The sequence below is a fragment of the Dama dama genome, chromosome 3, assembly GCF_033118175.1.
Source record: "Dama dama isolate Ldn47 chromosome 3, ASM3311817v1, whole genome shotgun sequence".
In the NCBI taxonomy this organism is placed as follows: domain Eukaryota; kingdom Metazoa; phylum Chordata; class Mammalia; order Artiodactyla; family Cervidae; genus Dama; species Dama dama.
This window is the reverse complement of record NC_083683.1, coordinates 36,095,922-36,238,828: the sequence shown is the minus strand read 5'-3', so window position 1 is coordinate 36,238,828 and position 142,907 is coordinate 36,095,922. Positions and strand designations below refer to the sequence as shown.

Sequence of the window (142,907 nt, the reverse complement as noted above, 5' to 3'; positions counted from 1 at the left end):
CCCTAGATAAGTAGAAAAGGAAAACTGAGTAAAATGATGATTTTTCTGCCTGCTTTGTGCCTGTGCAGTCTTCTGGGTTTTCTCCAGTTTTATTTTTAAAAATTAACATACAGTAAAGTTGACTTTTTTGTATGTACTGTCTGTCCTGTAAGCTTTAACATATATATAAATTCGTGTAACCATCACCAAAATCAAGATTCAGAACAGTTCTCTCCTGCCCCAAACACCCTCCTTTTGCCCCTTTGCCAGCACACTCTCTCCCCAACTCTAATCTGTCTTTCATCACTATGGTTTTGTCCTTTAGAGACTTTCATATAAATGGAGTCATTGAATAGGTGACCTTTTCAGACTGGTTCCTTCTGCTCAGCTTAATGCCTTTGAGGTTTATCAAAGCTGTTGAATGATTCAAAGTTGGTTTCATTATATTGTAGGGTAGTATTCCAGATGTAGATGCACCATGCTTTGTTTATCTGTTCATTAATTGAAGGACATTTGGGTTGCTTTCAACTTTTGGTGATTATGACTAGAGCCACTACATAAACACTTAGGTACAAAGCTTGTTTGTTTTTGTAAATGTGTTTATTTCTCTATGGTAAATACTCAATAATAGGATTGCTGGATGTGGTGAGTGAGTGAAGTCAGTCAGACAGAAGAAAGACGAATATCATGATATCGCTTCCATGTGGTACAGATGAACTTATTTACAAAACAGAAATAGACTCACAGATGTACAGACAAACTTATGGTTTCGGGGCGGATAAGGGGGTGGGAACCTGGGATTGACAGATACACACCACTGTATATAAAATAGACAACTGATAAGGACCTACTTATAACACAGGGGCCTCTTCTCAGCACTTGATAATGATCTATATGGGAAAAGAGTCTAAAAAAGAATTTGCTGCTGTTTGTTGCTGTTTAGTTGCTAAGTTGTATCTGACTCTTTTGAGACCCCCACAAACTGCAGCCCACCAGGCTTCTCTTTCCATGGGATTTCCTAGGCAAGAATATTGGAGTGGATTTCTATTTCCTTCTCCAGGCAATCTTCCAGACCCAGGGATCGAACCCACATCTCCTGAATTGGCAGATGGGTTCTTTACGACTGAGCCACCTGAGAAGCCCCCCAAAAGAATAAATATATGTTTATTTTTACCTGATACACTTTTCTGTATAGCGTAAACCGATGTAACATTGTAAATCAACTATATGCTAATAAAAATTTTTTTCAAAATTTTTCCAGAGGGCATATACCATTTTCAGTTCAGTCAATATACCATTTTACATCTGCACTAACAAAGTACAAGAGTTACAGTTGCTCTGCATCCTTGCTACCACTTTGTATTTTGGTAATTTTTATTTTAGCCATTCTAATAGATGTGTTGTGGTTATAATTTGTATTTCCTTAATGGCTAATAACATTAACATCTTTTCATGGGCCTTATTGCCATCTTTACATTCTCCTTGGTATAGTATCTACTCAAGTCTTTTATCTGTTTTAATATTATATTATTTTATTTCTAATTTTTTATTGAAATATAATTGATTTACAACATTGTATTAGTTTCCAATGTATGGCAAAGTGATTCAGTTATACACATATAAACATACTGTTTTTCATATTCTTTTCTATTATGGTTTATTAGTTCCCTGTGCTATTAAATAGGATTTTGTTGTGTATCTATTTTATATACAGTATTAATAGCTTGTATTTGCTAATTGCAAACTTCTAATTTATTCCTCCTCTACCCTCTTTTCCCTTTGGTAGCAACCCGTTTGTTTTCTGTGAGTCTCCTTCTGTTTCATAAGTAAGATCATTTGTGTCATATTTTAGGTTCCACATAATGAAATCGTCTGGAGAAGCAAATGGCAACCCACTGCCTGGAGAATCCCATGGACCGAGGACCCTGGCAGGCTACATACAGTCCATGGGATCACAAACAGCTGGACACGGCTGAGCGACTAAGCACAAAGATACCATATGCTATCTGTCTTTCTCTGTCTGACTTAGTTCATTTACTACAATAATCTCTAGGTCCATTCATGTTGTAGCAAATGGTATTATGTCATTCATTTTATGGCTGAGTAGTATTCCATTGTACTTATGTACCACATCATCTTTATTCATTCGTCTGTCAATGGACATTTAAGTTGCTTCCGTGTCTTGGGTATTATAAATAGTGCTGTTATGCACATTGGGGTGCATGTATCTTTTTGAATTAGAGTTTTTATCTTTTCTGGTTACATGCCCAGAAGTGGGATTGCTGGATCATATGGCAACTCTATTTTTAGGTTTTTAAGATCCCTACACCAATTTATATTTACACCAACAGTATAGAAAAGTTCGTTTTCTCCACATTCTCCCCAGCATTTGTTATCTGTAGACTTTGTAATGATGGCCATTCTGACTGGTGTGAGGTGGTACCTTGTTGTAGTTTTGATTTGCTTTTTTTCTAATAATTAGTGATATTGAGCATCTTTGCATGTGCCTCTTAGAATATGTATGTTTTCTTTGGATAAATTATTATTATTCTATATAGTAGAAGACTATTTAGGTCTTCTGCCCATTTTTTGATTGAGTTATTTTTTTATTTTTTGTCATTGAGTTGTCTGAGCTCTTTGTATATTCTGGAAATTAAGCCCTTGTTGGCCACATTGTTTGCAAATATTTTTTCCTAATATGTAAGTTGTCTTTTCGTCTCATTTAGGAAATGAGGCTCTGATGTGTAAAAGCTGATAAGTTTAAGTACATCCCATTTATTTATTTTTGCCTTTCTTTCTATTGCCTTGGGAGACTGACCTAAGTAAACATTGATGTGATTTATGTCAGAGTTGGATTATTTTCTTTTTATTGATACTTGAGGGTTCTTTATGTATTCTGGTTAAATTCCTTTTTTAGAAATATGATTTGCAAGTATCTTCTCCCAGTTTGTAGCTTGTCTTTTCATGCTCTTACTGTCTTTTGCATATCAACAATTTTTAATTTTGATGAAGTCCAATTTATCAATTTCTTCTTTTATACTTCATACTTTTGGTATTTGTTTACTCTTCAGAATGTCAATATGATGAAATTGATTTGACTGATATTGAACACTGAACCAGTCTTGCATTCACAGCATAAATTTCACTTGGCATTGTATATTATTGTTTTTGTATATTATTGGGCAGACTTGAGTTCATTTCAAGTGATACTAGAGGGGGAAAAGTAATAAACTCACCTTTTTGGTCATCTTCTCCAATATGACTGCTACTATTTACCTTCAGAGCCCTCAGATGCTTCATTTATTGAATGCAGATTTCATAGCTACAGTCAGTGGGAGGAAGAGGGTGGAATGAGTCAATGTGATCACTCTATTGCACCTAGAATTCAACCTCTTCAATAGTTTTAAAAAACTCCTACAAGAGACAAGAGAATGGTGGATGAAATTTCTATTCTAAATTTCCTGCCTAACCAAATGTTTAGACCTATTAATGCTAGGAAGAGGAAAAATGTAAGTGTGGGCGGATGAGGTGGGACTATCATATAGTCATGTGAAATATTTGAAAGCCAAAAAAAGAAAAGAAAGTCTTTTAAGCTTCACTTTTACAGGCTTATATTTTACCCACCATCTGTGGGAAAGGAAATAAGAAATGAAACATAAGAATTAAAATAAGTTTTGGAATCAGCAAAGGACTAAAGAAAGTTTTACCGGGCAAGTTAGTATGGATTCAGGAAAGGAGGAAATACACTATACTTACTGAGGTTTTTTTGTACCATCTCCAAACCAGTACTTGCCAGGAATTTCCCTTTTTCCATTTACCCTGCTTATAAGCCCACCACAAAGAGCAAGGCTTGGGTTTGCCTAAGCCTACGCCTGAGACAGAAATAAAACCCTTTTCCCTCCAAACAGGGGACTGAGCTGTGAGACCTTGAAAGCTTTTCTTATTGCTTATCTTCTTTGTTATTCTTTTATAGCCTTGTGGGTCCATAATATCATTAACTTTCCCCCACACGATTGTCTAGTTTTGACTCTCATGTCTATGGAGTTCATGGAGTTAGGTCACAATAAAGGTCAACTTCTACACAATGTGCCACTGTGTTAGCTGGTTTCAGTCTGAATATATTAATTCTGGTGCGTGTGTGTGTGTGTGTGTGTGTGTGTGTATTTTGGGAAATTTTCAGTCAGAGCTTAGTCAAGGATAAAACAGCCTGCATTGGGAGACTCCTGACAAAAGAGATAAGGATTTTCTCCATACTCTTTTCTACAAGTGTCTCTGTACCGGACTTCCATCCAGTGACTGGTTTGGTCAGAAACACCATTTCCTCCACTCTTCAAGGGCCAAAGTTGAGAAAAGGATTGCTGGGTATGATTTATAAGATGAAAATACAGATTATTCATCCCAAATGAGACACTAAATTTACTCTGAAAACCTGCTCTGTTTGCCCGGAGATGACTCTCATGGAAAACAGCCTGGAGCCTCTGCTAAAACGAGGGTTGTTATTACCCAAAGCACTGTCCCTCCTCTCTGCAGCCTAGCAGGAAACGGAGTTTAGAGTTTGTGCTATCAGCCTCACAGAGTAACCTGACCCAGAGCCACCAGACTGCAGGCTTCTCGTGAGCCAGGGACCACGTGTTCTTTACTTTAGCTCTTGCTCAGCATGATCCTTCCACATGGGGGTCATCCACAAAACTATTTAATTAAGTGACGTCTCGACAAGATCTGAGAGTTGATTCATGTATCCACATTTAGTGAGTGGCCTGCTATGGGTGAGACCTTGTTCTAGTTCCATACACTGAAACAAGAAAAAGAAACCCCCCAAACCCTGCTTTAAAAAGACTCTTAGTGGGAGAGGCAGGAGGTAACCAATGGTCTCAATCAGCTTGGCCTGCCCTTACAAAATACTGTGGACTGGGTGGCTTTAAGCAACAGAAATTTATTTCTCATGGTTCCAGAAGCTAGAAGTCCAACATCAAAGTCTTGGCTAATTTGGTTTCTAGTGAGAGCTCTTCCTGGCTTGCGCATGGCCACCTTCTCTCTGGGTCCTCACACAAAGAGAGAGATGAATCTCTCGTGTCTCTTCTTATAAGGACACTAATTCTGTTGGATCAGGGATCCGCTCTTAAGACCTTATTTAACCTTAATTGGTTCTCAATTTACATATAATATGCTGAGAAGTAGGGCTTCAACATGCAAAGTTTAAGGGGATACATCTCAGTTCGTATCACCAACCGTCCAACAAATTAAGGTAGTACTGAGTGGTATAAAAAGAAAGTGGAAGAGACGAGGACAGCTTGAGATCAAATGATGCTAATAGGCTTCTCTGAGGAGATGACATTAGCAGAGGCTTCAGTGAAGAGAGGAAGCAAGCTGCTGAAAGGGGAGATGGCCCAGAGACTCTCCCCTCTCTGAGGAGACCAAGAAGAATGCTTGGTCACAGCAGGTAGATGTTTCAAAACCAAAAAGAATTGATCAGATAGAGCTGATTAGGGAGAATGAGCAGGTAGATGTTTCAAAACCAAAAAGCCTTTGATCAGATAGAGTTGATTAGGAAGAAAGAGCAAGTCTTCACTTGTTTGAGTGAAGTAGCCTTCAGCCTTTCAGCTCAGTCCCAAGGAGGAAGCACCTTGGCCCACCTGATCCCCACTGTGCCTGGAGGAAATGAAGGGGAGGAAGTCTAAATGTATTTAGAATATCAGATCTATCTAATAATAAGAGCTCAAACCTCAGGAGACTTTAGCCTGTCCCCAGAGCCCTGAAATAATTCATTCAACAATTTGCAATAATTCAGAAGCTCTTATTACTATGTGCCAGGTACTGTGCGATTATTCATGATCCTGGCTTGGCATAGAAATGAGTAAAATGCCCTTGGACTTCTTTTCCTGGAAGGTAGTTATTACAGTGGAAAGTCAACCAGTTCTGTCGCAGGCTTGGGATGCCCTAGGACAGAACTGGCTGTTCTTTCTCTATTGCTTGGTCCTTCTCTTTGGTTCTCTTCTCTATCTTGTGTTCTTTTCCTGGTTATCTCATCTAATCTTATATAACCTCTATGCCTATTAATCTGTAATTTATATTTGTATTCACACATTTATTTTGAACTCTAAACTCATAGACACTTAACGACCTACTTGACCTCTCTGTTAGGATGTCTGATAGATGTCCCAAACTTATTGTGCCCCAAACCAAATATGTCATGTTCCTCCCCAGTCCTGCCCTACCCCCAGTCTTCCTCATCTGAGTTGATGACACCTTAACCTTGCTCAGTCCTGAAACCTCAAAACCATGCTTGACTACTCAAATCTCATGCCCAATCTTTCAACAAATCCTGTCGGTTCAATCTTCAAAACATACACAAACTCTGACAACTATGTGCATGTCTGTTGCCACCAGCCTGGACCAGGCACCATCATCACCATCATTTTTCCCCTGTGTTATTGCAGTAGTTTCCTGACAGGTCTTCCTGCTACTACTCTTTTTCTGCTTGTCAATTAAAAAAAAAATTGAAGTATAGTTGGTTTACAGTGTTTCAAGTATACAGCAAAGTGATTTATAAACACACAGACACACATATGGGTCTTCAAGGTTGGCAGCAGTGGTGAAGAATCCACCTGCCAATGCAGGAGATGCAGGAGCCGCAGGTTTGATCCCTGGGTCGGAAAGATCCCCTGGAGGAGGAAAGGGCAACCCACTCCAGTATTCTTGCCTGGAAAATTCCATGGACAAAGGAGGCTGGCGGGGGTCGTCCATGGGGTCACAAAGAGTTGGCTATGAGTAAGCATGCATGGCACACATATATATATTAATACATATATACATGTATATTATTTTTCAGATTCTTTTCCATCAGATTATTACAAGATACTAAAATCCCTGTGCTATACAGTAGGTCCTCATTACTTATTTTAAAAACTCTTTATTGGAGTATAGTTGATGTAAAATGTTGTGTTAGTTTCTGCTGTAGAGCAATGTGAATCGAATTATACATGTATCTGCTCTTTTTTAGATTTTTTTCCCATATAGTCATTACAGAGTATTGAGAAGAGTTCCCTGTGCTATACAGTATAGTAGGTCCTTATTAGTTATCTATTTTACATGTAGTAGTGTATAGCTATTAATCTCCAGTCCCTAATTTTTCCCCCCTCCCAAGTTTTTCCCCTTTGGTAAGATGTTTTCTATGTCTTTGACACTATTCTGTTTTTTAAATAAGTTCATTTTAATCATTTTTTAAGATTCCACATATAGATGATATCATATGATACTTGTCTTTGTCTGATTTACTTCACTTAGTATGATCATCCCTTAGGTCCATTGATGTTGCTATAAATGGCATTATTTCCTTCTTTTTACAGCTAAATAGTATCCCATTGTGTGTGTGTGTATGTGTGTATATATATATATGTTATATATGTACATATATATGCATATATGTATATGTTATATATGTATATTTATATAAAGTATATAAAGCTAAGTAGTATCCCATTGTGTGTGTGTGTGTGTATATATATGTATGTTATGTGTGTACATATATATGCTACACATGTATAATATATGTATATATGTGTATATATGTTATATATGTATATACATATTATGCACACCTTCTGTATCTATTTATCTGTTAATGGACACTTAGGCTGCTTTCCTGTCTTAGCTATTGTAAACAGTGCTGCTATGAACATTAGGGTGCATCTTTTCAAGTTAGAGTTTTCAGGGTTTTTTTTAATATATATGCCAAGGAGTGAGACTGCTTGATTATATGGTAACTTGAGTTTTAGTTTTTCAAGGAAACTCCATACCATTCTCCATAGTGGCGGCACCAGTTTACATTCCCACCAACAGTGTAGGAGGCTTTCCTTTCCTACCACTCTTCCTCCCTTGGAGTCTATTCATGAAAAGCAACTAGATGCTTTCAAAATGTGTGTCAGCTCATGACAGTCCCTTACTCAGATTCTTGCCCCATTTCATTGGAAGTAAATACCAAAATCATAGAGCAGCTTACAGTTCTCTTTCCTTTCATTAATTCCCTGACCTCACCACTGCTCCTTTTCCCTTGACTCACCTTACCCTAATACACTGGTTTCCTTGGCTGGAACTCATCAGGTCCTTTCCTGGCTCATGTTTCCTCTGCCTGGATTCTCTTCCTTCATCTTTACACATAGATAGCATCTTCTTTTGGGCTTCCAAGGTGGCTCAGATGGTGAAAAGATCTGTGTGCAATGCAGATGGCACAGGTTCAGTCCCTGGGTTGGGAAGATCCCCTGGAGAAGGGAATGGTTACCCACTCCAGTATTCTTGCCTGGAGAATACCAAGGACAGAGGAGCCTGGTGGGCTACAGTCCATGGGCTCACAAAGAGTTGGACATTTTTACTTAAGTGTCACTTTCTTAGTAACACGTCCCTGAACGTCTTATTTAAAATTACAACTTCCTTCACAATACTCCCAATCCCTCTTACACTGCTCAACTTTCTTGAATATCCCATGTCACCATCTGACACATCATGCAATTTACTTATCTGTTGCTAACTGGCTGTATTCTCTCACTAGGCATCAGTTCCACAAGGACAAGAATTCTGCCTGTTTTGCTCACTTGTGTAAGCTCAGGAGTCTAGAATAGTGTCTGCTACTTAGTAGGTACTCAACAAATATTTGTCTTGTGAATTAATTGCTTTTAATGTAGATATGTTGCTCTCCCCACAAGGCTATGGACAATATTTAATGCAATGCTGTGCATCCTAGATCTTCAAATACATGATTTTGGTGGGTTGGTCAGTTGGAAAAAGGCACTAATTATGCAGCGTTTTGCAAAATTGTCTAATCTAATTTCTAGTTCATGAAAACTTTTGCAAGAATGTCATGATGATATAAAATGCATTTTATTTTTCCCTTCCTATTGAAGTGTAACAGACATGTACAAGAGTACATCTATCATAAGCACGTAGCTTCTTGCATTGTAATTTCACAAAATGAAGTTTCCTGTGTAATCAATGCCCAGAGGAAACACACATTATCAGTCGCTAGATGCCCCCTTGTGCTACCTTTCCTGACTTCTGACATCATAGGTTAGCTTAAGCACATTCATTTTAAAGACTCCATATTGTGGAGTTTAAGAATGCTTGTATAAAATTTATCTTACAGAACTGATGTGATTTTTTTCCCCCTCACTGACAAAGAAAACAGAAAAATGAAACTCTTTAAAAAGCGCAAGCATAAGGAATGTATCAGGAGCTCACATTTCAAAACAGACTTTCTGGCAAAAATCAATTAAGCTCAGATGTAAGAAGCATCTGGTACATTTACCTCTGGTACATTTTACCTCTGGTACATTTAAGATGGACTAAGAAATACATGACTGAGGGCAGGAGGAGAAGGGGACGACAGAGGATGAGATGGTTGGATGGCATCACCGACTCGATGATGGGTTTGGGTAGACTCCGGGAGTTGGTGAAGGACAGGGAGGCCTGGCGTGCTGCGGTTCACGGGGTCGCAAAGTGTCGGACACGACTGAGCGACTGAAATGAACTGAACTGAAGAAATACATTGTGTGTCGGATATATATGTCAAGTGCTAAGTTATTATTCCTTTATTGCCTTCTTGGCTTGAATATCGGCGCTGTTATGTCTGTGAGAATTTCTCACATAAAGTAAGAAGCAGCTTACTGAAGCTCCCTTTAAATCCCATGTAAATTTAAGGGTAAAGGACTTGCACGCATGTGGGTGAGCTGTTATCCCTTATCCCTTCGCATCCCCAGTGCTATTCTCAGCGCTTCTCTTCGCTGCAGAAGCAGATGACTCAGACTTCCTACTGTTTCCCACCTCTCCCTCCAACCCTACCTCTGGCCTCAGGGAATTCCCTCTGACCAAATAATCAGAAGACAGGGGGACTGTGGCCTGATTTAAGGATGTATCTGTCTAGGGTGGCTCTGCAATTCAGAGGGAAATCTCCCTCTGATAGAACTTCAGGCACTACATCTGGTTGGTCACTTGACATGAAAAAAAAGGTAACATGGGTTTTCCTGAAATATACTGTTTCATGGGCAATAGCTAACAGGTGGATGGACTAATCAGGGACTCAGTAGTTTCTAAACATCTCGGAAGACTGATGCCAAGATCATCTGCAGGGAAATGATGTCATGGACCCCTAAGAATGGCCATGGTGTTTGAAGAGACTTGAGTCTCATGTAAATGGCCCCCAGAGGACATTCATTGCATGGAAGGCTAAGTAAGGAGGTGGCCAAGATGGCCTACGCCTTGTTTGGCAGTGAGCCCCCTCCCCTGGCCATCTGGGCACTTGTATAAATGGCTCGAGTACTCTGTGGGAACAGAGAGAGAGGCAATACATGGGGACAAAAATGTGCATTTCCTCTCACCACAGTTGATCTAGCCCCTGCCGCTGCAGAGTATCCAACTTTCTAAACCAAATTCCAGCCCTGAGCCCCTGTTTGGCACTGTTTCCTAGGAGCATCAGCCACTCACGTCAATTATTTTGAACCACTCCACTTTGGAAGAAGCAGTGCTATAATGTCTTTATGGGAATAGTTGTGTATTCTGGAGAATGACCCCCCCTTTGCTGCTCGTGGGGCTTCTGCCAGCATTATCACAGGTGGTTGACAGACTGCCTTCTTCACCCCCATGGTATCAGGCACGTCACTGCCTTTGACTCCGGAACTCACTTACAATGAAATAACTATGGTGCTGAGAGCTGACATCACAAAATCCACTGTTTCCTACATCACCTCGAAGCACCTGGCTTGACGGAATGGTGGAATGTCATAAGGAAGTCTCAGTGTTTTTCATTTTAATTTGTGTTTTATATTTGAGTATAGTGGATTTACAGTGTTGTGTACAGCCAAGTCATTGTTATCCGTACCCACAGATCCGTTCTTTTTCAGAGTCTTTTCCCGCGTAGGTTATTTCAGGATGTTGAGTAGAGTTCCTCCCTGTCCTTTACAGTGAATAGTGAAAGTCACTCAGTCATGTCCAACTCTTTGTGACCCCATGGACTGTAGTCCATGGAATTCTCCAGGCCAGAATACTCAAATGGGTAGCCTTTCCCTTCTCCAGGGGATCTTCCCAACCCAGGGATCAAACCCAGGTTTCCTGCATTGCAGGCAGACTCTTTACCAGCTGAGCCACAAGGGAAGCCCTAGGTCCTTGTTGATTATCTATTTTATTTATAGTAGTGTGTGTATGTTAATCCCAAACTCCTGATTTATCCCTCCCCGCCCCCACCTTCCCCCTTTGGTGGATCAAGTTAGTTTTCTAAATCTGTGTCTGTTTTGTAAATAATTTCATTTGTTCATTTTTAAGATTCATTTGTGTCATTATTTTTAGATTCCAGGTATAAGGGATATCACATGGCACTTGTCTTTGTCTGACTTATTGAAGGTTTGCTTTATGGAATGTGGAGGCAAGGGAGACAGCCTCTTGTGAGGCTGGAGTATTGTTCATCAAGTGCTCAGATACGTGGTCAATACAAGGTGCTGAGTATGTCTGTAGGCACCCGGGATGGAGGTGGAAGTGGCTTCTCTGTTACCCTGAATAACCCTCTTCAAGGAGGTTATCTTCCTGTCCCTGAAACATTTTGTATCTAGTGAGCTTGCGGTCCTTGTGCCAAACAGGGAGGACTATTTCCACGGTGCAACACTGAAAATGCCCCATGGCCATCTCAGGCTGTGCCTGCCGTAATTAAGGGCAAAGCATTGGGTGTTTCTATGGGCCAGTGAGATTGATTCTGTTTAACAGGGAGAAACTGGATTGCTACCAAATGGGGACAGTGCTATGACCGGAGCCCAGGGGATTTATCATAGTCCCCGTGCAACTGACATGGTCAATGGGAGGCCAGAGTGACTCCATAATGACAGAGCGCTAAGTATGATACCTGGGTCCTGAGGAATGGAAGGGTTGGTGCACTCCTTCAGGGAAGAACTGCCTTCACTGCCAGGGTGCCAGCTGAGAGTCAGGGCATCATGAACAGAGGGGGCGGGAGAAGGCAGTCAGGATGGTCACATCAGGTCTGCTCAGGCCTGGGGCTGGAGCAGCCAGATTCTGCCGTCCCTGCTTTCTCATCTCCCTCTCCTGGTCACCTTGCGCCCCTCCGGGTTTAGCGTTTCCAGGAAGGAGCAGGAACCAACTCTGTCATCTGTCAGTGATGACACTTGGAGTGTTCTCGTGGTTGGGGACCTGAGCTGCTTTCCCCTGCGGAGGAAAGGACTGGAATGGAAGCTGAGTGGCAGCAGGCAGCCTGGCCTGGTTCTTCTGGGCTCTTTTCTCTGTCCTCTCTGGCCAGGCTCTGGGGCCTGGAGTCTGACCGCCCCTGCACCAGGCGCCTGGCATGCTCTCCCTGCCCTCTGACCCGAGGCAATGGCCGGAGGCCCCAGCTCCCTGCCGTGGGTCTCTCTGGGCAGCGCGGCTCTCTGCGGACTGGGAGCTGCACCCCTCTCTGGGGCTGAGGGCTAATCCCTGGGTGTCTCCCTAGATCTTGTGGGCCCCGTTAACCCTGCCCACGCCTCTGTTAATAATCCCTGTGCGCAATGCTTTTCAGTTAAACCCTTTTGAGGGTGCCATCTGTTTCCTGCTAAGACTTCAGTGGATAGAGCAGGGAAAAATAGCTGAGAAATTGAGACGCCATTGGCTGCTGTGAGGAGAAGGGAAATTTAGGGGATATACAGGCCAACACATTACAGCAGGCTAGAACTCATGCCTTTCCACAGACTGAAGGAAAAAAAAAGAAACCAGTCATCTCGATTGGTCTGAGTTCATAGATTTTTGTTGCTGTTTGTTTTGTTAAGGGTTGTCAGATAGAAAACAGCCTGTAACACGAATTGGGTTGTGCCTGAGATTGAGGGGATTCCTTCAATGCTGAACTGAGGACAGTCCTGGACAGATACGGGGATTACCTTCATCTCAGTCTTTAGTCAGGACCTCTGAGTCCTCCCCAGAGGACCCTGCTCAAGGAATATTCCAAGGCAAAGAACACACTTCTAGAATCACATGCTCTCTCCTCTCAATCCTGTATCAACAGCAGAAATCTTCTCTGGCTTGTGGCATTCTTTCCATTAATCCTACATATAGTCTGAGAAGCCCTCTGACTGTTGGTCTAGGCAGCCAGTATCAACTGCTCAGAGCTGGAATGCCAGACAAGAAAGGTCTGCCACCTTGGAACTTAGAGCTCTGACCCACAAACCAACAGCTGAACTGGGTCCCCTTAGAGCCTCCAGAAGACTTTTTTTTTTTTTTTGACCTTATAACCCTGGACCTTGCCAACGTGGCGGACAGAGTGGTCTTTTTGATTCCTTTGTATCCTCAGGCCAAAAACCTGACTTTGTCTTTCTCTCTCTCTCTCCATCTACCGTAGAAGCCCCAGAGGCTGACAGCATGTCGTAAAGACAGCAGCTCAATCCTTTGGGACATTAACAACACGCACGGTGCTGTTCTTTCTTTCATTTTGGCTGTGCTGGGTCTATGTTGCTGTTCAGATTTTTCTCTAGTTGCAGAGAGAGGGGCTACTCTCTAGTTGTGGTGTGTGGGCTTCTCATTGTGATAGCGTCTCTTGCTGCAGAGGGCTTCAGGGTACACGGGCTTCAGTAGCTGCGGCTCCCCAGGCTCTAGAGGACAGGCTCAATAGTTGTAGCTCACAGGTCTCGCTGCTCCACGGCACGTGGAATCTTCCCAGATCAGGGATCAAACTCACGTCTCCCACACTGACAGGTGGACTCTCTTCCTCTGAGCCATCAGGGAAGCTCCCATGGCCTCGCTCTTAGGTAGTATTTATCTACTATGCATCTTTGATGGATAAGGAAACAGAGTGTTGAGTGACATAGGGTCTGGCCCTGCTCAGACAAGTGGCATGTCGTGGACTCGGGATTCGCCTCTGCTCCGCACACTCGGAACTCTGAGGGCTGCACGGTCATGCCCTCATCTTGCTCACCTGGGTAACCTTGGCACGTGGTCCAGAGCCTGGCAGGTAGTCAGTGTCAGTCATTAAATATGTGCTTAAAATTGTTCAATGAAGATAAACCCTAACATAGAAAGCTTCTTCTACTTTCACACTCCTTTTCCCTGGACCCTGCCCTGGCTTTATTAGGCTACATGGCTTTATTAGGCTTCTAAGGAAGGGCAACCTTTAGTGGACTAAAGCAGCAACCTGGAAGAAAAAAGGAGCAGAGAGGCCCAACGCTATGTGGGTCCAAATCCAGGCTCTCCCAGTCCCCTAATCTGTAAAGCGGAATCTAAGTGGTGTGTACCTTGAGGAGTTGTACTAAACGCTGTACTGAAATTTGGCATCCAGTGAATAATGCTTAGTGGCAGTTTTGATTTCTTTAATTGGTATTATTACAAATCAATCCAAATGTAGCAAATCTAAGTGCAAAGGGAAATTTTCCATTTCTGGGAGCAGTTGCTGTCCACTTCCGAGTTCCATCTCCTAGCTGAGGGCTCTTTCCCTGGAATCTATATATTTCTTCTTTAAGCCTTTATCAATGTTTTGTCTCTGGAGCCAGTGAGTGCAAGGAGAGAAATCCTTGAGCTCCCTCTAGAGGCCAGTGGTGCTCCAACTCTGAAATTTTCAATGACGTCCTGGGACCCACAGGATGCTTTCTGAGAGTTTGTTCATTCCTCCAGGTGTTCACCCTCCTTCTGTGCCGGCTGTTTCCTGTTTGTCCCTTTAGGTCCCAACACTTTCCACTCTGCTCTGGGCCCCAGGATGCTAACTTGTAATAGACTGCCTTCATAATATCCCTCACCCACCAACTTCTAGTTTGTCGTAACCAATGGCAGTCACCAGCACTGAGGTCTAGGGTTTTCTTTCTCCAGGCTCCTCCCAGCCAGGTTGCTAAGAGCAGACAACAACACCCTTCTAGCAAAGCCCACAGCTCCTGTCAGCAGACTCTGAGATGTCTGGTCCTTTGGTGTTGGCTCCCCTGTTCCCCCTCAGACCTAGGGATGGCAATGACTTTGTGTCGTTATTACCTCATAATACAGCATGTCTCTTTAGGCCTTTATTAAGAGGGACAGGGAATCCTGGCATGCTGCAGTCCATGGGGTCGCAAAGAATCAGACACGGCTTGGCAACAGAACAATGGCAACACAGCGTATCTCTGTTATTTCCCTTAATCCTTCCCACAGCGTTGTAAATAGTCCCTTTACCAAGCTCTCAATTGCCCTGTTTGAGAGTGGCATCTGGCTCCTGACAGTTCTACTCATCCTGTGTCCAAATTCCTCGGGTCGACACTCCTCTCTCCCTCATCTCCCTGGTACCTGGTGCGCCAACAAATCAACTCCTTACAGTTTCCATAATATAATGCCCTGTGTAGCGCTCCGGGATTCTTCGATTAATTCACCGATCTGCAGAGCCCTTTCACACTCCGTGTCCAACCCTTTACAATCCACTCTCCTCCTGGCCTCCACCCAACCCCTTTTCCTCTTCAGAGGTCATGGCTCAACAGCCATGCCTTCTATTCAGTCCGTCCTCATCTCCCACGGTGTACATTTCCCCCCTCTCACACCCATACCATTTCCGTCCTACTTGGTAGCAGCCTTGCATTTTGGTTGTGTTTACTTTTTCACTAGTGTTTGTGGAGGATCCTGGCTAGTTTAATTATGTTCCATTGACTGGATTAATTTATACAAGCCTAATCCAGCCAGAACATGGCATTTCCCTAGCCACAGGGATTTCTTCGCAAGTGTTCCACTCAGCAGGGAACTGAGAATCTTTGATCCTCCCTTTCAGGAAGTAATGCTCTCCCCTTCAGAAGTGAAGGGGGAACATGTAGTTACATCTGCTGCCAGCTGCCATTTGGTAACCAAGCAGGATGCTGGGTCTGAGGAAGAAGCCAGGACAGAGAGAGGCAGAGCTGAGAGAAGCAGGGAAACAGATCTGTGGTCTTGCCCACACTGTGCCCACATCTGTTACTGAAGCCCGTTTGAGATGGGTTTTCAGTTATTCAAACTAAAAATACCTGCAACATTTATGTTAATAAAAGAGCGGGATTCATAAGGTGCAATTAGAAAACAATTTAATTCTTTTCTTCTTCTGCCCAAACTTACCCAAAGTGCTACTTCTTCCTCTCTGCGTGAAATCTCAGAGGCGGGGTGCAAGGGGGAGGGGGAAGCCCCATGCCTCATCTGTTCTTTCACTGATGATAAAATGCCTTCCAGGACACCTCTAATTCAAAACAGTTTTATTCCAGAAATTAAAGCATCCACCTCCTCTCCCCTTTGGCTTTCCTTGTCGCAGAGTTGCCCCGTAGAGTCGGGAAGAAGGGGCGGAGCACACCCAGCTCCGCCTCTCTCCAGGTCCTGCCTCTTATGTCTGCGAAGACGGAGTATTCCAGTTTGCTTTTTTCATTGAAGGGTAAACTTTGCTTTGCTGGAGTGAACGGCTGGATTGGGTGAGAGCGCGGTTAGTTCAGTTTAGAAGCCTGCTAGGAGTCTGTTTAGTTATAGCCTAATGCTTACACGCATGCTCACTTGCTCAGTCGTGTCCCACTCTTTGTGACCCCATGGACGGTAGCCCCCCAGGTTTCTCTGTCCATGAAATTCTCCAGGCAAGAATACTGGAGTGGGTTGCTATGCCCACTTCCAATCCAGGGATCCCAATCCCTGAGCTTCCCAATCCAGCGATCGAACCCAGCCCCGCACCCCACCCCCATCTCTTGTCTCCAGCATTGGCAGGCAGGCGCTTTACCACTAGCTTCTCTTGGGAAGCCCATATCCTTAAGGCAAATCCATTATTGTTATAGCACTGGTGATATAAATTTCGACCTCCATCTGTCTGAAACCTGTAGGGCTCAACTGCTTCCCCATTTGGGTGGGAAAGAGAAGTCTTATTTGGGGCTTCCCTGGTGGCTCAGAGGTTAAAGCATCTGCCTGCAATGTGGAAGACCTGGGTTCTTCCCTGGGTTGGGAAGATCCCCTGGAGAAGAAAATGGCAACCCTACTCCAGTATTCTTGCCTGGAAAATCCCATGGACAGAGGAGCCTGGTGGGCTACAGTCCGGGGGTAGGGTAGCAAAGAGTTGGACACAACTGAGCAACTTCATTTTCTTTAAACACCATCAGAATCTACAGATGCTTTTTTTTTAATCCCCCCAAGTAGTCTGTAAATTTTTCCAAATCAGTTGAGCACTTTTACAGTGTGGGAGAGTTTACTAAAAGCCTGGCTTCCCAGCTGATGTAGTTTAAATAATTTGGTGACCTCAGGGCTGTGTTTCCCGTGGCGACAACCTCTGAGACTGAGGCAGCTGCCCTCTGCTGGTGAGAGGGGCAGGCACTTTCCAGTTCTCTGCAAATTCCTGACATTCACATAAACAGTGATTTTATTTTACTGTTCTCAGTGTATGTCTTGTGTAACTGGTGCAATTCAGTTAGGACACTCTGTATTGTATCTGGTAACCCTACAGTCTAGCCTGTCTCACTCATTTTTGTTATCTGCTTGGGCCTAGAAGGTAAGTGAGTTTTCTACCTTTGTTCTCATTTTTACTTATATTTTTATTTAAAATATTGTGTGGTTCATAGTAGTGTGATTAATAATGTTTATATCATGGATATATCAGTATAGTCTGAGAACCATAAGTATATTCCATAGAGACTATAAGACTTCCACTAAGTCTGGATAAAAAGCTGGATAAAAAGTCATAACCTCTGGCTGAGGTCATCTTGAATATGGATGACACATTCGTATTCCAGGGCCAGCCCAGACCTGGAATTCTGGAGCATTGACCTGTAGGGTTGGCTCCATGATGGTCTAGCTGAACAGTGTTGGGACTTAGTGAGTCTTCAGGGATCTTTGGTTTCTCACCTGTAACAGAAAGAGACTGAAAGACTTTCCAAGACCCCTACCTAATGTTTTGCAGTTTTTTTGTTGTTCTGAGTAGTCATCAGAAAAAAGATGAGCATGTGCGTAATTTGACAGCAGAACTTGTCAGCAGCAGCAGGAGAAAAGTCAATTAGTGACTCTGTATCGGTGATAATAAATCAGCGCACATATGTATAGATTACTTTTTCATGTCTTCAGGCGCTATTTTGGGAACTCCTGATCCAACACAAGATGTAGATGCCTAGAAGAGGACATGGTAGACTACTTTTTTGGGAGTTTAAGATGCCATTAACTGATATAGTTTGGTAAGAGCTACTGAGGGAGAAAACACATAAATGATCACATATCATGCTAAGACATATTGGCTGGGCACATGATGATTATATGACTTTTGTCTATCATCCTTTTAATGTGATATATAATATTTATTGATTTGCATATGTTGAAACATGCTTGCAACCTAGGGTTCTTCATCTTTTTGACTACAGCCATCCTGGTGGCTGTGAAGTAGTATCTCATTGTAGTTTTGATTTATATTTCTCTAATGATTAGCATCACTACGAACAAAGCTAGTGGAGGTGATGGAATTTCCGTTGAGCTATTTCAAATCCTAAAAGATGATGTTGTGAAAGTGCTGCATTCAATATGCCAGCAAATTTGGAAAACTCAACAGTGGCCACAGGACCGGAAAAGTTCAGTTTTCATTCCAATCCCAAAGAAAGGCAATCCCAAAGAATGCTCAAACTACTGCACAGTTTCACTCATCTCACATGCTAGTAAAGTAATGCTCAAAATTCTCCAAGCCAGATTTCAGAAGTACATGAACCATGAACTTTCAGATGTTCAAGCTGGTTTTAGAAAAGGCAGAGGAACCAGACATCAAATTGCCAACATCCGTTGGAGTATCAAAAAAGCAATAGAGTTCCAGAAAAACATCTATTTCTGCTTTATTGACTATGCCAAAGCCTTTGACTCTGTGGATCACCACAAACTGTGGAAAATTCTGAAAGAGATGGGAATACCACACCACCTGACTTGCCTCTTGAGAAATCTGTATGCAGGTTAGGAAGCAACAGTTAGAACTGGACATGGAACAACAGACTGGTTCCAAAGAGGGAAAGGAGTACATCAAGGCTGTATATTGTCACCCTGCTTATTTAACTTATATGTAGAGTACATCATGAGAAAAATAGGCTGGATGAAGCACAAGCTGGAATCAAGATTGCCAGGAGAAATATCAATAACCTCAGATATGCAGATGACATCACCCTTATGGCAGAAAGTGAAGACGAACTAAAGAGCCTCTTGATGGAAGTGAAAGAGGAGAGTGAAAAAGTTGGCTTAAAGCTCAACATTCAGAAAACTAAGATCATGGCATCCAGTCCTTTCACCTCATGGCAAATAGATGGGGAAACAATGACAGACTTTATTTTGGGGGGTTCCAAAATCACTGCAGATGGTGATTGCAGCCATGAAATTAAAAGACGCTTACTCCTTGGAAGGAAAGTTATGACCAACCTAGACAGCATATTAAAAAGCAAAGACGTTATCTTGCCAACAAAGGTCCGTCTAGTCAAGGCTATGATTTTTCCAGTAGTCATGCATGGATGTGAGATTTGGACTATAAAGAAAGCTGAGCGCCAAAGAATTGATGCTTTTGAACTGTGGTGTTGGAGAAGACTTTTGAGAGTACCTTGGACAGCAAGGAGATCCAACCAGTCCATCCTAAAGGAGATCAGTCCTGAATCTTCATTGGAAGGACTGATGCTGAAGCTGAAGCTCCAATCCTTTGGCCACCTGATGGGAAGAGCTGACTCATTTGAAAAGACCCTGATGTTGGGAATGATTGAAAGTGGGAGGAGAAAGGGAGGACAGAGGATGAGATGGTTGGTTGGCATCACCGACTCAATGGACTTGAGTTTGAGTAAACTCTGGGGGTTGGTGATGGACAGGGAGGCCTGGTGTGCTACAGTCCATGGGGTTGCAAAGAGTCAGACTTGACTGAGTGACTAAACTGAACTGAATGATTAATGATGTCGGGAATCTCTTCATGCTTACCAACCATTTATATATCTTCTTTAGTGAAATGTCTTTTAAAATCATTTGTCTATTTTTAAGTTGTGAGGCATACATACTTGAAGAAAAATAAAAGTTTGATGTGGTATAGAATGAGATGAGGCATGAATTTTTAAAAAGCTTTTGAGATTTAAGTGAAGGAAAAGAAGGGGGTCAAGCAAAGATTTTATAGAAGTAAAGGCAGAGGGAATAGCTAAGACTACGAAGAAAATCAGAGATGGTAATTGGATAGAGAATGACTGGAAAGAGGAGCCACACTAAATAGGGTAGTCTCTGAAGGCTCTTTGAGAAGCGTCATTTAAGCAAAGACCTGTCAGCCATCTTCAGTTCCATCTTCCCCTTCATCCCTCTTACACACTTACTTGACAAGTCATAGCTATGATACTTTACTGCAAATGACCTTCTAATGCATAAGCTCATGATGGACATCATGATCTAATGCATAAGCTCATGATGGGAAAAAGGAGAAAATTCTTACAAGTGCAAACCTGATACAACTGTCAAAATACATGGAAGAAGCTAGGTAAATTGTGAATTATTATCATGATTTTATTTATTCTGAGACAGTAAAAGCTACATTCTTTCTTTAAAAAAATTAAATATTAAACCATGTCTTAAAAAAAAATTATCAGTGTCTGAAGGCAGGTCCGATAACCCTTTGCCAACAGATACTATTGGTTCAGGACCAAGGACAGCATTTCAGTTTTTCTGCCCCCTCCCTTCATTTTATTCATGTCACGTGCATGCGTACTAAGTTGCTTCAGTCGTGTCTGACTCTGTGTGACCCCATGGCCTGGGACCAGCGAGGTTCCTCTGTTCATGGGATCCAGGCAAGAATACTGGAGTGGATTGCCATGCCCTCCTCCAGGGCCTCTTCCCAACCCAAGGATCAAACCTGTGTCTCTTATGTCTCCTTCATTGGCAGATAGATTCTTATCACTAGTGCCACCTGGGAAGCTCTATTTCTGTCAACTCTCAATTTCTTTTCTACATCCCTACTGCCAGCACCCCAACAGTGCCAGAATGTTCCATTCCTACAGTACCCTCCATTCTACTGAAGTTCACCGCCCAAATAGGATGCCATTGCTGCTGCTGCTGCTAAGTTGCTTCAGCCATGTCTGACTCTGTGCGACCCCATAGACAGCAGCCCCCAAGGCTTCCCCATCCCTGGGATTCTCCAGGCAAGAACACTGGAGTGTGTTGCCATTTCCTTCTCCAATGCATGCAAGTGAACAGTGAAAGTGAAGTCGCTCAGTTGTGTCCTACTCTTAGTGACCCCGTGGACTGTAGCCCACCAGGCTCCTCCGTCCATGGGATTTTCCAGGTAAGAGTAGTGGAGTGGGGTGCCATTGCCTTCTCCAGGATGCCATTACTTATGTGCTTTCTTTCCCTTCAATACTTCTCTCTTACTTTTGTTTTCAATTTTGGTAAAGTACACCCAATATAAAACTTACTATTTAGCCATTTTTCAGCATATAACTCAGTGACACTAAGTACATCCACCTAGACATTCTTTATCTTCTCAAACTGAAACTCTACATCCATAAAATAGTAACTCCACAGCTCCTTCTCCCCCTCAGCTCCTGGCAAACACCAGATTCTACTTCCGGTCTCTTCCCCTAACCCTGCTACCACCACCACTTTTTATTTTCTCTTCTGCGGATTTCCACAGAATAGTTCATCGATAGCATAAGCATCAACCTTAGTAATTATAAATGCAAATTTTCAGACTCTTGATCTACTGAACCAGAAATTCTCAAGTGGACTCAGCTCTCTGCAGTTTAACAAGTCCTTCAGGTGATCCTAATGCTCATTTCCTGCAGGAATTTTCTGCAGGTATTTCTTGAGGTAGCAGGGTAAAAGTGAAAGTGAAAGTCACTCAGTCCTGTCTGACTCTTTGCAATCCCATGGAATATACAGTCCATAGAATTCTCCAGGCTGGAATACTACAGTGGATAGCCTTTCCCTTCTCCAGGGGATCTTCCCAACCCAGGGATCAATCCCAGGTCTCCCACATTGCAGGCAGGTTCTTTACCAGCTGAGCCAGAAGGGAAGCATAAGAAGACTGGAGTGGGGAGCCTATCCCTTCTCCAGCGGATCTTCTCAACCCGGGAATCAAATCGGGGTCTCCCGCATTGCAGTCAGATTCTTTACCAACTGAGCTATCAGGGAAGCCCTTGAAGTGATGGTTGAATATAAAATAAGACTTGGTTTGAGGCTCAGACCATGTAGCCACAAAATACATTTTAAAGAAGTCCTGTGGCATGATTTCCCCAGTGGCTCCCAAATATTGATGCACATTATAATCGCCTGGAAAGCTTGTTTGAGAACCTATAGACTTCTTGTATTCACATCAGACTTTCTAAATCAAAATCTCTGGGGTGGGAATTGGTACTTTGGCTGCCCTGATGATTCTTATCTATTTGTTAGCAGCATGAAGGATAGACAGACACAAGTAAGTCTGGAAATTGGAAAGTAAGTTGGGGTTACGGAAATACTCCAGGAGGCAGAGGCAGAGGGTCTATAGAGGGGCTGGAGCCAAAAGAACAGAAAGATGGGAAAATCAAGTTGTGAGAATGTAGTTGATAGGACTTGGTGACTTAATGTTAATTGATATATATCATTCACAGTCTTTAAAAGAAAAAGGGTTAATGCTTTAATGGTTCAGAAGGATCTGGTACTTTCCTTTCCATGCATTCTCCTCTACTATGAAGCAACTATATCCAGAAGAGAGTTACACTGCTGGGCAACAGGCTACAAGTTAGTTGTTCAGTCCATAAGTTGTGTCCAACTCTTTGCGACCCCATGGAGTGCAGCACGCCAGGCTTCCCTGTCCCTCACTGTCTCCTGGAGTTTGCTAAAACTCATGTCTATTGAGTTGGTGATGCTGGGTAACTATCTCATCCTCTAATGCCCGCTTCTCTTTTGCCCTCAATCTTTCCCAGCATCAGGGACCTTTGAACAATGCCGGGCAGTTGAAAATCCACGTATAACTTTTGACTCCTTGAAAACTTTTGCTGATAGCCTACTGTTGCTTGGAAGCCTTACTGATCACATACACAGTTAATTAACAACTATTTTGTATGTTATACTTGATATATTTGAATTCTTACAATAAACAGAGAAAATGTTATCAAGAAAATCATAAGGGAGAGAAAATACACTTACAGTACTGTATTTATCCATATCATAAGTTTATGTCCTCTGTTTACAAAATGAATCATCTGCCTCTATCTACATCAATATTGTCTTGTATAATGCAAAACACTGTAGATGATTATACCTATTACTAACACTAGACATCAAAAATGAAAAGGTAATGTGAAAAAGAAATCCATACTTGTTTATAGGTTTAACAGTTTCTGCATTGATAATGAAGTAGCAGCAATATGATTGCTTTATTGTAGCCTGGTATAATTAATACAAATGCTTCATGATAGCCTAGCCTATATACTCACGAATGATTAATATAAAATTTTTATAGCATACAGTGTAAGTCACTCAGTCGTGTCCGACTCTTTGTGACCCCATAGAATGTAGCCCACCAGGTTCCTCTGTCCATGGAATCTTCCAGGCAAGAACACTCGAGGGGTTGCCACTTCCTTCTCCAGGGCATCCTCCCAACCCCGGGGATTGAACCCAGGTCTTCCACACTGTGGGCAGACTCTACTGACTAAGCCACCAGGGAAATTATTATAGCATACAGTATTACAGTCTTATTCACAGTACAGTATTGGGAACACCGTTACATTAAAAAAAATTACCTGTGATGCTAGGCTGATATGCAGTTTCTCTGATTACAAGGGACAGGCATTCTGTGTGATGTAATTCTTTGAAGGAAAAATGATAAAACAAAAGAAGGCTAACACACTATTCATTTAATATGAAATATCACTCACCTTATGCCTATGTAAGGATAGACAGAACCTTACATATTTTTATGCATTCATGACATACCTAAATTTCTTAATTTTTTGATATTTCTAGGCTACATAGTTTGTCCAAAAGTTTTTTCAAATTGTTGCAAATTTACAAAAAAAAATTCCAATATATTTATTGAAAAAAAAAAATACCATTTGTAAGTGGACCTGTGCAGTTCAAACCCATCTTGTTCAAGGGTTAACTTAGATTAAGTTCAGTCCAAGTGCCATATAGGGAAATGAACAGCAGATGGCACCTCTGTGCTATGCCTGAATTATCAACCTTTGACGGGAACTGGCCTCAGAATGACTGGTGCTAAAATAACCCTTTGGAGTGTCAACGTGGATCAACTCAATTACTGATTTGAGGGGGATCTGGAAAAGGAAGGCCAAATAAAGAATCCACTTTGTCCTACCTTTGTAGGCTTCTAATGATACCTTGTAGACTTTTAAATATTTTAGCTCCCATTCAGATTAATAAATTTGCAATCCAAGTTCCCAAATGATCATGTAGAATTACATGAACTCAACCAGGCTTGAGTTTAGGGAAACAAAAATCCCCAACTTGGGCCACTTTTCCAGATGTCCTCCTTTGAGCTCCAAAATCACTGCAGATGGTGACTGCAGCCATGAAATTAAAAGACACTTGCTCCTTGGACCAACCTAGACAGCATATTAAAAAGCAGAGACATTATTTTGCCAACAAAGGACTGTCTAATCAAGACTATGGTTTTGCCAGTAGTCATGTATGGATGTGAGAGTTGGACAATAAAGAAAGCTGAGTGCCAAAGAATTAATGTTTTTGAACTGTGGTGTTGGAGAAGACTCTTGAGAGTTCCTTGGATGGCAAGGAGATCCAAGTTCCTTGGATCCAAAATGGATCCAAGATCCATCCTAAAGGAGATCAGTCCTGAATCTTCATTGAAAGGAATGATGCTGAAGCTGAAACTCCAATACTTTGGCCATCTGATGTGAAGAACTGACTCATTAGAAAAGACCCTGATGCTGGGAAAGATTGAAGGTGGGAGAAGGGGATGACAGAGGATAAGATGGTTGGATGGCATCACCAATTCAATGGACATGAGTTTGAGTAAACTTGGAGTTGGTGATGGACAGGGAGGCCTGGTGTGCTGCAGTCCATGGGGTCACAAAGAGTTGGACACGACTGAGCAACTGAACTGAACTGAACTGACCTTTGAACTTTTGCTATTTGCAAAGTTTAGGAATAGCAAAAAAGAAATAAAATCAAATATGGAAAATAATGGGCAGGGCAGCTTGGACTAGTAAATGAGGCCAGTGGACTGGAAATAAAGGCGGTGTTATATTTCTTGCTTTTTGTAAAACTTCCTGGGAAAACTGTTAAGTAGGATACAGAATTTTACATATTTTTAATGTGCTTGCAATCACAAAAAAAATGGCATTATGACTTAGTGATTAAGAGGTGGAGTCTGGAAGCACCCACTAAAGTCTAAAATTCTTCCACATCCTAGCTCTGTGCCTGTGACTAAACAACTTAATGTCTCTGCATGTCAATTTCCTCATCTGTACAAGGGAAATGGGAAAAATATTTCTCTATAATGTAAAACATGACTAGTATAATTGACACTGATGTATGTTATATATGAAAGTTAAGACAGTAAATCCTAAGAGTTCCCATCATAAGGAAAGTAAATTTTTTTAAATGTTGTTATCTATATGAGATGATGGATGTTCACTGAACTTACTGTGGTAATCATTTCATCATGGATGAAAGTCAACTCATTATGTTGTATGCCTTAATCTTATATAGTGCTGTGATTCAGTTATATCTCAAGAAAACTGGAAGAAAAAATTAATATTATGTAATCAGATTCTTACAAGATTTGTCAAAAATTTTAAGGTACTTAGAAGAGTACCTGGCATGTGGTAAGTCTATCATAGGTATTTGAAAAAAAATTTTTAAAGCAGCTTTTAAGTGATGGGACAATCTGTGATTTTTTTTCCTATTCAATTAAAAATATTTATTTTTTGATAATTGGAAAAAAGTTAAATTTTTTTTTAACCAAGTGTGCATGCTCAGTTGTGACTGACTCTTTGCCACCCTATGGACCACAGCCCACCAGGCTCCTCTGTCCATGGGATTTTCCAGGCAATAATCCTAGAGTGGGTTGCCTTTTTCTCCTCCAGTGGATATTCCTGATCCAGGGATTGAACATGCATCTCTTTGGTCTCCTGCATTGGCAGGTGGATTCTTTACCAACTGCACCAGCTGGGAAACTTTTTTTTTTTTAATTCTTATTTATTTTTGGCTGTGCTGGGTCTTCCTTGCTGCATAGGCTTTTCTATAGTTGCGACAAGTGGGGGCTACTCTCTAGTTGGGGTGGTGGTGCACGGAGCTTGTCATTGCGGTGGCTTCGCTTGTTTCGCAGCATGGGCTCCAGGGCGCACTTGAGTCCAGTAGGCGTGACTTCCGGGCTCTGGGACTTATGTGGGTTCAGTAGACGTGGCCCCCGGGCTCCAGGGCACAGGCTCAGTGGTTGTGCCCCATGGGCTTGGTTGCTTCTCAGCCTGTGGGATCTTCCTGGATCAGGGATCGAACCCATGTCTCTGGCATTTGCACATGGATTCTTTACCCCTAAGCCGCCAGGGATGCCTGTCACCTGGGAAACTCTTTTAACTAAGAGAATTAGAGGAAAATCCATACTTAAAAATTGTCTCTCTCTCTTTTATGAGCTAGTTTATACACCTCCAACTTTTTCTGTTAATCTGCCAAACCCAATATTAGATATATCTTGGCTGTGAGAAACTTTGAGGTCCTCAGAGTTTTCAGAATTATTATGTACTTTATTATTTATTTTTATTGTAGTCAGATATACATAAGTATTACCATTTTAACTATTTTAAGTGTACAGTTCAATGGCATTAAGTATATTCACAATGTTTTGTAACAATCACCACTATTTCCAGAACTTCATCATTTCAAACAGAAACTCCACATCTGTTAAACAATAACTTTCCATTCTTCCTTATCCCCAGCCCATTCTGTTAACCTCCATTCTACCGTCTGTCTCTATGAATCCACATATTTGAGGTACCTCAATAGGTGGAATCATAAAATACATGTTCTTCTGTGTTTGGTCTATTCACTTAACATAATGTTTTAAGGTTTACCCATGCTGCAGCAGGCTTCCCTGGTGGCTCAGATGGTAAAGAATCCGCCTGCAATGTGGGAGACCTGGGTTCGATCCCTGGGTAGGGAAGATCCCCTGGGGGGAGGGCATGGCAACCCACTCCAGTATTCTTGCTTGGAGAATCCCCATGGACAAAGAAGCCTGGTGGGTTACAGTCCATGGGGTTGAAAAGAGCTGGACACAATTGATAGACTAAGCACCACATGGTATGTTGCAGCATGTGTCAGAATTTCATTCCTTTTTATGACTAACAGTGCATTGTATGTATGTATCACACTTATTGATTTATCTGTTGCATACATGAATTGCCTCCACTTATTTGTTATTGTGAATAATGCTGCTATGAATATTGGTGTACAAGTATCTATTCCAGTCCCTGTTTTTAATACACTTGGGTATATACCTCAGGGTTAAATTTTTAGGAACTGTCAACTGTTTCCACAGGGCTATATCCTTTTACATTCCCACAAGCATCCAGCATTATTTTTTTAATATGTTGGTCTTTTTTTTTCTTTAAAGTCAAACCTGGACTGAGAGTAAGGAGCAAAGCTTAGAGTCCTGCCACAGTTTGCTGATACGTTGCTAGTAGCAACAATCTTGACACATCACCTCCTAGACTAGAGTGATGTTTCTCAATGTACACAGCTGAGACTCCCAACGCAATCACCTAAGAGACTTATTATTAATACATCTGCAGGGTCCTTGATTCCACTTCATATATGCTGAATCAGCATCTTAGGGACTGCGGTCCCCTAAAATCATTATTATGCATGCTAAAACGTGAAACTCAGAAACCTAGATTGTTGAGTTCCCAAAGGCGGGGAAAATATCTCAGTCACTTTTGTATCCCTCACTGCCAAATATCCTGAAGATATTCAACAAACATATACTTGAACTAATAATGCAGTCTAAATTTGCTTGATTGCTATGTACAGTATTCATTACAACTAAATTCTATCATTAAACAACTAGTTAGAAAATCTGTAATAGTGTAGTATGCCTTTCATTTGTATAGACCATGTATCTTACCAGCTGTGGTCTATTATGCCATCTTATGCTGCCAAGAATCTTTATTCTGTATGTAATTTTCAGCTGAGTCCTTCAAGCTTTGTAACAGGGTAAAAAAGGATATGGACTTGGAACTGGAAGAGCTGTCTTTGTGTAACCTTTGATAATTAAATCAAAATGTCTAAGAATCAAGTTTATAATTTCTAAAGGTCGGCAACATTTCCTAACTATCAACTTCACAGTGTTGCTGAAGCTCAAATGATACTCTATGTAGGAAAGTCTACTGCAGCAACGTCTATAGTTACTATGTGGCCGGGTAATTTAAACAGAACAAAAATATGTGTCTAAGTCTTCCTAAAGACCTCAAATATGCTACTGTATCAATTTGCAGCTCTAAAGCACAGGCAAACGAGATTGGAACAGAAACACAGCAGAAGAACCTTAAGTGGATGGAAAACATTCGTTCATTCATTCATCACGTTTACCCAGCATCTACATTTATAACACGCCGGGCGTGTGTGAAAAATAGTGATTAAATAAATTCAAGTCTGTCCTTCAGAGATTTAGTACTTTTGTGTATATTAATAAATAGAAAGCTGCCTCATTTCAGATCAAGCTCTCTTCCGCATAAAAAAATAAGGTGTCAGGGACCCGCTTCAAATTCGCGCGCGCTGTCTCTTTAACGCGTAATAGAATTCTGATTGCATCGATCACAGGTTCGTAACCCTCTCCCAACCATCGGTCTCCTACCTATCTCGGTTACTACCCTCCTTTTGGTATCAAGCCGGGGGAAGGTCAGGTGTTAGCAAACGTTGGCTTTGCTGTGTGGCTACACCTGATGCCGGGGCGTCCGGCTTGCCAGGTGGCGGAGGTCCGGCTTTCCGCGGCGCGGGCGCAGCCTCGGAGCTCGGCTGGCCACGCCTGGAGCGCGGGGTTGGACTGGGGCGCCGTTGTTGTAGTGACCGGGAGGCGCTGCCGCTCCGGGCGGACGGTTCCGGGCACCGCACGGTCCCCCTTCCTACCCCGCCCCCTCCCTCCCCCCGGTTCCCCCTGCGGGCAGGAGCCGGGAGCTGAGCGCTCCCCCATGGCCTCCTCCCCGGTAAGGACGGGCTGCGGTGCGCCTCCCCGGAGCCGGTCCCGCGGGTCGGGGAGCCAGGTCCGGGCTACACCCGCACCTGGCGGGACGTGGAGGCAGGAGTCCTCAGCCGAGTCCCGAGCCGCGAGCTCCGCGCCCCTCACCCCGGGGCGCCCGTGACTCATCCCTTGCCTCCGGGGCACCGGCAGCGCCGAGCCCTGGCGGAGCCCCGGGCGCTCCTCCCCGAGTCCCCGAGCTCCGACCGCCCCGGCGGCCCCATGGTCCCCCCAGAATTCTCTTAGGGTTTCCGTGGAGCGCCTGCGTCAGAATCACCTGGGAGGTTTTTGAAAAGTACCGAAGCCGGGGGGCCCCGCCTCGCACCTGCGACCGCGAGCCTGCGGGCGGGGCCCCGGAACGTGCATCTCAATCGCTCTGCCCAGGTGGTCTGCGGCGGGCGCCCGCTTCTGGGCAGCGCTTGGCGGACATTCCGCCGGCTCTGCGGGCGGAGGCTGGTGTTCGGCGTACACCCCAATATAGCTGCGGCCGCGCGTGCTCGCTCGGGGCGCTGCTGCTCCCCACAACCCCTCACCGATGTGGCGGTTCCCGGGCCGGCTCCCGCAGGCGGGGACCGCGCTCCCCTCCGACCCCCGCACATTCGAGGTCTGCACCTGCTTTCAAAACTTGACAACTTTCCTTCCCAGGAGGACCCGGTTCTGGAGCGTTACTTTAAGGGCCACAAAGCTGCGATCACCTCCGTGGACTTTAGCCCCAACGGCAAACAACTTGGTGAGTTTTCTTTTTTGTGTGTGTGATGAGACGCTCATTCGGTGGGAACCCTTGCCGCCCGTCCACGCTGGGTCCCCAGGAGAGCCACCTCTGAGGATCTGTATGGGTGGAGTCATGTTGAGAGCGGCCGAGATGCAGTCGGAGCCGGAGTGGACCCGAGCCCGGGGTCACCTTGGTGCTCCCGGCCCCACCAGGCCCCGCAGAGTCGCGCACAGGCCTGGGCCCGGGCCCGGGCCTGGCCGGCCACTGGCGCGAAGTCGCCGCCAGGGGGAGGAAGTGGGAAGGGGAGGGGTTTGCCCTCGGCCCGGGGAGGGTGGGGTGTTGCTGGCTGCAGAGTTTGTGAAAAGTTGTGAGGCGGGCGGGAGGAAGTGGGGAGAGAGGACTTGGGGCTGCACCGGAGGCCGTGCCCCGCGGAGGTCCCAGGTGACCCCCAGGAAGCCCCCGCGGCTGCCGAGGAGCCGAACGCCTTCATGAAAGGAGGGACCTGCTCGGAAGTTCGCTGCTACCTGAGCCCGGAGCTCAAGCGTCGGGTCCCGCAGCCTTTCCCCGGCGCGCGGTGACTCTGGTGGCCGCGTCCGCGCCCCAGCCATGAGGATCCGGATGGCCCTGAGGTGGACGTGGGCAGGCAAAAGCTGCCTGCTGCTGGCGCTTCTCACAGTGGCCTACCTCCTGATGGAACTCTCCGTCTCCACTTTCCATGTCTCCTTGCGAGTCGGCGGTGCCCGCGAGCCGGGGTCAAGACAGCTCTCCGAGCCAGGGAAGAAAGCAGTGGATTTGTCTCGGCCGCTATATGAGAAGCCCCCTGCAGATTCCCATGCCCTTGGGGAGTGGGGGAAAGCCAGCAAGCTCCAGCTCAGCGAGAGTGAGCTGAAGCAGCAAGAGGAACTCATTGAGAGATATGCCATTAACATTTACCTCAGTGACAGGATTTCCCTGCACCGCCACATAGAGGATAAGAGAATGTATGAGTGTAAGTCCAAGAAGTTTAACTACAGGAGACTTCCCACCACTTCCGTCATCATCGCTTTCTATAACGAAGCCTGGTCGACCTTACTTCGTACCATCCACAGTGTTTTGGAAACTTCTCCCGCAGTCCTTCTGAAGGAGATCATCTTAGTCGATGACTTGAGCGACAGAATATATTTGAAGACACAGCTGGAGACTTACGTCAGCAATCTGGATAGAGTCCGCCTGATTAGAACAAACAAGCGGGAAGGGCTGGTGAGGGCCCGTCTGATTGGGGCCACTTTTGCCACTGGCGACGTCCTCACTTTCCTGGATTGTCACTGTGAGTGTAATACTGGCTGGCTGGAGCCACTTTTGGAAAGGATTCATAAGGATGAAACAGTGATCATTTGTCCTGTTATAGACACCATCGACTGGAATACTTTTGAATTCTATATGCAGACTGGGGAGCCCATGATAGGTGGGTTCGACTGGCGTCTAACCTTCCAGTGGCATTCTGTCCCCAAACATGAGAGGGACAGGCGTAAGTCGAGAATTGAACCATTCAGATCGCCCACCATGGCTGGAGGACTGTTTGCAGTCAGCAAGAAGTATTTCCAGTACCTTGGAACTTATGACACTGGGATGGAAGTGTGGGGAGGTGAAAACCTGGAGCTGTCTTTCAGGGTGTGGCAGTGTGGAGGTAAACTGGAGATCCACCCATGTTCCCACGTGGGCCACGTATTCCCTAAGCGGGCCCCATATGCTCGGCCCAATTTCCTGCAGAATACTGCTCGAGCAGCGGAAGTCTGGATGGACGAGTACAAGGAGCATTTCTACAATCGAAACCCTCCAGCAAGGAAAGAAGCTTATGGCGATATTTCTGAAAGAAAATTACTACGGGAAAGGCTGAGGTGCAAGAGCTTTGATTGGTATTTGAAAAATGTGTTTTCGACTTTGCATGTTCCAGAGGATAGGCCAGGCTGGCATGGAGCTATTCGCAGTATTGGGATCTCTTCTGAATGTTTAGATTATAATGCTCCTGACAACAACCCCACAAGTGCTAACCTTTCCCTATTTGGATGCCACGGTCAAGGAGGCAATCAATTCTTTGAATATACCTCCAACAAAGAAATAAGGTTTAATTCGGTGACGGAGTTATGTGCAGAAGTTGCCGAGCTAAGAAAGCATGTGGGAATGCAGAATTGTCCCAAAGATGGGTTTCCTATCCCAGCAAACATTATTTGGCATTTTAAAGAAGATGGAACTGTTTTTCATCCCCACTCAGGACTGTGTCTCAGTGCTTACCGGACACCCGAGGGCCGGCCCGATGTTCAGATGAGAACTTGTGATGCTCTGGATAAAAATCAAATCTGGAAGTTTGAGAAATAGATGAGCATAACAGCACTTTGGTCCGGAACTGACAATAGCTTCAGGGGAGTCAGCCTGCAGAGAGGCTCAGTGAAGATTTATTTCATCAGCATTCACCCAGTGGTCATCTGCAAGAGCTCTGTAGAAGCGGTGGAGCATTTTGGTTAAAACAAAACACTGAACCTGGGTGCGCAGAGAGCTGTTGTTTAATATTTTAAAGTGCCTTACTTGGGGGTTGTTTTATTTAAGAGCTTTGTCAATATGTTCTCTTACTTCTTAAAGAAGTCGACTCGGCTGTGACTTGAGATACACAAAACATTTAAGTGCCAGACTTAATATTAAAGAATATAAAAGTCCAAGCAAAATGAGGGATGATTTATGTTGATGGGTAAGTCCACTGCACATCTCATTAAAAAGAAAAAACAAAAAAACTCAGAAATGTGCAGTTCAAGCTGTTGCTATTTTTGTTGTACATAGAATTTGAATTTCCTTTAGTCAGCATGTGAAATTTTAGGTTTTGTTTAGTTTTTTAATTCTAATTTTCTGTTACTCAGATAGAAATCAAGGAAAGTTACTCTTCAGGAGAAAGGCCTGGTTTAGTTATATTGTCACTGGATGTGAATTGGAATTGAGTTTAAAGGTCTTCCTAACACAGACATCTCAGAAAAATATACCCACATCTGAATGAAATGGAAACCATTTACATTCCACACTTTACCAGCTTGAGCTATTAGACTTAACTGCTCTATGTTGATACCTCAAATCGCTCTGATTTCGTAAGCTGTCCTCTCTGTGAACTTGTGTGTGTATATGGGGTATTTTCTGATTGCACTTCCTTCAACTTTGAATGTATCAGAGAGGGACTCATTCAGAATACTGTGCTTCTCTTTGTTAATGCTTAATCACTTAAAGTAAATGCTTAATAATCACTTAAAATAAACACAATAGAGGCCAACTGTGTTTACTGAAACGTGTGAAACTGAAAGTGGGCCCTGTTTGACAAAGTCAGTGCAACTCTCCTACAGAGTTCTTGCTGATGAGGACTTTTAAGGGTTGATCTTAAAGATTTTCCAAGGGGAAGGATAGCTCTCTGCAATGGTAGATGGGGCCTTCCAGCTTCTTTTCTGCACAGAGCCCCAGGCCTGGTGCTTAGATAGCTGTCAGTAATTGTGGGTGAATGAATGACTGGCTGAATGAATGGCTCAGCCAAACAATGTGACTTTGGTAAGTCCTGTGATTAAATGACTCCTTTTGGGCCTCAGTTTCCTCATCTGTAGAATGTGGGTGCTGGAGCAGGTCTTGAAGATTCCCTCCAGCTCTGGAATGTCATGCTTGTACATTCAGCGACCTTGCAATCTCTACAACACTTTTATCTCCTCCCTGCTAACGTAGATAATATTGTTGAGCAATGGTCATTCCAGGTATGAAGCTGGAAAAAAGAAATGATTTTTGAAAATTAAGTGAGCTGAGCTCAACTGAAGTGGTTTATTTTGGATTGAGTGGAAAGTTGTGGCCAGTGTTTGTATTCATTTTATTTTGAGAATTGCTGAACCAATTTTGTTTTTTACTCTTTAATCTTTCAAACTCTGAAAGGAATCTTTTGGGTTAAGAATATTAATATTTTCCAAACTAATTTATGTGAGAAGTAAACATACTTTTAAAAAGTTACTTTTACTGTTTTTATTCCCATGTTATATCCAGAAATCAATCACAGGCTGAATTCAGAATTAAATCTTAATTAGTTCATTTTGGTGTAGATTTGTGAAAAAGGCGTGCTCCGTAAAGGATCAGTCCACAGTACTCAGATGTTGTTTTTGGTGTCTACTTGATTACTTGGAGAGTAGGAACTTGGCAAAATCTAAATTTAAGAAAAGTTTTTAGAATAACCTTTTCAAACAGTAATATTGCTTTGTATATTTTGTTTCTCTTTTGTTTCTTAAAATAAAAATGTGTTAATAATTTTCATATGTTATGTAGCAAAGAATGGGTTAGATTCTATGTGCAATGTGCATGACCTTGGGTAATTTAGGAAGAATTAGTAATAGTGCTCTGAATTGGTTAATTGGCAGCAAATATTCTCCTAAACCCACCCTCCCCCCTTACTCAATCTGCCTTTTGGTTTTTAAAAATCACTTTTCTCTTTTTATTTATTTTTCTTGTTCTTCTTGCATGCTCAGTCGCTTAGTCATATCTGACTCTTTGTGACCCCATGGACTGTAGCCGTTCAGGCTCCTCTGCCCATGCGATTTCCCAGGCAAGAACACTGGAGTGGGTTGCCGTTTCCTTCTCCAGGGGATCTTCCCAACCCAGGGATTGAACCTGTGTCTCCTGTGTTGGCAGGTGGTTGTTCTTCTTAGCCCCCTATCAGATGGGAGCGCTAAGATTGATATATTCTAGATGTATTTATTGGAATTTTTTACCTTAGAATCTTTCTGCTCTCATCAAAAGCAAAAGGGAGCATTGAAAAGCAAAGCACTGAATTCTTTATTTACCTTTTGCCTAAATTGCAGGGTGTGACCCATTCATCTTTTTGGAAGAAATTTTAGGCTCGTGTTTTATTTATATCAGTAATTCAGAATAAGCGGGTGGTTCATTCTTCATAATAATGTAGGTAATAGAAGAATGAGACTTTCACATTTTCATATGTTGGCATTTCCAATTTAATTCCTAAAATACACTGTAAAACTACAAGGTATATTTTGATTTCTTACTTCTAATTTATTGGTACCAAAGCTCTTTTGCTGTATATAATTAACAGATCTTTTAAGTTAATTTACATGTTTAAAAAGTTTTATAAAAATTTGGTAGACAAGAATTTCAACTTTAAATGGTCACTATGTTATTTAGTATTCAATTCTGTGAATAGGTTGACTCTAAATAGTCATTTTTAGCAGCCGTTTAAAAACAATGATAATCTAGTCATCTACAGAGTCTGTATAACTCAAAATAACTTGTTTGTAAAAGAAAATTTGTCTGTGCACCCAGTAGTAGGCTCTTGAGTATTCATTATATGTCAGCAAAACAAATTTTTCTTGGTTGATGGAAGGTTATTTTTCAGTTGTGTAGTTGATTTAGGGTCTCAATTTTAGTTAATGAAATACTTAGTTTTGACTTGTTTGTCCTTTTGAATTGGTGTTTTAATAATGTTATGAAATGAGCACAAAGAATGTTGAAATTCAGATTAATTTCTTTTGAAGAATGAATTTTTTGGTATATGATGAGCGGTTTATATCCTTTTTCCTTTTGTTAATGATATTTGCAATATTGATTAAGACATGTAAAATAAAACATATGCCTAACTATTTTTGCAAATGGATTCTGATGGTTTTAGTCTCTGGGATCACTCTTTCTATGTACACATTTATGGATGGTAATAGGAGTAAGTTAAACTTGTTATCATTTTACTTATTTGACAAATGCAGACAGTAGAATATTAAAAAAGTTGAATTCCATGTATTATTTTGCAAAGTGTCATTAACCAGCAAGGATTCTGTAGTGGTTCTAACACCATTCGTGCATTAACTACTCATAAACAAACTGGAAATGATCAGAAATCTCTGGCACAAATTGGGAGCACTATAAAAGGAACCAAGTGGACACGTGGGCACATTAACACATCCGAAACCCTGGGCCGTAAAGAAACATGTCTGCCCTGTAAACTGCATAGCGTCACACCTCCCTCAACCTGTCTGTATTACCCTATCCCTAAGCACAATTCCTGTCCACCAGTAGTATCTTTCTTCCTCTTTCAGTAATCCTTGCCAAACACCCTCCACTCCTGCTAATCCCTGGCATGACACATTGCCTGAGCAGCACCAGTCTCAGGACTATTTCAGGTGTCTTGCAGCCTTATCTAAGGTATATGTAGTCAACTTGGCTTCCCAGGTGGCTCATGGTAAAGAATTCACTCTTCAGCGCAGGAGACGCGGTATACAAGGTTCGATCCCTGGGTCGGGAAGATCCCCTGGAGGAGGAAATGGCAACTTGCTCCAGTATTCTTGCCTGGAGAATCCCATGGACCAAGGAGCCTGGCGGACTACAGTCCATAGGGTCACAAAGAATCAGACACGACTGAGCATGCATGCATGTAGTCAAGCTAAATATATTTTCATTGATCTTTTGTTTTTTTCTTTTATGTACAGTTTAAAAACTTACCCTAAACATGTGTGTTGTGATCTTCCTAATAAGGAGTAATAATCTTGCTAGTAAGTTTCTAAGTGGCTGCAACCCGATGCAAATCATTTCATCTCTCTGTGTTTCAGTTTCATTAACATTAAAAAAAAAAAAAAGACTGGAAAATCTTTAGAGTCAGAATATTAGTGGTTGCCAGGGTCTGGAGGAGGCAGGAATAGAGACTGATTACTCATGAAGGTGGATTTTTTGGAGGGTGTGATGATGGTGGTGAGAATGTTCTGCGATTAGATGGTGACCGTGGTTGTACAACTTTGAACAAAACACTGCATTGTACACTTTAAAAGGATGAATTTGTGGTATGTGAATTGTATCTCAGTTAGGAAAAAACAAAACTTCAGGGGACAAAAAGTGGCTGGGGAATTTCACGTGTCTCAGAAAAGACTGCTCTTTTTCTCTGTTCTTCCGTGCATGGTGGTTTAGTTGCTAAATCGTGTCTGACTCTTGCAACCCCATGGACTGTAGCCTGCCAGGCTCCTCTGTCCATGGGATTCTCCAGGCAAGCATACTGGAGTGGGTTGCTATTTCCTTCTCCAGAGGATCTTCCTGACCCAGGAATCGAATCCGGGTCTCCTGCATTGCAGGCAGATTCTTTACCGACTGAGCTACGAGGGAAGCCCCTCCATGCATACTAGACTTTAAACCAGCCCAGCGGTATTTGTTGTTAATGCTTGAGTCATGCTGTAATTCAGCATAATTAAGGAAGTTAGATAAATCTGTGCACCTCCTAGCTTAGAATTAGGCTACAGGTAGAAATTAGTTTGTATTGGAGTTTTTCCCTAAACGTTCAGAAAAACCTCAATCAATCGTTTTGAACAGGAGGTAGAGATTATTATAAAAAGTGAAATGAGTTCCAGAGAGACTATATAGCTGTCTGTGGCAGAAGTGGAGACTAGAGAAGTCCTAACGCTATTAATCAGGTACTACTTTTCCTTTTGTTCCCAGCTTGAGCATTTCTAGGCTGGCTGGGCAAGGATGTCTCCTGCAGGCCAGCAGTGTCCTCCGCTGCCTGATCATCATTCTAACTCACTTATTTATACTTATCTGATCCTCTTTCAAAAAGGAATAGGAGGTATTCTACTTCCTTGTTTCTTTTTTCTTAATTTAGTTCTGCTGTTTGTCAGGTGCTCGCCTATGCTTGGGTGTACATACTGAAGTGTACAAAACAGATGTGTTTCTTAACAATGGTATGAAGAATTCATGGGCCAGTGATAGACACAGATATTAACAAGTAAGCACAAATCATGTGCAGATACAACTTGTGGTGAAGAAAAGGAACAGGGTTCTTTGAATGATGGTAACTGGGGCAATATACTTAAGTTTATGGGGGTCAAAGAACACTTCTCTGCGTGTTAGATTCAACTCAAGACCTGAAGGAGGAGCTAGCTAGGCAAAGACTAGAGGCAGAATTATTTGTTGTTGTTTAGTCAATAAGTTGTTTCCAACTCTTTTGCGACCCTGTGGACTGTAGCCTGCCCTCTACCCATAGGATTTCCTAGGCAAGAATACTGGAATGGGTTGCCATTTCCTTCTCCAGGGAATCTTCCCAACCCAGCTATCAAACCGGCATCTCCTGCATTGGCAGGCAGATTCTTCAACACTGAGCCACCAGCAAAGCCTGGAGAGAGATTAGCATAAGCAAAAATTCAAAGTAGGAAAGAGCTTGTCGATCAAGGAGATAAAAGGCTTTGGGAGGTGAAGAAAGCTTTGGGAGGTGTAGTTGTGGGTGAGGCAGAGGCAGCTCACTGAGTCTTTGGAGGCTGTAGCGGGTTAAATGGCAACCCTCCCAAAGATGTGTCCGAGTCTTAATGCCTGGAACCTGTAAGTGTGACTTCATTGGAAAGAAAAGGTCTTTGCAGGATTTGAACAGAGATCATCCTGAGCTATCTGGGTGGGCCCTGAGTGAGACATACAGAGAGATAAGAGGAGGTCACATGAAGCCAGAGGCAGAAATTGCAGTCATAGAGCCACCAGCCAAGGAGATCCTGAAGGCACCAGAGACTGGAAAATGAAATCTCTAGAGCCTTTAGAGGGAGTGTGGTCCTGCGAACACTTGGATTTTGGACTTCCAGCCTCCAGACCTGTGAGAGAATAAATTTCTGTTGTTTGAAGGCTCCAAAGTTATGGTACTTGGTTACAGCAGCCGCAGGAAGCTAAGACAGAAGCAATGTTTTAGGCTTTTGTTCCGAGAGTCATGGAACTCTGCTGAAGGATTTTAAGGGAGAGAATAACACGTTCACACCTCAAAACAATCACTCTGGTTTCTATGTGGATTGAACTACTGTGAGTAGGAAAAATCAGTTAGGAGCCATTATAGTAATATCAGCAGATGATGGTGCTTCAAACTAGGGTGGTGGTCTTCAGACTAGGGTTATAGCATATGAATGGTATTTTAAGTCATGGAATAGATGAAGTCACCTCGGAAAAACATAGAACAATGAGGGCAAATGGCCCGTTTCTAGGAGGCTCGGTGGTAAAGAATCTGCCTGCCACTGCAGGACTTGGTTAATTCCCTAGTCCAGGAAGATCCCCTGGAGAAGGAAATGGCAACCTACTCCAGTATTCTTGTCTGGACAGAGGAGCCTGGCAGGTTATAGTCCATGGAGTCGCAAAGAGTCAGACACGATTTAGCAACTCAGTATGCACACATGCAAAGATCTCCAGCCTTTGGGTCAGAAGGGGAAATAGCAAAAGAATCCAAGAAGGAATGGTTAGAAAAATAGGAGGGAATGCCACTATAGCAGGGTATTATGAAAGCCAAGGTGTAGATAGAGTAGGGTAAAAATGTTGGAAAGAGAGAATATGTTAGTCATTAGAGAGAGTGGGGGAGGGAATTATTGCAGAAGTGAGCACCACCGAGCAGTGTAGACAGGTCCCTATGAAATTAGCAGTCTTGAATTTATATTGTTCCTAGTCTTCCTTGGAGTGTGTCTAGCATTTCTGTCACAGATTCAGCCTCAGAAAAGGCAGAGTGACCGAGATTTTGCCAGAGGAATTTGAAGAGAGGAAGACAAGTCAAAGGACTGAATATATGTGCAAGAAAGGGTTTATAAACTGGGTAAGGAAAGAAACGAAGACTACAAATTGGATAGTGAAATGAAGACAGTGAAAGAGAGCCTCCGTGGAGAATGGAGGTCAGTGGATTGGCGTTCTGGATGAGATAGAAGCTGTGAGCAAGCCAGCTATAAGGAAAGCGTGTTGTTAAGGATAGTGGCTTTCAGTTAGTGATCAGAGAAGTGTTGGCGCTGCTTGTGATAACATCCAGGGCGTGATCACCGGAACAGGATGCTGAGGACACATGGAAGTAAAGGTCTTCAGAGAGGCCTGGGTGAGCCCTTGATCAGAAATGTTCTTCACTACCTCCCTCTGCTTGGCTGGTTCCTCTGTGTCCTTCATGCCTCCACTTAAAATGCCACTGATCACTTCACCTGAATTAAGGATTCTGTGCCCACGAGAAATTCTCATATGACACCCTGCTTTATCTTTCATGCCTCTTAGCACAATTTAAATTGATACGTTAGCCTGCTCCTTGACTTGTTGCTCTCTTCTCTGCTTAAACTAAAGCTCCCTGTTTAGAGATTTTTGCCTATTTTGTGACTCAGGACTCCCCCCGCCCCAGCCATCCTGCCCTTACATGTGGTAGGGCTGAGATATCTGTTGAGTGAACTTATAATACCAAGACTTGGAACAGAGAGAAAGACTGTGACCTCAGGTAGGTGAAGTGTGAAAATGCTTGCCGTTTGGGAGGGTTTCAGGGAGCTTGACGTCCCCAAGCAGAGTCAATGTGTAAGTAGGTAAGTAGGAGGAGGGACTTTCAGAGAGGAGGATGTGTGTACAAGAGAGATCCTGTAAATGGTGTTTCTGTGGCCAGGTGGCAGCTTTGGGGAGAGGACAGCAAGTGTGGGTACCAGGGTCAGCCCAGGGCCCATCCCGAGCATCACGGGAGTGAGAGTGAGGCATCACTGATGGCAGTGGGGCTGGAGGCATGACTGGAGAAACCACAGGAGGTGTGGTGGATTTGTGTATACTCAGAGGGTAGTGCGCTCATGGGTTTCACAGGATGGGAGGCAATCAGAGAGGAGAGGATGGGGGCAAACGATAGCTTGTGAATGTCATCCCTGTTCATGGAGGTGGAAACGGGAAGCTGAGTAAGTTAGCTGAGGCGGTGTAGCTGGTAAGCAGCAGAGCCTGGCTGAGCCCAATCTCTCGTCAGCTTCTGGAGCCACACTTTTCCCCCTCAGCTCAGTTTCCCAGAGGGCCGCACTCAAGTTTATACAAACATCAGAAGAGTTTCAGAGCATTTTCACATGACGTGCACAATCTAAGCTGCATGTTGAAGTTTCCATTTAAAATGATGTATTTCAGCATTGACATTATCAGCCTTTCCTCTTTTTGTGTTCAGGGTTGCTCTGTCATCGACTCATTCCCTGTTTAATCTGTGGGATGTTTGTAGAATAAATGAGGGTGTAGAACAATTTTATTTACCCCCTTTCTTACTGAATAGAGGAAGAATGAAATTGTGAATTTTTAAAGTTATTTTCCTGACCGTGAAACCATAATTGAAGTTTGCCAAAAATTCTTTTTCTCTTCTGGTTCTTAGTTGCTGAGTTGTGTCCGACTCTTTGGAGACCTCATGGGTTGTAGCCCACCAGGCTCCTCTGTCCATGGAATTCTCCAGGCAAGAATAGTGGAGCAGGTTGCCACTTCCTACTCCAGGGTATATTCCTGACCCAGGGATCAAACCTGTTTTTTCCTGCATTGGCAGGTGGCTTTTCTACCCCTGAGCCTCCAGGGAAGCCTGTTATTCTGGTTCCTGATGGCAACCTGTGTAGCAGCTTTTACTGAAGCTCCTTCTCCTGTCACTGTTTTTAAACACCGCTCCCCAGTGTTAACGTGACCTCAGGTGTGCACTGAGAGGCAGAAGCAGGGTGCGGTCTTTCTCGGATTTCCACGTCCGTCAGAATTAACTGAGGAGGTGGTCAAAAGTTCAGGTTCCTGGGTTTCACTCTAGAGAGTGTAACTTCCTAGAAATACACGTCTTTAACAAGGTCCCCAGGAACTCCCGTGGGGCCAGTCTGTAAACCCCCGGAGCCTGGGCTCTTGATGTGGAATGTGGCGTCTGATTGTTGTTGTTGTTGAGTCCCTAAGTTGTGTCCGACTCTTTTGAGACCCCAGTGGGTGGGCTGTAGAACACCAGGCTCCTCTGTCCATGGTGTCCTTTCCTTTTCCAGGAGGTCTTCCCGCCCCAGGGATCGAACCCACATCTCATGCATCGGCAGGCAGATTCTCTACCACCTCGCCACCAGGGAAGCCCTTGGAGTCTGGTAGATCTGGGTTAAACTCTGCTCCTTTCTATGTTTATGACCCTTGGCAAGTTACTTCACCTCACCAAGCCTCATTTCCTCATCCATACAAAAGGGATAATGATAGTCACCTGCCTCCTTGTGAGGATTAAGTAAAAGGATGTTTATCAAGTTCTTAAAAGGATTTGGCCCTTAGTGACAACTCCGGAAGGGTTTGTGTTGTTAAGCTCCTCAGCCCTTATAGAGAATTTGAATAAATTAAATTTCTCTACACTGTCATTACTAAAGATTATTTTTAAAGCAGCCACAGTTTCTTTGAGACTCTGTTTACACTACTAACAGGCTAATTACTTCATGTCAGCTAGCAGGAAAATTATTCCCTATTCATGGCAGAGGAATTTTGAGTTAGTGCCATCACTTAATTATATCAATACTATTACATAGTGCTTGGGTTGGACAAGCTGATTCTGAAAGAATTAGATATTAAAGTTTATCTAGTTATGATTAGAATATTGTCTTTTTATTATGCAACCCTCTCTCTTACTTCTGTCTTGGTTTGTGGTGTGTTTGCCTGGGGATTACATTTTATTTTTCTTGTCTTGAAAAAAATATTTACAGTGAATTCCTCCTCTTAGATTTCCTTAGAAAATTTTCTTGTTTATATCTCCCTGAAGAAGGTGATCCAGTGTTTTCTGTTGTAACCCAAAACCAAAATGAACCTAGAAATGCAGCAGAAAGTACAAATCGTGGTGCCTTCGTACCAGAGAGCTGAGTTTCATCCCGGTAGGGAGTTTTAAAGCAGACATGATGAAGCTAAGAAGTGTACTGAGGAACTTCTGAAATAATTGAAAAATTCGAGGATTTCTATATAGAGGTGGTTGAGTTTTTCAGACCCTCTTGACTATGGAATGAAAAGGCCTGAGAGGAATATAATCCAAATTTTTTAAGTTGTGGAAGATACTTGATGGTGAACATGGGCCTGCTAAAATATGTACTTTTTGACCCATCAATAATTATTCAGGGCATCTATCACAGTGATATTTTGTACATATCAGAAATGACACGTGTTCATTACAATGCTGTTTGTAAACAACCTAAATATGGTCACCTGGTTGAAAAAATTAAGATATAGGTACATCGTAGAATGGCTTCCCTGGTGGTTCAGTGGCAATGAATCTGTCTGCAATGCAGGAAATGTGGGTTCAGTCTCTGGGTTGGGAAGATCCCCTGGAGAAGGAAATGGCAGCCCATTCCAATATTCTTGCCTGGAGAATTCCATGGACATAGGAGCCTAGCGGGCTACAGTTCATGGGGTCGCAAAGAGTCAGACACGACTTAGCGACTAAACACCACCACCATAGAATACTATTCAGCTATGAAAAAGACTGGGGCTGACTTCTTTCTCCAGTCAGGGTAGTTAACTAGGAACCAAACGTGCCCTCCAGCTGAAAGCAACTGGAAAACGAGACAGAATATACAAGGCAACTGTTTTCAGATGTTGAGCGACAGGGAACATAAACCAGTGATCCTTGCAAGGGGGAGACACAAGGTGAGCCCCTCCCGTTCGCGCGTGGCCTTGGCTTTCTCTCGGGGGCACACTCCCCGCTGTCCACGAGAGGGAGAGCTGAGCAGAGAGGGCCTGGCTGAGCCGGGGCAGGAGAGGCCTTCACCCTGGCTGTGACAGGGCCAGGGTGCGTGTGGCCGGATTCCCGAGAAGCTGCTGCGGAGTGGGGTGGGCGGCCTCAGACTCCGTGCGGCCGCTGCAGTTTTGGCTGAGGTGCACTTGAGAGAGTGTGAGGTCTCGGGGAGATCCCTTCCTGCCAGGCAGGAGGCGGGGGAGGATGAGGAGGAGGCTGGTGATCTCCGGGATCATGCCGAGTAGAGCTCGACCAAGCTGTGGCTCAGGCGGAGGGGAGATCTTTCCCAGCACCTCAGGCGAGACACCAGGGAGGCCAGGCCATAGGCATCAGGCCACATCTGAACTAAAGGGTATGCCCCAACACTCAGTTCACAACTGAAGGAGCCTTACTCTAACACAGAATAAAACCAAATCTGACAAGATCAAAAGGAGTGAAACCGCACCCTGACTCTAGTTAGTAGGACTGCTTATGGCAGGGATGTGGGTTAGTGATTCTGAAACTGTTTGCATGCCCTAGACTTGAACAAAAATATATTGAGTGTAATGTGAGCCAGGTTTTTTTCTTTCTTTTTACTGTGGGATATAAATGTTAGAAGAGGAAGGGCTGAAATGTACTCTGTGCTGTTAGATTGAAATGGGAGTTACCAGTATATGAACACGTGGTTCTTAATACCTTTATCTTGATTTCTGCATATGGATAGATACCGCTTTCTATTTTTATCTTATTTCTTAGTTCTGACTTCTGAGATTTCTGTTTATATCTCATTTCTTAGTTCTGTCAGCTGTCACAGCAGTTTATGCATGCGTGCTAAGTCACTTCAGTCGTGTCCAACTCTTTCTGTACTTTGGACTGTAGCTCTCCAGGCTCCTGTGTCCATGGGATTCTCCAGGCACGAGTACTGGAGTGGGTTGGCATGCCCTCCTCCACGGGATCTTCCCGACCCAGGGATCAAACCCACATCTCTTGCATCTCCTGTGTTGGCAGGCGCGTTCTTTACCCCTAGCACCACCTGGTAAGCCCAGTAGCAATGAGCAAACATAGTTGCCATATCTTGGTTTCTAAGTTTGCCGTTCTCTATGAAAAGGAATCCGAACTTCTTGGGGGGAAAAAAAGACCTGCACCAGGACTGGAGCAGGGAAAATACATCTTGCAATACCTTGTAAATATGGAAGTAAGGAAGTATTCAAAGAATGATGGACACATATCAGAAGGACACAGAGGCGAGCTTTAAGGGGCTTTTCCTAGCCAAATCTGGAACAGTATGAGAATCAGAATAAATAATGATAAATCTGGATAATAGCCCATTGAGTAAAATAATCTGAGTCCATACTGATGTAAACGAGGTATTGAATAAGTAGATAGATGGAGAAAAAGAGAAGATTCATCCTTAAAATAGTAAATAGTTCATTAATTTAATTAATTAAACATTAATTAGTAAATTAAAGAATAATGGGTTCAAAAATTATTGAAGGATGCTAAAATTAGTGGGTGACATTTTATTGAGGAAGAGGATATTTACATAGTTTATCTCCCCCACAAAATACTTATTAATTACAAAGGGGAAAAAACACTAACTTTACAAGGCAAAAACTACCTACACCAAGTGATAAAAGTTAATCTCACCAATCCTGGGTCAAACAGATACCAAATGTACCCTAGTACAATGCACTGATGAGGGCACAGCATAACTTTTGTGGCATTCTTGTCAAAATATATGTATCCTAAATCTAATGACGAGGAAATATCAGCAAAAAACAAACTCAAAAAAAAAAAAAAAAAGACCAGATTGGTGATTACCAGAGGCAGTGGTAGGAGAAGGGGAATTGATGAAAGTGGTCAAACAGTACAAACCTCCGGTTGTAAGAGATATACTACTGGGATGTAGAAGTGTAATTAACACTGCTGTACGTTATATGTGGGCTTCCCAAGGGCGCAGTGGTAAAGAATCCACCTGCCGGTGTGGGAGAAGCAGGTTTGATCCCTGAATTGGGAAGATCCCCTGGAGGGGGAAATGGCAACCCACTCCAGTTTTCTTGCCGGGAAACCCCCATGGACAGAAGAGCCTGATGTCCCTAAGGACAGGGTCGCAAAGAGACGGACACGACTGAGCAGCTGATCAACAGATCAACCAACCGACAATATATATAAAAGTTAAGAGTAAATCCTAAGAGTTCTCATCATGGGGGAAATTATTTCCTTCCCTATTTCTTTGCTGTATGTTTATGAGATGATGGATGTTCACTAAACTTATCGTGGTAATCATTTGAGGTATGTAAGTCAAATCATTACTCTGTTCACCTTAAACTTATACAGTGTAGTATGTCAGTTATGTCTCAATAAAACTGGAGGAAAAAATTATAAATAATCTAGAGAGAAATGTAACTAGACACCCACATTTGTTTAAGCACAGAGGAGAGTATCTTCTCTCCTCTGTGCTTAAACAAATATGTTAAATATGCCTCCAGGAAGGGGAACCAGGTGGCCAAGGGCTGGAGGGAAATTCAGTAAATACTCCTGTAATATTGGAATTCTGTATCATACACACTTACACAACAGAATAGATAAGGGAATTTAGCAACAAATGGAGAAAACCGGAGGCAATACCATTCTTTCCAGAAAAGATATTCCTCACAAAGCAAGCCTCTAATTAACCGCAGTTGATTTTGGTTAAATCAGTGAGAGTGCTTGGGTTGATTAAAGAAAGTTACTGCTATTCAGCACAACAACTGATGCCCTTTTGGACGTTATGGAGAGCAAACCATTAGTCTGTTCTTTGTCATCAGCTCCAGGTGAGTGTGAAGGATTTCTTGAAACAATGGACTACTGTTATAGAATATAATTTAAAGATTTTTTTAATGGCTAGACTTATTAAACTTTTAGCTTCCTCCCTCTGATAGTTTATCTCAAACAGATGGCGATTAGGTGCAAGCTTTGACATTTTAAATGACGGGGTAATGTTTATAGAGGGTGTGGTTCACTGGAAATGTATGAACACAGATTCCAAGTTGACACTCTACAGCACAGATGCCAATAATCAGATACCTTTTATTATGATGGTATTAGGGTTTGGTGGGCCAGGGTTAAGGAACTAAGGAGAGAAATTCAGGGTCGGTTTTCATAGTTTCCAGGAAGAATGCATTCATGAGCATTTTGTAGATGGTTAGTCCTTTTTCTGTTTTCTTGAGATTTGGAAGACAATGTAGCATGTATATGCTGAGCCACACAGTTGTAAGTGGGACATCTCTGCTGCCAGTGTTTCATAGTTAATAGGGCTCGGAAAGCCACCTGGCTCTCAGGGTTAGCTGTCCACATCCTTTAAACTAAGCGTTCATCCAGCTTTCTGTCACTTCTCTTTAGCAGGCCTCAGGTATTGCTGTAATATGGGTAAGTAGCCATCAACTCTAAAGCTAACAATTTTTGAGCATCCACTCTGGTTAAGGTAAGGGTTTCCATGGTGGCTCAGACAGTAAAGAATCTCCCTGCAATGCAGGAGACCCAGGTTCAGTCCCTGGGTCAGGAAGATCCCCTGGAGAAGGGAATGGCTACCCACTCCAGTATTCTTGCTTGGAGATTCCCATGGACAGAGGAGCCTGGTGGGCTACCGTCGTGGGATCACAAAGAGCTGGACATGACTGAGCAACTAACACTAACTCTGTTAAGGTGCCCTTTTCCGTTTCTGAGGAAATATGTAAAAGCTCAATTCCTATGTCACCATCTCCGATGTGTCATATTCTTATACCTCTGGCTCTGTGTCTCTCCCACCCCCGCCACCAGCCCCAATTAATTGCCACTTCACATTGATCCTGTAATAACATTTTTTCCTGGTCCTTGTCATATTGAATTTTAGGGACCCTATAAACCTTCAATGAGTTTGTGGGTCAGTTGTGTATCTTAACTCTCTCTACTGCCTCCCTCCCATTTTCTCCTCAACCCACACCATTCCAGCTTTGATCCCACCACTCCACTGAAACAATTCTGCTGCCAAAGCAGCCTTTGATCCTCGGGCCTACATCTGGCTTCTTGGGCAATTGACCTGTATGGTCGCACAGGTCACACATTTAGTTTAAGGCCCTGCCATCCCGGTCTTGACATTTTCACTGATTTCCTACAAGAGACCCCACTTTTACATCTTATACGGGATCCCACAAATTATGTAGCTGGTCGTGTTCAGGCCTGATCTCACCAAGTCCCTTTGAAGCCTTTGACAACGACTCCGTCACCCTCTGTGAGTACACACTCTGTTCCTGGACACCGCAGTCTCCTGGCCCTTCCTGCTCCACCAATGGCTCCTTCCTTTCGCTTCCTTCTCTCCAGGTTAAGCACCTTCTTCCGATTCTGTATCTAGACTTACTGCTTGAGTGACCCCATCCGATTTCCAGTCTTTAATGTATTGTCTACACTGACGCTGCTGACAGTAGCAAAAACTAAAACTCCTGTAATAATAGCTACAGCTGAGTGTCTTCTGTGTGCCTGACTTGGCTTATGAGTCTTATTTCACTTAATACTTTAAATGCCTTAATCTCATTAACTATCTCTAGCATTCACCTGGGTGTCCAGGCCAGCAGCCAGGCACCTTTGTTTTCTTTTCTGTCTTTCCCCCTCACATCTAGTGCGTTTGCAAACCTTGGTGGACTCTGTCTTTACAATATACCTTGGTTTTGACTACTTCTCCCGCTTCCACAGTCTTCAGCCTGGTCCAGACCACCTCCTTCTGGCTGGACTATTGCAACAGCCTCCAGACTGACTTCCTTCTTCCTTCTGTATGCACTCCAGACAACAGCCAGACTGAGACTTTTTGTTTGTTTTGTCTAAACATTTTTTTGAAGTATAAGATATGTACCAACAGTGAACAGCTTGCTCAATCTCCACAATGTGACTTGCCTGTTTGGCCAGTACCCTTGATCTCCCTTCTAGCCACTGTCCTCCCTGCCTGCCACCCACGTAATCTCAGTGCTGACTTCTAACTCCATAGATCAGTTTTGCGTCTTCTTGAACTTTGTATATACATTTTAATTACACAGGTACACAGTATGTATATACCACAATTTGTGTATCCGTTTTACTTCAATGGGCAGTGGGGTTTCTAGTTTTGGTCCTCTTTGAGTAGTAGTTCCATAAACATTACTGTCTGTATCTTCTGCTGAACATGTGTAAGAATTTCTGTAGATATTTGACTACTAGAAGTCGAATTGCTGAGTCAGATGGTAAGTGTATATTCAGCCGCTTGTTGTTGTTTAGTCGCTAAGTCGTGTCCGACTTTCCTGCTACCTCATGGACTGTAGCCCGCCAGGCTCCTCTGTCCATGGGATTTCCCAGGCAAGAGGACTGGAGTGGGTTGCCATTTCCTTCTCCAGGGGATCTTCCCGACCCAGAGATCAAACCCACTTCTCCTACATTGGCGGGAGGATTCTTTACCATGGAAGCCCAAATACAGTCATCTTGTGTGCATGTGTGTGTGGTGTGTGTGTGCATGTGCACGTGTGGTGTGTGTGTGTGCGCGCGTGTGGTGTGTGTGCGTGCGTATGGTGTGTGTGTGCGTGTGTGTGTGTGGTGTGTGTGGTGTGTTTACATGTTAGTCGCTCAGTTGTGTCTGACTCTTTGAACCCTGTGGACTGTAGCCCTCTGGGTTTCTTTGTCCATGGAATTCTCCAGGCAGGAGTACTGGAGTGGGTTGCCATTTCTTTCTCCCGGGGATCTTCCTGACCCAAAGATCCAACCCAGGTCTTCTGCACTGCAGGCGGATTCTGTACCATCTGAGTCACCAGGGAAGTCTTTCAGCTTAACAGATTTCAAAACAATTTTCCAAGGGTGGTTATAACCACCAACATTATCTGAGAGTTCCTTTGTTCCACATACTCACCAAGATTTGGTGCTATTTATTTCTTCTATTGTGTTTTTCATTCTGTCTGCCCTCTTTTAGAGAAGGATGAGAGGCTTATGGAAGCTTCCTAATGGGAGAGACTGACTGAAGGGGAATCTGAGTCTTGTTCTGGTGGGCGGGGCAGTGCTCCATAAATCTTTAATCCAGTTTTCTGTGGATGGGCAGGGCTGTGTTCCCTCCCTGTTGTCTGACCTGAGGCCAAACTGTGGTGGAGGTAATGAAGATAACTCGCCCTCCTTCAAAAGGTCCTGTGCGCACACTGCCACACTCAGTGCCCTGGGCCCTGCAGCAGCCACCGCCAGCCCTTGCCTCCGCCAGAGAGTCCTGGACACGTATGGACAAGTCTGGATTGGTCTCTTGTGGGGTCATTGCTCCTTTCTCCTGGGTCCTGGTGGGCACAAGATTTTGTTTGTGCCCTCCAAGAGTCTGTTTACCCAGTCCTGTGTAACTTCTGGTGGCTCTATGGTGGGGTTAATGGTGACCTCCTTCAAGAGGGCTTATGCCATACCCAAGTCTGCTGCAGCCAGAGCCCCTGCCCCTGCAGTAGGCCACTGCTGACCCATACCACTGCAGGAGACACTGAAACACTCAAAGGCAGATCTGGCTCAGCCTCTGATCACATGGAGCACAGCCTGGTGTAACTCAATGAAACTATGAGCATGCCATGTAGAGCCACCCAAGAAGGACAGGTCATGGTGGAGAGTTCTGACAAAACATGATCCACTGGAGAAGGGAATGGCAAAGCACTTCAGTATTCTTGCCTTGAGAACCCCATGAACAGTATGAAAAGGCAAAAAGATAGGACACCGAAAGATGAACCCCCCTGGTCAGTAGGTGCCCAATATGCTACTGGAGATCAGTGGAGAAATAACTCCAGAAAGAATGAAAAGACAGAGCCAAAGCAAAAACAACACTCAGTTGTGGATGTGACTGGTACTGGAAGTAAAGTCTGATGCTGTAAAGAACAATACTGCATAGGAACCTGGAACGTTAGGTCCATGCATCAAGGTAAATTGGAAGTGGTCAAACAGGAGACAGTGAGTGAATATCGACAGGAATCAGTGAACTAAAATGGATTGGAATGGGTGAATTTAACTCAGATGACCATTATATCTACTACTGTGGGCAAGAATTCCTTAGAAGAAATGGAGTAGCCCTCGTAGGCAACAAAAGAGTCCGAAATGCAGTACTTGGATGCAATCTCAAAAACGACAAAATGATCTCTATTCATTTCCAAGGCAAACCATTCAATATCACGGTAATCCAAGTCTATGCCCCAACCAGTAATGCTGAAGACGCTGAAGTTGAATGGTTCTATGAAGATCTACAAGACCTTCTAGAACCAACACCCAAAAAAATGTCATTTTCGTGTTAGGGGACTGGAATGCAAAAGTAGGAAGTCAAGAGATACCTGGAGTAACAGGCAAATTTGGCCTTAGAGTACAGAATGAAGCAGGGCAAAGACTAACAGAGTTTTGCCAAGAGAACACACTGGTCATAGCAAACACCTTCTTCCAACAACACAAGAGAAGACTCTGCACATGGACATCACCAGATGGTTGGACATTACCAAAGTCAGATTGATATATTCTTTGCAGCTGAAGATGGAGAAGCTGTATATAGTCAGCAAAAACAACACCGGGAGCTGACTGTGGCTCAGATCATGAACTCCTTATTGTGAAATTCAGACTTAAATTGAAGAAAGTAGGGAAAACCACTAGACCATTCAGGTATGACCTAAATCAAATCCCTTACGATTATACAATGGAAATGACAAATAGATTGACTGGATTAGATCTGATAGAGTGCCTCAAGAACTATGGATGGAAGTTTGTGACATTGTACAGGAGACAGTGATGAAGAGCATCCCCAAGAAAAAGAAACACAAGAAGGCAAAATGGTTGTCTGAGGAGGCCTTACAAATAGCTGAGAAAAGGAGTGAAGCTAAAGGCAAAGGAGAAAAGGAAAGATATACCCATTTGAATGCAGAGTTCCTAAGAATATCAAGGAGAGATAAGAAAGCCTTCCTCAGTAATCAATGCAAAGAAGTAGAGGAAAACAATAAGATAGGAAAGACTAAAGATCTCTTCAAGAAAATTAGAGATACCAAGAAATATTTCATGCAAATATGGGCTCAATAAAGAACAGAAATGGTATGAACCTAACAGAAGCACAAGATATTAAGAAGAGGTGGCAACAATACACAGAAGAACTATAAAAAAAAAGATCTTCATGACCCAGATAACCACAATGGTGTGATCACTCAGCTAGAGCCAGACATCCTGGGATGCAAAGTCAATTGGGCCGTAGGAAGTATCACTATGAACAAAGCTAGTGGAGGTGATGAATTCCAGTTGAGCTAGTTCAAATCCTAAAAGATGATGCTGCGAAAGTGCTGCACTCAATATGCCAGCAAATTTGTAAAACTCAATGGTGGCCACAGGACTGGAGAAGGTCAGTTTTCATTCCAATCCCAAAAGAAAGCCAATGCCAAAGAATGTTCTAACTACTGCACAGTTGCACTTATCTCACACGTTAGCAAAGTAATGCTCAAAATTCTCCAAGTGAGACTTCAACAGTACCTGAACTTCCAGATGTTCAAGCTGGTTTTAGAAAAGGCAGAGGAACCAGAGATCAAATTGCCAACATCCATTGGATCATCGAAAAAACAAGAGAGTTCCAGAAAAATTTCTACTTCTGCTTTATTGCCTTTGACTGTGTGGATCACAACAAACTGTGGAAAATCCTTAAAGAGATGGGAATACCAGACCACCTTACCTGCCTCCTGAGAAATCTGTATACAGGTCAAGAAGCAACAGTTAGAACTGGACATGGAACAACAGACTGGTTCCAAATTGGGAAAGGAGTATGTCAAGGCTGTATATTGTCACCCTGCTTGTTTAACTTACAGGCAGAATACATCATGAGAAACACTAGACTGGATGAAGCACAAGCTGTAATTAAGATTGCTGGGAGAAATATCAATAACCTCAGATATGCAGATGACACCACCCTTATGGCAGAAAGTGAAAAACTAAAGAGCCTCTTGATGAAAGTGAAAGAGGAGAGTGAAAAAGTTAGCTTAAAGCTCAACATTCAGAAAACTAAGATCATGGCATCTGGTCCCATCACTTCATGGCAAATAAATGGGGAAACAATGGAAACAGTGAGAAACTTTAATTTCTTGGGCTCCAAAATCACTGCAGATGGTGTCTTAAGCCATGAAATTAAAAGAAGCTTACTCCTTGGAAGAAAAGTTATGACCAACCTAGGCAGCATATTAAAAAACAGAGACATTACTTTGCTGACAAAGGTCTGTCTAGTCAAAGCTATGGTTTTTCCCGGTAGTCACGTATGGATGTGAGAATTGGACTATAAAAAAAGCTGAACACCGAAGAATTGATGCTCTTGAACTGTGGTGTTGGAGAGGATTCTTGGGAGTCCCTTGGACTGCATGGAGATCCAACCAGTCAATCCTGGAGGAAATCAGTCCTGAATATTCATTGAAAGGACTGATGCTGAAGCTGAAGCTCCAATACTTTGGCCACCTGATGTGAAGAACTGACTCATTAGAAAAACCCTGATGAATGGGAGGGATTGGGGGCACGAGGAGAAGGGGGCAGCCTAGGATGAGATGGCTGGATGGCATCACCGACGCGATGGACATGAGTTTGAGTAAGCCCAGGGAGTTGGTGATGGACAGGGAGGCCTGACATGCTGCAGTCCATGGGGTCGCAAAAAGTCGGACATGACTGAGCGACTGAACTGAACAGATCTCTCCTATTGTAGCCATTCTAATGAGAGTGTAGTAATGTCTCGTTTTAATTTGCACTTTACTGGTGACTAATGGATTTGAGTACGTTTTTATACATTTATTAGCCATTTGTATATCTTCCCTTATGAAGTGCCTATTTAAGCCCTTTGCCTATTTGCCTACTGTGTTTTCTTGACTTTCCTTATTGATTTGTAGGGTTCTTTATATATTCTTTGTTATATGTTGGATAAATGTATTGTGAATATCTTTTTCCTCTCTGTGACTTGCCATTTTATTCTCTTAGTGGTATCGTTCAGTGAATAAAATTTCTTAATTTTAGTGTAGTACAAATTATCATTCTTTTAGTATTTTAGTAATTTTCATGTGTTGTTTAAACAATCATGCCTACCCCAGTGGCCGTGAATATATTCCCCTAAGTTCTCTTCTAAATGCTTATTGTTCTGTCTGTCGCATTTAGATCTGTAATCCATATGGAATTATTTTTGTGTATAGTATAAAATATAGGAGACATTGTTTTCCTCATTGTGAATACCCAGTTGATCCACCATTATTGTTGGCTAGCCCATCCTTTTCTCACTGTCAAAATGGCAGTTTTCTTAAATCAGATCACAAGATACGCCTGTTCAGAATCCTTCAGTGGCTTAGGACTAAGTACACACCTCTCACAGGGCTCCTTGCTGGCATCTGCTTCCTTCTGGGCTATTAGCCCCGGTTGTCTTTTTCTGCCTGTCCTGGTGGAGATGCTGGCCTTCTTGCTGTCCTCAGGCTGCCAAGCTCACTGCTGTCTCAGGCCCTTACAGGTGGTGTCCTTCTGCGTAAAGTGCTCTTTCTTCATGTCTTAGCCTGAATCACTCCTCATTTCACTCAAGTCTCTGCTCAAATGGGGATGTTCTTTCCTTAAACAGAACCACTCGCTACTCCGTATAACATTAAGAATGGGAAAAAAGGTATAAGCTTCCATTATAAGTACAAGAGATGTAATGTATAACATTAATTAACACTGCTGTATGCTATATATGAAAATTGCTGAGAGAGTAAGTCCTAAGAGTTCTTATCACATGGGAAAAGTTTTTTTTCTATTTCTTTAATAAGAATTATAAGATGATTGATGTTCACTAAATCTATGGCATAATACCTTAGAACTCGAGTCCTAAATGTAACATATATGATAATTCATGGTTTTCCCTGTTTTGTCACATTAGCCCCAAATAATTTGAACCTGATTTATTTAATAATTTGATGAATTGTGATGGAACATCAACTTTTGTACTTTAAGAAAAAAAGGGGGAGTAGTATGCAGCTTATAAACTCTTAGCCGTTTTACATGGAAACAGTGCATAGATCAAGTTCAAATGAATTTTATCTATGGCTAAAGGACTTAGAAGCTTTTCAGAGCTTCAGAGACTTTATTTTTCTCTTCTAACAGTAATACTGTGTTTCAAGGTATTTTTTCCTAAACATTCTATAATATAAGCTCAATGATTCTCACTGACCTGATTTCTCTCACTGGGGCTATTTTGGGGGTACAGGCATATATAATGGGCTTCCCTGGTGGCTCAGTTGGTAAAGAATCCGCCTGTAATGCAGGAGACGTGGGTTCAATCCCTGAGTTGGGAAAATTCCCCTGGAGAAGGGAATGGCTACCCACTCTAGTAGTCTGAACTGGAGAATTCCATGGATTGTATAGTCCATGGGGTCGCAAAGAGTCGGATATGACTGAGCAACTTTCACTTCACCTCATTTCAATATGTATATAACATTTGGTTTTGTGGCAAGAGTTAGATCTGTCTTTCATTTGTTTACTTCTTAATCAAGGGCATTTATTTCCACTATTGATTCCATTTGTTTTCCTTTTCTTAGAGCTTTAAGGTAATGTCTGAAACATATGATTCTTTTATTAATTGTAGGATGTCATAACAGAGCACAAAGTGGGTTTTAAGCTTACCTTATCTAGCTATAAAAGACATTACTGGTCAGTTAACAAAACTGGAAAACATTTGGTTGGTTAAAGTACTGTCACCGATAATTTTTGTGAAGTTGATTGCAGTGTTATTGGTATGTAGAAGAATAGCTTTATTCTTAGAAATATGCACTTAAGTATTTAGGAATACTTAGGTGCCATGGTGATGAATTTACTTATCCCAAAATGGCTTAAGAAAAAAATTGTGTGTGTGTGTGTGTGCATGCACATGCATGCTTGTGTACAGAAAAAGAGAGAGTGAGCACACAAGCAAATTATAAACCAAATGGGGCAAAATAGTAACAACAGGTGGATCTGGTAAAAAGTATATTAATGTTCGTTGTACTGTTAATATAACTGTTCTGCAACTGTGAAATTATCTCCACATGAACAGTTGAAAAATATCATCTTCTCCAGCCCTCTCGGGAGAAGCATGCAGTGCTTATGACACAGAGATTAAGTTACTTTCTCAGTCAGCCTGAGAGACACAGAACTGACCCCCAGGCCTGTGTCTGTTGTACTGAGCTGCCTTCTTTTAATAAATAGTCATTGAGTTCTCACCAAATACAGGGGCCACTGATCCTGCTGTGTGGCTACATAGGACACAGCCACGCCTGCCTATTAGTGACGTGGCTTTGGGTTTCTTTTTAAAATATTTTTGCCATTTCCTGGTCTGTCGTGCCACCTCCGGCCTCTCTGTTACCTGGATGTCTTGTTATTAGATACCCCGCCCATTGTAATGAGACATGCCTATGTTTGCATTTTCACACACAATGGTTTTGTTCTTCTGTTTCTTAATAGCTACCGGTTCTTGGGATACATTTCTCATGCTGTGGAGTTTCAGGCCACAAGCTAGAGCTTTCAGATACGTGGGTCACAAGGACGTTGTCACCAGCGTGCAGTTTTCTCCACTTGGAAACTTACTGGCATCAGCTTCACGAGACAGGACCATTAGACTCTGGATCCCTGATAAGTAAGAGAAGAACACCTTCTTTGCTGTGGGTTTAGAAATGTAAAGGATAACTGGGGCTGAGCTGTGTGCTGTGCCCCTTGGATTGCCTCACCCCCCAGTTACCTGTACATCTTTAGTCTAAGTCACAGATGAGGCGTACTGCTTGGTAAAATTATTTCATGCCATTTTTTCCTCATCTTGAATTCATAATTGTGTCTTCTACCTGAAAACTATTTCTAGCCACGGAAATATGCTTAATAATGTCTTAAGTGTTTTTGTGGGAGAGGCGGTTTGGGAGGGTGATGGTTATCAATCCCTTTATAAATCTCATGTAAGCTTTACATCATCTCTCCAGAGAGATACACATCGGACTGCCTAACCAAGATTTTACAGTTTATGGTGACTCAGATGATAAAGAATCTGCCTGCAATACAGGAGACCCGGGTTCAGTCCCTGGGTCGGGAAGATCCCCTGGAGAAGGGAATGGCTACCCACTCCAGTATTCTTGCCTGGAGAATCCCATGGACCGAGGAGCCTAGTGGGCTACAGTCCACAGGGTTGTAAAGAGTCTGACATGACAGAGCAATGAACACTTTCAGTTTCAACCTACTACCTTTTCAAACCCTAGCTGAAAGTCCATCTATTTTAAGCAGTTATTGAGCTTTGATTATTTTAAAAGTTTTTAAACTCTTAAATTATATAGATTTCAAAGATATATGAAAGTAGAGTAGATAGCATGACAGCTCCCCACCATAACCATCCACCACACTCAGTAATTCTTCAATGTTCTTATCAGTCTTGTTTCATCTGTCCACCCCCTTTTTTTCTGGAATATGTACATATCAGATCACTTCTCTTTAGGTAATAAGAAATGTTTTCCATCACTCTGTAGGGGCGGGATTTGATCTGTGGTTCGTGCCTGAATGGGCTCAGGCACTCCCAAATAAATGAAGGTTCCTGAAGCATTTCCCTGCCAGTGGGCACTTTTTTCCCTGCCACAGCCCAAAGGAAACTCCAAACTGAGAAATCTGAACATTGTTTCAAGGCAGCAAACGCTACTGAGGAGAAGGGACGTGTTGACATGTTCTGACACTACAGATAGCAGCCTAAGAGGGAACTGTAAGGAAGAGAGACTGGCTCAGGGTCTAAAAGGGAAAACATTTTTAAAAGCCTTGACTTTGACAATTTAGGACTAGTGGTTTGCTGTTTTTCAGCACAGCCTCCGCCTCCCATTGCTACTTTGGGGAAAGCCCAGTGAGTAAACCACTGGGTAGATGAGCTAAAAGCACATGGAATTATTAATTTTCACTGCCTGATCTAAGCACCACAATTAGGCTTGTGTAGATGTGTCTAGTTCCTCTTCCTAAATCATATCTCAGCAGGCCAGGGCAACAGTGGGTCATGGCGATGAGAAGGAAACTGATGAACCAGTTATCTGTTGCTGCATAACAGTCCCCAAACTTAGTAGCTTAAGACAGTCACCATCATCTCTCCCAGGTTGGGGGCGGTCTGGACGATTTTCCCATTGCCCCGTTAATGTGGGCCGTCACGCAGCTTCATTGCGCTGGCAGCTGGGCTGGCAGGCCCAGTGCCTCCGTCAGAGGCCGGTGGCCTCGGTGTTGGCCAGAGGCTGGGCTCCTGTGTCCTCCACACGCCCTTTCTGCAGCAGCATAAAAGGGCCTCCTTACAGCGTGGCAGCTGTAGGATCATCAGAGCCAAAGCTGCTAGGCTGCTTCGAGGCTGGGCCTGGAGCCTGCACGGTGTGCCTCCTGCCACGTCCTGTTGGTCACAGTCAGTCACAACAGTAGCCTGACTGAGACTCGAGATTTGAAGGAGGAGAAATTGGTGGATTCTGCCAAGGTGGGGAAGAGAGGTGTGTGTGCCCGGGGAAGAGAGGAACTGTGGGCCGCCAGGTGAGCAGACCGACCCTGAAGCTGGTGGTCAGAAGGCTGAGAAGGAATAGCAGGAGTGAGCTGGGAGGCGGGTCTGGCTGGCATTGGTCACGGTGGGCAGTCAAGAGAATTCAGGCAGAAAGGGCAGGTAACTGTGTGGGAGGTGGAAAGACTCTGTTAAGGCAGGTGAGGAGCTAGAAACCAGCTAAGCACTAGCACAACAAACACGAGGCACTCTTATCTCGGGTTCTCACAATACTTCCTGTTGGGACCAGATCTGGATCCATCAGTTGGGCCTGCCTATTGCCAAGAGGAGGATTTATTACAAAGAAGGCAGACAGGATAGACTTCCTGAAGTGTGGAGGGCCCAATAGAGATCAAGGCAGAGTCTGATGGTACTGACCTTCCTTGGCTTCCTGGTCACATTAGATGCCATCTCCACTTTGTTTACTCTGGCCTTATACTGAGGATCAGCCCATGCTGTCCTCCTGACTTCTGCTCAGAACATTCCCTTGAAACCTCACTGGACTAGTCCCCGAATGCTCCCTCCTATGTTATTTTAATTATTCGTGGTGAAATACCGCATATCAGGTGATGGAGATCTATGACAGAGTCGCCTCTGCCTGCTACAGACCACTGGAAGGGAAAGCGAGGATGGATCTAAGAACCATTTAAGTATCGACTCTTCCCAGCAGAATTCAGCAAAGCATACTGAGCTCTTTTTACATGCCTGACGTTGTGCTCGATGCTGGTCTTTTAGAGATAAGTAAGTCATGATTCCTGTCCTCAGAAAAATTATTGCCTAATAGGAGAGAAGCAGGTCTATTTTATAACAAACATTACTGTATAATATGATAAGCAAAATAGACATGGCAGATAGGGAACAAGTAAGCCTATCTGGGTTGGTGAAAGGGGGCTGGTTAAGAGGAAGCAGTCAGGCTAAGAAAGCAGCTAGTACAAAGCCAGAGGATTGTTTGAGGCAGTGTGGCTCTCTTAACTGTACAAAGGTCAATGCAGTTGCAGGAGGTCTTGCCAAAGAGCTTGGGCATTGTACTTTTTCTTGGAGAGCAGCCTATGACACATTTACACTGGGATTTATATGCCTAGAATCACACATTTAGCAAGTCTATAAACACAGTATGTAGGTGACTGGAGGGGGATAAAAGATTAGAGTGGGGAGACCAGTTAAGAGGCTTTTGCAGTAATCTAGGTGAAGGATACAGAGGGTGTGTATATCCACCTTAATACGAGCACAGCTGGGTTGCAAAGAAGAGAAGGGATTCAGAAGATTTTTAGGAGGTGATGGCGATCTCACTGTCACTAAATAGGTCTGCTGACCCCTCGGATACTGGGGAAGAGGAGGAGCTGGGTGTAACTTCTAGGCTTCTGCCAGTTCTGCTGCCTAATCTTCTTAACACAATTGTGGCAGTTTTTCCCATAAGGCATCACCTGTATAAATGTGACTTTCTGAATGGAAAAAATTGCTAAGTCTAAATGTGGTATAAAGTGAAAGTACCTTGGGAAAGTGGAAACGCTGACACAAAGTAGCATTTCTTGAATGTCACTGTTTATAACTCCAGTTCCATCTACTAGCCTGCCCCAAATCATTTCAATACTTTTACTGCTGCTGCTTCTTAAACGCCACACATTATTTTCACCATTTTTTTTTCTTCCCTATTTTCTTTTCTGCACCCTAGCCAAGAAAAAGAAAGAAGGTATCTGAAATTTCAAGGTGTTGAGAATCGAAGTTTGTTATTACCATTTGTCTTTTGTTTTGCTTGTGAATGTAAGATTGGGCTCAGAGGTGAGCAAGATCTTAGGTACACCCCAGAGGTCTCAGTTCCCATTGCTGGTGGGTCAAAACAGGAGAGTCAAATCACCCAGGGACATTCTTTGTCAAGGCATATGACATAGAGGACATTTCCTGCTTCCCAACCCAGATTGCCAGCCCACACAACTTCCATGTGAAAGTTTGAAAACACTGCCTTAGAGCTCTTTATTTAACGAATCTTAGCTTTGCTAGGTTGCAGTTTATTTAAATTGTATATTGCGGCCTCTAGAGGAACAACAGGAACTTAAAATACATGGTAGAGATTTGTTCAAAATATTATTTCCTAGCTTCCCGTTAAAACAAAATCAGCAAATGAATTTCCGGGTCATGACCACCAGGGTCTCTGTCTTGTTAAGTATCAGCTGTGACTTCAGTGAACAAAACCAGCTTAAACAGTTCTGATGCAGAGTGCAGTACAAAACAGCCTTTCCACACTTTTTGTCAGTTTTTATGAGTTAAACTATGGTATATGTTTCAAAGTCTGTATACTGATGAGATCTTGATTATAATTAAATCACATGTTATAAATATTAAACTATTTATTTCCAGGAGAGGGAAATCCTCTGAATTTAAAGCTCACACGGCTCCAGTTCGAAGCGTGGACTTTTCAGCCGATGGCCAGTTTCTTGCTACAGCTTCTGAAGACAAATCTATCAAAGTATGGAACATGTATCGCCAGCGCTTCTTGTATTCCTTGTACCGACACACACACTGGGTTCGCTGTGCCAAGTAAGTGCAGGGTTTCACCATAAGGTTTCCATGTTTTTTTTTCCTGCCATAGTCTGTATTTTACCCCCAAATCCCAGAAAAGGGGATTGAGGGCAAATTCACTCATTCATTTATTTATTTATTCATCAAATGTTTATTGTGTGCCAGAAATAATAATAAACAAAACGGTCAAAAACTCCCGCTCTCACGAAGCTTACATTCCAGGGAGGGGAGACAGAGAATAAGCAAATAGGAAGCTCGATATGGTGGGTCCGATGGTGATAAGTGCTGTGGAGAAAAACGGAGCTGCTGGTTTAAACGGGGTGTTCAGCGACTGCTCCCAGAGAGGGTGACCTTTGGGCAGAGAGCGAGGGGAGGGCAGGGAGTGAGGGTTGGAGATGTTTGGGAAAGGAATGTCCTGCATAGAAGAAATAAGAGTGAAAGCCCTCGGGCAGGAGCTGGATGGCCATGTGAGGAAGAGCAGGAAGGCAGGGGTGGTGGAGAGTGTGGGAGCGTGGAGGAATAGCCCTGATGGACAGGTGGAGTAGATGAGCCATTGGCGCCTGTTCATCTCTCTGACTTAGTTTAGTGGGATCTCCCTGACCACCATGTGGAGAGTAGACCATCGAAAGTCAGGACAGAGCTGGGAAGTATGGGCTGTTGCACTTGTCCTCATCTCGGTTTGGTTCACAGTAGTGGCTGTGGAGAGTTTGAGATGTGGTTGGATTTTAGATCATTTATTCAGTTGACCCTTGAATAACGTGGGTTTGAGCTTCAGGGGTGGTTGGTTAAATCCATAGATGCAGAACTGTGAATATGGAGGAACCTTGGATTCCTAGGGTAAACTAAATTCCACATGGATTTTTCACTGTGCAGAGGGTTGGTGCCCCTAACTACCATGTTGTTCAAGGGTCTACTGTAGTTAAGTTACAACCAAAAATACTTGCTGTCTTATTGGATGGGATGAGAGAAAGAGGAACCAAGAATGACTCCATAACCTTTGGCAACAGTCTATTGGGACAAGTGCTATCATAAGTGTTATTAGCATCTGCTAACAGCCAGGGAGCCCTCTATTTCTAAGACACACTGTTACAGTGCTTAAAATATGTGTCTCCTTTCCTTATCGAAATTGACCTGGGAGGGAAGCACTTTTGTTTTAAATTCCTTATTTAAAGTGTGATCCGAGTTCTTTTTTGTTATGGATCTGTTCTCCTGGCATGACTTTGCATTTAGAGGGCTGGCGTGAGACAGGCCAAGTCTTATTTGAGCTCGTACTGCTGGGGGACACCCTGTGCTCAAAACACTGATTTGAGAATGATGCTGATTCTTTAGAGGAGAGTGGAGCTGTGAGAGGAAGGCAAAAATTGCTGTCTAATTACATGGTGTGGTTTCGGGATAAAGCCATACCTGGAATTATTAGTAAGGGAAGGGGAGGAGAGGGGGAGGGAGACAGAGATACGAGCCTTAAAACATTTCCTTTCACTCTTTTTTTAAAAGGCACTTTCCATAGGAAGTGATTGTGAAGCAGAGTTTGGAAAAGCGGGAGTGGTCCTTGCATACCGTCATGTGCACTCATAATATCTGTTGTATCTCCAGCCCCAACACTGCCTTCATTTTCAGCATCATTATCCCTTATGGAGACTTTTGCAGTAAACCTCCCTCATTTATTGAGGCTTTGTTCATTTTCTCAAACTTATGTTCTCTTTGTGCTTCAATCTGCATTGTCTCCATTGGCCTGTTTTCAAGTTCAGTGGCACTTTTTCCTTGCCATGTCCGGTGTACTACAAGCTTATCCATTTTTCTGAGATTTTCCATTTGTGTGCTCAATATGCTCATCGTTTCCATTAAATTCTTGAACATATTTATAATAGTTCTAAAGTCCTTGTCTGTTAATTCCAATATTTATGTCATATCCGAGTCAAAATTTTTGCTTGTTTATATTTTTAAAATTTTTTGTTATATGCTCAAACATGGCTAAATGTTTGAGAGTATGAGTTACTCTATCATCTTCTAAAAAGTGTTGAGTTTTGTTTTGGTAAGCTGTTACATTTCTGTTGGCCTAGCTAGATTGTGTTGGATATAGACTTTTCAGGGTGGATCTAGAGTGGCTTTGCTCTTGTTTTTTTTTTCAATTCTTCTTGTCCTGAGCCTTATCAGGTTTGTATTTGATCAAAGACTCAAGACTTGGGTAGATTTGGAGGTATTGCTGCTCTTCACAGGTCCTTTTATCAATCCTGCCCTCAAGATTCCAGCCCTTCAGCAGTTCTGAATCTAATTGCTGTTTATCTGCCCAGTGAGACTGCAGCTGCTTCCATGGGCTCTGTGTCCTTAAGCCATGCCTGAGAAATGCTCCCAGGTAGAAATTTGGGACGCATCAGGTGCCTATCTCGTTTGTTTTCTAGCTCTCAAGTTTCACAACCCTGCCCTGCCTGTCATCCAGTGCCTGAAAACAATCACTTCGTGTATTTTGCTGAGTTGTATTATTTTTTATAGTAGGGGAGTAAGTCTGATAATCATTACTACCCTTATTCAGAATGGGAAGCTTTGCCAAAGGAATTTAGTGGAAACTTACAAGCTGATTTAAAAATTCATATGTATGTATGAAATGTCCAAGAATAACCAAGAAAAGAATGACCAGAAAAAATTGAAAGAAGCTTGTGTAACCGGCTCCTAGAACACAGTATAAACCTGTAGAAATTAAAATAAGACAGTCATGGTACCAGATTAGGAAAATGGATCATAGAAAGTTCAGGTGCAGATCCGCATATGTTTTCTGATAAAGATGGTAATTCTAATCAGTGGTGAAGTAGATGAATAGTTGTTAAAATATTAAGATGATATTAAGTAGTTATTTAATATATTAAAATGTATGTATGTAGTTCAGATAATTAGGTTTGGAAAAATTTAAAGTTAGATCTGTATTGCACACCACACATTTACAAAAATTACAGATGAATTAGCTTAACATTAGAAATAGTCTAAGTGATACTGCTTTTCCTTCCAATGCATTGACAATTTAAATGAATATAGAGGGTCAACAGAACAATTATTTCTCCGCTAACTATTTGAATTTTAAGTGTGCCGTGGACTTAAGTAATTAAAATTCAGTGTCTTGTTTCTGGGCCCAGTTCTGACTATGAGTTTGTCCCTGGAGCCCAGACTCACTCCATGTGGCATAGACGCAGTGCTCATTAGTGTAAGGACAGCTGCTGTGTTTTCTAGGCTAACTGTTGTTTCAATCATACATCTTGATTCACAGAAATTTTTTTTTTAAGATATATGTTATCTATTGGGAGATATATTCATGCTTTAAAAATAGAAATTAGTATAGTCTTTTTAGAAATCCATTTGAAAATATATCAGGAGTCCTTGTTACAGTGAGTTCACAACTGGAAATCTATCCTAAATAGATTTATTCAAATTTCTTATTCAAAGAAAAAATCTGTATTTAAAGATACTGTTTTCAGTATAATTTATAATGATGAGAACTTGGAAATAATCAAGTTCTCCAAGTAGAGAAAGCTGGTTAAATAAACTTAAATGATTATATAGCTATTGAAAGAAGATATATAAGTAGTGACTTGAAAATATGTTTGTGTTTGGGGTAGGAGGGGCAATATTCAGAACTCGTGATTATAATATAAAAGATCTATACATGAACAAAAGATAAAGTTCCTGCATAGACACAATATTATATGATTTTGTTTGAGTGATGGTGCTATGGGGCTGTTTCTATTTACTGTATTTCCCAGCTTTTTTAAACATGCAATTTGTCTTTAATGAGTAGTGAAGAAAACATGTATTGTTTGAAATATCTACATATGCAAGTGAGAAATACTTACTTTTAGTGGCAGAAGAATTTTTCTAAAAGTTCAATATTTAAAAATAATGTGTGCTGTGGGGTAACTTGTGTTTTTTTATGGTATCCTCAGTCAAGTAGAGGCCAACGAAACAACTTTTCCAACATTGTTTCTCTAGCATTAATTTTCATGGGGAAAAGCTGACCTTAATTTTCAGTTTTTGGTTGTGTTACAAGTGATCTTTGATCCTCTGAATTGCAAAGACTTTTCTGTATTTGGGTAAACTATATATAGTATAAAATTTACCACTTAACCAATTTTCAAGTGTATAGTTCAGAGGCATTAAGTACGTTCATGTTGTGCAAATAGTTACAAAAGTTTTACACATCAGCTTTCACTGACTGTGTGTATGCGTGCTCAGTTGCTTAGTCGTGTCATTGACCATAATATGAAGTTAGTCCCAATCCCATTGCAAAGTTTTTTAATGCTCTACCTATTTACTGAAAGGCATGCTCAGTACTAGGGGCTTCCCTTGTGGCTCAGCTTGTAAAGAATCCACCTGCAATGTGGGAGACCTGGGTTTGATCCCTGGGTTGGGAAGATCCCCTGCAGAAGGGAAAGGCTACCCACTCCAGTACTCTGACCTGGAGAATTCCATGGACTGTGTAGTCCATGGGGTTGCAAAGAGTTGGACATGACTGAGCAACTTTCACTTTCATACTCAGTACTGTGTACTGTGTCTGGGGATACAGCAGTGAATAGGACAAATGTAGTCTCTCTCCTCCCAAGGTTTACATTCTGTTGGGGAAGCAAATGGAATAACTGGCTGTGTGGGGAGCAAACCTACTGGGGGAGGATCCTGAGCAGAGACTTGAAGGATTTAAATTGATTTAAATCCTCTTAGGTATTTAAAGGGCTTCCTTGGTGGCTCAGATGATAAAGAATCTGCCTGCAATGTGGGAGACCTGGGTTCGATCCCTGGGTTGGGAGGATCCCCTGGAGAAGGGAACGGCTACCCACTTCACTGTTCTGGCCTGGAGAATCCCATGAACTGTATAGTCCATGGGGTCACAAAGGGTCAGTATTTGAAACAAGATAAAGAGGAGGGAGCAGTGTCTGAAGCAAAGCGAACGGCATATGAGGGACCACCTGGGGCAGGAACAGAGAGAAGAGGGGTGCAGTGCCAGGAGTGTAAGGTGATGATGAAGAGACAGGACGGCAGAGCCTCGAGGCAGTTTTTCCTGTGAAAAATGTGAAACCACCAAAGGGTTTTAATTAAAAAAAAAAAAAAAGATTTATAGATGGTTCTTGATTGTGGATAGTGGAATATCAGCAGGGCCTGTTAGGATCTGAAGAGGCAGGGTCTGGTGATGGACTGGAATGTGACGGTGAGTGGAGGACACAGGAATTGCGCTTGACTCCTAGGTTTCTGGCTCGAGAAATCATTTATTGAGAAAAAGAACACTGGAGTTTGGGGAGGAAGATGAGTTCAGACTGGGACAAGTACAGAGTCAGAGAGCCTGCAGGGTGTCCAAGAGGAAGCGCTTACTAGGCAGTTCTCCTTATGGGTGGGAATCCCAGGAGAGAAGTCCGGGCGTGCAGATGGTGAATGATCCAACAATAATTAGCACATTTCACAGTATACCTAAATCTTTCTACATCTCTTTCATCTGCTTTTTGTCTCTCAGCAGTTATAGGAATGAATTCTATCACTGCGACCAACAGATGGTTTCTCTTCTAATGCTGACCAACACTTAAAAAACATAAATGTTTTGCTTATTGCCTTGAACTCCACCTTCAGTATGTAAACCCCAAATCCCATCAAAGCAAACTTTGAGGCTGCCAATTTTTTTTTTTTTCAAATGAGCCTATGAAAGTTTTGCAGAGTCTGACCCGACTTAGCAAGTAAACCACCACATGAAAGTTTCAGGCTTGAATGCAGTTTAGACTCTCTCATCATCCAGGCAGAAAACAGTGGCTCGGGTGGTTAGGAGCTTCATGAGGTTACATAGCTGGGCAGCTGCAGAAATGGCCTAAAATTCAGGACTCTGTACTGACCGAGCAGTCTTCTTTTCACTGCTTTTTATTGCTTTCCCCTCCTATTGAGTAGCTGCTGGCTTCAAAGTACCACTTACTAATGATTTGTTTCTTAAGGGACATGGAACAATGCCTACTTTGGTCTCAGAACCCTGAGGGCCAGAAATGTAAGTTTGGTTTTTGAGAATATATTTCTTTCTATGTTTTCTTCATTCTCTCCTTCTCTTCCACTATTTCCTTTCTATCCTCCCTTATTTTAAATTCTTTTTTTTTTTTTAACCCCCCAGGCAGTTGGAGCCTTGGGTGTGGCTGATAACTAATTCCTAAATGTCGCTTATCTAACTTTCAAGTTAAACCATTTCCTTCTCCTGTGGAGGGCTGATAGTCACATTGAGTCACAAGCTCTCACCTCAGAAGGCTTAGCCCTTCCTCCGTGCAGCTAAGTGTCTGGCAGGGGTGGAGATGTGTGCCCTTGTGTTTTTTCCCCTCAGCTTTATGAAGATATAATGACATATAACCTTGTATAAGGGTAAGGTGTACAGTGTGGTGATTTGGTACATGTATGTCTATAGTGGTTTTTTATAGAATGTTTAGTCTAATGATAAGAATTATCCAAATGAGAATTTTGATTTCTTATTAATGCACTTTAAAACTTCTCAGGGTTTACGGATCTGTTTGAGTCACTAATGAAGAAATAACTCAATCACTGTGCTTATGGACTACAGTTTTACATATAGTTTTAGGAACCCCATAGAGTCAAAGTTAAAGAACTCCTATTATATAACTTGGGCTACTCTCAAGGACATATGAACCAGTTTTTCTAGAAAAAAGCTTGAGAATTTCCTCCTTTTCTCCAAAGTACATTTTAAGGGATTGAATAAGAAGTGGTTAACTTCTCAAATGCCTTACAGACAGTTCACATCTGCTGATCCATTAGTCACCATTGACTAATATCCATCTTGGTGACACGCTTGCTGGAAGTTTTATTTTTTTTCTTTTTTTTTCCCATTTACTTTTATTAGTTGGAGGCTAATTACTTTACAATATTGTAGTGGTTTTTGCCATACATTGATATGAATCAGCCATGGATTTACATGTGTTCCTCATCCCTATCCGCCGCCACACCCCCCCGCCCCGGAAGTTTTAAAAGGTGGTTGGGTGGTACTGAATTAGAGAGTTAGAAATTTGTTAATGTCTTGGTAGAAATTTTATATCCTCTTAATATTCTTAAAATTAATAACCCTGTTAGGTATTGTTTGAGCCCTCGAAAAAAAAAAAGGACTGTCATTTTGTGGTCAAAGTCAGGGCAAAGAGTAGCCTCTTTTATTGGTGCTAAACTATCTCTGATGTATCTAGTTAAAAATAAAAGGGAGGAGAAGGCCAAATTGCCATTGTCACTTTCAACCCTTCCAAAGACAAAAAAGCTTCCTAGGTGGCACTAGTGGTAAAGAATCCGCCTGCCAGTGCAGATGATGCAAGAGATGTGGGTTCGATCCTTAGGTTGGGAAGATGCCCTGGAGGAGGAAATGGCACCCCATCCCCCCATTCCAGTATTCTTGCCTGGAAAATGCCATGGGCAGAGGAGCCTGGTGGGCTGTAGTCCATGGGGCTGCAAAGAATTGGACATGGCTGAGGGACAGCATGCACACAAGAGACAAAAAGAACCTGCAGACAGTCCATGCGGGACTTGGAATACAGTGTCCAGAGCAGGCTCCTGAGCCCCGCCTCCCCGAGCTGGAGATAGAAACAGCCTCTCTGCACCGGCTCCTTTCATCCCAGCCAGCTCCTCCACTCCCCACTTATCTGAAGTTCACATTCTCTTCATTTCATTTCTCCATCTCTGGGGAAATTTCTCCCAGGCTATAATTCCAGCTGCTTGGGATGAATTTCTGGTTAGTCAAGGTAAAATTCTTTTCCTAATTCACAAGTTTCTTCTGGGGAGCTTCTAGTGACTAACGGGTACCTTTTTGTTAAAAACTTTTTTCTTACCGTTATCTAGAATTATATGATTTGTGTGCCTTCCCTCCCACCTAGAATGAGAGCCTGCTGAAAGCAGGGGTCTTATCGGTCTCACTCCCCGCGATATTCCTGTAATGCAGGTCAGTGCCCAATGCCTGCTTCCTGCAGGTGCTCAGTAGATATTTGAATGAATCAATGAATGAATATCTTTCCCACAAACTCCTCAAGGGCACTGATGGGGCATGGCGGCAGACACACACAGAATTTTATTAAAAGTGGTCAGCCTGTCAAGCAGAACCCAGGCACTTAGCCTCCTAAGAGCATGGCCTTGTGGTTTGCTTCCACTTTAGAACTTTCTGTGGTCACAGAGAAGCCACACAGAACTTCCTGTGCGCTCCTCTGGCCAGTAAGAGAAACGTTCCTTTCTGTCGGAGTCTTCAGCAGAGCGGCCGAGCGGTTTGGCCCTGGAGCCAGACTTCCTAGGTCACATCTTCCTGGCTGTGTGACCGGCAACTTCCTGTGCCTTTACACGCCCTGGTTGATTCATCTGTAAAGTGAGGCCAGCAGTAGCCCTTGTTCGGTAGGGTTATTTTGAGAATTAAATGAGTTGTCATAAGTAGTGTTAAGAACCATTCTAGCACATAGATGCTCAGTTAATGTTGGCAGGATAAATGAGGATGGGAGTAGTTGTGGCGGGGGCAGTGGTTGTATTTGGCCAATAATGTCATAGCGTGAGTTTGTACTTTGTACTCGGCTTTCACCTAATCCTTCTGTTTTATTACATTTTTCATCATTGCTTTCTTAAAATGTAAGAACTGAGTCATCTCTTAGAAATAAAATTTCAAATGTTCACATTAAGTAATTTTTTAAAAAGATACCATTTTAAGAAACACACTTTGATTTCTTGTATTAATTATTTATAATTTTATGCAAAGGTTATTGTCATGGGGATACTGAATAGGTTTTTCTGCTCCAGAATCTATACAAAATAAGTTTCATCTCTTTGGAGTGTTTCTATAATACTGTCATTCATATCTGAATCTTCCTCACATATTTTCTAAAGGAAAAGATTAATACGTTATTACAAAATCAAGCTGAACTGCCCAGTGTGGGAGATATTTCCTTTCAAGTTTATTTCTTTGAATTTTTAAAGACTATTTCACATAGAATTTAATTATGCATCTCTGTCCTTTTTAAAATATGGTGAATTCATAAACTCTAGATTGAAAGTTTCTGTTAGGAAGAATTATTTTTAGGCCAGCCTTAAGAATAGGAGTTGGGAGGAGGGGATGGTGAGAGAACAAAAAGAAAAGCTTTCAATTATAATCCACACCCTTACTTAGTTGAAGACTTTCATAGTAATCTGGGCCGAGAGGGAAACTACAAATAAAATTGAAACATAATTGGTCTGTGACCTAAATCTGTCTTTTTTGGGTTTTGTTATTGCTAAAGTATTAATGGCAGAATTAGTATTCATAGTTTCCTGATAGTTTTCACTTTCTTTTTGATCTTCTGCTCTTCTGTCTCCATTTTTAAAAGGCACTTAAGGCAGAAAAGCAACCTTGGAAAGGATCTTAAAGGGAGAGAGAGTATAAAAGCAGTAGACAAGATGTTTGAAAATTTTCTCGTTTTGTTTTTTAATGGGGTATGTGGATAGTAGGTGTGTCCATGAAGGAGCTTCAGTTTTGTATCAATGAGTTGTCCTATTTTCAGTTCATTGAAGCTCTCTGGCTTCCCCTCATCCAGGAAGTTACAGATTTGGGGAATCTGTTGTCCTGTTGATGATATAGTCACTCAGTCGTGTCCGACATTTTGTGACCCCATGGACACATTTTGTAGCCTACCAGGCTCCTCTATACATGGAATTCTCCAGGCAAGAATACTAGAGTTGGTTGTTATTTCCTTCTCCAGGGGGTCTTCCCAACCCGGGGATCAAACCCAGGTCTCTCACATTGCAGGCACATTCTTTACTGACTGAGCCACCAGTGAAGCCCCTATTGATGATAGCATTCAATTTTAATTCTTAAGATACCAGTCCTTTTCTTACAAAGAGCTTCACTGCAGGGTTGGTAAGATGAGTAACAGAGACTCTCTTGGGTCTATGGATGACACCGGAAAATGACAGAAATAGAGAACACTTAAAAAAAAAAAAAAAGGCATAAGATATTTGACTTGGAAGCAGTGCAGACCTAGAACAGGTACCATAAAAGAAAATCATTTAAATAAAAGAATAAAAGGTTGAAAAAAAAAAAAAAAGAATAAAAGGTTGAGAAACTTGGTTAGTCTATATAGCATATTGTGATCTTTTTTAATGGTTTATTAATGTCATTCATTGTGTTATTTTCAGTTGGAAAGATGTTGGTAGCAGAACGTGATTCTGCTGCATGCTGTGGTATCATTTAATACATGTAGCCTGACTTGTGTGTCATGGTAGAGTTGATTGTGATTCTCAGGAGCCTTCCACAAGAATGATCTTTCTTATGCTCTCCAGGTTTTCACCTGATGGCAGGCTAATTGTATCATGCAGTGAGGATAAAACTATTAAAATCTGGGATACCACAAATAAGCAGTGTGTCAACAACTTCTCAGATTTTGTAGGGTAAGTCCATTTCTCTTTTTGAATTTTTATGGGTTAGTATGCTAAGGAGACATTTAATTGTTTACAATTCAAATAAAGAAAGAGAAATTGAAATATTAGACCATCTTATTCCTCCCTCCCAGGTTTGCAAATTTTGTGGCTTTTAACCCTAATGGTACATGCATAGCTTCAGCAGGTTCTGACCATACTGTGAAAATCTGGGATATAAGAGTGAACAAGCTACTCCAGCATTATCAAGGTAAGGATTCCCATAACAGAATTGAATTGTACAGTGAGCTTCTCTTACACTGGCAGAGACTATTATCAGTGTGGCTTGGCCCTATTACTGAGTGTGATGCACTGACCAGAGAAAAGTTAGCCACCATCAGCAGCGTGGTCCAAGGAGCTGGGGTAGGTGCCAGCCTGCAGAGGGAGGTGGATGAACCTTATAAATGATGCCAGAGCTGTAAAAAAAAAAAAAAAAGGAAAAAGAAAAGAAAAAAAGTTACTAGAAGATTTTCAGACTTTGGTTATCTGCTTTGTATAAGAATCCAGGATTAAAATTGACTCAGAAGGAGATACCTGAGCACAAATAGGTGTTATAACTGGCAGAAAACAACATCCTACTGTGCCTGTCTATTGAAGTTAAAAGAGAAATGAATTGATTTCTTAATGTGTATTAGATTTATATTAAATCCAAATTTCTGTTCCTTAATAAACATAATGTAGCAGACACTGTGCTAAATTCTCACATCAGCCCTCAGAGGTATTACTGTTACCTCCACTTTAAAGACAAGGAAAGTGAGGCTGAAAGAGCCTATGTAACTTGCTAAAATATCGCTCGGACTGACATGGGTCTTTCTGTTTACAAAGTACGCTTCTACAAAGTACAGTGATTATCAAACTTTGGTCACTGTGTTATACTGCCTCCTGTTGGAAGGATGGTGTCCAGAAATGAATTCTCAAACTGGCACGGCTGCCCTTCTCCAAAGACATCCCCATACTCTTCGCCTTGTCCCAAGCAACCAACTGGTTATTAAATTTAGTTTGAGGCTAGGATGTATACATTACGTGAACTGGTGGTAGACAATGATTGTTTATATTGGCACTATATCCAAAGATTTTATAGTTAGGTAGTTAATAAGACCATCTTTCCTGGACAGATTCTCATTTTCTGTCTCATGAACTGGAAGCTTAAGCTGTTTGATGCCACACTACTTATTTGTCTTAGTGAGCTATGTAGAGTTTTGGTGCTATGGAGACATTACCTCTAATTGATTCTTGGTTTCAACCTCATATTGCTAGTAGAGTAAAGGGGCATCTTTAGAATTAAGAATTATTCTCTGAACTTTTTGCTTTTATTTTCCACAAATCAGTTCACAGCGGTGGAGTTAATTGTCTGTCGTTCCATCCTTCGGGTAACTATCTCATCACTGCTTCTTCAGATGGTACGCTGAAGATCCTGGACCTCTTAGAAGGAAGGCTTATATACACACTTCAAGGACATACGGTGTGAACCCTAAGATATTTGCTTTAGCTCTGATCCACCTTGTTATATGGCTGTATTACTTTCCCAAGTATACCACACATGGCTGCTATTACAATTTTATTTTTGGTTTTTTTGCTTGCAAGGATGTGTTTTCATCCTCTGGAAGCAGCTCTTCGAAATATTATTTATTGTAGTTCTTGTCAAAATCAATGTGTATCTTTCAATGGCCGGTAACGTAACCCTCCACAGCTGTCTTCCTCGGTATGTAGTATGGGTCTGACTGCTTAAATGGTGACAGATACGTGTTTTTCTGACTTCTGCTCTTTCCCCTCACGTGCCAGCTCTGACCCTCTCAGCCTCCCTACCCTTTCACTCTCGTCTTCCACTAAACTGATGGGTGAGTTTAGAAGGAGAAACTTGACAAGTCGAGCCTAATGCCCTCAGCTCTTAGGAGCCTGTGCTCATGGCTCTCCTCTGGCATTTCTTGTGGGGAGGCTAGCCCTTGTCCAGTCTTGCCTGTGACGGGGTACTCAAGTGTGACTCATTCTGGGTTTCAGGTCTAGAAAGCCTGTTTGCCCACAGATGAAGCCATGTTCTCTCTTTACAAGCCCTCATCAGTAAGAAAGATAGTATTTCTTTGTCTTATTTTTTAATTAGTTTAGGAATTCAGTGGGGAAATGGGGTGCTGTTTATGGAGCCTGTTCACTCAGACACACATGCACATACTGATATATAATATTCCAAAGGAAAACTTTTTTAAGTGTAAAAATTATTCTTCCTTTCTGGGTAAATGTTCAAACTTCTCTAAATTTTTTAGAATACATCCCCCCCTTCTTTTAAAAATAAGATGTACTAGGTACTTCCTTTTAAGCAAGCATAAGCGATTTATATCCAGAAATAGACTGGGCTTTGTGGCCTAGGGGAGAAGTTTTCTTTTTCTGTCTTCATGTATCCTGCTGGGCTTCCTGCTTGCTTTATCATTTGTTTCACAGCTGTGTTAGAGGGAAGCAGAAATAGACAGTTAACCAGCTCAGATATATGTGTACCCATGGATTTGGGCTGGATTAACAACCAATAAAAGTGGCCATGGATTAAAATATCCTTGGAAGAAGGACTGAGTACTGGGGAAAAAGGTAAATAAAATAATTTAGGAGAAAAGCACTATACGCGAAGATGGAAATTTTCACAGTCTGGACGTGAAGGTATTTATGAGGTGTTAACCTGAGACTGTGGGCTGGTCTACGTGAAAGATATAAGAGGCTCTTCCCCATAAATTTTCATGTATAGATTCTGTTCAGTTCAGTTGCTCAGTTGTGTTTGGCTCTTTGCAACCCCATGGACCGCAACACCCCAGGCTTCCTTGTCCATCACCAACTCCTGGAGCTTACTCAGACTCATCATGTCCATTGAGTCAGTGATGCCATCCAACCATCTCATCCTCTGTCATCCCCTTCTCCTCCTGCCCTCAATCTTTCCCAGCATCAGAATCTTTTCCAGTGAGTCACATCTTCGCATCAGGTGGCCAAAGTATTGGAGTTTCAGCTTGAACATCAGTCCTTCCAGTGAACACCCAGGACTGATCTCCTTTAGGATGGACTGGTTGGATCTCCTTGCAGTCCAAGGGACCCTCAAGGGTCTTCTCCAACACCACAGTTCAAAAGCATCAGTTGTTTGGTGCTCAGCTTTCTTTATAGTCCAACTCTCACATCCATACATGACTACTGGAAAAAGCCATAGCTTTGACTAGACGGACCTATGTTGGCAAAGTAATGTCTCTGCTTTTTAATAAACTGTCTAGGTTGGACATAGCTTTTCTTCCAAAGAGCAAGCATCTTTTAATTTCATGGCTGCAGTCAACATCTGCAGTGATTTTGGAGCCCCCCCAAAATAGTTTCTCACTGTTTCCATTGTATGGAATGGAACTTATTACTGACTTATTAAAAAAACAAACAGTATACAAGCATTTCTGAGATGAGAAATGAATCCTCTTGACTAGAAACTGACCCAGAGGTCATTCTGTGACTGTGCCAAGAGCCGTCCAGCGCCGCAGCCATTGCTTACCACGCTCGCTTTCCTGTTACCTCCCACCCTGATAACTGCAGTAACTTCCTAAGTGGCTTCCAGCTGTTCGTTCAAACTCCAGCTCATCATTCTCACAGTCGCGGTATCAGTTGTCATCAGTCACAGCTCTTCTCCTATCTGTGTCCTGCTCTCAGAACTTTAAGTGGCTCACTGTTGCCCACGTGAAGAACTCGGTGAAGCATGTTGGGGTTCAGGAAATGACTTCTCTTCATACAGCCTCGTTCCCATCACTTCCAGGGTTATCATTCAGCTTCTGCTAGTGATTTGTTGAATAAGATTCCAAAGCCAGAAAATTTTAACAGAAGAAATTCTTACTCACTGACCTATGCACAGACTTCTTTAAAGGGAAGAAAAGTGTATTTTCTCATTTTTATTAGTATCTCTTTTTCAGTTAGTATTGTTTATAGATGTCTTCAGATAACTGAGTTGATGCTTTGATTCTCTTTGCCTGCCTTGGTTGCTAGCAGCTGAATATGTCCTCAGACTTATTGCATAACTATTCTGCACAAATTAGGATGAAAAATTAATACTCACAGCCTTCTTGGCCACGGAAACACATTATCAAATGCTTTTTTCCCTTTTATCTCCCTTTATGTCTTAGGGGCCTGTCTTCACTGTTTCATTTTCAAAAGGTGGAGAGCTGTTTACATCAGGAGGTGCAGATGCACAGGTTTGTAAAGCTCTCTGCTCCCTCTTTGATTTGATTAGGGGAAATGGAATCTGAGACCTCAGCTGAGATTTTTACAACCAGCTAGTTTGTCTATTTCAGATGATTATGAATGAATTTATATTTTAGTTAGTGCCAGGGAATCTGCTCTCTCGTAGCTGAAATGGTACCAGTTCTGATCATTTTTGGAACTCAAATAGCAGTTATTTTCTTTTGCTCGTCTTTATACTTACTTATACATAAAACTAACACTGAGTGCCTAATATTGGTGTGGGCCTTTTCACTTGAATTGTTGCCTAATCTATTGTCTGTGTGTTTTATTTTTCAAATGTTGATTAAACTTCTTGAGTATGGTACATTTAAATTGTAACAAGTCTGTATTTATTTGAAATGACCAAAAGTCATTCAGAGCCACATTTATTGAATAAGGTGGACATAAAGAAAATTCAGAATATGAAATCTCTCCCTATTACCCTTTTAAAAAGTATTGAGATATAATGTTGTGGGAATATATATCTAGCCTTCCTATTTTGACAGCCTATTCTATATGTTCATTTTTTAAAAATTTCCTTCTACTACTTGTACTTGCAAATCAATAACTGCCAACTTGATTCATTTTTAATAGGTCTTATTATGGAGGACTAACTTTGATGAACTGAATTATAAAGATACTAGTAAAAGAAACCTCAAAAGACTGCACTTTGATTCACCGCCACATCTTCTCGATATCTACCCAAGGACACCACATCCGCATGAGGGAAGAATTGAAACTGTTGAAGTGAGTATTTAATGAGTATTTGCCCTGCCATTTGTAAGTGTTCACTTTGGGACTATTGGTGAACTATATGCTTGGAATTATACTTAATTATATAAAGCCTAGTCCTCCTTTAAAACAACAGCACTTTAAGAAATGATTATATTCACTAATAAAACTATAAATAGAGTAGTATGTAAAGTGCTAAAGCCTCATATTTGCAGCTTGAAGATTTAGAAATAAAACTTAAAAACTGTGATAATAATAATGGGAAATGAAGAATCAAATCTAAGGCCTCTGGCTGTAAAGTCTGAGCTAGTTCGTGTTCTAGATGTGTTTAGGAAAGTCGTGTGATAGCTGTCATGAGAACAGCTGAAAGGCAAGAATTTTTAGAGCAATTATTGAAATGGGTATCTTGAAGCAAGTCTTAGGAACAGTAAGAAGAGGTTGAAGCATTACATCTAGTAATTGAGACCATTTTACTGTTTGCCAACATATATTTTCAAGTATATAATTGTCTATTTAGCTGTAAATTTGTCTTTGCTGGATACTTAGCTGGTATTAGTCTATTTCTTTCCATCTTGCATGATTCTTCTTAAGTTCATTTTTCTCTCAGCAAGAGCTGAAATCAGGAATCACTATTGTCTGTTAATCTGAATTTTTCCCCCAATCATTGGCAGAATCTTTCTTTGTTTTTAGAGTAGATGTTTTGAATTTTTAAGATGTTATTCCTGAATGGCAGTTCCCAGCCACTTCGTGACTGTTGTTCATGCTGTGGTTCGACTCCCTTCCAAATGGTTCCTGGGTCCCTCACCCGCCGTCAGTCCTTTAATTTTGGTTTCGTCACTCTTGGTCTTTTGTCCTACCTTAGCTGTTTCTGTTAGTCTCAGGGTTTGTGTGTGCGTGTGTACACTCAGGAGTAAGTTTCCAGAAAAAATTGATATCTTTGGACAGTTTTCTAGATTTTGTTGAATTTGGCCACATCATTGGGATTTCTTTCCTTGTTTTTCCATGGTAGTGTTTATTTTCAGTTCTTTGCTATAATTTTTGTCCTTTTCAACTTGCCACCATTTTTCCAGACCTTCTAAATAAAGTATTTTACCATTGTGCTTTACTTAATCTTTGTGCCATTTATTGTATTATCATTTCCTCACTTTTCTTTCTTTTTTTTTTAATTATTTCAACATTTATTGTAAAATGTAATAATAGGATAATGTGTTGAAATAAGAACATTCAGTTCAGTTCAGTTGCTTAGTTGTGTCAGACTCCTTGCGACCTCATGGACTGCAGCACGCCAGGCCTCCCTGTCCATCACCAACTCCCAAAATTTACTCAAACTCATGTCCATTGAGTCAGTGTTGCCATCTAACTATCTCATCCTCTGTTGTCCCCTTCTCCTCCTACCTTCAATCTTTTCCAGCATCAGGGTCTTTACCAATGAGTAAGTACTTCACATCAGGTGGCCAAAGGATTGGAGTTTCAGCTTCAGTATCAGTCCTTCCAATGAATATTCAAGACTGATTTCCTTTAGGATGGACTGGTTGGATCTCCTTGCTGTCCAAGAGACTCTCAAGAGTCTTCTCCAACACCATAGTTCAAAAGCATCAATTATTCGGCACTCAGCTTTCTTTATAGTCCAACTCTTACATCCATACATGACTACTGGAAAAACCATAGCTTTGACTAGACGGACCTTTGTTGGCAAAGTAATGTCTCTTCTTTTTAATATGCTGTCTAGGTTGGTCGTAACTTTTCTTCCAAGAAGCAAGTGTCTTTTAATTTCATGGCTGCAGTCAACATCTGCAGTGATTTCGGAGCCCCCCAAAATAAAGTCTGTCACTGTTTCCATTGTTTTCCCATCTAATTTGCTATGAAGTGATGGGACCAGAAGCCATGATCTTAGTTTTCTGAATGTTGAGCTTTAAGCTAACTTTTTCACTCTCCTCTTTCACTTTCATCAAGAGGCTGTTTAGTTCTTCGCTTTCTGCCATAAGTGGTGTCATCTGCATATCTGAGGTTATTGATATTTCTCCCAGCAATCTTGATTCCAGCTTGTGCTTCATCCAGTCCAGCATTTCTCATGATGTACTCTTCTTATAAGTTAATCAAGCAGGGTGACAATATACAGCCTTGACATACTCCTTTCCCAGTTTGGAACCAGTCTGTTGTTCCATGTCCACTTCTAACTGTTGCTTCTTAACCTGCATACAGATTTCTCAGGAGGCAGCTCAGAACATTAAGTGAATATAATATCATTTGCTTTTTTTTTTTTTATTATATATTCCTAGACTCTACAAATATTTATCAAGTTCATACTATGTGTAAATACATGGTGGTATATGTTTTAGATCTTCAAAATGGATTGTAAGAAATTCCATTTTCACCAGTATGATTAAATGGATACCTCCCACTAAAAACAGCTATGAATGCTTGATAAACTGTAGTCATCTATGTATTTACATGAGGATGGCTCATGGAATTTTATTCTATGCAATAGATTGTATTGCATTGAAATCATCATTCATTTTTAAGATAAATTATATACATTTTTAACTGGAGGATGGTTGCTTTACAGTGTCGTGTTGGTTTCTGCGATACAGCAGTGTGACTCAGCCTCCCTCCTACTTCCCGCATCCCACCCCTCCAGGTTGTCACGGAGCACCAAGCTGAACTTCCCACTGGCTGTTTTGCACATGGTACTATGTATATGTCAATGCTGCTCTTATCTGTGCACCTCCTCTTCTCCTTCCCCACCTATATCCACCAGTCTGTTCTCTATGTCAGCATCTCTATTTTTTCCCTGAAAATAAGTTCATCAGTACCACTTTTCTAGATTCCGTTTATGTATGTTAACGTATGATATTTGTTTTTCTCTTGCTGAGTGACTTTACTCTGTACAACAGGCGCTAGGTTCATCCACCTCACTCAATTCATTCCTTTTATGGCTGAATAATATTCCATTGTGGATATGTACCACAGCTTCTTTGTTGATTCATCTGCTGATGGACATCTAGCTTGCTTCGGTGTCCCGGCTATTGTAAATAGTGCTGCCACGAACACTGGGGTACATGTGTCTTTTTGAAATATGGTTTTCTCAGCGTATATACCCAGCAGTAGAATTGCTGGGTCATATGGTAGTTTTATTCCTCGTTTTCTAAGGAATCTTCATACTGCTCTCCGTAGTGACTGTATCAATTTACATACCCATCAACAATGCAGGAGGGTTCCCTTTTCTCCACATCCTCTCTAGCATTTACTGTTTGTAGATTTTTTGATGATGGCCATTCTGACCATTATGAGGTGATACCTCATTGTAGTTTTGATTTGCATTTCTCTAATAATGGGCAATGTTGAACATCTTTTCATGTGTTTGTTGGCCATCTTTGGAGAAATGGCTTCTTTGGAGAAATGTCTGTTTAGGTGTTCCACCCGTTTTTTGACTGGGTTGTTTTTCTGATATTGAGCTGCTATAACTGTTATTTTGGAGATTAATCTTTTGTCGGTTGCTTTGTTTGCAATTATTTTCTCTTTTGAGGGTTGTCTTTTCAGGATTGTTTCCTTAATTTCTCTTTCTGACTTTTGGTTGTTAATATATAGGAATGCAAGGGATTTCTGTGTATTAATTTTGTATCCTGAGACTTTACTAAATTCATTGATTAGTTCTAGTAATTTTCTGGCATCTTTAGAGTGTTCTGTGTATTGTATCATGTCATTTGCAAACAGTGGGAGTTTTACTTCTTTACCAGTCTGGATTCCTTTTAATTTTTATTTTTTTTCTGTGATTGCCGTCGCTAGGACTTCCAAAACAATACTTAATAATAGTGGCAAGAGTGGGCATCCTTGTCTTGTTCTTGATCTTAGAAGAAATGCTTTCACTCTTTCACCGTTAAGAATGTTTGCTCTGGGTTTGTCATATATGGCCTTTATTATGTTGAGGTAGCTTCCTTCTATGCCTACTTTCTGAAGAGTTTTTATCATAAATGGGTATTGAATCTTGTTGAGAACTTTTCCTACATCTATTGAGAAGATCATATTGTTTTTATATTTCAGTTTTTTAATATGGTGTATCACATTGATTGATTTGTGTATGTTAAAGAATCCTTGCATCCCTGGGATACACCTCACTTGATCATGGTGTATCATCCTTTTAATGTGTTTGTTTGGATTCTGTTTGCTAGTATTTTGTTGAGGCTGGTTGTTCATCAGAGATATTGGCCCATAATTTTCTTTTTGTGAGATATCTTCAGTATTGATATCAGGGTGATGATGGCTTCTTATAATAAGTTTGGGAGTTTTCCTCCCTCTTTTGGAAGAGTTTGAGAAGGATAGATGTTAGCACTTCTCTAATATTTGACAGAATTTGCTTGTGAAGACATCTGGCCCTAGGCTTCTGTTTGTTGGAAGATTTTTTTATCACAGTTTCAATTTCAGTGCTTGTGATTGGTCTCTTCATATTTTCTATTTCTTCCTGGTTGAGTCTTGGAAGGTTTTACTTTTCTGAGAATTTGTCCGTTTCTTCCAGGTTGTCCATTTTATTGGCATATAGTCACTTCTAGTAGTCTCGTGTCTGTTATGATCCTTTGTATTTCTGGTTGTCTGTTGTATCTTCTCTGTTTTCATTTCTAATTTTATTGAATTAAGTCATCTTTTTTTCTTGATGAGTCTGGTTAAAGATTTATCAGTTTATTTTTTATTTAAAGTTTATCTTTTCAAAGGACGAACTTTTAGTTTTATTGGTCTTTGCATTTGTTTTATTTGTCTCTATTTCATTTATTTCTACTCTGATCTTTTGTGTTTCTATCCTTCTACTAACTTTGGAGTTTTTGTTCTTCTTTTTCTAGTTGCTTTAGGTGAAAGGTTAGGTTGTTTATTTGATATTTTTCTTGATTTTTGAGGTTCATATTGCCATGAACTTCCCTCTTAGCACTATTTTTTACTGCATCCCATAGGTTTTGAGTTGTGTTTTCATTGTCATTTGTTTCTAGGTATTTTTTTATTTCCTCTTTGATTTCTTCACTGACTGACTACTTAAAAACTTACTGTTTAGCCCCTGTGTGTTTTTTACAGTTCTTTTTCTTCCTGTAATGGATATCTAATCTTACTGCATTGTGGTCAGAAAAAAGTGCAATTTTCTTAAATCTACCAAGGCTTAATTTGTGACCCAAGATGTGAATTATTCTGGAGAATGTTCCATGTGCACTTGAGAAAAAGTGTATTCTACAGTTTGGGGATAGAAGGTCCTCTAGATGTCAATTAGGTCTATCTGGTCCAATGTGTCATTTAAGACCTGTTTCCTTACTAATTTTCTTTCTGGATGATATGTCCATTGGTGTGAGTGAGATGTTTAAGTCCCCCACTATTATTGTGTTACTATTTCCACTATTATAGTTAGCATTTGCCTTGTGTACTGAGATGCTCCTGTGTTGGGAGCATATATATTATAATTGTTATATTTCCTTCTTGGATTGATCCCTTGATCATTATGTAGTGTCCTTCCTTGTCTCTTGTAATGGTCTTTATTTTAAAGTCTATTTTATCTGATATGAGAATTGCTATACCTGCTTTGTTTTGATTTCCATTTGCATGGAATATCTTTTTCCAGCCCCTCACTTTCAGTCTGTATGTGTCTCTAGGTCTGAAGTGGGTCTCTTGTAGACAGCATATATAGAGGTCTTATTTTTGTATCCATTCAGCCAACCTGTGTCTTTTGGTTGGATTGTTTAATCCATTTACATTTAAGGTAATTATTGACATGTATGATCCTACGGTTGTTGTTGTTTAGTCACTAAGTCACGTCCAGTTCATTTGTGACCCCATGGACTCCAGCTCACCGGGCTCCCATCCATGGGATTTCCCAGGTAAGAATACTGGAGTGGATTGCCATACCTCCTCCAGCAGATCACCCAACCCAGGGATCAAACCTGCATCTCATGCATTGACAGACAAATTCTTTACCACTGAGCCACCAAGTCCATAATCCTATTACCATTTATTGTTTGGAGTTTGTTTTTGTAAATCTTTTTTTTCTCTTGTGTTTCCTGTCTAGAGAAGTTCCTTTTTAGCATTTGTTATAGAGCTGATTTGGTGGTGCTGAATCCTTTTAACATTTGCTTATCTGTAAAGATTTGATTTTCTGAATCTGAATGAGATCCTTGCTGGAAAGAGTAATCTTGGTTGTAGGGCTTTTCTCCTTTTATCACTTTAAGTATATCCTGCTACTCCTTTCTGGCCTGCAGAGCTTCTGCTGAAAGATCAGCTGTTAACCTTATGGGGATTCCCTTGTATGTTATTTGTTGCTTTTTGCTTGCTGCTTTTAACATTTTTCTTTGTGGTTAATTTTTGTTAGGTTGATGAATATGTCTTGTCACCTTTCTCCTTGGGTTTATCCTGTGTGGGACTCTGGATTTCTTGGACTTCATTATTTCTTTTCCTCTCAGGGAAATTTTCACATAATATAATCACTTCAAAAATTTTCTCAGACCCTTTCTTTTTCTTTTCTTCAACTAGGCCCCCTATAATTCAAATGTTGGTGAGTTTAATATTGTCCCAGAGGTCTCTTGAGACTATTCTCAATTCTTTTCATTCTTTTTTCTTTATTCTGCTCTTCAGTAGACCATTCTATCTTCCAGCTCACTTACTTATCTGTTCTTCTGCCTCAGTTATTCTATTAATAATTTCTTCCAGAGTATTTTTGGGCTTTCCAGGTGGCATTAGTGGTAAAGAACCTGCTTGCCAATGCAGGAGACAAAAGAGACGTGAATTTAATCCCTGGGTCGGGAAGATCCCCTGGAGGAGGGCATGGCAACCCACTCCAGTATCCTTGCCTGAAAAATCCCATTGACAGAGGAGCCTGGTTGGCTATAATCCACAGGGTTGCAAAGAGTCAGACATGACTGAAGCAACTTAACACACACAGTATTTTTAATTTCAGTAATTATGTTGTTCATCACTATTTATTCTTTATTCTAGGTCCTTGCTAAATGTGTTAAAAGAATCTTGCATTTTCTCCATTCCATTTTTGAGATTTTTAGATCATGTTTACTATCATTACTCTGAATTCTTTTTCAGGTAGTTTGCTTATTATTTCCTCTTTGTTTTTTGCAGCTCCATGGTCTGTTGGTCCTGTGGGTTTTTACCTTGTTCCTTCAACTGTGCAATAGTTCTCTGTCTTTTCATTTTGTCCTTTTGTGTGTGAGGTCTCCCATCCTCAGGCTACCCTGGTGGCTCAGACGGTAAAGCGCCTGCCTACAATGCGGGAGACCTGGGTTCAATCCCTGGGTTGGGAAGATCTCCTGGAGAAGGAAATGGTAACCTACTCCAATATTCTTGCCTGGAAAATCCCATGGACGGAGAAGCCTGGTAGGCTACAAGCCATGGGGTCGCAAAGAGTCGGACACGACTGAGCGACTTCACTTTCACTTTGTTTATCCTCAGGCTATAGTGTCATAGTTCTTGCTTCCCGTCTCTGCCCCAGGTGGGTGAGGTTGGTCCAGTGGCTTGTATAAGCTTTGTGTTGGGAGGGGCTTGTGCCCGCATTCTGGCCAGTGGAGGTGAGTTTTTTCCTGCTGATGGGCAGGGCTGTGTGAGGTGGTGTGTGTTGGGGTATCTATGGGCAGCCTGCCTGCTGCTGCTTGGGACTGTGTTCCTGTCTTGCTTATTCTTTGGGTGAGGTACCCAGCACTGGGAGCTTCAGACAGTTGGGTGGTGCTGGGTCTTGGATTTGAATAGAAGCTTTTGTGGGAGTTCTCACCGATAATACTGCTTGGAGTCAGGAGTACTCTTGTGGTCCAGTGTCCTGGACTCAGCACTCCCACCCAGAGGCTAAGGTCCCACTTCTGGTTAGTGAACCAAGACCCCATAAGCCGTTTGTCATGGCAATAAAGGGGACTTAAAAAAAACAAAAATGAAATCCAGACAAATGTTAAAAGCAAAATTAGACAGGCAGAAACAAAAACAAAAGAACACATACACACACACATGAAGCTAAAACAGAAAGCAGATTACAGGAGAGCGACCTGACAAACAAAAGAAAGCAAAGATGAAATCAACCAGTTAAAAACAAAACTAAAATACAAACCAGAAAGCAGAACCAAAGCAGAGTGCCAGCTGAGGAATAAAGCAAACAAAAAAAAGGCAAAAATGGTAAAAGAAAAAAAAAATTCAGAAAAGCAAATTTGAAATGGAAGTATATATAAAAAATATCTGTATATATTAAAACAACATCAACAAAAAGAGCCAAACAAAGCCCAAAAAGAAAACAAAAAACAACACAAAATTTTAAAAAGACAGTGTAGCAGAAAGCCAAAGTAGAAGTAGAACATATATAAAAGCAATAAAAAGTATGATTAAAAAATATATATATCCCCAAAGCCTAAATATAAATAATAATAATAAAAACAACAACCACAACATCAGAGAAAAAGGAAGGGAAAGAAACCCTAAAAACCCAGAACCAACAGCAGGAGTCTCTCCCCTACTTCAGCTCCCCCACCCTCAGGTGCAGGTCTGGTCCTGCGTGCTCCTGCTCCTCCTTTCTTTCATCCTTCCCAGTCACGCACAGATCTGTATAGTCCTTTCCTGTGGCCAAGGACTCCTACTAGTGCTCAGCCAGTGTTCTGTGAGAAGTGTTGTATCTCTAGATGTACTCCTGATCTATCTGTGGACAGAGATGCACTCCACGTCCACCTGCTTTTCCACCATCTTGCTTCTCCCACTTTTATTTCTTTGAAAGAAAGAATATATTGTAACTTCTGGTTTATCACATTTTGTTTCAGTTTCTACAATTATAGATGCATTTGTTGACCCCCTGTGATCAAATAAATTCACATCAAGTACATGTGAAATATATTTTAACTTGAGTTTCCTTTTCTTGCTTTACCTATGCTGATTTTATTGACTCTTGGTGTTTTTCATGCTAGTATTTCTATAGCTTGGCTGGGCCTGATCAGCAGCATTGCTGTTGTCCTGTTATCCATTCAGCCACCTACCTTTCCAGAGTGGTAGGTGACAGAGCTGCGGGCTGAGCCCAGGTCTCCTTACTCCTAACCTAGTGATACTTCCATAATATCACACTGCCTCGGCTCTGGGGACTCAAGCCGTTTTCTCTGTGATTTACTCTCAGCCTTAGCCCACTTAAGAGTGCTAGACTTTCTTTAAGATGTCAACAAGTTCTCTCAGTAGCTCTGCTCTGGCAGTCCAGCCAGAAAGCAGTAAAACTAGCTGGGTTGCTTTGTATGGCTAGGTCAGGATGACCCAGGCCATGCAGAACCATTCTATACCCATATTTTTCACATAGGCACTTAAAAATCTATTAAAAACTGGCTTTTCGTCTTGGAGTTACAGCTATTTGGTGCAGAATCTTGAACATTGGGACTGAATGATTATGTTTGTTGCCTTGAGAAAGTCAGCCTTCGTGTACATTTTAAATTTGCTGTATGTTGCTCTTGTTTAGTCGCAAAGTCATGTCCGACTCTTTTGTGACCCCGTGGTCTGTAGCCCGCCAGGCTGTTCTGTCCATGGGATTTCCCAGGCAAGAATACTGGAGTGGGTTGCCATTTCCTTCTCCAGGGCATCTTCCCGACCCAGGGATCAAACCCATGTCTCTTGCTTGGCAGGTGGATGGTTTACCACTAAGCCATCAGGGAAGCCTGTAAGCACTCATACATATTTACTAAATGGGGACTGAAATAAAGTTTCAGTAGCAATTGTCATCTATCATTTATTTACCAATAAAATCTTTGAAAATGGCACTTCTGAGAAAGTGAATGTCTGGATACATAATTCAGTTTCTAATACTAGGGGATCAGAGACCAATTTATAGAGTCGTTATCCATTTCTTTTCCTTTTCTTAGTTATGGAAGATGATTGGGGGAACTAATGTTCTGTTTCCCTAAATGTAACAAATAATTATGATTTAATACTCTTAAGTATGGCTTGTATATAGGACGGCGACAGGAGCCATGTCCTGAGAGAGTATATAGATTGTACAAAAAGATATTCTTTACAACTCCAGTTTGTTTTTATTTTTTATATTTAGCAAAAGGCTTCATTCTTACTAGATGCCCAGTAATAATGAGTATTGAACATTTACTAAATATCAGTTACTACCTGAGCACTTTACATTTATTACCTGCTTAAACTAAATATACAATATGGCTTACATTTGTCAAAATTCAGATTTCCTGACAGAAAATGCCAGAGACTTTGTGATATAGGATTCGGCATAAGAACAACCAACGTTCTGTTCATATTTTTCCCATAAAATCTCTTACAGTAAAGCAAAGATATAAAGTTTTCTGGGCAGAGAACATCTTTAACATTATGAATAAATAATTGTTAAATATGAAATTATTTTTTAAAGGCTTCAAACTAATGTCTATGAATCTCTCAAGAGCTAAAATGCTGTTAATTTTTAGATATCACTTAGAATAGTGTGAATCAGAATAGAAGTTGTACTGTGTATTATGTAAGATAAGCAAATTTTACTTTGAAATACTAAATTTGATGGATTAAACTTTTGTTTTCAAAGCTTTAGGCAAAATCAGTTTCAGAGCTTTAGGCAAAGTAATATGTTACTTTGGAAATAATTGAAAACTAGCAACCCCCTTTTTTTGAGGTCAAAATTCCTAATTAAAAGAATAAAAATATATTATTAGAAAATGTGAAATAAATCACATCTAAATGATCTAATTTCCCCAGCTTCCTCTTTTTTTAGTAACCCAGAAGTGTTTGATTTCTGGGTTTGAAGCAACACCGTATTCCTGTGATTCGTATTTTATTGTGTTTTCTGTTAGGCTGATTTTAATCACATAATCTCAGTCTTCTGAGTGAAATTATTTGACATTTTACAAAAGTCATCCATTTGCCAGTCTTTTTAAGGGTACCACTTGTTTGAAGGTGTGGAATCTTAGGGAGTCTTAGACCTTGGGTACCAGCTGACTATACATAAAAGTTACTAGTTTTATGTTACGGATAGAGAGGGTGGTGGCCAGATTGCTTTTAGAGTAAATGAGAGATGAAGGTCACATGAAAGAAGGCAGAAAGCATAAAATCTTCTTCTTCACTGTGTCAGACAGACCCCTCCTCTGTCCTTTCTGCTCATCTAACTGCAGAGCCTTTGTTAACGCTCCTGGCCTGGGCACACTGTCTTAATTAAAACGTAAGAACAACTTCTTTCTTTTCTTGGTGGGAAAGCAGCTCATTTTCAATACTAGGTATTTTAACCCTGTCCGCATTGTGCAGTGGCGCATCACTAATTCACGCTGACTTGTCTTTCTCAGACTGGCACGAGCTGGGCTACACAGTCCACACCCCCAGACAAAACCCAACTCTCCTTCTTGAAGGAGGAACTAACTTCAAGTGTGTGCCTGACACTTTTCTTCCCCACCTTTTTGCACATTTTGATGGGAAGACATAGAGCCATTCTAAAGGACAGTGGTAGATCTTGGAGACAGAAAGCCTTCAAAATAGCTGTTCGGAGAGTTGCAGGATATTGTAAGAAGGGCTGGTAGTGGTGGTGTTCAGTCTCTAAGTTGCATCCAACTCTTTGCAGCCCTATGGACTGTAGCACGCCAGGCTCCTCTGTCCTCTACTGTCTCCCAGAATTTGCTCAAATCGATGTCCGGTAAGAAGGGGTAGTAGTTAATTAAAAAGATGTTGTCAATAATTGTTTTTTTGGTTTCTGATTTCATAATGGCCATTTGAGGTTACCTTAGTCACCATATTGCATAGGAAATTCTGTATGATATTGAGCAAGAAGAAAAACTTCCTTTAACTTAACCAAATATTTACATAAAGACACTGTGTGGTAGTCTGGCCACGATTCATAGTTGAAAACTACAAGTGATCAATTTACGACTTGGAGTCTGAGCTTGAGTTTTTATCTCAACCTTCTATTAAGGTTGAAACGTTGTGTCATTAATTTATGGTTAATAAAACTGACCACTCCTCTACCAGTTTTGTATTTCAGTTCTAGCTGTGGTATGTGTATTGTTTTGTATCTCTGAAAATGTTCTTTAGAGATTATATAATAATAGCAGCAGTAATAATAATATCTAACACATGCAACATTATTCTAATTGCCTTACATAAGCTGTCCTTAAGTCTTCCTAAAAGCTAAAATAAGCATTATTTCCATTCCATGAGAAATTGAGGTCCGTGTAAGTTAAATCTTAGAGCTAGCAAGCAGCAGCCTGAGAATTGCAACCAGTCACCCTGGTTCCATTCTGTACCTTTAACTATTTTCATACAGTGCTTCAATAGAATCAAAATTTAATTTCATCCTGTTAACAAATACTGGACATCAGAGTAGCTTTAGATTATGCAACAGTGGACAGGATGGGCATGTTTCTTACTCTTCAGAATTTGTTAGCTCATGAACGCCTCACTGTGGTGGATATACCAGAACCTCAGCATGGGATGGAATCTGTGAGGGCACCTGTATTAATCCTCCATCATGCATGAATCCCTTCTTCGGTGATTAAAACTCAGCCTCTCATAAGGCAGGTGATTCCCATTTCAAGGCAACTGTAGTTATTGAAGCGTTATTTCCTTCAATAAAAATGGAGAGCTAGAAGGTACTGTTAATATTCGTGGAGATTAGCTTGCAAAGAACTTAACTGTGTCACTGTCTCAGCATATTTTCTTTGTGGAGAAGACTATAAACTTTTACTTAGTGAGACTTTCCTGCTTCATTTAATGAATGTGGCAGCAACTTGTAGCACAATACAGTAAAATGTTGTTACAGCAAGAATTTCCCAGCCCGTAGAAGCTCAAGGATTTCTCTACAAGAGACGCTGATCGTTTCCATGTGATTTCATCTTTTGGAGCAGTTCTTGTTTCAGATGGCAAAAGCAGATTGAATTTTTCATTGGTTAACAATTTCATATCTACACTAGATGGCAGTAGATAAAAGAAAATAAGGTGTCTGCAAGCACTTTCTGGACAGCTAGCTCACCATTGAAAGGAAAGCAAGTCAGCCTCAGGTTTCTTACCTTTGCCTCAACTCTGGACCCAGAGCTGATGGGAAGGAGGCTGTGCGTTCTGCTCTGCGGAATGGCCAGAAAAAACTTAGGCGGCCAAATAGATGGCCTTGTGTGGTTCTGATTCCTTCTTTATTGCAGTATGGGGATTATTGGGTGTGTACGCCTCTGCCTGTAACGCAAGTGGCTGGATAAATGTAAATACTTCATAATGTTTCCAAAGCCACAGCTGTACCGATCAAACATGATACGTGCTTTTTTTTTTTTTTTTTTTTTCATGATACGTGCTTTTAAAAATCATTCCACTCCTCTTACCGCAGATTCGCTCTTAAAATCATTCCACTCCTCTTACCGCGGGTTCAGCCCTTATTACCACCGGGATACATGCAGTGTTGTGCTCACTGTCACATCCCTGCTTTATTCTGGATACTCTACATGTTCCCGTCAGCACAATCTTTCTAGAGCACATTTTAGCCTCCAGTTTCCCTGTGGCTTCCCAGATGCCCTCCCCCCTCACGGTTTGACCTTGCCACCCTCTCCTGTGGCCGCCTGTGCAGCAGGCTGTGCCAGCATTCTCCTCTGGGCTCAGGGAGGCTCGGGACCTCGTCTCCGTCTCTCTTTGCTTTTGTTTTCTTCGCTTTTCTAAAGAAGTCATCTTAAGCTCTCTTTTCTCCATGGGAAGCCTGTCGCAGTCCACAGTCCCTTCCTGAGGCTCGCTGGTGCGCTTGTCGTTGGGAGCCCTTATTTGATACCAACTTCTGCTGTCTTTGTTGCCCTTTGTTTACTGCTTTGTATTCATAACGTTTAGTGTAAATAATTAGTAACCTTGTGGTTTCTTTCCTTTTTTTCCCCCCAATTCTGAAATAATCTCCCTCAGAAGTAGTCACCACTCTATTATTCCCTTGCTTTTCTTTTAAATTTTACTGTATATGTTTGAATCAATAATTAGATATTATTTCATTTTGGATAGTTCTAAACTTTATATAATGGAATCATACTATGTATATTTTCATAAAACCTGCTTTTTTATTTAACATTAAAATCCTGAGATTTGTATGTATGGATTCTGGATTCATGCTTTCATATGTTGTTGTACATAGTTGTATTTCATTCATTTTCACTGCTGTATAGGATTCCAGTGAATTTAAGACAGTAATTCCCATGATTATGTATCTGTTCAACTGTTGATAAACATTTGGGGATTTCTGATTGTGGTTTGTTTCTTGAATTTATTTATTTTATTGACAATGGATTTACAATGTAGTGTTAGTTTCTGCAAGATTGTGGTTTTTGTTTTTGCCATTAGAAAAAATGTTCTATAAACAGTGTCAGCAGATCACTGAACTTTCCAGCTTTTGTAATCTGATCGGTATTAAGTGGGATTTTGCTTTACGCTTCCCTTTTCTAATTACCACTAATGTTTCTGAAAATCTCTTCATATTCTAGATAACAGTTAGGTTTCCTGTGATGTTTTCTTAGGACTTCTGTTCTTTTCACATTGATTTGTAGGTTTTCCTTATATATTTTAGATATCTGTCCTTTTCCAGTTCCAAACATAGTATCTCCTCCTGTTCCATTATCTGATTGTTAACTTTATGGTATCCACTGTGAAACAGATCCTTAATATTGGTGTAAACAAGATGGATCAGTTTTTAATAATTTTTGGCCTTATGGCTTTATGTTTGCTGCTTCAGTTTAAGATATCCTTCTCTACCCCAGGTCAGAAAGATATTTTTACACATTTACTTCTATTAACTTTATAGTTTTAACATACCATTTAGATTTATAATTTATCTGCTGTCCATCTTTTATGTAGTATTAGGGATCTATTTAGTGAGCCTGTTTTCTCAGGTACAAGTCATCCTTCCTCTATTGATTTGTGGCACCATTTTTATTTTGTATTTGGTTTTCATATATACAGGGCTTTGCTCCTGAGCTCTTTATGGTATAACTTTCTTTTTTTTTTTTTTTTTTTTTTATTAGTTGGAGGCTAATTACTTTACAATATTGTAGTGGCTTTTGTCATACATCAACACGAACCAGCCATGGATTTACATGCACTCCCCATCCCGATCCCCCCTCCCACCTCCCTCTCCACCCGATTCCCCTGGGTCTTCCCAGTGCACCAGGCCCGAGCACTTGTCTCATGCATCCAGCCTGGGCTGGTGATCTGCTTCACCCCAGATAATATACATGTCTCGATGCTGTTCTCTCGAAACATCCCACCCTCGCCTTCTCCCACAGAGTCCAAAATTCTGTTCTGTACATCTGTCTCTTTTTCTGCTTTGCATATAGGGTTATCGTTACCATCTTTCTAAATTCCATATATATGCGTTAGTATACTGTATTGGTCTTTATCTTTCTGGCTTACTTCACTCTGTATAATGGGCTCCAGTTTCATCCATCTCATTAGAACTGATTCAAATGAATTCTTTTTAATGGCTGAGTAATATTCCATGGTGTATATGTACCACAGCTTCCTTATCCATTCGTCTGCTGATGGGCATCTAGGTTGCTTCCATGTCCTGGCTATTATAAACAGTGCTGCGATGAACATTGGGGTGCACGTGTCTCTTTCAGATCTGGTTTCCTCTGTGTATGCCCAGCAGTGGGATTGCTGGGTCATATAGCAGTTCTAATTCCAGTTTTTTAAGAATTCTCCACACTGCTCTCCATAGTGGCTGTACTAGTTTGCATCCCCACCAACAGTGTAAGAGGGTTCCCTTTTCTCCACACCCTCTCCAGCATTTATTGCTTGTAGACTTTTGGATAGCAGCCATCCTGACTGGCGTGTAATGGTACCTCATTGTGGTTTTGATTTGCATTTCTCTGATAATGAGTGATGTTGAGCATCTTTTCATGTGTTTGTTAGTCATCTGTATGTCGTCTTTGGAGAAATGTCTGTTTAATTCTTTGGCCCATTTTTTGATTGGGTCATTTATTTTTCTGGAATTGAGCTGCAGGAGTTGCTTGTATATTTTTGAGGTTAATCCTTTGTCTGTTGCTTCGTTTGCTATTATTTTTTCCCAATCTGTGGGCCGTCTTTTCACGTTGCTTATAGTTTCCTTTGTTGTGCAAAAGCTTTTAAGTTTCATTAGGTCCCATTTGTTTATTTTTGCTTTTATTTCCAATATTCTGGGAGGTGGGTCATAGAGGATCCAGCTGTGATTTATGTCGGAGAGTGTTTTGCCTATGTTCTCCTCTAGGAGTTTTATAGTTTCTGGTCTTACATTTAGATCTTTAATCCATTTTCAGTTTATTTTTGTGTATGGTGTTAGAAAGTGTTCTAGTTTCATTCTTTTACAAGTGGTTGACCACTTGTGGGTTGACCCAGCACCACTTGTTAAAGAGGTTGTCTTTTTTCCATTGTATATTCTTGCCTCCTTTGTCGAAGATAAGGTGTCCATAGGTTCGTGGATTTATCTCTGGGCTTTCTATTCTGTTCCATTGATCTATATTTCTGTCTTTGTGCCAGTAGATGGTATAACTTTCAATAAACTTCTTTAATATCTTTACATGAGTTTTATTTTTCCATAAAGGTCTTATGCATCTTTGTTTTTCTTTGATGTATTTTTAAATTTTTATAGTATTGTAAATTATGATTTTTAAAAGTCTACATTTTCTGTGTACTAAAGTGCAGACATGTAATTGATTTTGTGTATCAATTTTGGATCTAGTAAACTCCCTTGTTAGTTTTAATGATTTAGTGGTAGATTCTTTTGTGATTTCTTTATAGATAATTATATATGAATGACAATTTTTATTTCTTCTGTTTCAATTCTTACATCAATGCTTTTATTTCCTTTTCTTGTCTTACTGAACTGGCTAGGATTTTTTTCTGCATCTATTAAGGTGGGTTATTTATTTTACTTTTAATAGCCCTTTATAGGTGAATCCCATTGATTTTCAAATGTAAAAACAATTTTTATTCCTGGGATAAATTAAACGTGGTCACAATGATCTTTTCTTACATACTGATAGATTTGATAGGCTAATATTTAAAAATTTTGTATCCATGCTAGTGTACAAATATATTTTAATTTTAGAATATATTAGGAAATACCCTCTAGATTGTTACAAATGACATCCAATTTCTTATGGTATAAAAATCTAATATTAGCCTTTTTAATGTATATATGCAGATTAATCCAAAGCTTGATGTAATCGATTTGCAGACCTCTACTCCCCCTGTTGTGGACATCCTTTCTTTTGATTCTACCACAGTAAGTTTCCTTTGGCATCTAAGTGGTATTTAATTGTTTGGCATAATCCATTTTCCTTAAAAAGTGTGTGGGAGAAAAGATTATAAAATTGACTAAGTAGCCTAACAGTTTAGAAAAAACCTATATGAAAAGTCAACTTACAATGTGTCTAAATTGCCACCAGGGGGAGGAGTACCAATTTCCAGAAAAGTAATTTGAGGACCTTGAGGGCCGGAGAATCCATGCTGTCTCGTCTCCTGTTAGGTGGTCCATGTGACATTTCAGGTGCTGTTAGAGAAGAGATTTCCTTCTTTGCTAATTACCTTTCAGAGGTGCTGAACTTACTTCTGTTCTCCTTAGAAGCTGTAAGAAAAGTAGTCATTTTCCTTTGTTCATCTCTCTTGATGGATAATCCAAAAATTAAGGTGTATTTGCATACATACAATTTATTTACTCAGTGTAGCTGAAGTCTTAAAAAATTGAGAGTTTTAGCCTTTCAATTTGAGTGTGCTTAATCTTTGCAAGGCAGATCGTTTCTGCCATCAATTCTGTTAGAGCAAAACTCGTCCTATAAACAAATGGGAGGAATGGCATGGTCTTTGGCAACACTGCTGAAATAGAGTCAGTATAGTTAAACACTTGGGGTAAATTATTCACATGTGGCCAAAAAGAAAACAAGCAAGAAAAGCCCTTGACATTACGATATTATAAACTTACCAGTAGATGTCAAGAATTGTTATTTATTATAGAGGAATTCTGCAGAGAACTAGTCTATCCTGTGTCAGAAAGAAGTCTGCTTATTAAAGGGTCTTTTTAGGGTGAATGCCATGCAGAAAAGACTCCCAGATCAGTCATAAGAAGTCCCAGAGACAGGAAGTCAGCTTGGAGGGTCAGCCTAGGGGCTGGTTGTCAAAGAGAATCCCAAGAATTGTTGGTAACTTTCCAGGTAGCGCTAGTGGTAAAGAACCCACCTGCCAGGGTGGGTCACAGAAGAGACGTGGGTTATCCCTGGATTGGGAAGATCCCCAGGAGGGGGAAATGACAGCCCACTCCAGTACTCTTGCCTGGAGAATTCCATGGACAGAGGAGCCTGATGGGCTCTATAAGGTCATAGGGTCACAAAGACTGGGACACGACTGAAGTGACTTAGCATGCATGCACTAGGACCTCAAGCAGGTCTGTGGTCTTATCTCTTACAATGTTCATGTTTATAAAATAACCCTATGAGCATTCCTGCATTAATAAGTTATTTATGAGATTAAAGATTAACTAGACATCAAATTCTTGCCACAGTGCTTAGCTTATAGTAGGTGCTCAATACATTTATGTTCAATGAATTACTCAAAGGGCCTGCTATTGAAATTTATAAATTCTGATGAGTTGAGTTTTTGCCCCAGTAGAGGAGCAAAAGATAGGTGGCTTTTGAGATGTGCTGCCTTCTTGTGAGGTAGTTGGTAGACTAAAATTGGATATTTCTGCCTTAGAAGATACAAGAGATCATCAAAAGTCTTTGGTCTGAACTTTGAGACTCACTCTCCCTGCCAGTACCCTTCAAACTTTGCAAAGCCTCATGAACTGAGGAATCCAGGTGTTCTTGATAGTATGCTATGGAGGTGAGCATAAATGCCAGCTCGCAAGTGATAGCAGGCTGTCTGTCCCTGGGTGGTGTTGAAGAAGCATCAAAGTCAAGTGTCTACATTATGGGGCCCTAAATCAGGAATGCCAGGGCTTCACTGGTGGCTCAGATGGATAAAGAATCTGCCTGCATTGCAGACTGGGTTTGATCCCTGGGTCAGGAAGATGCCCTGGAGAAGGGAATGGCTACCCACTCCAGCATTCTTGCCTGGAGAATCCCATGGACAGAGGAGCCTGGTGGGCTACAGTCCATGGGATCACAAAGAGTCAGACATGGCTGAGCAACCGACTCAGGAATACAGAGTAGGTAGGACCTCAAGAAGACAATTTTTTTTTTCCAAGTTGAAGTGTAGTTGATTTACAATGTTATGTTAATTTCCGCTGTACAGCAATGCGATTCAGCTATACACATATATACATTTTTAAAATATTCTTTTCCATCACGGTTTATCACAGGGAATATAGTTGCTGTGTTACACAGAAAACCTGTCTTTTTATCTTGTGATTTTATCCACCCTATACACAATAGTTTGCATCTGCTAACCAACCTCCCAATCCATCTTCCTGCCTTGGCCATCACAAGTCTATTCTCTATGGGCAAGATAATTTTTATAATAAACATGTAGCGGTGTTTGTAGTTGTGTTACAAAACAGTGTAATAAGACTGAAGACTACATTTATTATCCACATTAAGGGATAATATTAGATTGAATCATATGATGCTGCCATTTGTAGGCAAAAACAATCTAATATCTGTGATTGCCCATGGTTCAGCCCAACATACAAGTCTTAAAAGGAAGATTCCACCGTTACTTTGAGTTGTGTGCTCAATGCTACGTAAAAATAAAATAAATAAGAAAACAGAAAACAAAAACTCATTTGTTATGAATTGGGTTGGAATTGGGCTAATGAGATCCTACCTATAATCTGGAAGATAGCTGCTTTTCTCCCAGCAAGACATAAAGAATCCTGATTGTATTTCTCTTACTAACACATTTTCTGAAAACATAGATGCTCATGAAGCATTTAGATTTTATACGGAGTATCTTTAAAGAGCTTTCCTTTAAATTTTCAGTGTATCTTTCTTTTAGCTTATTGATAGATAAGCAGTTAGAAAACTAAAGTGAAATCACTGTGATTGTTTGCCTTTCCATTAATTTTGTGGTATGTGTTAGTCACTCAGTTGTATCCAGCTCTTTGCAATCCCATGAACTCTATACAATCCCATGGACTGTAGCCCACCAGGCTCTTCTGTCCATGGAATTCTCCAGGCAAGAATACTGGAGTGGGTTGTCATTCCCTTCTCCACGGGATCTTCCCAATCCAGGGATTGAACCCAGATCTCTTGCATTGCAGGCAGATTCTTTACCAATCTGAGTTACCAGGGAAGCCCGCTAATTTCATGGTATTTCTTAATCTGTCATCTCCTCTACATATTGGCTGCTTTTCTTTTGCTTCTGCACAACAAGTCAAGCATAATTGTAAAGGATATTTGTTTCTATTCTGGCATATAGCACTAGTATGGTGTGAACTTTGCATGTGATTATAATTTAAAAATCCAGAGAAATGTTGGAAGCCAAAAAAAGCAGTATTTAAAGGTGGTTTTTGTTTTTGTTATTATGGTTACTATTTATTTGGGGGATTTGTTTGGTTTTTGCAGACTGGAAGAACATTTCTTTAGAAATTCATTTTCATCAAGATGAGATATAAAAAGATTACTCTTTAAAACTTATTTTGTGAAATTTATTAATAGGATAAAAGCAGATTTTTTATGATATAAGAAATAATTGGCTTCTGTTCCTGTTTTGACTTGATTTAATATTACATTCAGGCAGATTTCTAGATCTTAGTGTATTGATATCTGTGCTCTGATGCCTTCTTACAACAGAGAAGAAATTATGGGATACAGTGTAACCGCTGGTATCTTTGTGGCTTGCACTTGTGTCTCTGATGCCAGGCAGGAAGCTTGATACAATATTTCAGGATCAAAATAAGCTGTTCCCAATCTGCATTTTAAAGCTTTGTTGATAAAAAAAAAAAAATGTTTCTGTAAAGGCTGTCACATAGACATAGTTTAAAAATGATCTCAAATTTCTGAATCTTATTCTAATTACATTGTCACTTGTTAAATACTGATCTTCTGAAGATTATTTAGTTCAAGATTCTCATTGAATATTTTAATGTTTTCACTTATTCGTTTAGAAATAGACCAAGATTTTGTCATCAAAATTGTACGGAGCCATTTAACATTAGATTGACATGTGGTGTGGCTACATCCTCAGCCCCTCTCCTCACCAGGCAAGCAAGACAGGAATTCCTCTGTTGTTGTTCAGTTGCTCAGTTATGTCCAACTCTGTGATCCCTTCGACTGCAGGACACCAGACTTCCCTGTCCTTCACCATCTCCTGGAGTTTGCTCAAACTTACGTCCACTGAGTTGGAGATGCCATCCATCCGTCTCATCCTCTGTCACCCCTTCTCCTCTTGCCTTCAGTCTTTCCCAGCATCAGGGTCTTTTCCAATGAGTCAGCTCTTGCATCAGGTTGCCAAAGCACTGGAGCTTCAGCATCAGTCCCTGCAATGAATATTCAAAGTTGATTTCCTTTAGGATTGACGGGTTTGATCTCCTTGCAGTCCAAGGGACTCTCGAGTCTTTTCCAGCGCCACAATTTGAAAGCATCAATTCTTTGGTGCTCAGCCTTCTTTATGGTCCAGCTCTCACATCCGTACACGACTACAGGAAAAACCATAGCTTTGACTATATGGACCTTTGTGCCAAAGTAATGTCTTGCTTTAAAAAAAAAAAATTTATTTTACTTTATTTATTTGGTTGTGCAATGCAGCATACGGGATCCTAGTTCCCTAACCAGGGGTTGAACTCACACCCCCTCCATTGGAAGCTCAGAGTCCCAGCCCTGTCCTGCCAGGGAAGCCCGATGTCTCTGCTTTTTAATATGCTGTTTAGATTTGTCATAGCTTTTCTTTCAAAGAGCAATTGTCTATATAAAGTGGCATTTCTTAAAAATACTGACTAAGCAAAATTTACTTAAAATACTAAGATTACTAAAATTGTTATTTTTAGATAAACTATATTCCTAGGTTTTGATGTATTTTATTATTACTTTTCCAACAAATGACTACAATGGAATTGTCAATCTTGCTCATGTTCAATTGATTGACCATCAAAACAATGGACCTTCTCAGAGAACCGTGTTTCTCGTTTTCACTCTGGGAACTACATAGAGTATGAACGTAATATATATGCCTTTCTTTAGAATTAGGGACAGTTTCCAGATTAAATTTGCTTAAATAACTGAGAGTCGACAGTTGCAGTACAGGAGAAAATCAAAGTCTACAGTCTCTTTTTTTGCTCTATCAGTCAAAATATTTAAAGCCACACTGCATGGAGGCATCACATGACATCCTGAAGACAGGATGTCAGGGTGTCTGCCTGACCTCAGGAAACTTATAACCTAGGTAGAGAGAAAACACAGTATAAATGTCAGTTTCAAAATACTGGCTGCCAAGAGTGCATGCTAAGTTGCTTTAGTTGTGTCCAACTCTTTGTGACCTATGGACTGTAGCCTACTAGGCTCCTCTGTCCTTGGTATTCTTTGGGCAAGAATACTGGATTGGCTTGCCATGCCCTCCTGCAGAGGATCTTCCCGACCCAGGGACTGAACCCGCATCTCTTACATCTCCTACATCGTGAGGCAGGTTCTTTACCACTAGTGCCACCTGGGAAGTTCAGATGCCGGGGTATATGATTGTCAAATGAAAGATTATTAACAGAAGGATTTGGTAAAAGGTCATGAATGGGCTAGAGGAAGTAAGAAGACATCTCTTAAAGAAAAAAAAAAAAAAAAACACCTTTGACCAGGTCTTGACCTGACTGGAGATGGGTAGAATTTTGATAGGGACATTCCAGGTGGGGAAAGCAAGGTATAAGTAGATGCCTCAGAAGTGACTGAAAATGTGATACGTACTGAAGTAAGGCAGGTGCATCCGTCTCATCTGGAGTCTCTGACATCGCCTGACTCATGGGCTAGCAGATGTGGCAGAATGCCAAGAGCATAGCTGCCCGCACACAGTGTTAGCTCTCAATCCATACTTCGTGAGTAACAAGGTGCCTGTACCCAGGGAGCCTGCATTATATTCTAGAAGGGGAGACAAGCAATTCACAGATTTAAAAAATAGACCGTAGAGTATAGCAGACAGAAACAGTGCAGAGGTGTAGATAGCACTGAACTCGGGGAGGTGGAGGGGTGCGTTTAGAGAGAGTGGTCAGGACAGGAGTCGTGTGAAAGGTGGTGTTTGTGGAAGGAACTGAAGGAATGCAGTGAACAAATCAGATGAGTACGTGGGGAGGCCCTCCAGGCCAGTGGGAGCAGTGATAGAAAGCCAGACTGGGAGTAAGGAGGATCCACTGCCCGGGGGGTGGGGTTCCTTCAGAGGAAGAGGCACGATCTGACAAGTGCTGTAATAGGTTCACTCTGGCCACCATATGGAGAAACAGCTGGCGAAGCTGGTGGTGGTGGTGTTTAGTTGCTCAGTCGGGTCTGACTCTTTGCGAGCCCATGGACTGCAGCATGCCAGGCTTCCCTGTCCTTCCCTGTCTCCTGGAGTTTGCTTAAACTCATGTCCATTGAGTCGGTGATGCCATCCAACCATCTCATCCTCTGTCGCCCCCTTCTCCTCTTGCCCTGAGTCTTTCCCAGCATCAGGGTCTTTTTCAGTGAGTCAGCTCTTCACAGCAGGTGGCCAAAGTATTGGGAAAAGGCGGTGGAGGAGAGCAGAGAGACCAGTTTGGAAGCTAATGAAATCATCAGGCAGGAGGCAGGAGTTGCTTGATCCAGGGTGCAGAGGAGAAGGTTTTAAGTGATCTGATTCTGAATGTATTGATATTCTGAAGGCAGAGCCAAGAGGATTTCCTGACAGATTGGATGTCAGCTGTGAGAGTCCCTATCTCCTGTCCCCGGGGATAGTAAGGTGCAGCCCTGGGTAATCTCCGGGTGGCCGAGATTATCTCCCCATTCAGCATCATTTTACCAGAGGAGTTGCTGAGAGAAAAAAGACCTTTGATTTTCCTATATTCTTTTCTGGGATCAAGAAAGTGGTCAGCTGAATCAAAGCAAGAAATACTGTACTGTTCCTTTGACTTGGAGAAGGACAATGGTGAAACATTCTCTTCCTTCCAAGATGTCCTTTAGATTTGCATTTTTTAGCAAAGTTCATTGATTTCCCCTTCTGGAAAGATGGTCACGGTCACATCAGTCGATTTTTAGGAAGAGAAAGGTTAAAGTTAATCCAGTTTCATGGAGGTTGTCATATGATACATGCTATCTGAAAATACTGATGTATTGATAAAATAAAAAGACAGACAGAGAGTAAACTTGCCAATGCAGAGAGGATATCTCCATGGATGTTGTGGCAACAGTTCATCCTGGTTACTAGACAACATTGCATAACTAGTTCAGAGTTATTCCAGTTCCTAACTGCTTATGTAAGCAAAGATTTGGAAAGACTTATTTGAAAGAATAGTGTATTCAAACCTAAAAGTCTCAAAACTAAAATTTGTAATTTGGAAAGTGTAAATTGGCAATATGCAATGGTTTGTCCCCAGATACCCCATTTACCTTTCCAGGAACACCAGTAAAAATCACGTTGCACAAAGCTTCTGCTTACACTACTTCTCTGTATGATAACATTCCTGGATTATCATATAAACAGCATCTAAAGTTGGGGGTAGGTGAAGTTCTTTTTTAAGTGTTTAAACTTTGCAATAGTTTATAAGGTAGCATTTGACTTGTTAGTTTAGTGCATATGGTTGCCAAAACTAGATATGTTTGTATTTTTGTTGTTGCTTACTAAGCTTTAGGAAAAGGCATTTTTATGGGCTCTTTAGGCATTGATTCAGTGGCCCTCAATATTTTTCTCCTTTCCCCACTCTTAAGTGTTTGAAAGAAAATAAGCATAGGCATTTGTAAAACCCAGCTCTGGACTTGACACAGAGGTTCTTTCCACAGTTATCCTCATGTTATTAAGACAATTAGTCTTAATTTCAAATGATAATAAATATGTCAAGTGAGATACAGTAATACTTTTTTAATTCAGTGTCTCAAAAAGTTGTGTAACTGTTAGATATTAGGAGTAAAAGTTGAATTCTTATCAGAGTTTGAGAAATAATTTTAAAACCTCACTCTTTGAAACTAAAAGAAATAAAGTAATTAAATTGTCAGAACATTTTTTTAAAAAAAGTCACACATGATAACTAACAGAAGTAAATAAGAAAAAATACAGTTCCATAAATCTCTTACCCTTTAGAATAGAAAACACATTTTTTTTTTTTTCAGATACAAGTTATTTTAGAGAAAACATTAGAGAGAATGAGACTATTTTCAAGTTAGTTGCATCCTTGCTTGGGTACATCATGACCCATATGTTATAAGAACTACCAACAGTTGTAAATGTGATAACTGACCTTTAAAAAAAAAAAAAATGTGTTTTGGGATTATGGAAAAAAGCAACCAACTAAAACTTTTTAGTCTGTTAAAGGAACGTGGCTTTTTCAAAAACCTGATTTACTAAGTACCACTGTAAAGGGAGATTAATAGTGTTGGTCAGAGGCTTTCTTTTTTTCCTCCAAATAAAATATACTTTTTTATAAAAATCATAATAATCAAAGTCCCTAAGTGTTTGACTCAGCTGTCATTAAGGATTTACTAATTTGAGCTTCACTCCCTTCAAGTGTCAAGGTCACAGAGGAAGAAAGCTTACATTGTGAGTGCTTCCTTTTACCAAAAATTTTATACTAATTAAAATTTTAGGCTTAGTCCTAGTTAAAAATTTGTGCAGTAAAACTGGTCTTTATAGCCTGTTGACAAAAGTGGTTTAGGACTTAAACTTTTCTATATGTAATGGAGAGACCGAGTATTTACAGAAGGATTTTATAAAACATGCTCTCTGGGAGCCCAACGGAGGAAATACCTTTTTGAATTTCCTTTAGAAAATGAGCACATTGCTGGGAACTGGAGGTGTTAAAATTCCAGGTATCGTTTCTGCCTCCCAGCTTCCTGAGCCCCTGGGTTTCTGAACTGCTGCAGCTCCCCCGGGCTGTCCCAGGCCTGGGAATCTAAGCCGCATCCCCAGTTCCCACAGCTGAGACTGAGGCATGCTGAAAATGCCCGACAGCCTCAGCCCACACATCCAGTAACAACTGGTTCCTTCCTCTTCCTGTGGAAAAGCAACATCCTCTGAGAGGAGCAGAAAGGCACCCTGAGGAATGCAGGAACAGCAGTGAGCTTTTCACACAGGACATGACTGCCAAGGGCCTGTCTCCTGGACGGCCTGCCCTGAACCAGCTTCCTGCTGACCCGGAGGAGGGTTTGCTCTGGAGCTAAACGCCACTCGCGGCTCTGTTAGAGCCGTGTGGAAAACAGTAAGCCTCACCCGCAGCTGTCCCAGATAGGACACCCGTCTGGTTTTGCGTTATTCGGTGCTGCTTATACAGTGAAGCTAGCTGCCTCTGCTCCTTTATTTAGCCACCTGACAGCTAATGATTTGGTGGAGGTAGTCCACAGGTCCGCTGAAATCAATTTTTCTGTCAGTTCTTTGTGCTTTATGACGTCAGGTGATGTAAACTATTAATATATTAGGTCCTAAGAGAGATTGAAATCCTCATGACCCGAGGGAACTGGCAACTGAAGCTCACTGCTGCTTGCCTAGTTCTGTGTCTTTCGTTCCCCCTGCTTTTCCTTTCTGAGACAGTCAGGCCTCAGTAGAAGGTACCATTCTGTGTGCACCGTCATCCATCCTCGAGCATACAGAAAGCTGCTTCAAACCAACCAACCCATCAGCCCCTATGATTTAAACATTACGATTGACTTGAAATGACTTTTACAACTGAGGAATGTTCTGGTATAATTTGACTTCCTTTTTTTTTTTTTCTCCTAATTCCTACAGTATTTTCTTTTTCCTTTGGTTGAAACAATGATGGTTACTATAAAGCCCAACTTTAATATCATATGTACTTTTTAAACTGCTTTCCAGATAGATCACTACAAAATTTTGGTGGGTTTCAGCATTTATGGTGGCAAAATTCTTTTAACTTTTCGTGTATTTGTTTGGATTGTTTTACTGAAGCACATAAGAGTTACTTGTTTGTTTTAAGTTGAAGGAGAGATGCAGAAGGAATGCCAGGCATTTCCTCTTCCTCTCAGAATGTCTTTTTAATGAACATTCCTCTTCCCTCCTATGAACAAACCATCTCAGCTCAGCAAGGGGCCTCTGAGTGTCTAACTTTCTAACAAACCAGCTTCTTTCCTTTGTTCCTTCAGCCCCAAGTGGGGCTTGCTTCATGCATTTACTATTTCTTCTCACCTCTGTGCTTCCTTTTAGCCTTTGCAGACTTCCAAACCTGTCTAACTGGGTTCCCTATATTAAATTCTCTCTATTAAAATAACTGTTGTGGTTTCTGTTTTCCTGCTGGGTTCTGAATGATCATACTAAAGATCCTAAATAAATAAGATGTACAGAAAAAAACTTAAAGGGTATTTATTTCAGCATTACTTTAAACAACAGCAACAAGAAATGGACACAAATCAAACAAATATCCTTTAAGAGAGTTAAATAAAATATATTATGTCAAGTGATAGAATATTATATATTCATACCATGTTTAACAACAGTAAATGAGTGTGAATGACTGGATTTGATTCTGGAATGATGGAAAAAATTACTGTATAGAACATCATTATGACAGTTGACAAAAATTGAGTTTGGGCTTTCCCTCCTTGGCAGGACTTTGTAATTACTTTTCTTTTACTTCAGGGACCGTCTGAGGTCCTCAACCTCACCCTGTAACTTATTTTAATTTTTTAATTTTTTTTTTAATCTTTTTTTAAGGCAGAGTATTCTTTGTGGCAAGAATTGTGTGTGCATAAGGTTTCTTTGGTGTTACTGGTATTCTTTCTGGTGCATACAGATATAATTTCCTGTGTGGAATAGGTGATAATGTCAGTGTCCATCAGATTTGGTTACAGTGTGAATTTTATAAAGTGAATATCATTTTCCATTGACTTTTTTTTTTTTTTAACTGAGCTATGTTTTCTTGGTAAATACTCTGTTCATTGGTCTGGAAATCTTATGAACAAGGCTCAAAAGCTTGCTCAAGCCCGTAATATTTGGGGTTTCTTTCCAGTGATTCGAGGCACTTGTCCAGCTGTGCACCTATTTGTAGAACCCAGACTGTCTCCTCCAACCTTCCTCTCTCTCTTGCCGCTATTATTGCTCAGATTAGGGATCCAGTCCCAAAGCTCACGGCTCCTTAGACTCAGTTCCCATCTCGTCTTGGGGAGTAATTATGTCCTGTTAGTGTTACCCCTTGTCCCCACAGGTGAAATGTTAAAAGACATCTCAGAAGTCGCTTGGAAATTTCCTGTTTGACGCTACAGGTTCAGTACAATGAATCTGTGCCCTATTTTGCCCATTCTTTAAGGTTGATATTATGTGAAATAAATTCATGTTAAATGACATCTAGCATTAAACAAAGTACCAGAGTAAATGTTATTCTAAACTCAGAAAAATACATTTTAGGGATAATAATCGTTTAATGAAATTTCAGGATGAAAAACAATTGCTCATTTTAAGCATTCTTTTAAGATAAAGTGAAGACCGCTGTGTGCTTTGGAAAATCAGTTGAAACTTTTGAAGAATTTGACTAAGAAATTCAGTCTTCCAGATTTGTACTTTTAGAAAATTCTGTGTACTCTCTATAAAATTCAGTACACAATAAAATTACTGAAAAAAATTCAAGCTGTTAAAAACTATTTAAAAACCTCATTTTTTCTTTTTCAAGAAATAGTTTATATATATTATGTGATTTATAAATGCCATAAGGCTATAGCTGTTTTACATTTTGGCCACTCATCTATCAGAGAGTCACACCTTCTTCCTCCCAACTCAGGGGAAACAGCCTCTGTCTGACATACAATTAAATGACATGAAACATTTTAAGCAAATAATATGTTTTTAAAAAATCACCATTTTAAAAATTGAGTATACTGATAGGTTCATCAAACAGAATTGGAAAGAAAATTCTGTTTAAAGATAAATTATCTCTTCCCTGAAGTATACTTGAAGCATTTTATTTAAAGAGCAACAGTCTTTCCTAAGGTATTACATGATTAATATTTTAATCAAGCATTAAGGTCTTATTATTTCTGTTACTATGTGCAGTAACTATTTTTATGTACTTATTAGCTGAGAGAAATGACATTCCTGGGATTTATCTCAAACTGTGTTTTATTTGTTTATTTTTAGTTTTGCTTTGGCACTTTTTCCAGGCAGTTCTCTTGGCAACAGTGGCAATGCTTCTGGTTGCCATGCTTTATGCAATTAAACTCCTCCATTATATTCCACCTCAAAACTTATTTCATATAAATGTTCTAGCTGTTGTATCCAGCTATTAACCTATATAATTTTTTCTACAGTATTTTAAATCAAAATTATTTTCCTAAATGTAAAAAAAAAAATGGATTTTTTGAGAATCTAACAATGAATTTTGAATGGAAAAAATTCAGAAGGTACTGAAAGTTTTTGTCAGTGCAAAAGAGAGAGGAGGGAGATTTGGATCTGACCACATTAACCAGGATTTACTTTTTTTCCTCTGCTTCTTATATACCTAGCACAAGAAAATCTGGAGCACTAATAGACTGTGTATATGGAGGACATGGCCAACCAGCTTGTCAGAGTAGAAAAACCAGTACATATGGAATTACTCTTCTGCCATGGCTCTGCAGCCCCTAGATGAGTGAATCTTGGCAGGAATAGAAAATCTTACAGGCTACTAACCACAGATGAGCTGTATTTCTGTAGGAGCTGAGCTCAGTCTGGTGAACCTTGTGGTGTGTAGCATCCTGAAGGGAATGACTCAGCCTAAGTCAGGGGCTGGCTCAACAGACATTGTTCATTCATTTTTCAAAAAATGAATATGCCAGGAACTAAATAGGAATAGGGGGTGGAGGGGGAGGAGGATGGATGTAGGTTATGATGATGAGCCAAAGCTATCATGGAAAGTTACATGATACAGCGAAAGTAGGAATTGTGCATTTGATTGAGTCAGGAGTGTAAGTGAGGTAGGATCAGAGAAAGTTTCCCTGAAAAAGTTGTTGGAGCTGAGATATAAAGCCTTGCTATTCAAAATGTGGTCCATGGTTTATTTGATCATCACCTGGGAGCATCTTAGATCTATGCAGAGTCTTGGGTTCCATCCCAGGCCTATTGAGTCAGACTCTGCATGTTACAATCCCCAGGTTACTTATGTGTACATTGAAATTTGAGAAGTGCTGGTCTAAAGCTTCAGTAAGAGTTGATGTGAGGACATTAAGGACTGCAGGCGTGTTCTAGGCTGAGGGTATTGTACATGCAGAGACTTTTGGGGACCTTGGTATGCTCTGGGGACTGAAAAGATGGCTGGAGCGAAGGGATGGGTAGGAGAATGTGGTGTCCAGGCAACCAAGAGAGGAGTGTTTCCAAGAAGATGGGAGTGTCAACATTGCTGAAAACTAAGAGAAGAATTTTTTAAATGATGAATTTGACAAAAGTCTTTGGTCACCTTTTGGAAAACGTTTTCAGTGGACTAATACAGGTGCAAGCCAGTATGAAGTGGGTTGAACAATGAGTAGAGGGGGCAGGGTGAGCAAAGAAACAGCTCAGTACAGTTCAGTTCAGTTGCTCAGTCGTGGATAGGCTTCCCTGTCCATCACCAACTCCCAAAGCTTACTCAAACTCATGTCTATTGAGTCAGTGATGCCATCCAACCCTCTCATCCTCTGTCATCCCCTTCTCCTCCCACCTTCAGTCCTTCCCAGCATCAGGGTCTTTTCCAATGAGTAAGTTCTTCACATCAGGTGGTCAAAGTACTGGAGTTTCAGCTTCAGCATCAGTCCTTCCAATGGATATTCAGGACTGATTTCCTTTAGCATGGACTAGTTGGATCTCCTTGCTGTCCAAGGGACTCTCAAGAGTCTTCTCCAACACCACAGTTCAAAACCATCAATTCTTTGGCACTCAGCTTTCTTTATAGTTCAACTCTCACATTCATACGTGACTACTGGAGAAACCATACCTTTGACTAGATGGACCTTTGTTGGCAAAGTAATGTCTCTGCTTTTTAATAAGCTGTTTAGGTTGGTCATAACTTTTCTTCCAAGGAGCAAGCGTCTTTTAATTTCATGGCTGCAGTCACCATCTGCAGTGATTTTGGAGCCCAAAAAAATAAAGTCTGTCACTGTTTCCATTGTTTCTCCATCTATTTCCCATGAAGTGATGGAACTAGATGCCATGATCTTAGTTTTCTGAGTGTTCAAAAAACATTCAGAAAGAGACAGTTAGAATATATTAATCTTTTATTCATTATATGTGCTGTGCATCTATTATATACCAAGCAATGAGAATACACAGATGAAAGACAGTCCAATAATAGTGATAAATACCTAAATTGCTATGGGAGTACATCAATAGAGTGGTTAAATAAGAAGTTTGAGTGTGTGCATGTGTGCATGTGTGTAAGTGCTAGAAAATTAGAGTGTGTGTGCTCAGTTGTGTCTGACTTTATGAGGACCCATGGACTGTAGCCCACCAGTCTCTGTCCATGTGACTTCCCAGGCAAGAATACTGGAATGGGTTGCCATTTCCTTCTCTGGGGGTCTTCCTGACCCAGGGATCGAACCCATGTCTCCTGCATTGGCAGGTGGATTCTTTACCATTGATATACCAGAGAAGCCCAGAAAATGAGGGTGGGGGACAGAAAACTTAATCAGAGATAACTTCCCAGAAGGGGTTGAAATTTGAGCTGATTCTTTAAGGATTTGCCTGCCATTGTGGAAAACACACAGTTCAGTGAGAAGGGTGAGAAGGCTTGAGAGGGGATGGCGAATTCAGGGAACCATGAACATTCCTGGTTGGCTGCGGGGAACAGTAGCCGACTCTTGGGGCTGAGGAATAGCAAGAGATGAGTCAGGAGAGAAAAGATGAGGGTGGATCATGAATGATCTTGAATGCCATTTGAAGGTATTTGGATTCACCCTAATAATTTTTGGCAGACCACTGAAAGATTTTAAGCAGGAGAGTGGCAAGAGCAAATTTGGGTTTTAGTATAGTTACTCTAGAGACATGATAAAGGAGAGGTTAGAGGGAAGTGAGACTGGAGGCATGAACATTAGGAGGCAAGTGCAATGGTGATCCAGATACAGGGTGGGAGGCGTTTGATCTGCAGCAGTAACATGGAGGGGAATAAAGAAGAGAAGACCGAGCCATGAGATCCTGAAGAGAAAGAGTTAAAATTCTGTTTACTGATTAGATGAGGAGGAGAGGGAGGAGTATAGAGCACTTCCCAAGTGTAAAGCTCCTAGGTAGATAATGGCAGTGAGAGCCAGGGCTTGGGTATGGAGCATCCAGGCAGAAGTACAGATCTAAGAATCTTTAACTGAGTAAGATGTAAGGTCCCACGGGATGATCCCCAAACTGGGTCTCCGTACCAGATACATTAACGATTTTGATAGATGATCGGCAGTAATCTCACCTCATTCATCCGAAGGAATCATTAGACAACTGTCTGAATAATGCTGATTATTTGGTAAATACTGTAACAGAAACATAAAGCAGATAAAGTGGGTTGCATTTAATGGCTATAAGTAGCAGTGTGCTCTAGTGGTGTCGTGGCTTCCTCTTTAAGAACTTCCTGCTTACTCCTCTGAGTATGTGTTTAATGCAAATAAATTTTCATGATTCTTAACCACTCTTTTTATAAAGTTACTGAATCTAGTTCATATTCTCTTTGACTCATGATGGCGTGAAAAATATTTTTGAACTTTATGATATATTTGAACATGAATTCTCCTGGACCATGTTCCCCATGGTAATTTTTTAAAAATACAGTCATTTTCAAAATTAATGTTTTAAATTGAGGTATAGTTTATTTATGATATTGTGTTAGTTTCTGGTGTAGAGCAAAGTGATATATTTACATTTTTTTTTCAGTTTCTTTTCCCTTATAGGTTATTTAAAAATATTGAGTATAGTTCTCTGTACTGTACAGTAGGTCCTTCTTAGTTATCAAGTCATGGTTGTTATCCTTTGGTTTCTGAGTTTCTTCCACTAGCAAAATTAGAAGCAAAACACCCATACCTTTCTACACTATAAACATATAAAAATGTAGGAAAGAAAAATATAGTATGTTTATCAAACAGTAAAACATGGCATCTTCAGTTATTTATAATGAAGTGTTTGTTATTGATTTTCTACTTATAAGCTCTCTGTCCTAAATGCCAGAGACATAGGTTAGATCCCTGGGTCAGGAGGATCCCCTGGAGTAGGAAGTGTCAACCCGCTCCAATATTCTTGCCTGGAAAGTCCATGGACAGAAAAGCCTGGTGGGCTACAGTCCATGGGGTCACAAAGAACTGGACACGACTGAATGACTGAGCACACACACATTTATTTATTCAACTGCCACCAGCCCTTAAATAGCCTATTAATTAGAGAAACCAGACATAGGAGAATTTTTTAGACTTTGAATATAATGGATAGAAAATTATGTTTAATTCAACAGATTTTATTAATTATTTTCTGCATGCCTTATACAGGCAGTACTCACCATATTGTCAAGTATCTAAAAGAAAACGAGGTATGACTTCTGTCTTCTAGAAAGGTGCAGTTTAGATTTTGGTGGAATCAGGGGAGGACACAATGTGATAATATTGATAATGATAGGTCATTGATTACAGACTATAGATTAAACTCTTTACCAGTATTCTCACAGCCACCTTATTTTTTTTTTATTAATTTATTTTTTCAGTGGGTTTTGTCATACATTGACATGAATCAGCAATTTTTTTTTTAATTTATTTATTTTTTCAGTGGGGACAACCACCTTATAATACATCCCAATAAAATTTCTTCATTTTACAGATGAGGAAACTAAGGCTTGAAGAGGCCAAGGAATTTGTCCAAGGTCACACAGTTAGCACACAGACAAGACTAAACCCGAGTCTGTGTGACTTGATGCCTCATTCATATAGTGCCATATTATATGTCAGCATGGGTAATTACACAGTATTACAAACAGCAGAAACGGAAGGAAAAATGACAACTGCCTTGAAGAAACAAAATTTGAATTTTTATAGAGATTTAAAACAGGGACAAATTGCATCTATTTGGGGAAGATGAGGAATGACTTCATTATTTTGCAAATGCAAATTAAAATCAACTAATATAAAGTGCACTGTGTATACCAAGATCACATAGAAAGCTTTCACTTTCTGTTTTTTGAATGATATAATGAATAATAAATAAAACAGTGCTTCTCAGTACCCAGCTGTGAATATACATTCCTGTTATAATCACAGTTGTCATTAATCATACTAGAATGTTTACATTATGCTAGCTGGTGAGCAGAACCATAAATAAATATAATATTTGCCCTCTAAAAGATGTTCTGTAAAGCTTGCCAGTTTTCTGAATGTAGCTTTGTTAAATGATTGGATGAATTCCTGCCTTAAAATTGCTTCTTTATAGTATTAAAACACAGTGAGGAAGCTAGTCTTATTCAAGTGAGCAAAGCATGAAACATGAGTTATTTTATGTGTACAATTAAAACATGACTTTTCACACACAGCTTACTTCTCCTGAACTCTTGGCACTTGAAGAGTTTTAAGGAATAGTAGACAAGCTTGTAAAAAATGTCAAGGGATGGCATTATTTATCTGAGGGAGTCAGTAAGCCCAGGAAATAATTTTTCAAAAATTTATTCTAAATAATCCTTTTGATTCTGTGGTAATTTTACGTTTCATAAAAACAATGAGGATAGTTATTTGAGGAGTACCTTTGGCTTGTTGGTTTGGTTGGTCCTCTGTGTACATTACCATGATACTAAAGTGGTGGTGGTGTATTTGCTTTTGCAGCACATATACTGAAATTGAAAAGATACAGAAAATACTAGAGTGGCCTCCACAAGAGGATAACATGAATTTATTAAAGGTGCCATGTGTTTTGGAATATTTTATTTGTAAATAGGGAGGCTCAAGGTCATAAAGATGTTAGATTTCCCCAAATAAATCTACAAATTCAAGGTAATTCCAATAAACATCCAGTAAGATTTTTAATGAAACCTAGAAAGTTGATTTCATGGCCTATATGGAAGAGCAAAGGGCCAAAAATACCCAGGGCAATTGTGAAGCTCTTTGAAGCTTGCGGACTCATTAAGCTCTAAGAATGAGCTTCCCTGGTGGCTCAGATGGTCAAGAATCTGCCTGTGATACAAGAGACCCAGATTTGATCCCTGGGTCAGGAAGATTCACTTGTAGAAGGGAATGGCTACCCATTCCAGTATTCTTGCCTGGAGAAATTTTTGGACTGAGGAACCTAATGGGCTCCAGTCCACAGGGTTGCAAAGTCGGACACAACTGAGCGACTCACACACACACACACACACACACACACACACACACACACAGTATTGTTACAGGGTGAGACAGAGTCCACAGTGGAGATCAGCGTGAAGTAGTACCTCACTGTAGTTCTGATTTGCACTTCTCTACATGAGGCACTCTTAAATATTAATTAGAAAAAAGAGAAGTAGACCAACTAAAAAGTGGACAGAAGACTTAAATAGGCAATTTGCAGAAGAATGATCTCTATACACGTAAAATATGCTCAAGTCACCAATAATCAAAGAAATGCACAATAAAATTAAAACCTTGAGAAATCATTTCCTGTCCATTACTTTGTTAAAATTTAAAATGTCTATCAAATATTTTTGACTTTGTAGAAAAAGGGGAGATTTTCTTCTGCTCAGGAAATAGTAGGTTGATCCCATCATTTGGGAGAATATCTGGTAAAACTATGACTGTAGAGAAACTCACCTTCCTGTATACCGGACACATTTGTAAGAGTGCTTACTATGGAATTCAGTGCTAGTTACCAGTACAAAGGATACATAAACTACGGAATAATCCATCAGTGGAATGCTATTCGGCAGTGAAAATAAGTGAAGCAGACTTATCTGTAGCAAATCCCACGGTGAACAGCAACTGCTAAAGAGACCTAATGTAATACTATTTTATGTGAAGCTTGAGTATATGCAAAAGCAATACTGCTATTTAGGGATGTCAGCTTGTGTGATCAAAGTAAAGGCACATAGCTTGGGGTGACAGACACCATACTCAAGATGGTGGCATCCTTTAAGAGGGAGAGGTAGAGTATACTTTATTTCTTAGGTGGGGGAGAGGGTTGCTTTATTATTCCTATACCTTTTCACTGAATTTTTTAGCAAGTTTATTACAATTGATTTACAATGTTATGTTAATTTGTGCTATACATCATAGTGATTCAGTTATACATATATATACATTCCTTTTGCTATTGGTTTCCGTTATGGTTTATCATAGGACACTGAATATAGTTGCCTGTGGTATTCAGTAGGAGCTTGTTTATCCATTCCATATATGAGTTTGTTTCTGCTGATCCCAAACTCCTGAGTGATTCCTCCCCTACCTTCTCAATGTTTGTGGTGAGTCTGTTTCACAGATAAGTTCATTTATGTCATATTTCAGATTCCACATATAAGTGATATCATGGTATTTGTCTCTCTCTTTCTGACTTAACTTCACTTGGTATTTTCATTGAATTTTAAGAGCAAAATTAGAACTTAAAAACATCAGTTATTATGAGATGAAAAGAGGATTCCAGATTCATTCAGAAATGTTAGTGTTGCAGTGAGGTTGCGTCTCTTATTCATGCCTATATTAATTTCACTGGATGGCTGATGTGGATTCAGAGAAGGGGTAGCTTTCTGAAAGATGAACAGATGGGTTTTGTTTTTTTTTTGAGACATGATGTGGGTGAAACTAAACCAAATGTGGTCTTCCAGATCAAACTTCAGTTTTTGCAAGATGTGATCCTTACTTAAATGTAAAACATCTTTTAAAGCAGTACATCATTGTACAATATAAGCTACTACCTGCCTCAGAATTTAGATGTGCGCGCGCACACACACACACACACACACACACACCTTTTTTGAACAGAGTGAGGTATCGCTATAAATAATGGTTGATTTCTACCCTAGTCATTTCAGCAGTTTGCATTAAATGTTCTTGTTGATTCTACAGGAAAGAGATAATAAGAATGAATCCCTTAGTCTGTAGGCCTTTCGGGTATAACAGCAGGATTTACAAGAGATGTAATAACTACGCTTTTTCTCTTTAGAATTTACAGAAAGTTTTATTGGTTTTATATTCATCTAGGATACTGGGAATAGCATTTTTAGTTTTATGTTAGCTTAGAAGAGAGAGCACTAATTCTAGTTAATGGACTACCGGTGCTCTTTCTCCATCTCCCCTAGATAATTCTGGGTAGTGCTTTATCATTAATTAAGATTTATCTGATAGTGCACAATTGGAGACTCGGCACAGGGCATTTGAAGACAAATATTCCTTTAAGGGATTCATAGCTTATGTTTGGCTAATCATGAAACATGGAAGGATATTTTTGCACAAATTTATTTGTCCTAGCTCTATCCCACCTATTCATGGCTTCAAAATTAATAAGCTTCTCTGGAGATGATAGTAAAGATTAAAATAAAGACAGACAGGTTTATGGCCTTGGCTGTCATTTCCAAGGGCACTGAATTAATCATTCAGATATTCTAGTTGATAGCTGCATTGAGGCAGGGGTGTTTTTCAAGTCTTCTGACAAAAATGAAATTTTCAATTTGGTTTGAAGAGAGAAATCAAAGCCCTCAGTAAAACGTTATCCCCAAAGCTGCTTTTTTCTCTCTTTGAGAAAAAAAGATGTATGATTTTTCCCAAGGGATAAACAGAAGGCTTTCTCAGCTCAGCAAATTTAGTCTGGGAGACACAAATTTCGCATGACATTCTCCGATTCTATCCTAGAAATATTTTTAAATCAATCCGACTGGATCAGATAAGTAGGTTCTTACAAGGATGTACAATACACTGTCTGGATATAAGATGGATGTGGTTTTCTCTTTCAGGACGAACAGCCTTTTCTTCCTGAGAGTGTTAGAAACTGAGAATGAACCCTACCTGTGTCGTGGCCCTGTGACAAGCCCGCACGGGTGACTCCATAGCCCTGTGTTCTGCCTCTGATTAATCCATGCGCACCTTGGTTAACATGGCTTTTGATCTCAAGGCAAGAACCAAAGACAGAGCAACACTCTGACTCACTTCTGAAATGCATCCATCCTCTCCTGGTCAGGATTCTCAGATGAACTCAGTAACCGTCTGAATCCTTTGTGTTGATGGTAAACTCAGTGTAAAGCCTCCCACTCACTGGCCACCACTTCCTCTAGCCCTGCAGTTTTGATAACTCATCAGCCCCAAGAGGAACGCCAATCCACCGAGCCTCTGCCTTTTCATTGCTCACATTCTGTGTCTGTGTGCACGTCTCTTCTTAATGGGCTTAGATTCTATAGTCATCATCCTAGCCATGCCCTTGTCCCCTTTCTCTCTCCATTGTAGTCACCCCAAAACTTCAGCCTGGTTAAATTTTTCTGCCAACTCTGTACATCCAAGCAACTGAACTTGACTAGCCAGCCATGCTGACTGACTTCCCCTTAAATTTATTCATACAAAACTCCAGGAGCGCTCAGTACTGCCTAGCAATCCATTTATAAGTAGTTCCCTCCTCCCTGTCCTGTGACATCAGCGCTTTCTTTCTGTTTGATCTTTTTCATCAGCACACGTTTTGTAATGTAGTTCTCATCTTTCACAAGGAAAACTTCATTTGACCCCTCATCTGTTTCCAACTCCTGTCGCATTGCTCTGCTCTCCTTTTTGGCAAAACTCCTTAAAAGAAAGGCATACATTCAGTCTTCCTGTTTTCATTTTCCTTTTTTTCACTCTTCTGAATTCACTCCAGCCCAGCTTTTGCCGCACCATTCCACTCTTGTCCAGGTTCCAGTGATTCAGCCACATCAGTCTTTCTACACGACTTGGTCTTGGTGACCACTCCCTTCTCCTTACTTGGCTTCTAGTCCAGTACCTCTCCTTCCACATGAGCCGCTAGTCACCTTTCCTGCTCCTTTCTTCCTGCCTTATAAAGTCTTTGCAGTTACTCTGTTTGGTTCCTAGACTCATAGCTATAAAGAGTTACATGCCTCACACCCCAACTCCAAGGGAACAGAAGCTTCTGCAAGTGGTACCCTTCCAGGTACCCTGCCTTGGGTACTTCTTCACCTGGCTGTTCATTTGTATCCATTGTGAAAACTGGTCAATACATGTATGTTCTATGCTGTGTGCTAAGCCACCTCAGTTGTGCCCAACTCTTTGCAACCCCATTGACTGTAGCCTGCCAGTCTCCTCTGTCCATGGGATTTCCCAGGCAAGAATACTAGAGTGAGTTGCTGTTCCTTTCTCCAGGGAATCTTCCTGACCCAGGGATCAAATCTGGGTCTCCTGTATTGTAGGCAGATTCTTTGTGACTAGCACCGCCCGGGAAGCTCATATATATTCTGATAATTCCCAGATTTATATGTTTAGCCCCAGCCTCTCCACAGAAATCTAGATTCATGTATTTCCAGTTATATCCATGACTTTTCCTTTTGAAAATCACCTAAGCATCTCAAACTTAACATGCCCAAAATTTATTCTCTACCTTCCTTCACATTAAAAAATGCATCATCAGTGGAGCTAAATCATAATGTAACACCTTACCCAGCTTTATTTTTCTTTATAACCCTTGTTACTACCTGAGATTACATCACATATCTGTATATTTACTGGAATATAACCCCATGTCAACAGGATCTCTTTTGTTTATTCACTTCTTGTATTAGGCAGAGTAATGGCCCGAAAAGATGTCCATGTCCTCATCCCCAGAATCTGTGAATATGTTTCTTTACATGGCAAAGGTGCTTCCCAGGTGGTGCTAATGGTAAAGAACTTGCCTGCCAATTCAAGAGACAGAAGAGACGCCAGTTCGATCACTGGGTAGGGAAGATCCCCTGGAGGAGGGCATGGCAACCACTCCAGTATTCTTGTGTGGAGAATCCCATGGACAGAGGAACCTGGCGGCCTATGGTCCATGGAGTTGCTAAGAGTCAGACACAGCTGAAGCCACTGAGCATGCAAGCAGGCATGCACATGGCAAAGGGGCTTTGAAAATATGATCAAGTTAAGGATCTTGGGATGGGGAGATTACCCTAGATTATGGTCTGGTGCAATCACAGTGGTCCTTACAGGGCATCGAGGGAAGCAAGGGAAGTAGAGAAGTGGAGATCAGAGTGATGGAGCCTAGAGCTACAAATGTCAGCCTCCTCAAGGAGCTGGAAAAGGCAAGGATAGACTCCCCCCAGGACCACCAGAAGGAACTCTGTGGGGAACTCTGCTGACACCTTGACTTTAGCCCCATAAAATCTATCTGGACCTTCAGAACTTTAAGAGAGTAAATCTGTGTTGTTTTAAGCCACTAAACTTGTGGGTAATTTGTTAAGTCATGGTAGGAAACTAATATACTCCTATATCTCTGGCATCTAAAATTTTCCAGACCCATAAGTACTAAAATAAAACAATCTTGTTTGATAAATGGTATATCTTCATTGTTTTAGATACCATATAAAGATAATTGGAGTTTCTAATCTTGATTCTGAATGTTCTCATTGAAAATAAATGATCCATTCTTTCTTTGAGTCTTTGCTTTTATTTTTGTCCAGGCAAAAGATATTTTTTGTTATCCTAGTCTATTTCAGGCAGGCATTTTATAAGAGAGAGAGTAGTATGCATGTAGTGACTTAAAAACTCTCAGAATGTCAGGAATGGAAAGGACTTTTAAAGGGCATTCAGTTTGAATTTCCTGATCTGATGTTTGTGTATTTCTCACAATATCCCTGACAAGTGGCCATCCCAAGTCTATTTTAGAACCTTCAATGATGGGAAACTCACTTTAACTGCAGGGGTCAAGACCACTTTTGGATAGACTGTTCTCACTTTGTTTTATTTTCTACTTTATAGAATTAAAGCAAAACTAGAAATGTTAATTATAAGCCCAAACTGACTTATTTTAGGGCTTCCCAGGTGGCACAGGGGAAAAGAATCTGCCTGCCATGGGGGAGACTTGGGTTCGATCCCTTGGTTGGGAAGATCCCCTGGAGAAGGGAAAGGCTACCCACTCCAGTATTCTGGCCTGGAGAATTCCATGGACTGTATAGTCCATGGGGTTACAAAGAGTCGGACATGACTGAGCTACTTTCAGTTTCACTTGACATGTGAAGTGCCTCCTTCTGTGTTCATGCTTGTCAGGAAATCCTTATGCTATTTCACCAGAAACCATAAGATATACTTTTAGGGGATAAAAATCAAGAAGTGATTTTCAGGTAAGTGATAAATGCTTATATTGCTCCCTCATTGTGCCTTTGTGTGTACGTGTATGTGTGCTCATGTCCAACTCCTTATGACCCCATGAACTGTAGCCCACCAAGCTCCTGTGTCCATGGAATTTTCCAGGCAAGAATACTGGAGTGGGTTGTTATTTCCTTCTCCAGCAGATCTTACAGACCCAGGGATCAAACCCACATCTCTTGTATCTCCTGCACTGGATAGGAGTGCTCCTGGCAGGTGGATTCTTGACCAACCGTGTCACCTGGGAAGAGACCGCACCTTTAGGAGGCATTTAAGACTAATTTTTAGCAGAGAGTGGTATTATCTTAAGTTTATATTTCTTTCCAAATACTGTCAAATTATCAATATTTACATTTTGTTGATGGCTCATCAGATGCAGGACAGTCAGTTGAATTTAGTTTAACAAATGTTGAGCCCAGTCTGTGTCCCTTACTCTATGCTAGGCACCTTAGGAAGAAAAATGACCAAGTTATGGCTCCTACCCTCAAGACAGTAACCCTCATAATCTGCTAGGGAATACACAAGAAGTGATAAGTGCTCTACTGATGGCACAAAGACTTATGAGAGTATATGGTGTTAGAAATGTTCTAATTTCATTCTTTTACATGTAGCTATCTAGTTTCCCCAGCACCACTTATTGAAGAGACTGTCTTTTCTCCATTGTATATTCTTGCCTCCTTTGTCATAGATTAATTGATCATAGGTTATAAGTTTATTTATGGGCATCTATCCTGTTCCATTGATCTATATTTCTGTTTCTGTGCCAGCACCATACTGTCTTGACTACTGTAGCTTTGTAGTAGAATATGAAGTCAGGGAACCTGATTCCTCCAGCTCCATTTTTCTTTCCCCAGATTGCTTTGGCTATTCAGAGTCTTATGTGTTTCCATACAAATTAAAATTTTTTTTTTTTTTGCTCTAGTTCTGTGAAAAATGCTATTGGTAGTTTCATAGGGATTATATTAAATCTATAGATTCCTTTGGGTAGTATGACCATTTTAACAATATTGATTCTTCTAGTCCAAGAACATAAGATATCTTTCCATCTGTTTTTGTCATCTTCAATTTCTTTTATCAGCATCCTAAAGTTTTTGGAGTACGGTACAGGTCTTTTGCCTCATTCAGTTCAGTTCAGTTGCTCAGTCATGTACGACTCTTTGCGACCCCATGAATCGCAGCACGCCAGGCCTCCCTGTCCATCACCAACTCCCAGAGTTTACCCAAACCCATGTCCATTGAGTCGGTGATGCCATCCAGCCATCTCATCCTCTGTCGTCCCCTTCTTCTTCTGCCCCCAATCCTTCCCAGCATTAGGGTCTTTTCCAGTGAGTCAGCTCTTCCCATGAGGTGGCCAAAGTATTGGAGTTTCAGCTTCAGCATCAGTCCTTCCAATGAACACCCAGGACTGATCTCCTTTAGGATGGCCTGGTTGGATCTCCTTGCAGTCCAAGGGACTCTCAAGAGTCGTCTCCAATACCACAGTTCAAAAGCATCAATTTTTCAGTGTTCAGCTTTCTTCACCATTCAACTCTCACATCCATACATGACTACTGGAAAAACCATAGCCTTGACTAGACAGACCTTTGTTGGCAAAGTAATATCTCTGCTTTTTAATATGCTATCTAGGTTGGTCGTAACTTTCCTTCCAAGGAGTAAGCGTCTTTTAATTTCATGGCCGCAATCACCATCTGCAGTGATTTTGGAGCCCAGAAAAATAAAGTCTGACACTGTTTCCACTGTTTCCCCATCTATTTCCCATGAAGTGATGGGACCAGATGCCATGATCCTAGTTTTCTGAATGTTGAGCTTTAAGACAATGTTTTCACTCTCCTCCTCCACTTTCATCAAGAGACTTTTTAGTTCCTCTTCACTTTCTGCCATAAGGGTGGTGTTGTCTGCATATCTGAGGTTACTGATATTTCTCCCGGCAATCTTGATTCCAGCTTGTGCTTCTTCCAGCCCAGCGTTTCTCATGATGTACTCTGCATATAAGTTAAATAAGCAGGGTGACAGTATACAGCCTTGACGTACTCCTTTTCCTATTTGCCTCATTAGGTACGTTTATTCTTAGGTATTTTATTCTTTTTGAAGTAATGGTAAGTGGGATTGTTTCCTTAATTTCTCTTTCTGATCTTTCCTTTTAGTGTATAGAAAGGGAAGAGATATCTGTATGTTAAGTTTTTATCCTGAAACGTTACCAGATTCACTGATGAACTCTAGTAGGTTTCTGGTAGCATCTTTAGGATTTTATAGAATCATGTTGGGCTTCCCTGGTGGCTCAGACAGTAAAGAATCTTCCTGCAATGCAGCAGACCCGGGTTCAATCCCTGGATTGAGAAGATCCCCTGGAGAAGGGAATGGCTACCCACTCCAGTATTCTTGCCTGGAGAATCCCACGGACAAAGGAGCCTGGTGGGCTACAGCCCACGGGGTTGCAGAGTCAGACATGACTGAGTGACTAACACTTCACACACAGTATCATGTCACCTGCAAACTGTGACTGTTTTATTTCTTTTTGAATTTAGATTCCTTCTATTTCTTTTTCTCCCTGATTGGCATGGCTAGATCTTCTAAAACTATGTTAAATAAAAGTGGCAAGAGTGGACATCTTCATCTTGTTCTTGATTTTAGAGGAAATGCTTTCAGGTTTTCACCATTGAGTATGATGTCAGTTGTAGGTTTGTCATATATGGCCTTTATTATGTTGAGGTAGGTTCCTTCTAGGCCCACATCCTGGAGAGTTTGTTATTTTTTTTTTAATCATAAATGGGTGTTGGATTTTGTCAAAAGCTTTTTCTACATCTATTGAGAGGATCATGTGGTTTTTATTCAATTTGTTAATGTAGTATATCACACTGATTGACTTGCAGACATGGAAAAGTCCTTGCATCCCTAGGATAAAGCCCACTTGATCATGGTATATGATCCTTTAAACCTATTGTTGGATTTGCGTTGCTATCATTTTGTTGAGAATTTTTGCATCTGTGTTCAGTGATATTGCCCTGTAATTTTCTTTATTTGTGGTATCTTAGTCTGGTTTTGCTTCCCTGGTGGCTCAGCTGCTAAAGAATCTGACTGCAGTGAGGGAGACCTGGGTTCAATCACTGGGTTGGGAAAGTCCCCTGGAGAAGAGAACAGCTACCCACTCCAGTATTCTGGTCAGGAGAATTCCATGAATTGAATAGTCCATGGGGTCGCAAAGAGTTGGACATGACTGAGCGACTTTCACTTCAACAATTTGTCTGGTTTTGGAATCAGGGTGATTGTGGCCTCATAGAATAAGTGTGGGAGTGTTTCTTCTTTTGCAGTTTTTTGGAATAGTTTCAGGAGGATAGATGTTTCCTGTTTTCCAAATATTTGATAGACTTTAGCTGTGAAGCCTTCTGGTCCTGGACTTTTGTTAGGATTTTTTAAAACCACAGTTTCACTTTCAGTACTTGTGATTTGTCTGTTCATACTTTCTATTTCTTCCTAATTCAGTCTTGGAAGATTGTACCTTTCTAAGAATTTGTCCATTTCTTCTAGGTTGTCCATTTTATTGGCATATAGTTGTTTGTAGTAGTCTCTTATGGTTCTTTGTATTTCTGTGGTGTCGATTGTATTTTTGTCAGTTTGATTAACATGTATTAGTCTTGGCGTGTTCCTCCTTGGGTTTATCTATTAATATATGGGACTCTCTGCACTTCCTGAATTTGTGTGACTGTTTCCTTTCCCAAGTTAGTTAAATTTTCACCTATTATCTCTTCAAATATTTTCAGACCCTTTCTCTCTTCCTCTTGGACCCCCTATAAGGGGAATGCTGGTGCATTTAATGTTGTTTTAGAGGTTCTGAGAGTGTCCTCATTTCTTTTCATTCTTTATTCTGTTCCATGACAGTGATTTCCACCCATCTGTCTTTCAGCTCACTTATTTGTTCTTCTGCTTCATTTATTGTGCTATTGATTCCTTGTAGTGTATTTTTCATTTCAGTTATAGTCCAGCTGTTTGTTGTTTATATTTTCTAGCTCTTTATATTTTCTTGTATCTTCTTGGTCAGTGCCCCCATTCTTTTTCTGATATCATGGATCATCTTTACCATCATTATTCTGGGTTCTTTCTTCAGTAGATTGCCTATCTCCACTCTGTGTAATTGTTCTTCCGAGGTTTTATCTTGTTCCTTCATCTGGAACATATTTCTCTGTCATCTTACTTTGTCTAACTTTCTGTGGTTGCAGTTCCTGTTTCACAGACTGAAGGATTGTAGTTCCTCTTGCTTCTGGTGTCTGCCTCCTGCTGGATGTGTCCGGTCTAGGGGTTTGTGCAGGTTTCCCAGTGGGAGGGCTGTGTCAAGGTGTGTGTTTAGAGGCGGCTGTACATTCAGGACAACTTTAGGCAGCGTGCCTACTGATGGATGGGGTGCCCACCGTTTGGGAGGTGTTCCTGAGGCGTTCCCACCTTGTTGGTTGGTTGTCATGAGGTGTTTCAGCACTGGAGCCTGTTGGCTGTTGGGTGGGGCCCTGTCTCAGTGCGAAAATGGCAACCTCAAGGAGAGCTCCTGTCAGTGAATATTCCTCAGTATCTCTACCATTAGTGTCCTTGACCCTACAGTGAGCTGCAGCCCCACCTTCCCAGAAGACCCTCTGAGACCCTTAGGCAGGCCCGGCCCAGGCTCCTGTGGAGTTACTACCTCACCCTGGCCTGCAGTGCATCTGAAATCTTCTGGGTGCCCTCCAAGAGTGGGTCCTGTGGAGCTTCTGTTCTCAAGCTCTTCAAAGTCAGAGGCTCTGGGGGCTCCTCCTGATGCCAGACCCCCAGGTTCAGGAACTTCAAGTGAGGCTCAGAACGCTCCCTCCTGTGGGAATACCTCTGTGGTTTAATTATTTAATTATTGCCCACCCAGTGGTTACAGGACTTGATTATATTGGGAAAGCAGCCCCTTCTACCATCTTGCTGTGTTTTCTTTTTCATCTTTGAGTGTAGAATATCTTTTTTCATAGGTTTCAGTCTTTTTTGTCGACGGTTCTTCAGCAGTTGGTTGTAATTTTGGTGTTTCACGAGAGGACTCAAGCCCCAGTCCTTCTCATCTACTATCTTGTCTCACCATCTTGTCTCCTCCCCAGAGAAATCAAATAATAGTCATCTCAATGGATGTGACTTTTTAAAAATCAAGAATTAGACAGCACTTAACAACCTGTTTAAATGTATAACACCTCATCCTTCAGACAGATACATACAACATACAAACTGTATTTCACTGAAAAAAAAATCAAGGAAAATTGTGAATTTCCTCCATTCTCTTTTTTAGCCTTTTTTTCCTCTTGTAATTGTAATTTGCAGTAGTTGAAGATGAAAATTAAATGAAAGTTGGGCTTTTAAAAGAGAAATATTAAAACTATATATAATTTTAAAGTTTAGAAAATATAACTCTTCCCATCTTTTCTATGGTGTCAAAGACAACAGAAACCACTGTTAGAACTCTACCAGACAAGGGTGAAGAGATCTGCGGATATTTCTTGAATCCTTCTTTAATGTCATCAGAATGTTCACCTACAATCTTGAAAAAGAAAACAGAAGACGTAAGCGACCTCCCTTCTGAGAGTCAAAGAAGCATACCGCTTGCTGTAACCGACGCATTAGAGCATATTATGGAACAGCTCAATGTTTTGACACAGGTGGGTTGGCATGTTTCACGCTTAGAGGTAAGATGTACAAAATCCTGGTTACAGCAGGCTGCAGAACTAGCAGAGCAGGGGGGATACTTCCCTTCTTAGCAAGCTCAAAGGTGGTAGTTAACAGAGCAACACATGCTCTGCTGAGATGCTCTAGATCTTGTGGAGGCAAGGTCTGAGCTCATGCGTATGTAAACGTGTGCATACACACACTACTATATCTGGCATCTGAGGACCAGAAGGGAGGGGAGGAGACAGTGAAGAACCATTTTGGTACTTCATGCTATAAGTTTGATTCTGAACAGTAATGTTTTGCCCTAAGAATTTTCCAAAGCAGTGTATTCAGATTTGGATATCATCAAAGAAATATTTAAGGCCAAAAGAAAAAATGTATTGGGATTAATCATTTCAGTTAGAATGAAATATTGGCAGTGCTTTTAGTTTTCACTCTGAGGATATTTTCCTCTGTCCAATGTATAACTTCCCTCATTCCAAAGCTTCTTACAGGACACTCTGTTCTGGAGACGAGGTTTTCGCATTCCCCTTTTAGAATATTACCCAGTCTTTTTTTTTTTTTCATTGATGCTAAATTTCAGTTTATTTTTTACTGCACAGGATGACTTTCAGCATTCATTTTTTTTTTTTTACCACACTGTATACATTCTTTTATTAACTTTCATTATATAGTCATGCAGGTAGTGAATAATTAATTTTACAGTGAAAAGGAAAGACGTAATGGCTTAATCCCTTTTAATTACATTTAAGCAATTTTTTTTAATTTATTTTTTTATTGAAGGATAATTGCTTTAAAGAATGCCAGTTTACCTTTGAAAGAAGGAATACCATGAATCTTAACATACCAAAGGTCTTCCAACTCTTCGTCAGGAAATTTAGATGTCATTTAATGGAAGCAGTGTATTAAAATGGATACATCAAAGGCTGTCCTTCCAGCTCTCCTTGGTGTTTCTTTTGAATAACTCTTATCATTCTTTGATAAACAGGATGAGGATACTAATATTTGTCAGAGCAGATGCCGTCCCAAGTTGTACAGAAAGAAGCTATGACGTGAACTAGAGATGTCAATTACTTTCCCAGAATAAATATTTCAAGTTGAAATAGCTCTTGTGTAGAAGTTATCTAATTCTTGTTTTTAACCCTGGCTGTACATTATAATCGCCCAGGCAATTAAGAATCATTCAGATGTCCATTCTCATCTCCAGAGAATTCAAGGCCTTGGCATGGGTCTTTTAACGTTCCCTTCTGGGTTTAGAGCCAGTAATTAAAAATTTTACCCTTTAGATAACATCTCTGAACCTTGGAGTCAAGGGACATGGATATGGGTCATGACAGGTTGTGAAAACAAGTCTTGTGAGACCTTGGAGTCATAAGATTTGTTCAGTGAACATCATAGGAAAATCACCAATTTTTGCTTTGCAGTATTGTGCTGGAGGTGACTTTGTGTTTATCAGACGTCTCTAGCCTTTAAAAGGCAGTTTTTCTCTCAACCTCCCGCCAGCTTTAGTTTTGACGGGCCTGTTTCCCAGGGCCCTGGCTCCTCACTTGCGCTGCCACATTGAGTGGCAGGTCCTCTTGAGGGTCTTTCCATCCTCTGCTCTATCAGCTTCGTGACCCATTTCCCCTTTTTCCCTGATTCAGGGTTAAATGGACCACTTTAAACTTTACTGAAAGTCTCTACTTTTTTAACTGGAAGGACTGACTACCCTTCAAATACGAAAGAAGTGAAAAGCAGGCACAGTGCACTTGGAAAATGGGAACAGTGTGAATCTGTGGGCGAACAGCAAGTGAAATAAACACAGTCTGATTCACTTCAATGACAGATGACTGAATACCTCCTAACCCTGTGGCAGTGTTTATAATTCAGTACAGATTGTATTGGGTTGGCCAAAATGTTCAGGCTTTTCTGTAAGTTGTAAGATGTTACAGAAAAACTCAAGCATTTGGGCCAACCCAACAATATCACTTTCTCATTATAATTTTTCAGACAGTAGGTAACTGGAGTTAACCAGTGTTATGGGTGTTGATAATATACGTATCAAAAGCTTTTGCTTTTTGCATTGTGATAACGTATGTAAATATCAGGCAAAATGCTTGGAGCATAGTAGGCACCCAAGAAATATTAGAAAGTATTATGAGCATTGCTGTTAATTTTGATCATGTTAACTGCAGTATTATGCTGGAGGTGACTTTGTGTTTATCAGACATCTCTTGCCTCTAAAAGGCAGTTTTTCTCTCAACCTCGTGCCAGCTTTAGTTTTGATTGGCCTGTTTCCCAGGCCAATCATAACGAGTCATGATCTATAGTATGGAATATGAGAGAAAAAAAACTATTAGATAATAGGAAAAAAAAAACAAAAAGAACAATTGATTACTGTCAGAAACTGATAGGGAATCAATTCATTATCTTGAAACTTATTGACTAAAGTAACCATGCATTTGTGCTGCTTTTCCTGTATGAACTGTACTTCCAGGTAACCAAATAATATATGGAAGTGTATTTTATAAATCATCCCAACTAATAAATAGAAATAGAATGTCATTGCCCTCTGAAGAAAGAATAGGTTTACCGGGGGACCTAGTCTGAGTCTTATCAAGCCTTTGAATCCCGTTTCCAGTTTATATAAAATACAGAGAGTAAAAGAACAGATTTACCTGCACCTGGAGCGCACAGTCCCTGAAATCCAGTCTGGGAGGGAATCTACAGGTCAGATGGCCTGAGCCTGTAAACAGACAAATTATACAGAAAATAAAGCAAGGAAGTGGGGAATCTGCAGATTAAATGGGTAAGTTAAAGTTTTAGTTTCTAGGGATGCATATTTGAAAGGTAAAACCATAAAAACATGCAGATTATTACTATAGTGGTCAGGATAGTGGCTGTTATGGGGGAAGGTGCATGCAAGGCACTAGTTCTTGACCTGGTGCAGGTCACAAAGGTGTTTTTCTCATGAGAATTCATTGACACTTTTTAGTGTGCAATTTCCTGAATCTAGTTTATAGTGAAGTTAAAAAAAAAGACTGAAGTGATCGATAATTACAATTTAAAAGTAGTTGTGTGTGTGTGTTTAGTCATATACTTACTTACTGGCTGAAGGAGTTAGAATAGCTAAGATTCATAAAGTCCTGTTGTGCCAGGCACTAGCTTAAGCATTTTACATGCCTGATTTCATTCAGTCTTCCTACCAACCCTATGAGGTGCTATTGTCATCTTCTGGGTGCAGAAATGAGTGGCAGTCATTGTATTTTCAAAGTAAGCTAGGTATCCAGCTGTCTAGGGTAATATAGATATGGCCCATCATGGATTGATTGTGGCTGAATGACCGGTGATGCCATTTAAGTAGTAGTGGGGCATGTGGCATTCCGTCCCACCTCCCCTATTCCACATTACCTGGGACACTATATAACATGCCTCATGTGGTCTCTTCTCTGGCATTGATGCTTGAGAAGATCAGACTTTAGAATTGTCCATAGAGGCTTGATCATTTACTCCTTTTTCCTTAAATGCTTCCTCTTTTTCCCCTTTCCTCAAACGGCTTGGCCGTGCTTTGCCCTGTGGTGGGGTGCAGAAACGGAGCAAGTTCTGGAGCTCATTTCTGGCCAACCTCTTGGCAAAAGGGTAGGCATTACAGTTCTGAAAAAGATCAGTGCAGAGATTATCACCATCATCCTCACCACCAGATCACCAGGCACTGATGACTTTGTCCTCCTTTTTTGCAGACTGTTTCAATTTTGGAGCAGCGACTGACTTTGACAGAGGATAAGCTGAAAGACTGCCTTGAAAATCAGCAAAAGCTTTTCAATGCGATCCAACAGAAAATTTGAGCAGAAAAATATGAGCAGAGGCATGAGAAATAAACACATGTACATATACTCAGGAAGGTAGTACCAGATGCTTCATGCAATGCAACCATGTGCTAATTGTCATGGCGTTTCTTAAAAGGGTGAGCAACAGAACAAAAGGCAGAAAAGGCATAATTAAGGACCAGTTTAAACATACCAATCAATGTCTAGGACTAATTCAAATCATCACTATTTATGGTTCCAGTAATAAAGTGATAAGCATTCAAGTGGCTCTATATCCCCCCCCCCCCCGCCAATATTATTTTTTAAATGTCAGTTTTCGTTAATAGCTCAAATCCTGCCAGGAAAATAACCAAATCTTTGGATTTCATTGTTATTTCAAATTGACCATATTCGGGCAATTCCTTCAACAATTAGTGTACTTCTTTAGTGAACAGTACCCTTAGGGTGAAATAATTCACTTACCTCTAAAATGGCATTTTATGTGCTGAGAATGAATTAATGATCTGACTTGTATTTCTCAGTTAAAAAAATTTACTCTTTCTTACCTGTGCCATTTGATGAAAAGATGATCTCACAAACTCTCAAACCACGGAATTTCCACAGCAAGAATACGCTTATCTTAATTAGCAACAGCACATACAGGACATATGGCAGGGATTTTGATTTAATTTACGGCATACATTGCTTATTCTTTGACCAACCTGGAAGAAAATGAAGAGTTAGAAATATGTGAAGTACACGTATCTTCTTCCGTAGATGAAGGCACTGAATGTTTTCAGTTATATCCAAACCTGTGATATTAGTTTATGAAGATTAAATTAGTGCAGAATCCTCAAAACCCAGAACCATGCAACAGCAACACTTAAAAATATACACACATGTGTGTTCACATGCTTCAGGAATGTTTAGGGTGATTTTGGTACCTGGATATAAGGACTTTAAAAGAACATTTATTTGCATCATTGTCTACCTCCTTCTTTTAATTGTGATTTGAAACAAAATGAAAATGAGTAAAACATTCTAAACGATCTTGGTTATAATTTAAGGATTTTATCTTAAACAAAATAAGAGATTAAATTGGGAAAAAAATGAATTTAGCTTGCATTTCTGTTAACCTATATCAAAACCAGAAGGTGGGAGAAGACAGTCCACATTTATGATGCCTGCAGGCATACCATGGGGAAAATACTATGTTTTGGAAAAGAAAAATGTCCTATTTACGTACGGGTCTATATTGAGAAACTCCTCAAAGTGATTTCAATTGTATTTATGAGGTGGTTTTGTTTTATCACCTCGTGTGTTTTAAGTGCCTTTTTATACAATACTAAGTAGGAACTTCTAGACCATTTCAAGAGTTTGTAAGACTAAGTGGCATTGTATTTTTTATAACCTCGTTGAGAAGACTAAGAAATGAAATGTCATACCAATTTTTGTTTACTTTGTTATTCTTCAAACAATAAAGACATTTTGCCTTTAAAAAAAAAGTTGTTTCCTTTTAAATGATTAAAATCTAGAAATAATACTAAATTTCTTATCTAGCTCACTCAACTTTAACCTTCATAACAACCTCCTGGAGAACTTGTCAAAACAGTTCTGGTGCTTTTCCCCGGGTTTATGATTCACTAGGTCTGGTCTGGCAGGGCCCAATAATTTGCATCTCTAACAAGCTCACAGGAGATTTGGTGCTATTGGCCTCAGGCCGACAGTTTAGAAACTATTGACCAGTTATAACCACTTCCTGCAACATGGTGTTGCCACATACTTTTATAGTCATAGACCTTTATTATAAGTGATATAAAAACAGTGATGACAGAAGTTTAAAAGCCTTAAAACTTTTTCAGGAGGGATATTTTATAATCCTCCTTCCCTCCCCCGCACCTTTGTTAATGCTTTTGAGGATTCTTTCCTTCAGATTCCAGCCTCTCATTTGTCCTAGCTGCCTATTCGCTGCATGAGCAACATCTCCACTTGGAAGACCTGGCAGGCCATCTCTGAATGTGCCCAAAGCCAGTCCCCACTGTACCCTCAACCACCAGCCAGCTCCTCCGTCCCCTAGTGTCCGGACCTCCAACTCTCCTTCAAGGCACTCAGGTTGGAGTTATCCTTGAATCCTTGATCCTACACTCCACTCCCATTCCTTCAGCAAATCTTATGAGAACACATGAAAGACCTGATCATTTCTCACCCCTCCATCAGCCACCAAAACAGGCCACCGTTGTCTCTTCCCTGAATTACTGTGGTACCTCTTAACCGTCTCCACTGTCATCTTTGCACAGCAGGCCAGAGTAGTTCTTGAAAAGCCGGAGTTCAAACATGTGGCTGTTTTGGCTCCAAACCCTTCAGGGCTTCCCATCTTGGAGTAAAAGCCTAAGGCTTGACAGTGGTGATGTGCTCCCCACCCCTTCATCTTAGACCTTCCCCTTTCCCTTGGGGGCCACACTTACTCACTGCCCTTGGTCACAGTGGCTTCTTTGCTTCCCTTTGTAGAAGCTAAACGCCTCCCACCTGAGAGCATTGGCCTTACCATTTCCTCTGCCTGGAGCCCTGTCCCCAGGCTTCGCTCATAACATTCCAGCCCAGGTCACATGTTGCCTTTTCAGAGGTGCCCTTCCTAATCAGCCTATGTGAAATAGTAACCCTCCATTCACTCCCTGCCTAGCCCTGGTACAATAAGATTGCAACACCGTTCCAGTTCTGCCTCTTCCACAGTGAACTAACCTTCTCAAAAAGTAAGCACTGTCACCTTTAGATTCCCAAACTAGCACAGTTCATAGGAGGAGCTCAACAGATAGGTATCCCAAAAAATGCTCAACCCAAAAATTGAGAATATTTTCTTCAGTGCACTTACTGAGGATTTAAGCCCGAGATACAGCCTCTCAGATAACTCTAAGGGACTTTTTCTAAAGAGGTAAGACAGGAGCCAGGATAAATAGAAGTTTTGCAAATAAAACAACATAACAAAACAAAGACAAACTAGGTAGTCAGAACATTAAAAGATTACCGTTAAAGAAAACCAGATATCTCAAGCTAATGAATTTTAGCACTTTTCTATGAATGTATAAGAAGATGCAAGAGTCTGGGCTTATTGATATTATTCCTTTGATATGCATCTTCACTATCTAGTACTGGTATCCTGTTTTTTCTCCATTCTGAATTCAGGCTGCCCAATCGAGGGTGGGTGTAGTGACCACAACATTCTCTGTTTAGTGAAATGCTGGGAACATTCTATATCTCCAATATTCTATGTCTCTCAATCATAAATTCAAGCATTTGGAAGGCATTTAATGATCAATTTTGTCCCACAGCACTAGGAAGTTTCACTCCTAGAACAGCTGGAGACTGTGTGATAGGCTATTCAGTCTACACAGACATACTTTGAAATCTCATAGCTTCACTGTAACAGTTATGAATCCCGTGTTACAATATACTTAGATATAAACTTATAAAGTAAGTTTATAAACAATATAAACTTACAGTATAAACTTGTGTGCTGAGTCGCTTCAGTCGTGTCCGACTCTTTGCGACCCCATATAGCCCACCAGCCTCCTCTGTCTGTGGGATTCTCCTGGCAAGAATACTGGAGTTGGTTGCCAGGCCCTCCTCCAGGGGATCCTCCCAACCCAGGGATCAAAACTGTGTCTCCTGCACTGCAGACAGATTCTTTGCTGCTGAGCCACCGGTGAAGCCCATAAACAGTATAAACAGTTTATAAATAATAGCTGGAATAAGTTAAATTTGCTTTCCCAGAGGACTAGGGCTTCACTCCTTTTGGAAAAGACATAAGATTTCTACTTGCCCTTGATAAACCCTTACGGAGGCTATGAATTAGATTCCAGGCAAAGGAGCCTTCCCAACTGTTGGAGTTTTTAAAGGTTACTTTTCCACCTTTCCACTCCTTGTTGTCAGTTTCTATCTGATTAATTAGGCTCAGTCTCAGGTCATTGTGGGCTATAGCTTAAGTTTCTGATTTGTAGAGACATGCAAGAAGCCTTCCCTGGTGGCTCAGACAGTAAAGAATCTGCCCTCCATATGGGAGACCTGGGTTTGATCCCTGGGTTGGGACGATCTGGAGGAGGGCATGGCAACTTCCAGTATTCTTGCCTGGGGAGAGAAAGATCGTTGCTTTTAATTCTCCAAAGAACTGGAGTGCCTCCCAAATGATATTAAAAGATGGATTTTGCCCAACTATATTTTTTTCATTTGATCTTTTAACATAAGTGAGAAGATTTCCAACTAAACTGAAACTCAAGAGTTCTATGTTCTAGAATTTCAGGGTTAATGTATCAGGCCTTCAGGAGCTTGCACAAGGCATTCAACAAAGGCCCTCTTTCAGAGTGCAAGGCTAGACCCAGAGTAAAGTTTCTTTTTTTTTTTAAGTTAGCCCCTAAATATTAGCTCCCAGTTTTTACTTTATAATGCACAGTTTCAGATAACCCCATTGGTTTCCTTTAGTATGTTAATTAGTGTATCTCCTGAGGGACAGATTCATATGCCCTGCCTTGTAATACCAAGCAAGGGAAGCATTCTGGAGAAGGGCATGGCAACCCACTCCAGTATTCTTGCCTGGAGAATCCTCATGGACAGAGGAGCCTAGTGGGCTACAGTCCATGGGGTCACAAACAGTCGGACACGACTGAGTGTCTAAGCATAGCACAGGGAAGCATTCCCCAGCAAGACCAAGTGTTTTTTCGACAATGTACTTAGGCAAACCAGCTTCAATAAAACCTATTTAAATATACCAATTTTTATAAAATTTCATCTCAGTTCTGCCAACTTTTACGCCTTTAGCTTTTAGTCTCCATTGTTGTTCCGTCGCTAAGTCGTGTCTGACTCTTTTATGACCCTGTGGACTGTGGTCCACCAGACTCTTCTGTCCATGCGCTTTCCCAGACAAGAATACTGGAGTGCCATTTCCTGCTCCAGAGGATCTTCCTGGGCCAGGAATTGAACCTTTGTCTCCTAACTGGCAGGAAGATTCTTTACTGCTGAACCACCAGGGAAGCCCCTTTTAGTCTACATTAGGACTGAATAAAAAAGCCTTGCTTTTACAAGGAGTCCTAGAAGCTTTCTTTTCATATCTGACCATTCATCTGTTTTTGTATAAAAGGTTTTGGGGCCCCCAGCGAGGGGTTGAACCAAGAGACTCAGGCCCTTTTATCAGTCTTTTAACTTGATTTTGATTAGTCCTAACTGTTGCACCAAGTAACTATTCATCAAGTATCTCAGTGTAATTTTCTCCCAAACTTTGATCTGGGATAAATAGAGCAAACTTGTTGGGGTGCTTTAATGTCGGGAACTGAAAAGGAGGGTCTCTTTGGCCCATCCAACCTTGGAAAATACTTTCAAAGTACTTATCTAATAAAGGAATCCCATCTAAAATAGGCATAAAACAATTGAAGCCCAACGGTATAAAAACAAAAACCCAGGACTTCCCTGGTGGTCCAGTGGTTGAGAATCTGCCTGCCAATGCAGGGGACATGGGTCTGATCCCCGATCCAGGAAGATCCCACATGCCTCGGAGCAATGAAGCCCATGCACCACAACTGCTGAGCCTCGGTTCTAGGGCCCGTGCTCTGCAACAAGAGAAGCCACCGCAAGGAGAAGCCCACACGCTCCAACTGAAGAGTAGCCCCTGCTCGCTGCAACTAGGGGAAGACTGTGCAGCAAAAAAGACCCCATAAAACAAAAATAAAGAAAGAAACCAATTGAAAACACCAAAGATAAATTCAGGCTCAATAAGCATATAACAGGATCTTCAACATCATAGGTCACTAGAAAGTTGCAAATTAAAACAAGCAGAGATGACTACACACTTGTTAGAAGGACTAAAATGCAAACACTGTGGACACCAAAGCTGGTAACCATGTGAAGCAACAAGAGCTCCGTGATAAGAATGCAGAATGGTGCAGCCACTTTGCAAGACAGTTTGACAGTTTGTTACAAAAATAAACATACAAATTATAGAGCTGTCCAACAATCAGTTATCTTTGGTTGTTTAACTAAATAGATTGAAAATGTGCTCACACAATAACCTGGACATGAATGATTATAGCATCTTTATTCATAATTGCCAGAACTTGGAAACCAACAAGATGTCTTTCAGGGATGATTTGTTTAATAAAACTGTGATCCATCCAGACAATGGAATATTATTCACTGTTAAAAAGAAATGAGCTACCAGTCATAAAAAGATAATGGAGGAATCTTAAATGTATATCACTAAGGGAAAGATGACCATCTGAAAAGGCCCCTAAGTTGTTTGCAACTCTGGTATTAATTTCTTTAAGTGCAAGAAATATTGAAAATACTATCATATGCTATAATGGAAACATATAAACATGAGGTTCTAGACACCTGGACAGAAACCATATCTACCATGTAGCTTTCATAACTGATTCAAAAGACTTCTGGGAGATAAGGAGGGAGGAAAAAATGGGAGAGAAGATGAGACAGAAATGCACAGATGCTAAGAACATATTAAACATGGGAAAGCCAAAGTGGAATAAGCCCACTCAAGTGATACGTGTTCTTCTTACTCTCACAAAGGTAGGCAAACTTGATATCATTATTCATTCAGCACTTGATTTCCTGGTAAAATACACAGTCAGCAAGAATGCTAAAGGCAGGACCCCCACATGCTGGATGCCTTTTGGTACTTTACCAGACCAAACCCTGCAGAGTTAAAGGGCTGTGGTGTCAGGGACACCAAGACAAAATGAATACGCATGTTCATGGTTTACAGTGAAGGGAACACACAGGGGGACCCACCTTTCTGCACTCTGGGTCAGGACCCTAGAAGGGGAGCTATAGGGAAAGGCAGTCATGACTGAAGAGAAGACTTCTTAGAAATGATGTGTTTTTTGTTCCACACATGCCTAGAAGAATCCAGTATGTCTCCATCTCATACGCAAATGAATTAATCTTCCAAGGCATGCTTCTCTGTGATACACATGGGTGGTGTCACCCAAATGAACTTTGAAGTGGGAAATTTGAACCCAAAATCCTAAGTTGCCATTCATGAACACATCAACCCCATTCCAAAACCTTTTACAGCAAGAATTAAAACAATGTCTCCAACATGGATTCATAACTCAGTTCAGTTCAGTCGCTCAGCCATATGCAACTCTTTTCAATCCCATGGACTACAGCATGCCAGGCTTCCCCATCCATCACTATCTCCCAGAGTTTTCTCAAACTCATGTCCATAGACTCAGTGATGCCATCCAACCACTTCATCCTCTGTCATCCCCTTCTCCTCCTGCCTTCAATGTTTCCCTATATCAGGGTCTTTTCCAATGAATTAGTTTTTCACATCAGGTGGCCAAAGTATTAGAGCTTCGGCTTCAGCATCAGTCCTTTCAACGAATATTCAGGACTGATTTCCTTTAGGATGGACTGGTTGGATCTCCTTGCAGTCCAAGGGACTCTCAAGAGTCTTCTCCAACACCACAGTTCAAGAGCATTAATTCTTCAGTGCTCAGCTTTCTTTATGGTCCAACACTCACATCCATACATAACTACTGGAAAAACCATAGCTTTGACTAGACAGATCTTTGTCAGCAAAGTAATGTCTCTGCTTTTTAATAAGCTGTCTAGGTTGGTCAAAGCTTTCCTTCCAAGGAGCAAGCGTCTTTTAATTTCATGGCTGCAGTCACCATCTGCAGTGATTTCAGAGCCCCCCAAAATAAAGTCAGCCACTGTTTCCACTGTTTCCCCATCTATTTGCCATGAAGTGATGGGACTGGATGTCATGATCTTTGTTTTTTGAATGTTGAGTTTTAAGACAGCATTTTCACTCTCCTTTTTCACCTTCATCAAGAGGCTCTTCAGTTCCTCTTTGACTTTCTGCCATAAGGGTGGTGTTATCTGCATATCTGAGGCTATTGATATTTCTCCGGGCAATCTTGATTCCAGTTTGTGCTTCATCCAGCCCAGCATTTCACATGATGTACTCTAAATAGAAGTTAAATAAGCGGGGTGACAATATACAGTCTTGACCTACTCCTTTCCCGATTACGAACCAATCCATTGTTCCATGTCTGGTTCTAACTGTTGCTTCTTGACCTGCATACAGCTTTCTCAGGAGGCAGGTAAGGTGGTCTGGTATTCCCATCTCTTTAAGGATTTTCCATAGTTATTTTGTGATACACCCAGTCAAAGGCTTTGGCATAGTCAATAAAGCAGAAGTAGATGTTTCTCTGGAACTCTCTTGCTTTTTTGATGATCCAAATCCAAATCCAGCTCAAACATCTGGAATTTCATAGTTCAGGTACTGTTGAAGCCGGGTTTGGAGAATTTTGAGCATTACTTTGCTAGTATGTGAGACAAGTGCAATTGTGCAGTAATTTGAACATTCTTTGGCATTGCTCTTGTTTGGAAGTGGAATGAAAACTGACCTTTTCCAATCCTGTAGCCACTGCTGAGTTTTCCAAATTTACTGGCATATTGAGTGCAGCACTTTCACAGCGCCATATTTTAGGACTTGAAACAGCTCAGCTGGAATTCCATCACCTCCACTAGCTTTGTTCGTAATGATGCTTCCTAAGGCCCACTTGACTTTGGACTCCAGGATGTCTGACTCTAAGTGAGTGATCACACCATTATGGTCATCTGGGTTGTTAAGGTCTTTTTAGTATAGTTCTTCTGTGTATTCTTGCCACCTTTTCTTAATATCTTCTGCTTCTCTTAGGTATATACCGTTTCTGTCCTCATTCAAAGTCACCCAATTTTGGAGAATGCAACTTAGAGGAAATGGCAAATTGTTGAATTAACATCATCCATTCTGAGGGGAATCCGCACTGGCTCAGTGGTAAAGAATCCTCCTGCAATGCAGGAGATGCAGGTTTGATTCCTGAGTGGAGAAGACCCTCTGGAGAAGGAAATGGTAACCCACTCCAGTATTCTTGCCTGGGAAATACCATAGACAGAGGAGCCTGGCGGGCTACAATGCATGGGGTCCTGAGAGTCAGATGTGACTAAACCACCACCACCACCATTCTGAAGGGGCTTGCTTCCAGGTGCTCAGGGTCCTTACTGTGGTCACCAAGAAGCTCAGTCCCTGATATCTAATCCTTAACAAGACAATCAGATATAGAGGGTCCTGGACACCGAAGACCAGAACAAAAGGACAAATAGCTGAACCAGGCCTCTCCCCCAGGCACGGAGAACCTCAGCAGCCAAGATCTTTCCTATTGCCTCCAAAATCCCGCCAGTGGGACTTCCAACTACGATCTACTCAGCACTGTGGAACAAACCCAGCCAACACGCATGCTAAGCCACTTCAGTCCTCTCGGATCCTTTGCAACCCCGTGGATTGTAGCCCTCCAGGCTCATCTGTCCATGAGAGTCTCCAGGCAAGAATACCGGAGAGGGCTGCCAAGCTCTCCTCCAGGGGATCTTCCCAACCCAGGGATCAAACCAGTGTCTCTTCTGTCTCCTGTGATGCAGACAGATTCTTTACCACTAGCGCCATCTGGGAAGCTCCATGGAACAACCTAGAGCCAGGTACATTTCCATAATGAGGTTACTCACCGAAAGATGTCGTTCTACCCAAACCCCAAACCAAGCTAAAGTGATGGCTGGTGCCTGGAAGATTCCGGGGTGGTGCTGGGACCCAAGGCCACGGGTGCTCATACACCGGCTCTCGGTGCCCCCAGGGACCATGATCCTCGGGCAAAGGTCCCTCTGGGTGCCCTCCCGCTGGCTTCCAAACTGGTCACCAAACCAAGTTCGTCTTGCCAGATACACAGCCAGACCAGATGCAGACGGTAGAACTGGGGAGAGGGTTTCTTTGGAGAAAGCCAGGCGAGGAGACAGGACAGGCTTCAGCTCTGCCTCAGAGAAGGCACTGGTGGATCAGGATGAAGCCGCTTGGCGGGCTGGGGCGTGGGCTGCGTGCGGAGGGCCGGCAAAGGTAATCGGCAAAAGGTGCGTGGGAAGTGCCCTTCTGCGCAGGCTCCAGGTCCCTAAATGTTCACAATAGACCAGCCCGCAAAGGGTGCAGGCCCGGTGCAGGGGTCCGGGGTTCTATTCAGTCTCGCCTGCTGAGCCCCAGCTAGACACAGCTGAGGCTCCAAGTTCCTGGAAAGGAATTCCTCCGGGAAACAGTTCATTGGTTAGGCTCTGTGCTGATTGGAGAACCTGAACTCTTCACGACTTTAGGATTCCTGAGGGCAAGTGGAGTGAATCTAACCCTTGGGTTCAGCCCCTCATCTTTGGATCGTTCTTTCCTAGGGAGGGAAAAGGGCTAGGTCAGCTCTGGGTACTTCCTGCGGATAAGAGGTGGACTGGACAGGGCTGGAGGAATGCCCTGGTTAGCGCTCCTCTGAGACTACTTTTGGATTTCTGGTTTCAAATTCACCTTTGGATCCCAAGAAATAAATCCCACCTATGTGCCAGATGTCAGAGCAGCTGTAGGCCCAAGATCTGAAGCTTAACATGGACCCTTGAGGGCACACAGAATGCCAGCCATGGTGAACACTTAGGATTTTTAGGGGGTATACCCTGTGATCAAGAGAGGTGTGTACATGATCAAGGGGGAACGGTGCATGTGACCCAAGATGGGGCACGTGAACAAAAGGGGGTGTGCAGGTGAACATGGGGGGTGTGCGTATGATCGAGGGGGGCCACCCATGGGATCCATGCACGCGAGGCTTTGTAGGTGAGGCTGGGGTTGGTGGAGCAGGTGATGTAGAAAGTCAAGAGAACAGTCATCCGAGTGGCCTTACCACAGTCCACCCCTACTTGTACTACACATAACCCTTATGATCTTGGTCTGCCCCTCATCCTTGATAGCCCTGGAATCAGGTATGGAGAAGTGCCCTTCAGCCAAACATCACAACTGTAGCACAGACAACAGCAGTGAGAGTATCAAGAGTCCAACTGGTGGGTAGACTTTGGAGACAGGTGCTTTATTGGATCACCCTTTCATGGAAGTCCAAAGGATGATAGCAGTACCTTGCTGTCAACCCAGCAATCAAGCCCATTTCTCAGTGAGGCCACGGTCGTCGCCCAGGCCACAAGCAGATTCCCTCTGTTCAGACTAAGGAAGAAACATAAAACACAGGCACAGTACAGAGAAGATCACGACTGCTAGGCAAAATGCAAGCAGTAACAGCATCCTGAGATCATGGCGCCCCTGCCTGTGACTTCCTTCCTGGCCTTCAGGACCATTCCACCTGTTCACCATCCATACCCCCACCGGAGCCCAGTGCTGGGGAGGCGGTTTAACAACAGCCCACAGGGTTCATGTGATGGTGACTTTCTCCAGTAGGGGGCCCAGATTAATTACCTTAGTGGTCTTAGGAAGGGCCAGGTAGAAGCCCGGGTGAAATCTGCAAGTCCTTCTCTAATTCTGTTCCCCATGGGGCAGCAAACTCAAACCGCTGGGGACCTACTTTCTACTCCCATCTTATCGTGTGTTCCCCTGGGGTAGATCCTGTGACAAGGGCAAAAGTGAGTTATTTTCCTGACCAGTAGTGGTCAACAGTTGAAATCAGGTTGTGTTGACTAGTTGCCTTTGGGTTCATATGGCATAGGGTTAGAGATGACTGCTCCTGGGATGCTCAGTTATATAGTTCATAGGGCTTAAGTTAGTCCCCGTGTGGAGAAAGCAGGTTTCCATCTCAACTGTTGTTTAAGTCATCCACTCATCCTTTCAATTAGCCCAGCAGTAGCAGGGATGTAGGGCAGGTGAAAAGGCCGATGTATGTTGTTTTTGTCGGTCAATTCCTGAACTTCACAGCAAGTGGTTTTTTGGTGTGTTGCTCAAGGACTCAGGAAATAGCAACCCACACCAGTGATCTTGCCTGGAGAATCCCAGGGATGGGGGAGCCTGGTGGGCTGCCATCTATGGGGTTGCACAGAGTCAGACACAACTGAAGCGACGCAGCAGCAGCAGCAAGGACTCAGGCAGGCTTTTTGGAAAGTCTTCCACGTGGTGGAAAGCATCATAGACTGCACATAGCCGCTGTTCCATCTGCTCCATCACTCTGTGTCATTGCTCTGCACCCTTCCACAGCTGGGACTAGAGCCCCAAGGGTATTCTTTTTATTTTGCTGTTGCCTCGGGCCCCTATCAAACCCTTCCGGGTAACTGCTGCTGCTGCTGCTGCTAAGTCGCTTCAGTCATGTCCAACCCTGTGTGACCCCACAGACGGCAGTCCACCAGCCTCCCCTGTCCCTGGGACTCTCCATGCAAGAACACTGGAGTGGGTTGTCGTTTCCTTCTCCAATGCGTGAAAGTGAAAAAGTCGCTCAGTCGTGTCCAACTCTTTGTGACCCCTTGGACTGCAGCCTACCAGGCTCCTCCATCCATGGGATTTTCCAGGCAAGAGTACTGGAGTGGGTTGCCATTGCCTTCTCCGGGTAACTGGCAACGCTCAATTCACAAGCCTGTTCCTGAGTTAATATCCCTAAAGCCTGTGTCTATAATTGTCTAGGGGTGGTGGGTGGGGATAATCATTTTATTCTGTAGATAATCCAGGTCCTTGCAATCATCTGTATTCACCAGCCATCCTCATGCAATCAGGAGCATGGGGCTGTTACTGTATCCTGGAAACAGACTGAGGTTAGCAGGAATATCAATACAATGGAAGAGAAAGACTTATCTCATGGTACTCAGCTGTCACTGGGCCGCACATGCCAGTGGATAGATGGTTCAAAGTTATCTCCTCAACTATCAGGTCCCAGATACCAGAGGATGGCTACCCTGGGGTTACCTCCACAACATTCCATTCCCTGTCCTTACTTGCCGACATCATGCACTCAGAGGAGTGTCTGAGGCTCAGCAGTTGTTGGGCTGCACCCTGCCTGCAAGCCTTGCACTTGGCCAGCCTGGAGACTAAAGAAAGAGTCCAGAGACAGCCATGGAGACATCAGTGATTTATTGGACAGGGGAGCCTGCACATCCAAGGCAAGGGGTCCTGGAGCAGTCAGGACATGGCAGAAGGAGGCTACCATTTCTAGGGGGAATGATTCCCCCTTATTGACTTATCGGTTACCAGGGAAACCAGCAGCTGAGCCACATCCTCATCAGGAGGGCTGATGTTTCCTTTTAATAAACTAGTGGGTGGAGACGTTCTGGCCGGAGGAAAGACGTTCATGTGCGTGGGGCGTTGGGGAGGCAGGGACTGATGAAACAGGGGGTATACAGAGAGCAAGAGAACAGCCATCTTGAGTAGCCTGACCATACAACAGGGTTGGAAGATAAACAGTCTGCCCCGGATAGAAATATTTGGCTGCTAAGGAAAAAATTTAAATATTTAGAGGTTACTCACAAATAATTGTGCTCAACTGATGAACAAATTTAATGACAAAAACAGATAGGTCTGTAGCAGATAAGTGGAATTACATCAATGCACTCTATGCTTCATTTTCCCTTATGGCTTATACAACATGCTGCCTTAGCAAGTCACAAGATCTTAGACTTCATGCACCAGAGGATTTATGAATGTACATTGAATCTAGGAACACAGTGTAATTGCCAGGCTGTCCTCTATAAGCTCCAGCTGTGACTCAGCCAGATAACACAATGGTAACCTGGCCTTACTAGGAAAATAGGTCAATGGCTTGCCAAGAGGCAGAGGTTAATGGGGGGTGGAAAGGGTGTTTATAACTACTTTTTTGTTCGCAAAGTCCATCAGTTGCATTTTCTTTTGGGCCAAATCTCAAGCATGTTTCTATTAATATTAAAAATAAAGCCTCTGATTTGAAATTCTTCTCATAATAAGGTAGATTTCACAACAAAAAGCAGTAGAAGAAATAATTCAATCATCTTAAACTTCTAAGTTTATAAAGTACATGAATAGAAAAAATTGGCAGAAATACAATACATAATGTAATTAGGATTATCAACAGTTCATAAGTAGAATTTGGTTAATCCACATGACACAAAGTGATACAAAATTAATACAGCAGATTTAGCATATGTGTGAAAAACTATATGAAAATATAACTAAGTTTGCTTTTTTTGCCCAAGTGTATTTTATACAAATATTGACCACATACTGTAACACATAAGTAAGTCACAACTCTGTATTCCATATATCCAGAGAGTAAATCATAAAATTAGATTTACTAATCAAAAAGTATGAAAAAGAAAACTTTACTGAATAATATTCAGGCCAGACAGTAAACTCCCAAATGTAGTGAAGAATATTTTTAAATGCAAGTAGATATGCGATATGTCAAATTAGATGAGATATAGTCAAAATAATGAAAGTATGAACCAAGCATCTCCCTAAAAATGTAAAGAGTGATCATAATAAGTAAAAGGAAAATATAACAAAGTTACATAAGGAAATGTGAAAAAAATAGTTGGCACTTAGAAAATGCTGAGGTTAATCATTAACCAAAAGAGAATAAAACTTGTTTTACTTCAAAAGTAATTAGTAAAAACACAGTTACTTTAGGGCTTCAAGAGTAATTAATAAAAACGCGGTTACTTTAAAATTTGTTCATTCAGGTTACCATTACTGAACATTTTTAAAGTAAATGTCAGGCATCAATCAGAATGTAAAATTTTGAGAGATCTAATAGAAATGTGATATACGTTGTTTATTTCAAGGTTTTTTCAGTGGCTCTTGAATAGCAGCTACGTATGTACTTTTTATCTAGCTTTGTGTTGACGGGAGACGGATATGTCAGGCTAGCATTAGTAGCTGCTTTGACACAAATCCTTTTCTTTTACTGTCATATCCTAATCCTTCTGCAGACTCCAGGCTTGGAATAAGAAGTGTGAGGAGGAGCAATCTGTAGAATAGCACACTGGCCTTCTGTGAACAGGAAACTCACACTTGCATGTCATTCTTTGAACAGAAGCTTCTCAGGTCTGTCATTAAGAAAATAAATCATCCGTCTTAGTCTTCCACCTCCGATCCTTTCAGTGACTCAAAACCAGGACATGGCAGGATGAGAATAGCACCTATCCATTGCCTGTGTGTGTGTTTAAAATTTTATTCTAAGTTATCTTTTTTTTTTTTTTGAATACTCTTCCATTTCCTTTTATTTTTTTATTGGAATAAACTTGCTTTACGTTATTCCTTTAGTTTCTGCTCTGGTGGTGGTTTAGTCCCTAAGTCGTGTCCAACTCTTCTGCAAGCCCATGGACTATAGCCCACCAGGCTCCTCTGTCCATGGGATTCTCCAGGCAAGAGTACTGGAGTGGGTTGCCATTTTCTCCTCCAAGGGCTCTTCCTGACCCAGGGATTGAACCCAAGTCTCGTGCATTGCAGGCTGATTTTTGTTTTTTTTTTTTTAAATACTTATTTATTTGGCTGCACTGGGCCCTAGTTGCAGCATGCAGGATCTTTAGTTGTGGCATGTGGGATCTAGTTCCCTGAGCAGGGATCGAACCTGGGCCCCCAGCACTGGGAGTGAGGAGTCTTAGCCACTGGACCACCAGGGAAATCCCTGCAGGCTGATTCTTTACCGACTGAGCCACCAGGGAAGCCCCAGTTTCTGCTGTTCAACAACATAAATCAGCCATATTGCAAAGTGATTTCGTGTTAGTAAAATAAAATGGGTAAAAAGTTTTAAAAAGAAAAAGTAACACACACAAAAAAATGACATGTATCACATTCAGATGAGACACCTCTCTGCCTTACTCAAAAAACCAAGATTGTCTGTCCAAGATATTGGTGAGGCCAGATCAGAGGACAAGAAGCCTCACTGAGGCAAGGGATTGTGATCCTCTCTGCTGGATAGACAGGGGGAACCTTCCAAGATCGGGGCCAAGAGTTGCTTGTTGAATTGACTTCAGGATATTTTTGCATCTCATAATGCTAATGAAACACTATCGCTACCTTAGGTTGTTTCCTCAGCTTAATCCCCAAAGGAAATCCCTCTGCTTTTCAGAGATAAAAAGTTGGTAGAACAAAGAAAGTCAGGGGAAGCGCAGGGGCCTTTAGCTATAGAATTTCACTGAAGCCTTTCCAAGCCCCGAGGAGAGAACCCAAGGGTTATACTGTTTATTCCTACACCTGGATTAAATATCAGGGTCTGTGAGAAGATGAATCATTCAGAAACTCGGCGTTCTTGTAGGGAGCTGTTGCTTTTTTAGAACTTTAATAACAGCTGTGGCGAAGGCAAAAATCACATAGCAAGTTCAAAGTTTGTCAAATCTTCTCTCTGTCCTGCTCTCAGCTACTGAGAGTCTCAATCACGGAGCACGGAGGCCCGCGGTGACTGGTGACGTTGATCATTCATTGTCTCTCTGAAAAGGAGAGATTAAAGATGAAATATCAGGGTGAGAACAGAACAAGCTGCTTGCGGTGGTGGTTCTTTCTCAAGGGAACTCCTGGCTAAGACTTTGATCGTTTTTCATTTTCATTTTGTCCTTACCCTGAATGATTGAGACAAAAGACGCAGGCCTTGATTTTGAACCACAAAAGTCATGAACATGAAACACACATATGAAAGGAGTCATGGCCTAGCAGGGTCCTGACTCAGATGTTTCCCGTACAGCCCACATGTGTTCAAAAGAGCACATCAAAGCTCAGCTCCTACCCTGGGGTGTTTCAGAAACAGCAGTGGGAAGTAATTATCAATTACCATCAATGTAAAA

At 41.3% G+C, this 142,907-nt stretch overlaps 2 protein-coding genes and 1 non-coding gene across 6 annotated transcripts; all 3 read left to right on the top strand.

The window, feature by feature from the left end:
• Positions 1 to 28,807: 28,807 nt before the first annotated feature.
• On the top strand, positions 28,808 to 127,822 carry POC1B (POC1 centriolar protein B). Of its 4 annotated transcripts, none has more exons than XM_061125632.1 (12): positions 28,808 to 29,066; positions 29,744 to 29,828; positions 55,696 to 55,867; positions 60,119 to 60,298; positions 70,565 to 70,672; positions 70,795 to 70,910; positions 72,028 to 72,161; positions 74,824 to 74,892; positions 75,515 to 75,667; positions 92,766 to 92,846; positions 122,310 to 122,528; positions 126,258 to 127,822. In XM_061125632.1, the coding sequence occupies exons 1-12, from the start codon at positions 29,052 to 29,054 to the stop codon at positions 126,360 to 126,362; spliced, it is 1,437 nt and encodes a 478-aa protein (XP_060981615.1). In that variant the 5' UTR covers positions 28,808 to 29,051; the 3' UTR covers positions 126,363 to 127,822. The 4 variants fall into 4 exon arrangements, with proteins under 4 accessions (XP_060981615.1, XP_060981614.1, XP_060981600.1 ...); XM_061125617.1 differs by having other exon boundaries at positions 28,958 to 29,066; positions 72,097 to 72,161; XM_061125631.1 differs by lacking the exons at positions 122,310 to 122,528; positions 126,258 to 127,822 and adding an exon at positions 113,514 to 117,061 and having other exon boundaries at positions 28,956 to 29,066.
• On the top strand, positions 30,173 to 35,446 carry GALNT4 (polypeptide N-acetylgalactosaminyltransferase 4). The gene has a single exon (XM_061125610.1). The coding sequence runs from the start codon at positions 30,417 to 30,419 to the stop codon at positions 32,163 to 32,165; it is 1,749 nt and encodes a 582-aa protein (XP_060981593.1). The 5' UTR covers positions 30,173 to 30,416; the 3' UTR covers positions 32,166 to 35,446.
• LOC133049309 (U6 spliceosomal RNA) lies at positions 110,410 to 110,512 on the top strand. The gene has a single exon (XR_009691290.1). It is a non-coding gene; the product is annotated as a U6 spliceosomal RNA (small nuclear RNA).
• Positions 127,823 to 142,907: the final 15,085 nt, after the last annotated feature.

Bases quoted from the DNA above. Each gene is read 5' to 3' on its own strand.
- POC1B (XM_061125632.1), top strand. The intron at 72,162-74,823 runs GTGTGAACCCTA...TTTATGTCTTAG, and splicing joins ACACACTTCAAGGACATACG to GGGCCTGTCTTCACTGTTTC. The intron at 74,893-75,514 runs GTTTGTAAAGCT...CATTTTTAATAG, and splicing joins CAGGAGGTGCAGATGCACAG to GTCTTATTATGGAGGACTAA.
- GALNT4 (XM_061125610.1), top strand. From the start codon at position 30,417: ATGAGGATCCGGATGGCCCTGAGGTGGACGTGGGCAGGCAAAAGCTGC.